The sequence below is a fragment of the Primulina tabacum genome, chromosome 5 (genome assembly GCF_025594145.1).
Source record: "Primulina tabacum isolate GXHZ01 chromosome 5, ASM2559414v2, whole genome shotgun sequence".
In the NCBI taxonomy this organism is placed as follows: domain Eukaryota; kingdom Viridiplantae; phylum Streptophyta; class Magnoliopsida; order Lamiales; family Gesneriaceae; genus Primulina; species Primulina tabacum.
Genome location: NC_134554.1, coordinates 22353168 through 22497346, shown reverse-complemented (window position 1 = coordinate 22497346; position 144179 = coordinate 22353168). Strand labels below are relative to the sequence as shown.

The window sequence follows — 144179 nt, the reverse complement described above, 5'->3', positions numbered from 1 at the left end:
TTGTTGGAAACTAAATTCCGACGTTTGACAAAATATGAACCAACTGAAAATACGAACCAACTGATCGAGTAAACTGAACTCAGCAACTGGACTTAACAACTGAAATCAGCTGATCTAATAAAGAAGACTGATCAGTTGGAAACTGATCAGTTGATATATTCAGCCGTATGCTAAGCACCCTTCAACTGAACATGTCTCGGGAAAGAACATTCAACCGTCAAGAGACATAGAAGATTGCAACGCCGCACTTCAATCAATACAGCTTATAAAAACGTATTTCGGCGAAAGCAATTAAGACGCCGCATCACAATAACTGAAGCAAACAATGTCCAAGGAATAATCAAGTAGAAATCAACGGATACAAAGATTCAAATTCATCTCAAGTTACCGTTGAAAAAAAAGAAGCTTATAAATATGACAGAAGAACAGCTGAAGGACAAGGGGAGTCAACACTATTCAAAAGCTTGCTGTCACTCTGTCAAAATCTTAGCTCACTCTTACTTGATATATTCGTAGCAGTTAAGGCTACAATTTGAGCTCACTAGCAAGTTGTAATAATCGTTGAAATTCGATATGTCGGATTCAAGTAACTCTGATGCATGCAGTAGTTCGCATATTCAAGTTAATGAGCAATTAAGTCCTTATTTAGAAGAATTGAAGAAGACAATGGAAGAATATGTCTTGATGAAAGTGATGTCAACATGGTTCAAGATTCATGATTTGCAGAGGGTAAGTAGTAGTGGTGCTGTTCCTACTCATGCTCAAGCAGCAACAGCAAGAAAATACATTGATCGTTTTGAAGTTAAGCATGTTACAGATCTGATTGATGAAAAATGTCTGTTAGAAGCAATGTTATGGAAGGAATGGAATGGGGTTGAGAAGATTTCTACAACTAGGTCATTTTCTAGAATCCAAATTTATGAGTTGAATAATTGGATTAGAGAATGCCAGGATTCAGTTTGTTCTATGATATATTCTGTAAACTGGGATCGATGGTATTCTTAATAAAGTATTATTTTCAATTTGTTGTGTTCTTATTTTCTGCAGATAATTCTATTAGTAAAGCAACATTAGTAATAATTTTAAGACAAATCAATTAAACCAAGAATATTGCGAAAGTAAGAAAACTTAGTCTCGGGTAATGGTTTGGTGAAGATGTCAGCTGCTTGTTGCTCAGTTGATATATACTCCAGTCTAATGTCCTTCTTCAAAACATGATCTCTAATGAAGTGGTGTCTGACATCTATATGCTTTGTCCTTGAGTGAAGAACTGGATTATAGGTGATGGCAATTGTACTCGTATTGTCACAAAATATGGGCGAATTATTTGTAATAACTCCATAATCTCTCAGTTGTTGCTGGATCCAGATCAGTTGTGCACAGCAACTACCAGCAGCAAGGTATTCTGCTTCAGTTGTTGAGGTAGCTATAGATGTCTGCTTCTTGCTGAACCAAGAGATCAGCCTGTCTCCTAGAAACTGACAAGATCCACTTGTACTTTTACGATCAAGCTTACATCCTGCATAATCTGCATCTGAATATCCAACTAAATTGAAAGAAGAGTATTTAGAATACCATAACCCAACATTTTGTGTACCCTTAACATATTTCAAAATTCTTTTAGCAGCTGAGAAATGTGATTGCTTAGGATTTGCTTGAAATCTAGCACACATACACACAGCAAATACAATATCAGGGCGACTGGCAGTTAGGTATAACAATGACCCTATTAAACCTCGATATAATGTCGCCTCAACTGATATTCCCCCTTGATCAGTGTCCAATTTTACTGATGAGCTCATGGGAGTATTTGCAGCTGAACATGATTCCATGCCAAATTTCTTCAGCAGCTCCTTTGTATATTTAGTCTGACTGATGAATATGCCAGTCTCCAGTTGCTTCACTTGCAGTCCAAGAAAGAATGTCAGTTCACCCATCATGCTCATTTCAAACTTATCCTGCATCAGCTTAGCAAACTTTTCGCATAATTTGGGGTTTGTTGACCCAAATATGATATCATCAACATAAATTTGAACTAATAAAATGTGATTATTCTTAGTAAATTTGAACAATGTTTTATCAACTGATCCAATAGAAAAATCATGATCAGTTAAAAATTTTGAGAGAGTTTCATACCAAGCTCTGGGAGCTCAGCTAGAAAAAATACATTCTGAATCAGTTGCTCCTTCAACTGAACAACAAGAACAAAAAGTTCAGATACCATCTGAAGAACTAGTTGAACCACTTGCTGCTGAAGAGCCAGTCCCAGATTCAATGCAAGAACAACAAGAAGCACCAGTTCAGCCAGAAATCTCTGCTGAACAAGTCACTCAAACTGATGAACTAGAAAAATCTCCAGGTCAAGCAGTTGCTGAAAATGTGATGAGTCGATTGTTCATTCAAACAAAGGAGCCAGAACCAAGTTCAGTAAACTCTCAACAAGAGGCACCAGTGGAAACTGACCAAGCGTTATCTGTTGATCAAAATCCACTTTCACCACCTCAAATTCACGAAGAAATTGCTGCAACAGACATTCTAGCACAGACTGTTTCTGAAACGATATTATCTGATAGGACCATGGTGGTCTTTGATCAAGTCTCACATGAACCAAGAACATCTAATCAGTAACCTCCTCTTCAATCCACAGAAATGGATCTTGTTCTTGAAGAAATCCAGAATATGCAGCACAATATCTTTCCTACTTTATTTCAGTTTCGTATTCTGCTTTAGTTTAACTGATTGTCATTGACCAACAAGATTCCAAGAATCAGTTTGTCACCAAACTGAATTCAAAATTAGAAAAGACATATTTTAACTGTGAGTGTTTATTCAACCCCCCCTTCAAAACATTCTTGATACGTTAATCGATCCTATCAGACATTAAAGAAGTGTTGACAGGAAGGTGCTGCCTTCAGTCTAGTCTAGGAGTTCAGTTTAGGCAGTAGTGTAAGTTCTAGCTGGGTGGGTTTGTACAAAGTATTGTATAGATCAAAATCTTCTAGTGAATCCTACCCGAGGTGGTAGAAGGGGTGACGTAGGAGCGGTTGAAGTATCTGAATATCCATAAATATATCTTGTGTATTTATTGTTTTAACTATTATTTTCAAACTGATTTAACTAGTTAGAGCATTCATTGGTTCAGTTCTCACCATAACTGAAATAATTGAATGTAAAAACTAATCTAGTCTTTTGGTTATTCAGTTACACAAGATATACAAATATATCAGTTTTTCTTAACGAAGGATTATTTCGAGTGTTTTCCGCTTGTTTTTAACTTCAAACTCGATCTAATTCATCGGTGTATATTTTCTTAGAACATGAGCTATTGCAGCTCTTGCAGAATATTTTGTTTGAAGCACCACAAGATGCTAGGCAGACGATCCTTCAATTGGTATCAGAGCTAGCTGTTATAAGAAGAACATTTGAAAACTTATATTTTAAAACATATTTTAAAATGTTATTTAAAATGGATTTCAAGATCCTCTTAAATATTTTATGCGTTTGTTATGAGAAGAGAAAAGGTTTTAACTCTGGAACTAACATCGTAGCTACTTCTCTCGACTCATTAATATTGTTGTTTTTAGTAGCTTGCAGGGTTCTGAGTTCAGTTGACAGCAGTTCAACTAAACTTCTCATCAGACAAGATTTCAGTTGCATGTCTACCAGCTCAACTGATCATCAGACGAAACCCAACTACCAGCTGAAACTGATGAGTTAAGTGGAGCTTAATCATCAGAAGTACCGCCGCTTAATTGCCATATCAGATCAAATGTAGATGATCAATGCGGTTCAGCACTAGTTGAGTCCAGTTTGAGTCAGCTCGACCAGTTAGACTACATAAAGATCAAGTCCAAAGGCAAATTAGCTGATCCTCTGGAAGAATAAACTCACAATTTTTGCAACAGTCAAAGCATTCAAGGCGACCAGTTGTTAGTATATTCAGTCCCATTATGTGTAAACTAACTGATGATTGATGTTGTTTAAAGTTTGCTAGTGGAGTTAGCAATTTCCCTTACATTAAGTGACATGCGCAGATGTATAATATAAGGGACGCTTATCTGATTTAAATAAACATCTTGTTCAATCAGTTAGCCTTTACATAACTGAACTGCTATTTTAAAGATTTGTTGCCTAAAATGCTTGATTGATACTAAAACTTCATTAATCGCATAAATAATTATATTTTGAAGATGAATTTTTCATTCAGTTTAAAAGATTTTTCTTTATTTCTTTGATTCTCTTTTGAAAGAACTTCTTTTAGCTTTAATTGATCAAGTTTTGTGATCATCAAAAAGGGAGAGATTGTTGGAACATTTCATGTTCGCAATCTTAATTTTGATGTTAACAAAACTTGTTTTGTTTGTTTCTAATAATCTACCTTAGTGCGCAGATAGCTGAAACTGAAATAATTAGTTACGAGCCAAAATTAAAGCTGTCGAAGATGCCAACTGAAAGCATCAACTGATCAACTAAACTAGACCAGTTCAACTGATGTATCGTAAATGAGTTGAACTGATTGTTCAGTTGATAGGTGGTTCAGCAGGAGAATCTCAGAAGCCCGGCCAGCTGAAGGAGTGTTCAACTGATGAAGAGCCCAACTGAAACCAGTTCAACTGAACAAGAGTGAAATCAGAGTCAACTGATTTCACCAGCCCAACTGAAGACCAGTTCAACTGATCAGTTCAGAACATCAGTTAGGAGCAATCAGTTGCAGATCAAGACAAGTTGAACTAAATGGAATACAGGTTTTCGCAAAGGTACAATAACTTTTGTCCAGTCAAAGGACAATTGTAACGCCCCGAAAATTTAAAGGTCCACGCAAACCACATGCATGCAATTATTAAATTCCTTTGTATTTTAATTAATTGTTTTAATTGCATGAGTTAATTATGTTGTGCATATTTGCATGTTTAAAATATATTCTTCTACACGATTGCATTAAAAGGTATTTTTTTAAAAGGTTATTCGAGTGACGATCGAGGAACGGGGACCGAGGGCTGAAAAATGTAAAATATTTTTATTAAATGATTATTTTTAATTATTTAAAATACGGGTGATGTTTTTATTATTTTTGAAAATAAGGGATTTTGAGGTGATTTTATACGCCAGGACGTAATTTTTATCGGTGTTGGATTTTCAACAAAATACGAACGTTATGGCAACCCGGCTATTAAATTCACAAGCTTAATTTTACTAAAACTATTTTAATATTTTAATTAAATCCTAATTAAGACTAATGAGCCTAAATTGTTGGCTTAATAGGCCTAGAGCCTTGTTAGTGATTAATTAGTATTTAAATATGTTAAAACCCTCCCCAAACCCCACATTCTACACGCCTCCAATTCTGAAAAATCTCCTCACCATCACACGGCACACAACTCACACTTTGGGAAGGAATTTTCGTGAGGTTCAAGGAGAGTTCAAGCCAAGGTCTTGCTCCGTTCTTCGACGTCGTCAACGTATAATCGTGCGTTTAAAACGCAAAGGCACGCCATATTCTCCTTTTACTCATCATCACACCATAGTAATTGTTTATGCATAATTTTTAAAGAGAAACATAGCACACAAGTTCAATTTTCGTAACTACATGCCTATGTGTTCCAAACTTGTGGTTTTTATTTCCAAAATCATGTTTTATATGTGTAAAAGGGGCTGCCATGATTATGACAGGGTTAAGGGATGTTTTTACATGTTTTAAAGAGTCCTTAATCACCCCAATACGCTGCAAACATGAAGAGAAATAAGCTGGAACCGTAGGCCAAAGAAAAGGGGTAAGGAACGTGAGTTTGTTGGGTTGTGCAAAGCCAAGGGGTTCGATCACTATGCATGGGGTCTTGGGGCTCGACCAGGTCAGGGTGTTGGGTCCTAAGGGACATGGTTCAGGGTCAAGAAGGGTCCTAGCATAGCTAGGACCGCTCGCGCGCAGCCCTGGAGGAGTCCCATGAAAAAGGGACTCCTCGCGCGATCTGTGCAAGGGGCAGCAGCGCGGTTCAGGGGCTCGCTACTGGGGCTTGGGTGAGTTAGGTAGGTCCTATAGGGTCTAAGGAAGATGGGTAAGGTCTGGGTAGGGGCTGGTGCGGCCTGGCTGGTTGCTGGTCGAGAAAGAACATGATGAAAGCATGGACAGCAGGTTATACGAGGATGCTGCTGTGTTCTTCAGTTGGGGGCTGCTCGCGTCCAGGGGTTTGGGTCAGCCTGGGCATGGTCTAGTCGTGGTCTAGGGAAGGTTAGGGTCAGGTTGGGCCAAGTGTTTAACAACTGGTAGTGTCCTAGAAGGAGGAGGAGTCCTATTGTGCCAAAACACTACACATGTACACATGCATGTAAATTGGGTGAGATTCCAGCAAGCTTTTGGTCGGGCCAGGGGTTGTTTTTCGGGCTGGGCTTGGACAGTAGGGTCCCTAGATGGGTTGGCTAGGTTTTGGTTCAAGGCGGCTTGGGCGTGGCTCGAGAAAATTAGGTGATGACTCGGTGTGTTCGATAAGGTGTCAAAAACGAAAATAATAAAGCTAAAATTAAAACTAAGGGTCCACGGGGGTGGATCATGACTTGGAAGAGTAGAATAAATATTAAAAATGTTATGTTAAAAATTTGGGATCAAAATAATGAGTGTTGGATTTATTCGGGATTTAATCGCCACACGAAACGCTAATTAACGAGTTAACTGAAACGCCTAGTTTTATGCTTTATAAAATTATGAAAAATTAGGTTTAAACTTAAATAATTATTATAAGTCTAATTTTTTAATTTGGGAATTTTATATTAAGGTTTGGTTTAAATCAGGATTAAAATGCATTAATACGTCACATTTAAAGATTAATTTAAAAGTCCTCGATTTATGCTAAATAAAAATATGAGAAAATTCATGTAAGCTTAAATAATTATTTGGGATATGTTAGAGTCAAGAAATCAAGGAAAAAGTCAAAATCGTAAATTGTCGAGTCCAGGGGTAAAACGGTCTTTTTACACCTAAAAAATTAGTAAAGGTCATGGCAGTGTCCTGAATGTTGTTTTATGTGCTAATATGATTATTTTCAATGGTTATGGATGTTTATGGGATTTTATATGTTAAAACGATTATTTTAAATGTTTATGGAATTTTATATGTTTAAGGATTTTTATGTCAAAATGTTTATTTAAAATGTTTATGATTTAACATATCAATATGTTTTTTTAAATGCTTCGATGTTAATATGATTATTTTAAATGTTCATGGGTATTTATATGTTAAAATGTTATTTTTAAAATGTATATGGATTTTTTTGATTTAACGTGGACATTTAAAAGACATGTTGCATGCTTGGTTTAAAAGAAAAATGTTATATGCATGTTAAATTTTTTAAAGTGATGAGAATATGAAACGTTGAAGGAAGTGAAGTAATTGTGACTAATACGATGATATGTTGGAAATTTCGTGAGGGTTATGGTCCCAGTGGGAGCCCGACGATCGTGTTTCCTTGGATACGGACATGTAGATGTATACGATGATATGTTAACACGTAAGGCCAAGGCCCAGTTGACCGGTGAGAGTGTTGCTGGTGTCCCCGCCAGCCCAGTACTGTGGTTACATGTAGATGGATCCATCGCCCAACACGTAGACGTAGACGTAGATGAACACGAAAGTCACAATTAACGATTTGAATTCAATGAAACTAAAAAGGAATACGTATATGTTGATGATAATATGAATATGAATATGTTGAGGATGATATGATTAAGTTTACGAAAATGTTTTTATGCATCATGAAAATATTTACGAAAATATTTATGTTTATGCATCTTCATGAAAATGATATTTTAAATATAAGTATTTTTCACTCTTATATGTTAAATGTATTACGTATTACTCGTTATCAAGAATATGACGTGTTGAGTCTTTAGACTCACTAGGTGTCTATGATGCAGGCTGATATAAATAACTATGATATTGGAGGTCTTGACGAGTGACTTGCTGGACTGTCGGTGCACATAACCCGAGGACCAGCGCTTCTATTTCCGCATTTAAGTTTACGATTTTAAGTTAAAGATTTCTACGACATTTTATTTTATGCTTTTTGAGAGATTTTGAGAGGTTTAGTATGGGCTACACTTTTCAACATTTATTGCTTTTTAGGTTTGGTAAAACATGTGACGATTTCATTTTTATGGCTATTTCACTTGATTTTAAAATGCTAGTTGGATGATGTTTTATTTTAAAGGGTAAAATATTTTATAAAAATATTTTCATGAGGTTTATGTGTATGGCCGAAAACTGAGTGTTCTAAAAAAAAAATTTCTAGCACGTTTTAAGGAAACGAAAAAGGGCAGACGTTTCAACAATAATGGACGTTGCATCAGAGCTTAAAGACAAAAGTGTTCCAGAAAGAACAAGACAAATTTAGAGGAAAAGATTCAAAATGCAACGGATACAATAATTGAGTCTCACTGTACGAACAAAATTCACGCCTATAAATAGAAGGTGAAGATCAGTGAAGATATACAACACAAGAGAGAAAAGAGAAGGGCTCGCTTATAAGTTATATCAGCTTAAGAGAGAAGCATTCAGCCCAGTTGAGGGAACACTTCAACGTGTTATCAGCTTAGATTAGAAGCATATTTCCCTCAGTGTGTGAGAACACTTTTGAGTAGTGTTCAGAGATCAGTTCTCACACACACACATACACCACCACTCAAATACAGTCTTGCACAAAGACGTTAAACTTGTGTATGTAGTCTTTCTCACATAGACATTAAAGAAGTGTTGACTGGAAGGTGCTGCCTTCAGTCTAGTCTAGGAGTTCAGTTTAGGCAGTAGTGTAAGTCCTAGCTGGGTGGGTTTGTACAATGTATTGTATAAATCAAAGTCTTCTAGTGAATCCTACATGAGGTGGTAGAATGGGTGACGTAGGAGCAGTTGAAGTCTCTGAACATCCATAAATATATCTTGTGTATTTATTGTTTTAACTATATTATTTTCAAACCGATTTAACTAGTTAGAGCATTCGTTGGTTCAGTTCTCATCATAACTGAACTAATTGAATGCAAAAACTAATCTAGTCTTTTGGTTATTCAGTTACACAAGATATACAAATATATCAGTGTTTCTTAACGAATGATTATTTCGAGTGTTTTCCGCTTGGTTTTAACTCCAAACTTGATCTAATTCATCGGTGTATATTTTCTTAGAACACGAGCTATTGCAGCTCTTAGAGAATATTTTGTTTGAAGCACTACAAGGAGCTAGGCAAACGATCTTCATTTTAATTTAAATTTTTATCATTTGATTAAATATTAAAAAAAACCATTAATTGCTCTAGATCTATTTATTTCTCACCTAATAATCAATACACATATATCCCAAATAATTACTTTTAGACGACTTGTCAAACCAAAAGTCAAGCTGTTAACAGAGTATTCATGATTCAATAAATTTCCATTTTAATAAAGTAAATTTACACCCAATTTTTATCTTTTTAATATGAAAACATAATAATTAAATCGAAACAAAGACACATATTTTAAAATTAACAAACGGATCGAGCTACTATTTTCCCCACATAGACACCGATCTTCATGGTTCTCTGTCAGATTCTTCGTCAAATAGTTAGGCAAACCTATTATTTTATATCTGTTATGAAAAAGTAAAAATTTATGTCAAAAAAATTAAAATATCAAACTCTCAAAATTATCAAACTACACACTTTATAATATTTTTCTCTCAACTCAGTTGTAAATTTCTTCACAAATGGTGAGGCTATTTATAGAATTTCTTTGGTAATAATCCAAAAAATAAATTACATCATTACCTTCATCATCACACGCAAATTTTTAATTTTTACAACTCTTATTTTCAACATTCAAATATTCAATACACCTATTTTGAATATTAATTTTCAACACTCCCTCTTGTGATGATGATCAAGATTATTGTCTTCATTACGTGTTTTTATATTAACTCATTAAAAACCTTACTAGGAAAAACTCATTGGGATAAAAACCATAGTAAGGAAAAAAGAGTGCAGTCACGTAAACTCCTCCTCATGTTGACACGAGCAATTCTTCACAAATTTCGTAGATTGCGCATCCCAATATTATATATGTGCTTTCTGAATATTGTCGTAGGAAGTACCTTTGTGAATAGATCTGATGAGTTTTCGCTTGATTGAATGTGGTGAACATCAATATATTTATTCTTCTCAAGCTCTTTGATGAATGCGAAGAACTTAGGAGGAATATGTTTAGTTCTGTCGCTTTTTATGTATCCTTCTTTCATTTGAGCAACACATGCAGCATTATCTTCATACAGTATCACATGCTTCTCGTCAAATGATAATTCGCATGAGATTTGGATATGTTGGGTCATTGATTTTAACCACACACATTCACGGCTTGCTTCATGTAGTGCAATAATCTCGGCATGATTTGATGAAGTTGTTACGGGTGTTTGTTTCTGTGAACGTCAAGAAATTGCAGTGCCTCCACGAGTAAATACATATCCAGTTTGGGAACGTGCCTTGTGTGGATCAGATAAGTATCCAGCATCGGCATAACCAGTTATACTTGGATTAGCATCTTTTGAATAGAAAAATCCTAAGTCTGTCGTTCATCGTAGATAACAGAATATATGTTTAATTCCGTTCCAGTGTCTCTTTGTTGGATATGTGCTAAATCTTGCCAATAAATTTACGACAAAAGATATATCAGGCTTTGTACAATTTGTAAGATACATAAGGGCACCGATAGCACTTAGATATGGTACTTCTGGACCAAGAATATCTTCATCATCTTCACATGGACGGAATGGATCCTTTTCTATGTTTAATGATCTAACAACCATTGGAGTACTTAAAGGATTTGATTTATCCATATTAAAACGTTTAAAGATCTTTTCTATATAATTTTTCTGGTGAACAAATATTCCACATTCTTTTTGTTCAATTTGTAAACCCAGACAATACTTTGTTTTTCCAAGATCCTTCATGTCAAATTATTCCTTCAAGTATGACACAACTTCTTGAATTTCCTTATTCGTTCCAATGATGTATAAATCATCAACATATACAACAATAATTACGCATTCGGATGTTGTTTTCTTAATGAAAACACAAGGGCATATTGAATTATTTACATATCCCTTTTTCATCAAGTGATCACTTAGCCGATTATACCACATTCGACCGGATTGCTTTAACCCATATAATGATCTTTGTAATTTCACATAATAACATTTTCTGGGTTTTGAACTTTGTGATTCATGCATCTTAAATCCTTCAGGGATTTTCATATATATATATATATATATATATATATATATTACTATAACAAGTGATCTATATAAGTAAGCTTTAACAACATCCATAAGACGCATTTATAATTTTCAGATACCGCCAAGCTAATCAAATATCAAAACGTAATTGCATCCATCACGGGAGAATACGTTTCTTCATAGTCAATTCCAGGCCTTTTAGAAAAACCTTGTGCAACAAGTTAAGCTTTATATCTTGCTATTTCATTTTTCTCATTTCGCTTTCGAATAAAAACCCATTTGTATCCAATAGGTTTTACACCTTCGGGTGTAAGGACTATAGGTCCGAAAACATTAAATAAAAAAATCTTTTATTTATTGCATGCTAGAATTGTTAGGAAGCTATGATTTTTATAAAAAAAATCTTTTATTTATTAACATTTTTATATTGCTTATGATTGCATGAACGGTTAAGGTAGCTATTAGAATCGAATTGGGATCAAGGAGACATAAGGACATTATAGAACTTAAGTTTCATCAGAGTAGCGCATCGGAAGCATGAATTTTTGGGTTATTAAGGTAAGCGAATTTCGAGGACGAAATTTTATTTAAGGGGGGGAGGAATTGTAGGGTCCAAAATTAAGACCACGTAATCCAACTGCATGCAAATCTAGGAAAAAAGATAAATGGCTAATTAATTGATTATGTGACATGCATGATTATATGTTAAATATGATTTATTTGTCATGATGCATTAAAATGTATTTTTAAAGGATGTTCGAGTTGCGATCGAGGAACGGAGACCGAGAGCTGAAAAACGTAAAATATTTTTATTAAATAATTATTTTTAATTGTTTAAAATATGATTGACGTTTTTTTCATATTTTTGAAAATATGGGGTTTTGAGGTGATTTTATACGCCGGGATGTAAATTTTATCGGTGTTGGTTTTACAACAAAAATACAAACTTTTTGACAACCCGGCTATTAAATTCACAAACTTATTTAAACAAAACTATTTTGATATTTTAATTAAAGACTAATGAGCCTAATTAAACTCTTAATAGGCCTAAAGCCTTGTTAATGCTTTGTTTAATATTTAAATTGTAAAAATCCCACCCCATAACCCACACTACCACACGCCTCAATCTCCAAGGCAAATCAAACTCTCCCCAACACATTAAACACACACCACACGAAGAAAGCAATAGGAAAACCAAGAATTTTGCAAGGAAAACTCTAGCCAAGGTCTTGCTCCGTTCTTCGCAAATCGTCGACGAATAATCGTGCATTAAATACGCAAAGGCACGCCTATTCTTTCCTTCAAAACATCATCACACCATATTATTTTTTTATGCATGAAAACATGGAAAAACAAGTGCCATCTAATGTTATTTTCGTTTGTGTTTATATCATGAAGTTTCAAGCAAAGTTTTTATTCCCAAATTCATGTTTTTGTATGGTTTAAGGGCTGCCATGATATAGGTATTGATCAAGCATTGTTATACATGAATTTATACTCCTAAAACACCAACTAAACACCACACACAAAGCTGAACACAAACTGTAAGAAACTTGCTGTCAAGGGAAACAAGGGGGTTCGGTTATTGGTTCTTATGGCTCGGCTTTGTCATGGCTTCTGTCGAAGGCTAGCCCAGGGTCACGAAGGAGTCAAGGGAAAAGTCCTAGCCATGCTAGGACTCGAGCTAAGTGGGCTGGAAGAGTCCTTGTTGACAAGGACTCCTACCCGAGAATTTCTTGTGAGGCTGCGCAGGTTTCAGGAGCTTGTGCAAGGAGGAGGGGCTCGGCCAAGGGGCTGGGTTAATTAGGTCCTTTAGGATCTAGAGAAGGTGGTCTAAGGTTGGTGCAGGGGCTGGTATGAGTTGGTATCAGAGCCGACCTCTCTTAGTACGGTGTGGTTCGGGGACGAACCAAGCGGAATCTGGTGGGCATGTGAGGCCCGGGGCCGAAGAGGGCGGGGGGTGATCGGCGGTGCCATGAGGTTGCACGAACAATAAGCGGCTCCTGACAGGCTTGTAGGTGGAGGGAACATGTATGAACCGATCTCACACCGGAATGAGAGGGATTCCGAGACTGTTCAATGTAATGAACTGTACAGTTGAAGAGGGCTTAAAAGATTTGATGTGTACTGCTCATATCACGAAGGTGCATCTTCTTTTCGGTAGCTCATGACATAAGAACTCCAAGGTTAAGCGTGCTTGAATTGGGGCAATTTTGGGATGGGTGATCTCCTGGGAAGTTTCCCGGGGTGCGTGTGAGTGAGGACATAAGCACGGTGGAAAGACTCGTCTTGATACAGTGAGGACAGTCGCCGAATCTGGGACGTTACATAGACAATAGAGATTTGAAGTTTAGTATTTTTCACAAGACATTAATTGACACTTTTGCAAACACAGAAATGACCTAGGCAATCTTTCTCACTGTCTTTGGGCATGTTTTCATTGCTATTATCGTTCGTTAGCCCATTGAGCCTCGAGTAGATAGAGATGCTTGAATTTGTACACCTCTCATATATCATTTGATTGAAAATTGCATGTGATTGGTTTGTATGAGTTAACCACTGGATTTACGGTAATCTAGAACTTGCTTGAACACTTTTCGAGGTGAAATACGGATAATCTGTGACATATGAATAATTTAGGCAATCTTTGGAACCGTTTAAGCCTTTGAGCCTACCGATTAAACATGAAACATCCCTAGTGTCCCATTTTTGAGCCTATAAAAAAAATGAAGTGGTGTGTGTCAGTGACATACAATTAGCCCCCACTTGTATCTATTCTACATCCCACAACAACTACCTAATGAAGCTTATACACTTACTGTCCTACCTAATCTTGAGAGAAATAAGTTCATTGGTGTTGTATCGATTCAAGTACTCCTTGAAAAGGAAAAAAAAGGTAAATGTGAAAAAAGGAGCTGAAAAGTGACAATAAAAGAAAAAATAATCAAAGGAATGAATCAAAAAGTGGAGAAAAAGAAAATTATGGGAAATTAAGGATATGATGGGGAAGAAAACAATGAAGTGATGGTGAATGAAATAAGAGTGAAAATGATGAAAATTCGATTATTTCTCTCAAATTTTGATTTCCATACCTTTTATTGTAGCCATGAGCCATAGCTTAACGTTACAAGCCTACAAGACCTATTAACCTTGTCACATTTATCCAATATACTAGTGGAGAAAAGCTGTTCAAGTCAAGCCTATGAATACCTAAGAAACATGGTTAGTAAGTATGAATTTTAATCATTTGTATGTAAGCATCTCATTGTGTAACATCATCGTTTGGTATGCTTGCATTGAATACCTATTGAACCAAACAATTACCAATGAAGTCCTGTGGGATCTGTGTAAGTGAATTTGTATATTTATGAAGTGTGATTTAAACTGAATCTGACGATCCCTTGAGTTTATAAAGCTAGTGGGTGTTGCAAAGTTATTTGAGCATTTGATTAGTAAATGAACATTGACATATCACATACGCACGTGACTCTTGAGTGATTATGAATTACATAAAAAATGGATTAATCTGAGGTCACTGTCACTTTTTGCATAACCATGACTATAGTTGTCAGCGTTAATTTCTTGCTTGAGTCTGCATTTCTATTTTTGTTCTTAATTTTGCTCGGGACTAGCAAAAGTTCAAGTTTGGGGGATTTTATAAGTGCAAAAATTGCACTTAATTTATATGTTAATCCTTTTGATCTATGCTGGTTTCGAACAGAATTACGCTTGGTTTTTGTTGTTTTTGTGTCGTGTAGGGGATAAACAACTAGTTGATGGTTTAGAGCAATAAGAGATGTTTTTTAGCGTGAAACTGCGATAGACGAGAGCCGCAGCGCCAAAACAAGCGCCACAGCGCTCATTTGTGCCAAAGAAGAGCGCCTAGGCGCTGCCCAAGAAGCGCCGCGGTGCATCATTGCCGAAGAATAAGCGGCAGTGCCGCGGCGCCTCAAGGCCGAGAGACAAGCGCCGCGGCGCTAACATTCAAAATTTACGAGCGCCTAGGCGCCACTTACTCAGCGCCGCGGTGCCAATGGCGGCGAAACAAGATTAAATGGGCTTCGACTCACGGCCCAGACGGGGATGTAAGAAGAAATTGAGGGTTCAGAAGAAGGGGCCGTTTTTTGGAGAGAAAAACACACAGGAGACCGACACGAACACGAGATGAAGATCCGGTTAACGAAGAACGATCACAAATATGAAGAACGACGGATCTGGGGACGGAGAATACTTCGGATTTGTCATCTATTCTTTCGTTTTTATATTTTCGTGTATTTCGATGTCTAAATCTTTGAACATGCGTTTTTTTTATTTAGATTTCGTCATGAACTAATTTTCTAGTCTAGATAATGACGTAGCTATGTTGATACGATAATTTGACTCGGTTCTTTTTATGATTGATTCCTCCTCGTTTAATTGTGTCTCTTAGTATTGTTTTGACTGCAATTTACTGGCCATAAATTGTGTGTTATTTGATTTTCTACAACTCGGGAAATGGACTAGGATTATAGATCATTAGAGACACATTGTTAAATGTTTATATCGTTCGGAAGGCATATAACTTTAGCGAGACATAGACAAGAACTTTGTGTGCATTTATCATATAAATCTAGATTCTTATTAGGAATGTTTGAATCGAGGTTTGAATGATACAGTTTATTCGTCACTTGGGAAAGGAGGAATAAAATAATTAAGTGTTCTTGGTCATTAAATAATTGGAATTCATGAATATAAATTCAATCGGGAATGATTATCATGGAAACTTAGTGAAATCATTCATCTAGATAGTTTCTCTCAGTGATATTTCTCCATTCGGTGTTTAGATTAAGTATTTATTTGCATTTGAGTTGCTTTTAACAAATCAACCTTCTTTTGATTTTTCTAAATAAAATTGAGATTATTTTAATTACAAGCACTGATATACGTTGATATACACACTCCTCGTGGGATTCGACATTCGTACTAAAAAATACATATTACTATAACTTGACGTCGTGCGCTTGCGAGCAATCAAGAAAACACACAACAATCTTCATTGTCATTTATGATGTCGATTGTCACATTATAAGAAAATTCGGTTCCATTTTTTTCTAGAATTAATATAATTGATACTGATTTCATGATTCTCGTCAGTTTATGGTTCTGACATAACATTTTCATCGTCATGTGTTTCTTCAGGAACATCATTCTCTATTTTGTAATCATCGTGTTCCTCTATGAACCTTTTTTTTTCGAGGATTTTTATTCTTGGAAACAACTGGCCTTCCATGCTTCAGGCGTTTTACGACATCAAGAGTTTTTTCAATCTATTTCTTTGGAATTTCAATTCGAGCAGGAGCATTTACAGAATGTATATATGATTTAGTTACACCTTTTGCATCTGTAAATGCATCTGGTATTTGATTTGCTATTCTTTGCAAGTGCACAATTTGTTGTACATCTTTTTCACATTGTTTTGTTCTTGGATCCAGATGTAACAATGATGATACATACCATGTAATTTCCTTTTCGGTTTGTTTCTTTTCTCACCCTAACATTGGGAAGATTTCCCCATTAAAATGACAATCAGCAAAACGTGCCTGTGAACACGTCGCCTGTCTAAGGTTCAAGATATCGAATGATTGATGGACTATCATAACCGGTATAAATTCCTAATCTTTCTTTGAGGTCCCATTTTATTTCGTTGAGGTGGTGCAATAGGCACATACACCATACATCCAAAAATTCTTAGATGAGAAATGTCTGGTTCTTTACCAAATGCAAGCTGCAATGGGGAGTATTTATGATATGCACTTGGTCTGATGCGAATTAATGCAGCGGCATGTAAAATTGCATGTCCCCATACAAAAATAGTTAGCTTTGTTTTCATAATCATTGGTCTAGCAATCAGTTGCAGACATTTAATCAATGATTCAACCAATCCATTCTTTGTATGCACATGAGCAACAAGATGCTCAACAGTGATTCCCATAGACATACAATAATCATTGAAAGTCTGGGAAGTTAATTCACCAGCATTATCAAGTTTAATTTTCTTGATTGTATAATCGGGAAATTGATTCCTCAATTTGATTATTTGAGCAAGTAATCTTGCAAATGCAACATTTCAAGTTGACAATAAACATACATGTGACCATCTGATAGAGGCATTAATCAATACCATAAATTATCTAAATGGTCCACATGGTGGATGAATTGGTCCACAAATATCACCCTGAATACGTTCAAGAAACATTGGTGATTCAGTTTGGATTTTGGCTGGTGATGGTCTTATAATTAGTTTTCCAAGAGAACATGCTTTACATTGAAACTTATTATTCTGAAAGATCTTCTGATCTTTCAGCGGATGACCATGTGCATTTTCTATAATTCTTCGCATCATTGTTGAACCAAGATGTTTTAATCGATCATGCCAATTGGTTAATATTGAAGAATTATCAACTACCATGTTTGATTCAATGTGACTTATATGTGTATAATGCAATCCAATAGAGAGCATTGGTAGTTTTTCAATCACATATTTCTTTTCTGATTTATATGTGATAAGACACATATATTTCTCATTCCCTTCATTCATTATTTTAGTATCATACCCATGGGAATATATATCATTAAAACTCAACATATTTCTTTTCGATTGTGGTGAATACAAAGCATCATTAATCAAAAATTTTGTATCATTAGGTAACAAAAATTGTGCTTTACTACAACCTTTAATCAAGTCTACATGACCTGATATTGTATTCAATATTGTTTTTGTTGGTTTTAGTTCCAAGAAATATCTTTTATCTCGGAGTATAGTGTGCGTTGTACCACTATCAGGTATGCAAACTTCAATTTTGTTCATAGCATATTCCATATTTGAACTTCAAAAAAAATATGCAATGAAATAAAATTACTGACAATACATTTATAAAAATACAATACAATACAATACATATGTAAAAATATAATACACGATAAAACATGATCATACGAGTACATGGAAAAATAAAATATTTTACATATCTATTCCACCAGCAAATTGATCATTGTTCGAGAAATCAATCAGAAAATCTCCAGTATCAAAATGAGTTGAATCACTCAAAGGTTCATTGTGTTCAGTGAAGTTGGTCTCCTTTTCTTTCCCCTTTATTGATTCTTTATAAAGTTTACAAAGGTGCTCAGGGACTCGACAAATATGGGACCAATGTCCTAGAGTACCACATCTAAAACAAGAACTTTCAAATCTTTTTGAGTGATTCTTATTAACACTCATATTCTCATGATGCCTTTTCAGTGGATGGTTTGGGACGCTCTTTTGAGATGAGTTGTAGAAGTAACTATCTCGATTATTTTCAAAACCACGGCCTCGTCCACGATCACGACCACTTCCACTTCCACGTCCACGTCCACGACCTCGATTTCGTCCTAGACCAAAATCTTGTCTATAACTTTGATTTTGGTTTCCAGTTTTAAATTCATTTCTGCTCACGACATTTACTTCACGAAATGCCGTTGAACAAGTGGGTCGTGCCTGATGATTTCTCATTAACTGCTCGTTATTCTTTTCTGCCACAAGGAGACATACGATAAGTTCAGAATATCTCGAAAATTCACGCACTCTATATTGTTGTTGTAGAGTTATATTCGATGCGTAAAAAGTGAAAAATGTTTTTTTAAGCATTTTCAATTTAGTAATCTCGTGCCAACAAAATTTCAATTGTGAGATTATTCGATACATCGTCGAGTTATAATCACTGACTTTCTTAAAATCTTAGAATCTCAACGTATTCCATTCATCCTGGGCAGTCGAAATTATAACTTCCCTTATATGTTCGAATCTTTCTTTTAATCCCTTCCACAAAGCCATTGGATCTTTTTCAATTAGATATTCATATTTTAATCCCTCGTCGAGATGTCGACGCAAAAATATCATGGCTTTTGCCTTTTCTTGTGATGTGGATATGTCATTTTCTTTTATGGTCTCATTTAGACCCAATGACTCAATATGCATTTCTACATCGAGAGTCCATGGCATATAATTTTTCCCTGTAATATCAAGAGCAATGAATTCGAGCTTTGCCAAGTTTGACATGGTGACACTAAAAAAATTATGATGCATTTTATTAGTCAATGAATATTGCAATACAAAGTAATGGATAAACAACAAGTACAAGCATTCGTAAAAATAAAGAATACACACGAGGAGGATATTCTCCGATAAATACAATATTCGTGAGTATTATAACCAAAATAATTAAAAATAACCTTGAGAAAATCATCTTCTTTTTTCTTCGAAAATTTGATGAAGAATAATTTTTTAAAGAAGAAGAAAAAGTTGGAGTGATTGAATGTATTTGTGAGATCATATTTATAGGGCAAAAACTAGCCGTGTTGTTATCGTTTATGACCGTTGGTGTACAAAAAAAATAAATGTATGTATTTGTATAATTTTATGGTAATAATATAGTGTATATAATATTAGTCATTTTTAAATAATTATGTATATCATATCACATTATTATAATGAGGTATCATAAGGTATTTTGTTTAAAAACTTTATAGGCTTTTGTACTTGTCGTATCCATTGCCGGGAGTGTGGGATGTCGTCTTAACATCCTCCCAGGATTTATAACAAGTTTTTTGAAATATTTATTTTTATTATTTCCGATCTTTATTATATAATAACATTATATTATATATTAAATATATACACAATTAAATAAATAAATATTATTACTTTTGTTATATTTTTCTTCTGTTTTGGAGCTTAGAAAAATATGTAGAACTTTTAGAGTTTCGTGCTGATAACGTGTTATAAAAAAGTAAAAATTTATGGTAAAAAAATAAAAATATCAAACTCTCAAAACTGTCAAACTGTACCATTTATAATATTTTTTTTCTCAACTCAATTGTAAATTTCTTTACAAATGGTGAGGCTATTTATAGAATTTCTTTGGTAATAATCCAAAAAATAAATTACATCATTACCTTCATCATCACACATAAATTTCTAATTTTTACAATCTCTTACTTTCAATATTCAATACACCTATTTTGAATATTAATTTTCAACACTATCATATTTACTTTTGTTTATAAAATGCGCATGCACCAACTGTTATTGAAAAGGGTACAAAAACTGCAGCATCAAAATAAATATGTGGTCCGAGTCAAAAAATAAAAATTTAAAAAACTATTGTGAAAAAGATAGTGCATCAAGAGACATAGTAAATCCATACATGTAAGTCTTGCCCGAGGAATGCTTATCTTAACAGGGTTATGTTATTAATTTATACCATACATTATTTGTTGACTAAATGAAAGTTTTTGTTTAATCTCTCTTTACGTCTATATCTTTTAAATTTCCAAAATATAACCATTATTCAACTTTGGTTTTTTTTATATGTGTATATGCATTGGTGGTGGTGTACCGTTCTATTGCAAATAAGACACAGTAGAAGTTTTAAAATTTTTATTTTGATGTTCAAAAGCGTGCTTGGGCCTCATGTGATTTAAAATCATTCATATTACGTTTAGATTTGATTTACATTTCCGTAACTAACGTTGAATCCAACAATCCTGGCGTTTAGGCGGTAATAGCTCTTCTTTTTAATATCTACGAACTTTCTTCAATGTGCTAATAAGATCCACGATCAGAAATTTTGTTCCTCTCCTATATCACACTAGAAAATTAGAAGAAATTTACGTCGAGATGATCGCCGGCGGTGGCTCGGCGACGATGCACGACTGTGGAGGGGAAGAGCTTGGTTGAATATTTAATTACATAATTAATTCTATATTCTTCCAAAATATTATACTGATAATCATATATCTAGTAATCACTACTACTAATTTATTATTTAATTAATATTTTAAAATTCAATAAATAAATAAGTTTGAATTCATTATAATCTCGATCTATAATCGAATAGCGCCGATGTATTGAGAGTAAAAGTCTCATTCATATAACGAGACATGAAAATTTCAAAGGTCGAAATTTTCACTAATCCATTTTTTGCAATTGCCAGTTTTATGAACTCATTCACTAAAACAGACAATTCCACTCTTCTCACTTAATTAGAAGTTAAGCTAACTTCCATAACTTACAACAATGGAATCCATTCATAAAATCCTTTCCAAGTAATTTATTTTATCTACATCAAATACAGTCGCTAAATTCAACTCATTGAATACAACTACCTCAACGGAAGCACATAATCCAATACTTATGTTGAAACGTCTACTACCCATTTTTCTTTAAAATAAACTAGATAAATTTTTTTTTCCAAATCCTTAATCCTTCGGCTGAAATTTATAAACACACACACACACACACAATATACACACACACACACACACTTTTGCGTCTTTTGAAATAAATTCATCAACTATTTTACTCAAAATCCAAAACGCAATACAAAACGTAAAATCATCAAACCTAAACCTAAAGCTATCATTTTTCAAAAATAGCATAAACTCTTAAATCCTCTAAAAAACCACTCAAAAGCATAAAAGTCATGAAAATCTTTAAAGTACTCTTAAATCATAATAGTGTGAAAAACTAACATTAGTCCTCGGATTATGTTCACCATCAGTCCATCCAGTTCAAGCATCAAGTCCACCAATATCATCATAAACATCCTCACCTACATCATGTTGGAACATTTAATGTTCGCAATATTAATTTTGATGTTAACAAAACTTGTTATTTTGCTTCTAATGAATTTACCCAAGTGTGCAGAAAGTTGAAACTGATCAGACTTCGAACTGATCAGTTCACGAACCAAAACTGAAGCTATCGAGACGCAAACTGAAAGTGTCAGCTGATTGCCCAAACTGAATCAGTCCAACTGAAATATCAAAGACCAGTTCAACTGATTGTTCAGCTGATAGGTGATTCAGCAGAAGACCTTCAGAATCCCTGCCAGCTGATGAAGAGTTCAACTGATAAAGAGCCCAGCTAACCAGTTCAATTGAATCAGTGAAATCAGTTCAGCTGACGAGCCAACTGATTTCACTAAACCAATTCAAGACCAGTTCAACTGACCAGTTCAGAGCATCAGTTTGGAGCCGACCAGTTTCCAGAACACGAGAAGCTTATCTAAGTGGAATCCAGCTGTACACAAGGGTATATAAGCAATTGTCCGATCAAAGGACAATAATGAACGTTGCAGCAAAGCTTAAAGCCAAAACGTTCCAGAATGACTGTCAGAAAGTACAAGACACAAATTTTGAGGAACATATTCAAACTGCAACGAACATATTTGATGAGTCTTGGTGTACGGTCACATTGACTCTATAAATACAAGATGAAGACCATAAACCAAAGAGGTGTGTCGAAAAAAAATTGTGAAGAAGAGAGGGCACGCTCAAATCATATCAGCTTACAAGAAGCAACCAGCCCAGATTTTATCAAGTTAGATTAGAAGAACAATTCCCTCAGTATATGAGAACACTTTCGTGTTGTATTCATATATCAGTTCTCTCTCTCACATACACAATCACTCACATATACATAGAGAATCAAGCTTATTGAATAGCTGAGTGAGTCTTGCTCAAAGACATTAAACTTGTGTATGTAGTCTTTAACACATAGACGTTAAACAAGTTTTGGCTGGAAGGTGCAGGCCTTCAGTCTAGACTAGGAATTCAGTTAGGCAGTAGATTAAGCCCTAAGTTGAGTGGGTTTGTACAAGGTGTTGTATAAATCAAAGTTTCTAGTGGATCCTACCCGAGGTGGTAGAAGAGGTGACATAGGAGCAGTTGAAGTCTCCGAACATCCATAAACATATCTTGTAGTCTTTAACTATTTAACTATGGCTTTGAAACTGATTTGATCAGTTGAGCTGATAGAAGTTCAGTTCTCACTATAACTGAACTGATACAAGCACAAACTGATCCCCCTTATTTTAGTTATTCAGTTCACACAAGTTAAAAGCTTTAAACTGTTCAGATTTCTTAACGAAGAATTACTTCGAGTATTTTTCGCTTGGTTTAAAATCAAACTCGATTTAATTTATCAGGTGTTCACATTCTTAGAACATGAGATATTGCAGCTCATTGAGAATATTGTATTTGAAGCACCCTCACATGTGCTCAGAACCAATCCCATCACATCATTCACACCTAGTTAGTCTAATGACTCAGTAAACCTTAACCATGATAACAAGTAATACATATACATTCACATCCAACAGTGAAAAAACTTTTAATAAAATATCTTTAACATGAACATGCATAAAATTTAAACATTTTTTCCTTTCATCATAACCTTTCCTTTCATCATATACGTATTATACGTATGTTTCCCTTTATTGAATTCAGATCATTAATTGTGACGTTCGTATCAGCTGTTGGTCAATTGCTCAATCTTACGTATAAACATGGTACCAGGCGGCGGGTATATCAGCGACACTCTCAGCTCGTCAACTGAGCCTTGGCCTTACATGTCATCATATCATTTCGTATACATATTTGTATTTGTGTTCATATTAGTCACAATCAAGTCATCTCCTTCAAAACATTTTATCATATTCATCACTTATAAAAATTAATGCATAGATATCATTTTTCTTTTAAGTCAAGCATGCAACACATCTTTTAGCATTATCTTTTAAAATCATAAAATCTCATAAACTTTCAAAATAAATATTTTAACATTTATTACAGCATTCAGGACACTGTCAGGACGTCTAACATTTTTTAGGTGTTAAATGATCGTTTTGCCCCTAAAACCCTAAATTTCTCAATTTACCCTTTGACCTTAAAACGAAAACCCTAATCCAACCAAACTTACCATAAAATCTTAAAATAACCCATAATTATTTTTTAGACGTAAACTTAAGCTCCTTGACTAAATTCGTAATTCGTTTTAAAACTTGAACCGAAGTCCCGGTTTTAACTCGAATCGACTTGAAAATTAACCGAACTTTACCAAATTAAACCATAGCTTATTGACACTTAACTAACCCTTTTTCACCCCAAATCAAGCCATTTAAGACCCATAGAAACACCTAGAACCTGCTGGAATTTTAATGCCCTTGTTCGAAACCCTTGCCCTAACCAACTTTAAACCCACCAAGCCTAGCCCTTAAATATCATTTCCAGACCCTAACCAACCCTCCTAGAACATAGACCGCGCCCTAGGGACCCTACTGGAATGAGCATACAGTGCCATGCAAGCGCTGCACTCTACCGGTGCCCTTCATGGACTCGCGCGACCCAACCTCACGGTTCCAGCTCTAGCCCTTGCACCAGCCGCCCCTTAATCCATCTAGGATCATGAATAGACTCTCTTAGGACCCTTGAACTTGTACCAACAGCAGCATGCAGCCTGCGCCTTCCTGGACACCAAAATCGAAACCCTAGCCCTTTAAAGAACCCAAATTTTCTTTCTTTTTTTCCCTTGTTATCCAACCCTTAACCATGCCTCTATGGACCCTTAAACCTAATTTAAAATGTCCCTTATAGTAGCCCTACCTTGACAATCGCTTTGTGAATCAATACCATGAATTTAAAAGAATGAAAATCCAAGTTTGATCATGTATAAGGCACAAAACAAAAATAAATAAGATGGCATCATACTTTTCATGCAAACATGCATAATCACACATAATATGGTATGAACGATGAGTAAGAGAAGATTAAGACGTGCCTTTGCGTGTTTCATGCACGAAAACAATTCTAGACGCGAAGAAAGTTGGCGGAGAGAGACGGGGAACTTGCTGCTTGTTTTTTTACTCTCAAAATTCACTGTGAATGGCCTCTTTGGACGTTTGGTGTGTGGCCGTGTGCTGTGGAGAGAAACCTAGGAGTCTAGTGTTGGTGTGCATGAGTTTTGATTCAAATTAGGGCTTAGGAGTCCTTGTTTTTATATAAGATACTATGGTAAAAGTTTATGCCTAATAACTTTGGTATAATAGGTCCATTAGGCCCATTATAGTGTAGGTAAAATATTTCGTTTAGTAAAGTTTACGAAAATATTAACCGAGCCTTTAAAAAGTCTCTATTTTCGTCAAAAATCGATTAACGGTTTAAAATACGACTCGGCATGTAAAAACACTTCAAAAAGCACAATTTTCGAAAATTTTATTTCAAATATACCATATATTAAATAATTAAAAATAATCATTTAATAAAAATATTTTTCCTTTACGGTCCCGAATCTCCATTCCTCGATCGCGTCTCGAATAAACCTTAAAAACACAGTTTTACATTCTAATAGAAAACCATATTTTTAAACATGTAAACATGTCTATCACATTTAATTAATGCAATTAAAATAATTTAATTAGGCATTTTTTATTTTTCTTATATTTGCATGCAGTTGGATTACAGTTATTGCATATTGGATCTTATAATTCCTCCCTTCCTTAAATGAAATTTAGTCCTCAAAATTAAGACTTACCGAATAAATTCGAGTAGCGACAATGGTAGTTTAGGAAATAAAAATTCCATGTTTAAATTGTGGGATCAAAATATTAAATTTTGAATTAATTCGGGAATTAAACGCTTCATGAATTAGTAATTATGGAATAAAATCGGAAGCCTCAAATTTAAGCTAAATAAAAATATCTAAATTTTAATTTAAGCTTAAATAATTATTTGGGATTGGTTTAGAGTCAATAAAAGTAAGAAAAAGTCAAAGTCGAGAATTTTAGAGTCCAGGGGCAAAACAGTCATTTTACATTTGGGTAATACGAAAAGAGTTGGCAGCGTCCTGAAGGGTCATAACGCATGATAAGTGATATATTATGATGCTTTTGATGAAAATATGATATTTTAGGATTTATGATAATACTGTGTAATTTTTACTGTTAAAATGCTATTTTTGGAAAGTCATGATATTTTACGCTTTAAAAATAAAAGGAAAAATATTTTGAGGGATGTGAATTGACAGTGACAAAGGATAGATGATATGTAGGGGATCCGTTTTAATAAAGAATGGTGAAATTACAATTTTATGAGAATCTCATGAGGGAGAAGGCCTAGAGGCAGCTCATTTGCGGGAAAAGGTCCCAGAGTGAGACCGACGATCGTATTTTCATGACGGTACTTAGTGGCCATCCCCATGCATATGTGGAGCTAAAGACTGATCTGTCGACCAGAGGATAAAAGGCTAGACACTTTCAAGGATCAAACTTTACCAAAAATGATAAACGATGCAAAGCTTTACGATTATATGATTTTACGATTTATTTATGTTTAAAATTTATTTTAAATAAAAGTATGATTTCTAATGCTTGTGGTTGTATATGTATTACTTGCTACTCATGTTTAGAGAGTGCTGAGTCATTAGATTCACTAGGTTTGAATGTTGCAGGAGTTGATGATATTGAGGGAGGCGCTGACGCTTGAGTGGATAAAGTGCGATAGTACACTCCCGAGGGACATTTATTTTTCGCATTAGCTTGATAGATAAAAGATTTAAAGGATTTTTGTTAACAAATTTGTTAGAGATTTTTACGCTTTATGTTGATGTTAGTTGATCTTTTTAAAGGTCGACGTAGGATTTTTGGTTAGTTGACGATCTATGGATTTTTATGCACTTGAGATTTTAAATGTTAAATTATTTTGATTTATGGAAAGATTAAGTGGTTTTAATTGTTAATTTTCGAATTTATGCTTTATATATATATATATATATATATATATATATATATTAGTATAGGACGTTTCAGTTGGTATCAGAGCCAAGGATCCCCCAAGGGTTGTGTATTGTCACTCCGAGAAGCTCAAGAAGTCACCCCTCAATGTGAGTTTTTACTGCTTTATATTTTATATGCTAAAATTCATTAAATGCTTACATGATGCATGATATAGAGGCTAGGTGGATGATATTTTAAAAATTAAATGCATGTTAGTTAGGTGGTTTGGACGGCGTATACAAAGATGCCTCCTAGAAGGATTTTACGTAGTAATTATAAGGATAGACATGAGGAGGAGATTCCATAGCCTCCACCTAATTAGGATGCTAGTGCCCGTGTACTAGCCGGTATGGCTCGTTTACTAGAACAGCACGTAGGAAATGGTGCGAAGGTCCTACCGGAGGCTGCATATTGGCGATTTAAGAGGATGAAACCCGAGGATTTTCATGGCACTACTGATCCATTCATTGTTGAGGGATTGATTCGATATTTGGAGGTTATTTTTTGTTATATGGATATGACGGACGCTGACCGAGTTCGTTGTACCATCTATCTGATGAAGGGCGACACTAGCTCCCTTAGCGACACTGACATGGGTGGATTTCAAGAGGGTGTTCTATGATAAATACTTCACATCTAATGTCCGTTTAGGCTTAAGAGATAGTTTATGAGTCTCCGTCAGGGGGATTTATCTGTGGCTGAGTTTGTACAGAAGTTTGATAGTGGCTATCATTTTGTGCCCTTGATTGCGAATGATGCGGCAGGAGAAATTACGACACTTCCTTGATGGATTGAGGCCCACGATCTGTCGCGATGTGATGCTCATTGATCATGCTGATTATACTACTGTCGTTGCCAAAGCCTTTAGAGCCAAGCAGTCACTCAAGGAATATTGATTGGGAGATGCAGCGCAAGAGGAATCGTGCCCAGTAAGCTAATCAGCAAGCTAGTCAGCATAATAAGAAGCCGTTTAGGGGACCACCTGGGCAACCGGAACCGCCAAAACCACAAGGACAATCACCTAGAGAAAACGTCCTGAAGACTGCTGAGAAACCACTTTGCAAGGAGTGCAATCGTCAGCATTATGGTAAGTGCATGTGGGGCATCTAAGAGTTCTTTAAGTGCGGAGAAATGGAGCATAAGGCTGGGGATTGCCTGAAGCTCAAGCAACCCATGACTGGAAGAGTCTATGTGATGCACGATGATGAGACTGAAGCAGATCCTACACAACCTTGATTACTGGTAACCTAGTTGTTTAACGTTTTACATTGCTGTTATTGCATGAAATGGCCATTAAAATTGATTGAGATAATGAAGAACTTAGAGAAGAATAGGTTGCATGCTCTACCTGAGTTGGATTTAAGAAATGACATTGAAAAATATTGGAATAGAAATGCAATTTTCGAGATTTGAAAGACCGAAATGAAGAGCTAAATTTAAGCTAAGAGGGTTAAGTATGAAGTGAATAAGGGAGCCAAGCTTTTCAATTATCAAGACAAGACAAATTTCGAGGACGAAATTCTATTTAAGGGGGGGAGAGTTGTAACTCCCGAAAAATCAATGCACGTTAACTGTATGCATGCAAATTATTTGAATTGCTTAATTGTTTTATTTAATTGATTTTAAATGCTTGCATGGTGCGTATTATATGATTAAATGTATGATTAAATGATTATATGGCATGATTTCATGAAATTGAAGGATTTTACCCGAATATTCAATAATAGGCTGCGGAAAGGAGATCGGTGACGACCAAGACAAGAATAAATATTTTTCATTAAAAATTTTCAAGGCTTCTTAATGTGATTAAAAATGATTAAATTTTTCTAAAAATGGCAGAGTTCAAATTATTTTATGAGACGAACTCGATTTTATTCGGGAAATCGATTTTGGCAAACGATGGACTTCTAAAATATCAAATGCATTATTTTCAAAATCTAATTTTTTTAAAATCTTACGTTTCAATTAAATAAGAATTATTGGGTCTAATTTAACTAATTTTGAATAGGTCCAATTGCTCCTATACTTGAAAGCCCAAAAGCCAAGCCCATTATCATGCAAAATAAAATCTATAAAATAGAAACCTAGGTCTTTTTGCACACACATCAGTCGTCCACTTCGCACACTTGCACACACAAAAATTCAAAAATTTCAAGTGAGGAAAAGCTAGGGTTCTTCGTCGCCCGTTCGATCTTTTTTGTACCCCTCGCCAACGATTGAATATCCAAGCGTTTTAAACACAAATGCACTTTCTCTAAACCCTTTGACACATCATTCAAACCATAATATGCATGTTTTGATTATTTTTGCATGAAAAATATGTATGATCGATGGTTTAACGACCCGACGATTATTTTCAAAAGGTTTTGATGATTTTACGCTTATTCAAAAAACGCTATGATTCCTAAGGACACGCTGCCATTAGAAGATGTTTTAGGGAAGAGAAAAGAGTCGTTAAGAGATAAATCACATGCTGGAATTCGAGCTTGGTCGAGGTAGAAGGGTCCTAGGGTTTCTTGCAAAACCGTGGGGTTTGTGGCTCGGCTTGGGGCTGGCGTCCCGTGACTTGGCCAGAACTGAGCTAGGGCTCAGCAAGGGTCATGGTTAGGGGTCTAGAAGGGTCCTAGTAGGGCTAGGACCCATGGTTGGACGTTAGGGAAGAGTCCATACGAATCGTACGCGCGGCTCGGGGCTGGTTTGGTTGGGTCTGAGACTGGTCCATGGTTGGTGAGGGTCAGATGTGATCGGTGGTTAAGTAGCTAATTGAGTCTTAGATCAATCGGGAGTCCTAGGAAGGCTAGGAAGCTCGACCGCTGCTAGAGTCTTGTACGTTGGGATGTTTGCGTGAGTTAGGGGCTGGTTAAACGAGTCTAGGATGGTCAGGAGGGTCCATGAGTTGTTTGGTCAGGGTTTGGCTCGAGGTGGCTCAGGCGTGGTTTGATAACATTGAGAGATGACTCAGTGGGTTCATGGAAGGGTTAAAAATTCAAGTTTAATGGTAAAGGTTCGAACCATGTGTCCACGGGGGTGGCTCATGGCTCACAAGGGTATTTTAGAAAATAAAACGTCCATGTTTATATTGTGGGATCAAAATATTAAAGTTTGAATTAATTCGAGAATTAAACGTTTCACGAATTAGTAATTAAGAAATTAAATCGAAAGCCTCGAATTTAAGCTAAATAAAAATATCTAAAATTGAATTTAAGCTTAAATAATTATTTGGGGTTGGTTTAGAGTCAATAAAAGTAAGAAAAAGTCAAAGTCGAGAATTTTAGAGTTCAAGGGAAAAACGATCAATTTACACTTGGGTAATACGAAAAGAGTTGACAGCGTCTCGAAGGGTCATAATGCATGATAAATGATTTATATGATGATTTTGATGAAAATATGATATTTTAGGATTTATGGTAATGCTATGCAATTTTTACTGTTCAAATGTTATTTTTGAAAAGTCGTGATATTTTACGCTTTAAAAAGAAAAGAAAAAATATTTTGAGGGATGTGAATTGACTGTGACAAAGGATAGATTATATGTAGGGGATCCGTTTTAATAAGGAACGGTGAACTTACAATTTTGTAGGAATGTCGTGAGGGAGAAGGCCCCAGAGGGAGCCCGTTTGCGGGAAAATGCCAGAGGGAGCCCGACGATCGTATTTTCATGACGGTACCTAGTGCCCATCCCCATGCATATGTAGAGCTAAAGACTGATCAGTCGACCAGAGGATAAAAGGCTGGTCACTTTCAAGGATCAAACTTTACCCAAAATGATAAACGATGCAAAATTTTAAGATTTTATGATTTTACGATTTACGAATTATTTATGCTTAAAAGTTATTTTAAATAAAAGTATGATTTCTAATGCTTGTGGTTGTATATGTATTACTTGTTACTCATGTTTAGAGCGTGCTGAGTCATTAGACTCACTAGGTTTGAATGTTGTAGGATTTGATGATATTGAGGGAGGCGCTCACGCTTGAGTGGATCGAGTGTGGTAGTACACTCCCGAGGACATTGATTTTCCGCATTAGCTTGATAGATAAAAGATTTAAAGGATTTTTGTTAACGAATTTATTAGAGATTTTTACGCTTTATGTTGATGTTAGTTTATCTTTTTAAAGGTCGGCGTAGGATTTTTGGTTAGTTGACGATCTATGGATTTTTATGCACTTGAGATGTTAAATGTTAAATTTTTTTGATTTATGTAAAGGTTAAATGGTTTTAATTGTTAATTTTCGAGTTTTGCTTTATATATATAAAAAATTTAGTATAGGACGTTTCATCGGCACTGTACCTAGCATCAGCTCGATAGAAAAGTCCACCTCTCTTTCTGGTGGAATGCCTAAAATATCGTCCGGGAAAACACTGGGAAAATCCCATGACCACCTCGACGTCGTCTAGCCTCTGACTGACTGGCTCGGTTAATGTCACAATACTCACAAAAAAATTCTGGCTGCCTCTCCTCATGAGCTTCCTCGCACAGATGCAAGAAATGATGTGCGACATCTGCTGGTGTCTGGCTGCCTAAAAATTAAATGGCTTACCCCTGAGTAGTCGGACAGATACTGACCTCTGCTGAAAATCTATAGCTGCTCCGTTCGAAGAAAGCCAGTCCATACCCAAAATAATGTCGAACTCGGGTAACGGTAGCACAATCAGGTCTTCTTGCACCACATTTTCTGTAACCTACGCTCCAATCTCTTCACTAATTACGAGGTAAAAATATGATCTCCGGACGTCATCGAAACTCTGAATCCCAAATCCATAGCCTTGGTATGATTCTCAGTCTCTTGACAAATGACTCGGATATAAATGAATGTGTAGCTCCAGAATCTAACAATGATTACGTGGCTACACCTGAAATATATATTCTTCATGCGACAAAACATACCATCAAATCTAGAACGTGTTGAAACTTAAGAGACTTTTTATCAGTAATTAAACAAAAATCCTCGAACAATCACTGATTTACTTCAAGTGTCCCATCAAAATTTCGAATTTTACCCCCAAAAATTTTTGAAAATTGCAAATTGACCCCTAAAGTTTCGACTTCTTTAATCTTTGGTCCCTCAAAATTTCGAAAATGGCATCTTAGTTCTCATGAAATTTCGAATTTGTTCGAATTTAAACCTTAAAATTCTCAAAAATTATTACCTTGGCCCCAAAATTTTTGAAATTAGCAAAACAGTCCTTTTACTTTCGAATTTTACAGTCAGGTCCCTGTAATTTCGGTTATTACATTTTTGGTCCTTAATACTCTTTATCAGTTCAATTCAATTCTTAAGTCCAACTATTTCGAACATGCAACCTAATTTATTCTAGGTTCTTAATCCCAAAAATAATTCTCACAACCAACATAATAATTCATTCAATCGAAGCTGTAAATAAAAATCTTAAACGTAAATGTTACCGGTGATCAGTGTAGAGTCTCGCTCAGCCTCCCCTTCCTCTGCATGCATCACATAGGCTGTGCTAGTCCTGGGCCCTTGTTCCTAGGGCAGTCAGCATCTTTATGGCCCTCATCTTTACATATAAAGCACTTGAAGGTCCCCCACATACATCTGCCGTAGTATAATTTGTTGCACTGCTTGCACGACTATACTTCCTCTGGCTTAGGAGCCCCTGATGCCTGTGGTGGCCGTTCCTATCCGGGCTTCTTGAACAGATCCTAGAGCTTCTGCTGCCACTGATGCATTGGTGGCCCTGTTAACTGCTTCTTTTGTGGCTGCAAGCTCTACTGGGCCTGATGTCTCTTCCGCTGCATCTCCATATCAATGTCCTCAGGTCCTGCTCCGCCTGATAAGCACAAGTGGTGGCCTCATCATAGCTCGTCGTTCTCATCAGCATAACAACTCGACGCAAGGTGGGTCTGAGGCCATCCATAAAATGCCTCAGCTTCTGAGCGGCATTGTAACGTCCCGAAAATTTGAAGGTTCACGTGAACCACATGCATGCAAGTTATCAACTTTCTAATGTATTTTAATTAAATGGTTTTAATTGCATGAATTAAATATGGTGTGCATGTTTACACATTGAAAATGTACTTTTCTACATGAATGCATAAAACTGTGTTTTAAAAGGTTATTCGATACGCGATCGAGGAACGGAGAACATGGACCATATGAGAGAAAATATTTTATTAAATGATTATTTTTAATGGTTTAATGTGGTGTATTTTAAATGGAATTTTCGAAAATGTGGTGTTTTGAGGTGTTTTTACACGCCGAGTCGTATTTTGAAACGGTATTTAATTTTCGACAAAAATATGAACTTTTTGAGAACTCGACTAATATTTTCACAAATTTACCTAAACAAAATATTTTAAATATTAACTAATGAGACTATTATACTATGTTAATGGGCCTAGGCTTATACTATATGTTTTAATTAAAATAAAAGGCCAAAATCCACCTCAACTAAACCCATAACCACACGCCCCCTTCACCTAAAAATCACAAGGACTCTTCCATCAGCCAAGCAACACACACCGCACATGAAATTGAAGAGGAAAGTCACGTTTTTCTTGAAGAAAATCAGCAAGGGTTCATCTCCGCCAACGTTCCTCGCATTGAAAATTGTTTTTCGTGCGTAATAAACGCAAAGGCAAGCCTTAATCTCATTTTTCTCATCTATCGCACCTTTTTATATGTTTGATACATGATTGCATGAAAAACATGATACAATTTTAATATTTTCGTTTTTATGACATGTCATGGACAAAACTTGTGTTTTTATGATCCAAAACTAGTGTTAATGATGCATAAAGGGGCTGCCATCATAGGGCTATGGGAAGGGATGTTTTTTCACATGTTTAAGGGCACTTAAGTGTTTGTTTAAGGGCTGGACAAGATAGGGAAGGAATAAGAACGAAAATAGATTCCTTAAGGGTTAGGACTCTTCGACTAGGAGTTTTCGAGGGTCACGGCTACTAGCTGCTGATAGGGTGTGTCCAGGAGACCTAAAGGGGTTGTAGGGTGGTTCAAGAGGGGCTGCACATGCTAGGTGTGAAGGGCTGATGGCTCGAACCAAAAACGTTGGTTATGCATGAGTTAGTGTTTGGCTAGGGGGCGGCTTGCTTCTTAGGTGTGTGCGACCGCGAGCTGCTGTTAGGGGCATGTTCAAGGGTCCTAAGAGAGGCTAGTCCAGGTCCTAGGTTGATCGCATGAGGGCTGCAGTGAAGGCTAGGGAAAAACCGCGCATGAGGAGGAGGCACGCTTGGCTTGAAGATTATGGGTTTGGGGGTTGGCCTTGTATGGACTGTAGAGGCTGGTCCAATAGGGTCCTAAACGGTTGGGTCTGGGTCCTAGGAGGGTTGGTCAGGGTCTGGTCCACTTGGTTAGGGTCTAGGTTCGAAGGATTTGAGGATAGCTTGGGCTAGGGTTTGATCAACATAGGGCAGAATTTTTCAGTAGCTTACTAGGCTGTTCTAGGGTCCTAATTGGGTTGAATATGGTTTAGTTAGGTTTTATTAAGCTTTGGTTCAAGTTTGGTTAAGTTTCGAATCAATACGAGTCAAAACCGAGATATACGTCTAAGTTTTAAAAACGAATTGGGAATTAGTCGAGGGCTTAATTTCACGTCTAAGAAATATTTATGGGTGTATTTTAAGGTGTCGTGTTAAGTTTGTAATGATTTGGGTCGTCGTTTTAAGGTCTAAGAACAAATATGGAAAGTTAGGGTTTCAGGGGCAAAACAGTCATTTTACACCAAAAATATGTTAGACGCCCTGGCAGTACCTTAAATATTGTAATATATGTTAAAATGTGTATTTTAAATATTTGTGGAATTTTATGATGAAACGTTAATGCTAAAAACATGTTGCGTGCTTGGTTTAAAAGAAAAATGAATTATATATGCTTGAATTTTTATAAGTGATGGAAATATGAAAAGTTGAAGGAGATGAAGTGATTGTGACTATTACGATGATACGATGATATAATGATATGATTGGGGATATCGTGAGAGAAAAAGCCTCGTATGGAGCTCTTTTACAGGAGAAGGCCCCCGAGGGAGCCCAACGATCGTATTTCTATCAAAATGCTATAAAAGTTTCAAATTATATATATGTATATGACCGAGATTTGCACACATATATTTATTAAAAAAATTCTAGTATATTTTAGAGAAAAATGAGTAGTGGACCTTTCAGTTGGTATCAAAGCAACGTTTCTGCAAAGGGTTGTGCCACCGCCAGTTCCGGAAAGCTTAGTCGTCAAACCTCAAGTCTGTAAGTTTAAATGTTTTAAATGTTGTTAATGTTATCACCTGCATGTTTACATGGTTCATATGTTCAAGTTACATGTTTAAACACTTTTTGAAATTAAATGACATTTATGTTTAAGTTTGCATGATAAATGATTTTTATGAATAAACCTGCATGGTTGCATGATTTTTCTCACGCTAAAAGATTAGATGTTTTAGAATTTTATGCATGTTACGATATGGAATAAAAAATAATATGATTTTCATGCATGCTGGCTTTGTGGTGGAGTTGGACATGTTTAAGAATTGGGGTTAATGGGCGTTAGGGAAGGTTGAAAATGATTTGACTATATTGATTTTTGGGTTTTAGTACTGATGTTCTATTTTTTGGGTCATGAGTTAATCATGAAAATTATGAATTCTTTTGGGACATGTAGATTTTCTAAGAGAATACTGATGATTCGTGGTTACTAGTTGAGTTAATTTTTCGGAATTACATGTAAGGAATAATGATTCGAAGACTGCGATGATCTTTAGAAGTATAAAAATGTATAATTTGGGATTTTAGGTTTTGATGGAAAAGTAAGATTGGTTACGAGAATTAATTTTGGGATTAATAAGCTTAATATTATTGAACATTCTGTTACGGGAAACCTGTAGAATGAAATTAGGAATGCCTATAACTTATGGGTTAATTGTAAAATTTTTGAAATTTAGGACCAATTGGATAATTTTCGAGGAAATTAGGAATAAATTTTGCAATTGCTAAGAAATTTTGGGACTAGATTAGCAATAAGTGAAAATTAAATGGTTTAAATGATAGGAGTTTTCGATGATTTAGACCTAAAAAGATATTTAGAACATTGGGATATCTTGGTTATAATGTTATGCGGAATGATAATAAGGGCATTCTAGAATGAATCAATATTGGACTTGAAAATCTAAGCGTTAGTGGAATAATGTTGTAGCAAATTAAGAATTTAGAGTGAAGACGATTTAAGGTAAAGTTGACCAATTAGTTAAGTTTAGAGATGAAAAGTTTATGTTTAAAATTAGGGAAGAAAATATTAAGTTTTGAATTTATTCAGGTTGAAAACGCTTCGTGGTTTAGTCATTAAGTTATTAAATCGAAAGGCTCGGGTTTACGTCTATGAAAATATTAGAAGTCAAATTTAAGCTTATATGATGCTATGAGATAAGATCAAGTCAATAAAGGTAAGAGAAAGTCAAAATCGGGAATTTTTGAAAGTCATTAAGAAGTTTGGGATTAAGTGAATATGTGTGTTGAAATTATGTTGTCTAAAGACCATATGGGTTGTGAAGTTTGAATCACAAGTTTATGATATGAGTGTTTATATGAAAATTTTGGGCAAAATTTTCGATTTTCAATTTTATAATTGAGATGTACTTGTAGATAGTTAAGCTACGTTAGTTTGGTGCCGTAAGATAAAAATTCGGTTCAAGGATCTTATACTAATATTATGATGGGGTTGAGATAAGGTTTAACCGTTAAGGGTATTACCAAGATAAAAGTCGATTAGTAAATTTTGGTGTTAAATCTCATAAGTTGAACTACATAAATGTTAATCTTTGGATTTAAAGCCTTAGCAGACCGTGAGTTCAATAAATTTAAGAAATGATGCTTTTGGGATTTTAATGTTGAAATATAATAGATTGATGAACATCTTTGGTATAATATCAGGAAAGTAAGATACGATAAGTTTGGACCTCCATTTCTAATATTGGAAATTGTAAGAAAAGTCGAAATTCGAGGTTATAATAAAATAGAACTAAGTCACAATAAGTCGTTTTAAGTCGCGATTCGCAAACGAGGAGCTTGAAGGCAAATTTAATTAGGATTAAGGAGACATAAGGACAATGTAAAACTTATTTCATCAGAGTAGTGCAACGGAAGCGTGGATTATTGGGATGCCAGAATTAAGAGTCTAAACTTTTGATAATCGAGGATAAATTAATTTCGGGGACGAAATTCAATTTAAGGTAGGTAAATTGTAACGTCTCGAAAATTTGAAGATCCACGTGAACCACATGCATGCAAGTTATCAAATTTCTTATGTATTTTAAATAAATGGTTTTAATGGCATGAATTAATATGGTGTGCATGTTTACACATTTAAAATGTAGTTTTCTACATGAATGCATAAAAATGTGTTTTAAAAGGTTATTCGAGACGCGATCGAGGAACGTAGACGGAGACCATATGAGAGAAAATATTTTATTAAATGATTATTTTTAATGGTTTAATATGTGGTGTATTTTAAATAGAATTTTCGAAAATGGGGTGTTTTGTGGCGTTTTTACACGCCGAGTCTTATTTTTAAACGGTATTCAATTTTCGAAGAAAATATTAACTTTGCGAGAACTCGGTTAATATTTTCACAAACTTTCCTAAACAAAATATTTTAAATATTAACTAATGGGCTTATTATACTAGGTTAATGGGCCTAGGCTTATACTATATGTTTTAATTAAAATAAAAGGCCAAAATCCACCTCAACTAAACCCATAACCACACGCCCCCTTCACCTAAAAATCACAAGGACTCTTCCATCAGCCAAGCAACACACACCGCACATGAAATTGAAGAGGAAAGTCACGTTTTTCTTGAAGAAAATCAGCAAGGGTCTATCTCGGCCAACGTTCCTCGCATCGCAAGTTGTTTTTCGTGTGTAATAAACGCAAAGGCAAGCCTTAATCTCCTTTTTCTAATCTATCACACCATATTATATGTTTGATACATGATTGCATGAAAAACATGATACAATTTTTATATTTTCGTTTTTATGATATGTCATGGACAAAACTTGTGTTTTTATGATCCAAAACTTATGTTAATGATGCATAAAGGGGCTGCCATCATAGGGCTATGGGAAGTGATGTTTTTCTACATGTTTAAGGACACTTAAGTGTGTGTTTAAGGGCTGGAAAAGATAGGTAAGAATAAGAAATAAAATAGACTCTTTAAAGGCTAGGACTCTTCGACTAGGAATCTTCGAGGGTCACGGCTACTAGCTGCTGATAGGGTGTGTCCAGGAGACCTAAAGGGGTTGTAGGGTGGTTCAAGAGGGGCTGCACGATGCTAGGTACGAAGGGCTGATGGCTGGAACAAAACACGTTGGTTATGCATGAGTTAGGGTTCGGCTAAGCGGCGGCTTGCTTCCTAGGTGCGTGCGGCCACGAGCTGCTGTTAGGGGCATGTTCAAGGGTCCTAAGAGAGGCTAGTCTAGGTCCTAGGCTGATTGCATGAGGGCTGGAGTGAAGGCTAGGGAGGAATCACGCATGAGGAAGAGGCGTGCTTGGCTTGAAGATTGCGAGTTTGGGGACTGGCCTTGTATGGTCTATAGAGGCTGGTCCAGTAGGGTCCTAAAGTGTTTGGTCTAGGTCCTAGGAGGGTTGGTCAGGGTCTGGTCCACTCGGTTAGGGTCTAGGTTCGAATGATTTGAGGATGGTTTGGGCTAGGGTTTGATCAACATAGGGCATAATTTTTCAGTAGCTTAATAGGCTTGTTCGAGGGTCATAATTGGTTTGAATATGGTTGCATATGGTTTAGTTAGGGTTTATTAAGCTTTGGTTCAAGTTTGGTAAAGTTTGGTTAAGTTTTGAATCAATACGAGTCAAAACCGAGATCTACGTCTAAGTTTTAAAAACGAATTGGGAGATTAGTCGAGGGCTTAAGTTCACGTCAAGAAATATTTATGTGTGTATTTTAAGGTTTCGTGTTAAGTTTGGAATGATTTGGGTCGTCGTTTCAAGGTCTAAGGACAAATACGGAAATTAGGATTTCAGGGGCAAAACGGTCATTTTACACCAAAAATATGTTAGATGCCCTGAAAGTACACCGAATGCTGTAATATATGTTAAAATGTGTATTTTAAATGTTTATGGAATTTTATGATAAAACGTTAATGCTAAAAGACATGTTATGTGTTTGGTTTAAAAGAAAAATGAATTATATATGCTTGAATTTTTAAAAGTGATGGAAATATGAAAAGTTGAAGGAGGTGAAGTGATTATGACTAATACGATGATATGATGATACATGATATTATGATACGATTGGGGATATTGAGAGGGAAAAGGCCCCAGAGGGAGCCCGTTTACGAGAGAAGGCCCCAGAGGGAGCCTGACGATCGTATTTCCATCAAAATGATATGATGATATGTAATGTAACGCCCCAGATTCGACGACTATCCTCATTGTATCAAGACGAGTCTTTCCAGCGTGCTTATGTCCTCACTCACACGCACCCTGAAAAACTTCCCAAGAGGTCACCCATTCCAAAATTGCCCCAAGTCAAGCACGCTTAACTTTGGAGTTCTTATGTGATGAGCTACCGATAAGAAGATGCACCTTCGTGACATGAGTAGTACAAATCAAATCTTTTAAACCCTCTTCAATTGTACAGTCCATTACATTGAACAGTATCGGAATCCATCTCATTCCCGTGTGGGTCGGTTCATTCATGTTCCCTCCACCTAGAAGCCTGACAGGAGCTGCTCATTGTCCGTGCAACTGATGGCACCGGCGATCACCCCCCGCCCTCTTCGGCCCCGGGCCTCACATGCCCACCAGCTTCAGCTTGGTTCGTCCCCGAACCACACCGTACTAAGAGAGGTCGGCTCTGATACCACTTGAAACGCCCCAGATTCGACGACTATCCTCACTGTATCAAGACGAGTCTTTCCAGCGTGCTTATGTCCTCACTCACACGCACCCTGAGAAACTTCCCAGGAGGTCACCCATCCCAAAATTGCCCCAAGTCAAGCACGCTTAACTTTGGAGTTCTTATGTGATGAGCTACCGAAAAGAAGATGTACCTTCGTGATATGAGTAGTACAAATCAAATCTTTTAAGCTCTCTTCAACTGTACAGTCCATTACATTGAACAGTCTCGAATCCCTCTCATTCCCGTGTGGGTCGGTTCATTCATGTTCCCTCCACCTAGAAGCCTGCCAGGAGCCGCTCATTGTCCGTGCAACTGATGGCACCGGCGATCACCCCCCGCCTCTTCAGCCCCGGGCCTCACATGTAAGGCCAAGGCTCAGTTGACGGGTGAGAGTGTTTCTGATGTCCCCGCTGCCCAGTACTGTGGTTATACGTAGATGGATCCATCGACCTTCAGCTGATACGAAAGTTACAATTAATGATCCAAATTCAATAAAAGGGAAATGTATACGTATATAATGAAAAAGAAAAAGATATGGTAAAAAAGACAATGTATATGATGAAAAGGAAAATGTATATGATGAAAGAAAAAATGTTTAAGCTACTGCATGTTAATGAAAAGCTATTTTTTAAGTAAAAGTATTTTCACTGTTGCATGTAGATGTATATGTATTACTTGTTATCATGGTTAAGGTTTGCTGAGTCAATAGACTCACTATGTGTGATCGATGTATGTGAGCATGATGTTGATGTTGATGTTAATGGAGGACTTGATGGTTGAACTAGCTGGACTGAAAGTGCACACAACCCGAGGACCTTCGCTAGTCTTCAACAAATAAAATAATTTTATGATTTATGTTACTTTAAAGATTTTATGACTTATGATGATTTTGACAGGTTTTGAGAGGATGTTAGAGTTAAGTTTATTTTTTAAATAATGGTAGTTTAGGATGATTGATGTTTTACGATTTTACATTCTAATTACTTTATTTTGGATTTTTCAAATATTAGGTTTGTTGGTTTATTTTAAAAAGTTGCAAATTATATATATGTATATGGCCGAGAGTTGCACACCTATATTTATATATATATAAAAATTCTAGTATATTTTAAAGAAAAACAAGTAGTGAACGTTTTAGGCATCCCTCGCAATAAGGGGCACAAAGTGACTTCCCTTGTCGAATTTCCTGATAAACTCTGCCACGGACGAGTCCCCCTGTCGGAGACTCATGAACTCCCTCTTCAAGCATCCCCTGACTTCCACTGTAAAATATTTGTTGCAGAAGATATCCTTGAACTGACTCCAAGTAAGGGTAGCCAAGTCCACCTCGTGAGCAGCTCCCTCTCACCATAGGGATGCGTCATCCCTCAACATGTAAGTATCGCCAGCCCTCATCTCCAAATACTGAAAGTGTAGCTCCAATTACCGTATCCAACCCTCCGCTACAAAAGGGTCAGTAGTACCTCCAAACACCTTCGGGTTGAGCCGTCTAAACTGCTCATAGATGTCTGTCTGAGGTCTGGGAGCCTGCTGTGCCTGCTTCCATCAATCTAGCAATATCCTCAAGGACTCGGGTAGCTGCGTCTCTTGGCGGTGGTGGTGCTGAAAGGCCTTTATCGCCTCCAGTAGTATCATCCTGTCTGTCAGTGTTGGGGGCACTTCGGGGAGGCATAGTATCTGAATATAGTTCAAATTCTAAACGTAACTCATCATGCAATTTAATCTAGTTTTGAAAACATTTAATCCTTAAATCATGAAAACAACTAAACATATACTGTAAATCACCGAAAAACATGTATCATGTAGACGTGCGGGTGATATTATTAAACCATTCAAAACATTTAAAGCAGTGCAAACTTACAGACTCGAGGCTTGAAGACTGAGCTGCTGAAGCTGGCGGTGAAACAACCTTATACAGGAACCTAGCTCTGATACCAACCGAAACGTCTACTACTTAAAATACTGCTAGAATTTTTTAAAAAAATAATTTTCGAAAATAACTCAACACATGCATCTAAAAATAGTCATGCACAACTGAATAAAAATACTGAATTTAAACATATTTAAACATGACAAATTCCTAAACTACTGTTTAAAAGAGTTCACACAAATAATATGCAAAGTTCTGACAACCATTAACATATAAAAACAAAAGTGTATAAAAATATCTATTGTTGCTCCTAATTCATAAACCTAATGTGTGGAAAAAGTATGGTCCTCGGGTTAGCGTGCGCACATCCAGCCCCGCCTACTCAGTCTTCGGCTCCTCCAGTCTCCTTATCAATATGCCCACCTGCATCATTCACACCTACTGATTATAAAGACTCAACACCCTGAATCGTTATAATAACTACATATACATAGCATGCAACAGTGAAAAAATACTGTAATCAACATACATTTCATGATCTTAAAAGCATGAACTTAAACATATCGTGTCAAAGCATAACGTGTCCAAAACATGTCTCAACATATCAGCATATACGTATTCATTTTCTTTATTTGAATTTCATTCAGTAGTTGTGACTTTCGTATCATCGTATTAGTCGATGGATCCATCTACGTATAACCGCGGTACCGGGCGACGGAGACATCAACGACAGTATTACCCATCCACTGAGCCTTGGCCAAAGATGTCATCGTATTATTGTATCATCATATTAGTAAAAACCAACTCCATTCCTTAAAAAACACGACATCGTAATCATCACTTATAAAATCATGCATATATGTAAATTTCCTTAAAATCAAGCATGCAGCCAGCGTAATTTTCATATTTCCATAAAAAGTTATGGTAATGGTATCATAAACATTTAAAACATGAATTTTTGTGATCAGAACGCTGCCAGGACTGCTAACTCGACCCGGGTGCAAAATGACCATTTTGCCCGTGGAAACCCTAATTGACCGTTTTACCCCTGGACCTCAAAATTTCGACCCGAAGCCAACAAAACAACTTAAAACACCTCAAAACATATTTTTCATCATTCTTTAGACGTAAACTCAAGCATGTTTCATAACTTATACTATTCGTTTTAAAACTTGGACCGGGGTCTCGGTTTTCACCCGAATTAACTCGAAACTCAACCAAATCTTCCCAAACTTAAACCACAACTTAAACACACCCTAACAGCCCCAAACCAACCATATTTCAGCCATTTTTAACCCCCTAAGCTTGGCTGCAACCTGCATGAAAAATCTGTACGTATAAGTCCTAACCATAGTTGCACGCACGACCCGAATTCGATCCTAGACCAAAAACCAACGTGTCCAGCAGTCAACCAACTATCCTAAGACCGAGATCAAGTAGTGCAATCACTAGTAGACCAACCATACCCATGCCTACAGCCGCATGCACGCGAGTTGCTCAGCTTGTCCGAAATTCAACCTAACCTTCCACATACCCTTCGCATCGTCCCTAGCCTCACGACCAGCAGCCCATGAACCCTTCCCAGCCTTGACACAGACCCACTAGGGTCTGAGCCATGGCCTGGACCAAGCCTCTGAATGCTGCTCTCATCCCTTTCTCCCGATCTAGCCATATCGAGCCTGACCCTACACAAAACCCATCGGCCTTCACCTTATCTCGACCGACCCTCGACTCCAACACTTAGATACCCTAACCTTCGACGTGTTCATCCCCCTAGCATCACAAATCTGCAGCCCCTTACATGACAACAACAAAAACCGCTAGGGATGCCTGAAACGTAATATGCATTCGTTAATGAAAAATATGGTATTACAAAGTTACTACCCCTTACCATCTTTCAAACGAATGGACAAGTTGAACTAGCCAACAAGAAGATAAAACAAAATTTGGGAAAAAATTTGTTACCTCAAATAAAAAAATTGATCAATGCGACTTAATGATGTACTTTTGGCATATTGAACATGTTTTAAAACATCGTTAAATATGTTTCCTTATAGGTTAGTTAAAGGAAAACATCGTCATTTATATGTGGAATTAGAACATAAAGTTTATTGAAAAATAAAAACTTTGAATTCAAGCATGTATGATGTCAACAAATTGTGCAAACTTCAACTTAATGAACTCAGAAATGATAAATATAAGAATTCGAGGATTTATAAAGCAAAAATCAAATCATTTCATTTGTGGTTGGTCAAAAAGTTTTACTTTATAATTCTCGACTTCACATATTTATTGAAAAATTACGATCGAGATGGACATGTCCATATGTTGTAAAACACGTGTATCTTATGGAGTTTTGGACATTGAAAATCCTAAAAATGATGAATTTTTAAATTTTTTATTTTATAATGTTAAGTGGCGAATAACGGTACTTCGTGGCTCTTATAGTCAGTTAAATTGGTTACCCACAAAAGCTGAAAAAAAATATCACTTCTCTCTTTAAAAAATGGAAGAAATTCTTACAAATATTTCTAAATTTTTTTCTTCTATTTCTAAACATGTTCTAAGAAAATTTATGAAGGTAGGTGTTAAATATTGAGAATGTTCATGTAAAAAGGAATTCCAAAAGATATTTGTCTTGTAATTGAAACCAAGGTCATTCTAGGACGAAAAATTTTCAAAGTCGTTACTCATTCAGTATTTGCCTGAATTAATAAAAAACACTTATACGAAAAAACGGAGGGCCAAAAAATTAGAGTTTTGTTATAAGTGTGGAAGATAGACTTGTGACAAACGACAAAGATATTTGTGATGTGTTTCCAAAAATAGAGAAGATAAAATTTATTTAATTAAAAATGGGCTGAGTAAGGAATCTTTATATAACTCTTATTGACTCTTGAGACACATTATAGTAGATGTGTGAATATTGAACTTCTTCATTTGTGAAAACAATTCCAACCCGAATGTGATTATAATAGTCTTGAGAATCAGACTAAAAATGACAATGTTTACAAGTTTATAAGAAAATCAGATGGAAAACATATCCTCGACTCATAGAAGGCGTGGAAGTTGTTTCTGGACATAAAACCAGGGAAAAGTAGTGAGCTACAATCACATCATTGTATATATGCATGTGTGTCGTTATTATTTTTATTGTTTTTTATTATCTTGAGAAAGGGGATCGGTTACGGTGCCCGGATGCGCAACGAAATTTTCAAAAAATCATATTTTTCAAGCAAGAAAAACCGAGCACCCACAAGTGTGTGTAGCAAATATCAAAAACACAAAAATATCATACATATAGTGTTTTAAAATTTTAACTATCAATCACTAAGGATTTTTGAGAAGTTTGCTATCAAATCATCAAAATGAAGAAGCAATTTTTTGAAGAAAAATTAGGAGAAAATTCGGCCAAGCTGGAGAGGGAGAGAAGGGAAGTCTTTTCTTGGTTATGTATTCCAAATGCATGCTAGCCTTTAATATGAAAATTTTGACTCCCAACCTTTCACCTTCCAAGCATGCAATTTATTTGGGCTTGTAAAAATTAAAAGCTCATTGACTTTTATTTAGATATCTTAAACACATTTGAGATCAATTAAACTTTCCTTGAATTTACTCAAGCACACTAATTGAATAATTATTTTCAATTGGGCTCTAAAAGACCCAATGTCATTTAATTAATTCAACACTTGAATTAATATAATTATTTGGACTCTAATAGGTCCACTAGTGTTTAATTAATTCAACACTTGAATTAATATAATTATTTGGACTCTACTAGGTCCACTAGTGTTTAATTAATTCAACACTTGAATTAATTTAATTTAATCCATAATAATGTTTATGAAAATCACCATTTTCAAATACATTATTTATTTGGCCAACTTTTAATTTAAGAACACTTCCACAAATTAAAAGTTACATTCTTCATATAGAAGTCATACTTCTAATTTTTTCTTTTGCTTATAAACTCCTTTATAAGTCGTTCAACACATTGAACTAATTTCCTTCTCAACGGGATCTAGAAAGCCAGTACTTGTGTGGCCCTCAATGGTTCAATGATACAACTAGCAGTGGGTTCACATCTCAATGTGATTCAGGACTAAACATGTCCTTATATGAGCATACCCCAATTGCTCAATTCTTACTTATCAACTCCTTGAAAATAAGAACGTCAGAACTCAAGTCTGATAGTACCCAACCAATCATGTCAAACGCCTAACAGTATCGCTTACATGATTTCCTAGGTATCAAATGATAGTGCCTGCAAAAATAATTCCATTATGATTAGAGTACAGTACGGTCCCTTCATCTCATATATCATGATCGATTCGACAACTATTGGTATATAGAGAGTTGTCAAAGAATCGATATTATGTGTCATGTCGTAGTTGCATCGATGATGTAATCTATGAAACCCCTTTCATAATTACCACCAACACTCTGATCAGAGATTTCAAACTACATACAAATAGGATATCCATACCCGAAGGTAAGCGGCGAATCCCCGACTACAATGCATCGACTCATATATGTTACGACATAACATCCAACCTTGCCACCTGATGACCCCATGAGAGTCGGTAAACAAGTCAAAGTGCAATGCTAGCATATAGAGTCTCAATGTTGTCCCGGGTCATAAGGACTAATGATGTACAACCATAAACTAGGACGTTTCCACTCAATAAGTGAGAACCACTTGCAAAGTCCTTTATGGAGGGTTGTTCAGTGCACTCTACAAGGAGCACTTATCTGCATGCTCGGACATCACTATGTCCCCTACCAATGAAACATGGTACTTACATCGCAGAGACTAGTCTCAAACTCGAGCTGCCTTTATCCTTCTTAGTGACGGCTGAATCGACTAGGAACTGTTTAGAATATACAGTATTCCAAATATGAGTTTCATGATACTCATCATATGAGCATCTCATATTATTTCTATTATTTGTATATTCAAGGACTTTACTATGCAATAAGCATGGGTATACAGATAAAGATGTGTCAAAACCATAATTTCAAGTATTATTAAAATAAAGATTGTTTATACATAGAGTTTCAATGTGAACCCTCGGCCAACACTTTGCTCGACGAGCACCTACTCTAACAATCTCTCACTTGCACTAGAGCTAACTACCCATATGCTTCAAACCCATTTATTCGCGATGCTTCTCAAATAATGGTCCAGGTAAAGGATTAGTTAGTGGATCAGCAATATTATCTGCGGAGCCGCCTTTGTCAATCGACACTTCTCCCTTTTTCCACAATCTATCGGAGGATGTGGTACTTTCTCAATACATGTTTGGATTTCTGATGAGACATTGGCTCCTTTGCCTGAGTTATGGCTCCCGTGTTGTGACAAAACACCGGGACAGGAGCAACTCCATTAGGAATGACGCCCAACTCTTGGACAAAATTCCTTAACCAAACAGGCTCCTTTGCTGCAGCTGATGTAGCAATGTATTCGGCCTCAGTGGTGGAATCTGCAGTACTATCTTGCTTGGAACTCTTCCACTAGACAGCAGCACCATTGAGCATGAATACGAACCCAGAGGTTGACTTTGAGTCATCGATATCGCTTTGGAAGCTAGAGTCGGTATAGTCTTCCAATTTCAGTTCTCCAATCTCATAGACCAAGAACAACAATTTGGTCCTTCTCAAATACTTGAGGATGTCTTTCACAGGCTTTCCAGTGTTGAAGACCAGGGTTCGATTGATATTTACTCACTACACTTAGTGCAAAATCCACGTCAGGACATGTAGATATCATCCCATACATGATACTATCAATTGCAGATGCATAAGGAATGCTTGTCATCGCCGCTATCTTTGCATCAGTCTTGGGAGACATAGACTTGGATAGGACACACCATGACACATTGGTAGATGTCCTTTCTTGGACTCATCCATCGAGAACCGCTTCACGATGGTATCAATGTATGTAGACTGGGTGAGACCAAGCAATCTTCTTGATCTATCTCTATAGATTTGTATTCCCAATACAAAAGATGCTTCACACAAGTCCTGCATCAAGAACTTACTCGCTAACTATATTTTAGTTGATTGCAACATCCCTGCATCATTCCCAATGAGTAGAATGTCATCAACATAAAGCACCGGGAATATCCCCGTTAAGAAAGGCAATCTTGACATCTATCTGCCATATCTCATAGTCATACCATGGAGCTATGACTAGCAATATCCTTATTGACTTGAACATTGCAACCGAAGAAAAGGTTTCCTCAAAGTCAACTCCTTGTCTTTAAGTATATCCTTTTGCCACCAATCGCGTCCTTGAAGGTCAACACCTTCCCATCCGCCCCAAATTTTCTCTTGTAAATCCATTTACACCCTATGGGAACAGTTCCCTCAGGTGGATCAATAAGATTCCACACTTGGTTCGAATGTATGTAATTCCTCTCAGATTCCATAGCTTCAAGCCACTTGGATGAATCAGTATCAAATAACGCTTTCTTGAAGGTCAATGGATCACATCTATAGTCAGGCTCATCATGGCCCTCTTCAAGAAGCAGACCATACCTCATAGGTGGTCTCGAGACTCTCTCGGATCTTCAAGGAGATTGTATCTCCTCTCTTGGCTCTTCGGGTGTGGGTTCTACAATTGTGGGTGTCTCTCGAACCTCTTCGAGTTCTATCATCTCCTCTTTTCTATCCAATAGAAATTTATTTTCCAAAAAAGTTGCATTCCTAGAAACAAACACCTTTGCTTCTTGGGGATGATATAAATAATATCCAACTGAATTCCTTGGATATCCCACAAAGTAACATAAAATAGATCGACTATCCAATTTATCTCCCACTACCTGCTTCACATAAGCAGGGCATCCTCATATTCTAAGATAAGAATACTTGGGAGGCTTACTCATCCATATCTCATATGGTATCTTATCAACTGCTTTTTAATGGACATTGTTCAACAACAGTGCCGCTGTCTCAAGCGCATATCTCCAAAAGGATGGCGGCAAATCCGTGAACCCCATCATAGACCGAACCATGTCCATTAAAGTCCGGTTACGACGCTCCGAAACACCATTCAATTATGGTGTACAAGGCGGGGTCCACTGCGAGAGAATCTCATTCTCCCTAAGATACTCTTGGAACTCGGCACTTAAGTACTCACCACCTCGATCCGATCGAAGTGACTTGATGCTTCGTCCCAATTGTTTCTCTACTTCACTTCTGAATTCTTTGAACCTTTCAAAGGCTTCAGATTGTATTTCATCAAATACATATACCCATACCTCGAAAAGTCATCGGTAAAGATGATGACGTAGGCATGTCCATGCTTAGTGGTGATGCTAAGCGAACTGCACACATCGGTATGGATCAAATCCAATAACCCTTTGGCTCGCTCCACATGGTCCCTTAAAGGGAATTTTGGTCATCTTTTTGTCAGACAGGATTCACAAGTCGTGAGAGAATTAATATCAGACATATCAAATATGCCTACTCCTACTAGCTTGTTCATCCTTCTTAGGAAATATGTCCTAATCGAGCATGCCATAATTGTGCCGAATTTAGAGTATCTTGTTTTCGTTTGTTAGTTGTTTTTATTGCTTGGACATTGTTTAGTGGAATATCTTTCAATTTTAAGTTATAGAGATCGTTTTCAAGTTCTCCAGTACCAATTAAATATTCATTCTTGTAAATGTTGTAAACATCTTTGCTAAATAAACAAGAATATCCAGCTTTATCAAGCATAGAAATGGAAACAATGTTTTTCACCAACTCAGGTACAAAAAAACATCTATTAAATTCAACTTAAAACCATTGTTCAAAAGCAAGTAAACATCTCCAATGGCCTTGGCAGCAACTCTTGCCCCATTTCCCATCCTCAAGAAGGTCTCACCTTCCCTAAATCTTCTACTTCTTCCCATCACCTTTAAATCATTACAGAGATGTGAGCCGCAGTCGGTATCTAATACCCAAGAAATAGAGTTAATTGAAATGTTTACTTCAATGTAGAACATACCATTTCCAGAACCTTTTGGGCAAGATATTCTCCTGCAGTTACGCCTCCAATGTCCAGGCTTCTTGCAGTGATGACATACATCAACCGTATTTTCAGCATTCACTGGTATGGCTGCCACATCGGGACTCGAAGATTGCCTCTTTAAGGGCACGTCCGTCTTGGGACGTTGGAAAGAGCGCTTCTTTACCTTCCCATGTGGACCAGTCTTCGTACCAGATGAAGAACCCACATAAAGAACCGACTTCTCTTTTTTGATGGAGGACTCAAACGTAACAAGCATATTCACCAACTCCTCAAGCGTAGGCTCCAGCTTGTTCATGTTGAAACTCACCACAAAAGGATCAAATGAGCTCGGCAGTGACAAGAGCAACACGTCAGTGGTCAACTCCGATGGCAACATAAGACCCATGCCAACGAGCTTATCCACAAGCCCAATCAACTTTAGGCCATGCTCATGGATCGAGGCCCCATCTCGCATTCGTAAAGTGATCAGCTCATTGATTGTAGCATGCCTAAGAGGTCGAGTCTGCTCGCCAAAGAGATCCTTGAGATGCAAATAAATGTCAGCAGCACTCTTTGCATCCTCAAAACGCCTCTGCAGCTCATCATTCATAAAAGCCTACATATAACACTTTGCTCGCAAGTCATGGTCACACCAATCCTTGTAAGTCTGCAATTCTTCAGGAGTGTAGCTAGTCGGAGCCTCAACAAGGGGCAACTCAGTAAGTGTATATGTTATCATTTCCGAATTCAAGACGATTTTCAGATTTCTTAGCCAATTGAGGTAATTAGGTCCTAGTTAAAACGTGTTTGTCGAGTATAGCAGATATTGGATTGCGAATCGAAGACATTGTCAAAATTTGTACTGAATAGTAAAACAGATAAATGTTAATGACTATTTTAAAATATTTAGTAAGATATAAAGTATGCACTGTTACTTCAATAATTTTTGCCCCCACTGTTTTGACATTTTTCACTACCCTCTAGTGAAAACGTGAAACTCCTTTCCTCAGTAGGTACGTAAGGTCCAATTAGAAAATTATGATCCCAAATAATATCAGCCAATCATAATTTCTAAAAGGTAGTTTCCAATTGCATCTCCATGCAACCATCTACATAAACTTTTGTCTCACGTTTGATTAGGACCCAATAATATGACATCGTTCATCTTTACGTGTCAAGCCTTACCCATCGATGTTGAACCTTAATGGACGGTCGCCATGAGTTCCCTCAATAATATGAGCCGAAATCATGGGAGTTCCACGTAGTTCACATCACCATGTCAATGGATGTCACAACTTTCCGATATCCAGGGCTCCCCCAATAATATGAGCCGAGCCCCGAGCACGGGTAGCATTCATCGTGCACCCATTGTCGATGGAAGACATGGAAATTATAAACACCTTTATAATTCCCCTTTTCGGACTTGATATTAATTTTGAATCTTATTCAAAATGATAGTTTTAAATTTTTAAAGGTCTCACCATTAATTTTGTTCAAAAGCTCGCCATGTTTGATCGTATGTTTGCCGGATTCATGCAACTTTGTTATTATCATAATAAGCACATACTCATTATTTATAATATATCATGCATATATCAAAAACAGTAAACTTAACAAGGATGATCGATCGACCCAAAAACTAATGGCCCGTGTGAGCCAAACATGGGCATAGATCCAATCCTAGGTAATGCATGGGATGCAAATATACAATTACATAAGCCTCCAATATTTACATGTCTTCGATATTCATAATCATCAAGGCCACCATCTTCCAATCTTGATCATCCACTAAACTAATATTTACAAATAAATATCCATCGCAAATAAGGATACATCTCATGTGGTGGGAATGGGCCATAAACCAAGCCACTTATAAATTGATAATTATTACAATCATTCAACATAAAATATCATAGCATACATCTAGCAAATTGGGCTTGGGATTTTGATCATCCTTCATGCATAATATCACATATCATACACCATCAATTAATTATCACAATAATCAATTGATCCAATATTATATATCTTGATCCAATCACTAACCGTCACAATCATAAACTAAATCATCAAAGTAAACAAACTCCTTTGTTTACTTTCTAATTAATTTATTTATAACTGAATTTCTTGTAAATCATCATTTACTATAAATAATTAAAGTCCAAGTTAAATTATTTATTTTATGAGAAATATGTAAAACTTTTGTAAATTTAAACTTAAGGGCCCAATAAAACATTTTTCACCAAAAATATTTTGGCTCATTTAAATTTCACAAATTATGTTAGCTATTTAATGACCCAACAACTCAAGGCCCATGACACTTTGATACTCCAAAACATTTTTGGAAACCCTAGTCGTCATCGCCGTTGCCGGAGCTCCGTCGTCGGATTCCTGCCAAAAAAAAATTTTTTAAAGAAAAAGAGAGGTTTGGTTGGGGATGCCCTTGCTGCCCGAAACAGGCAGCCCCACTGCCCGAAATGCCTCCCCAAAATGGCCTCGGTTTAGTTGTAATGATATCTCATGCGGTTAGAAATTGACATCAATATAATATCATGTATTTGCTATATAAAATAGTAACCTTAGCTCATGATACCACTTGAAATGTGATCGGTTAAAGTGCCCGGATGCGTAACGAAATTTTCGAAAAATCATATTTTTCAAGCAAGAAAAACCGAGCACCCACTAGTGTGTGTAGCAAATATCAAAAACACAAAAATTTCATACATAGAGTGTTTTAGAATTTTACCTATCAATCACAAAGGATTGATGAAGGCTCCAACCAAGATGATAAACAACTTAGCTCTTCAATGGGTAGATAATCTACAAGCTTCCCCTGAGCAATCCTTGCTCAAAATCAAGCCCACCACCAACAATCTAGAACCACCTTACACTTGCACTAGAAAATATAAGGCATTTTTCTTTGAGAAGTTTGCTATCAAATCATCAAAATGAAGAAGCAATTTTTTGAAGAAAAATTAGGAGAAAATTCGGCGAAGGTGGAGAGGGAGAGAAGGGAAGCCTTTTCTTGGTTGTGTATTCCAAAGGCATGCTAGCCTTTAATTTGAAAAGTTGACTCCCAACTTTTCACCTTCCAAGCATGAAATTTGTTTGGGCCTGTAAGAATTACAAAGTCCATGGATTTTTAATTAAATATCTCAAACACATTTGAGATCAATCAAACTTTGCTTGAATTTACTCAAGCACACTAGTTGAATAATTATTTTCAATTGGGCTCTACAAGACCCAATGTCATTTAATTAATTCAACACTTGAATTAATTTAATTATTTGAACTCTACTAGGTCCACCAGGTGTTTAATTAATTCAACACCTGAATTAATTTAATTTAGTCCATAATAATGTTTATGAAAATCACAATTTTTAAATACATTATTTAATTGGCCAATTTTTAATTTAGGAACACTTCCACAAATTAAAAGTTACATTCCCCATATAGAAGTCATACTTCTAATTTTTTCTTGTGCTTATAAACTCCTTTATAAGTCGTTCCACACATTGAACTAATTTCCTTCTCAACGGGATCTAGAAAGCTAGTACTTGTGTGGCCCTCAATGGTTCGATGATACAACTAAAAGCGGGTTCACATCTCAATGTGCTTCAGGACTAAACATGTCCTTATATGAGCATACCCCAATTGCTCAATTCTTACTTATCAACTCCTTGATAATAAGAACGTCAGAACTCAAGTCTGATATATAGTACCCAACAAATCATGTCAAACGCCTAGCAGCATAGCTTACATGATTCCCTAGGTATCAAATGATAGTGTCTGCAAGAACCATTCCATTATGGTTAGCGTACAGTACGGTCCCTTCATCTCATAGACCGATTCGACAACCATTGGTATATAGAGAGTTGTCAAAGAATCGATACTATGTATCATGTCGTAGTTGCATCGATGATTTAATCTATGAAACCTTTTTTCATAATTACCACCAATACTCTGATCAGAGATTTCAAACTACATACACATAGGATATCCATACCCGAAGGTAAACTGTGAATCCCGACTACAATGCATCGACTCATATATGTTTCGACAGAACACCCAACCTTGCCACCTGATGACCCCATGAGAGTCGGTAAATAAGTCAAAGTGCAATTGTAGCATATAGAGTTTCAATGTTGTCCCGGGTCATAAGGACTAATGATGTACAACCATAAACTAGGCCATTTCCACTCGATAAGTGAGAACTACTTGGAAAGTCCTTTATGAAGGATTGTTCAGTGCACTCTACAAGGAGCACCTATCTGCATGCTCGGACATCACAATGTCCCCTAACAATGAAACATGGTACGCACATCGCCGATACTAGTCTCAAACTCGAGCTGCCTTTATCCTTCTTAGCGGCGGCTGAATCGACTAGGAACTGTTTAGAATATACAGTATTCCAAATATGAGTTTCATGATACTTATCATATGGGCATCTCATATTCTTTCTACTATTTGTATATTCAAGGACTTTATCTATGCAACAAGCATGGGTATACAGATAAATATGTGCCAAAACAATAATTTCAAATATTATTAAAATAAAGATTGTTTATACATAGAGTTTCAATGTGAACCCTCGACCAACACTTGGCTCGACGGGCACCTACTATAACATCTTGTTCATAGATGATTGTGATAACATCATGTTACCCTTATAAAATGTTCATCTTTATCTCTATTTTGCAGACCATAGGGAAAAACATAGTTGGAAACTCTACACAAACAACGAAAAATATTTGTGTATTTTGTAGCCCTAGTTCTGGGAAAAAAATGAAATGTTTATAAAAGTAGGAAATAATCTTATAAAGGTGTTGGCTGAAAGAAAAATTCACTTGATATATGAGAAAGATAATATTGAGTTAATGTTATCTGTTTCAACAACTATGATTTTTGGAGGTAGTCAAGTTCAATGTATTATTCCTATAACTTTAGCTAAAAATAATATCACATGTGTCACGGTTGGAGAAGAATTGAGAGTTTCATCTATGTATGACAAAATCACTAAAGTGATGGAAAATTCTTATGTTTTTATTGCATTATCATATGGTTTCGGTACTTTAGAAGAAATTTTTCATATAACTTCTTGGGCACAACTTAATATCTATAATAAATATGTTAGCTTGTTGAATATCAATAGTTATTATGATAATTTGTTAACATTCTTGATAAATATATGGAACATAATTTCATTTAAGAAAATTCTTGACAGATGATAATCTTTGCTTTGACTGCGGATCAATTGATGATTTGCAAGGTTTTGTTTATAAACCTGATCCGATGATAGAAAACATCAATTGGTCACAACCTTACAATAAGAAAAATAAAGACGGATCACTGATTGAACAATGAAATTGTGGATTTGTTTGTTTTTGTTTTAGTTTTTTCAACTTCAATAAATTATCTGGTGGTATCGTTTTCATCATATACTCTTTATTTTTACTAGTTTTGATATTATGAACAATGTCATGTTCAGGTTTGAGGAATAAATTTAAGTTTTTTTATAAAAAAAATTTAAAAATTAAAAATTGAAGTAAAAACCATGCTTATATTTTTATATCTTGGTAATCTTTTCAAAATATAACCCATTACATATTTAAAATGTTTAGATCAGAAAATGTATTAATATATCATGGATGTTTAAATTTTTGTATGATTAAAGTCAATTTCAATATCTTGATCATTATAAAAATAAAGATACGAAATTTATTTAAACGATTAACCAATGTGATAAGATCGAGTATTCATGTGATACCCTTTGTCTCATATCTTAAAAATTAAAGATTTAAAACGAGTTTATAATTGGCTTACAATGGACTTCTATAGTAACTTGGGTTAATCATTTTCGTAAAGCGAGGACGAATACAAAATAATTGCTATAGAGGCCCATTGTACAGTCGGGCATGCGCGAGTCCGGGCTCGGAGCGTGACATTTAAATTATATGGTCAAAGATATAACTAATATGTGTGTCTAAAATTTTAAACTTACATATGTTTTTGTGAGTAAGTGGAGATGATTGAGAAAATAGTTTTCGAGCCTTTATTAACAATGAGAGAGACTATTTATTAATTAAATCTTGATTTCTTATTTTGAAAACATGGTTATATCTAAAAGGAAAATCTTAATTACCATGATTTAAGAAGTTGAAGATCAATTTCATTTTGAAGTTACATGTTATGACTCATTTATCTCTCTCCAAAAAAGACATAAACAAAACAAAATAATATATATAATGAAAAAAATAAAGAGCGAGAGATTATTCGAATAAGATAAATATTAGGTCAAAGAGAATTAACATAGTTTGATTACATGGTGTTTTGGATAAAAAAAACTCAAATTCAAAAAAGATCGAAAAAAATAAGAAAGACTAGATTTTGAATTGATGAAGTAGTATACTATTTTAGAATTCGTTTGTTAAAAAAAGGAGCTTAACTTTAAATTTTAAGTGACATTTTTTGGAATGTTATTTGATGAAATAATATGTAAAAAAAATAATCTCAAATTGCTGAGGTAAAAAAATGGACGTCCGGTGCTTATTTTCTGAACCTATACTTTCGATTTTACATGCCATTTTTTAGTTCACTCGACTTTTATCTCCTCTCTCATTTTGAAGTCCCGATCGATCCCCATTTGGAGAAATCCCTAGGTGTCCGATTTCTCGTTCGTCGCCACTTCACCACTACTGAAAACGGCGCGTCAACCTTGGCATTTGAAAGCCTGAGGTCTTTAGCCTTCTATTTTGGTATCAAATCGTTGTTTAAGGTGAGTGGAAATCGAGTCTAAGCTTCCATTTTATTCTAATTTTTTGGCATTTATTTCGATTATTGAAGCAGATTTCGATCTGGAAGTTTTGTAATTGTAAAGGATTTGAAAGAGATTGGATATGCGTCAGTGGAGTTATTAGTCCATTCGATTACTTTTCTTGAGATTCGCAACAATTTGAGAGGAAAAGAAAGAGAGAATAGTTTCTTGATCATCCATTGTACACTTCCGTTGTTTTTTTTCTTTGTTATTTTCAATTCAATGGCAGGTTTTTTATTTTTATCATTTGATATAGTTCGCGGTGCTTCTCTTTGTGGAGATAAAGAAAAAATCCAAAAAAAGATTTAAAAAGACATGACAGTTTAGTATAAATTTAAAAGTGCGAAAGATTATCATCCAGTTGCTATCGATGGAAACTTTATATCGGTTTGGCACGCGAAAGAAAATTTTTTTTAATTAAATAATTTGCGAATGGTTATTGATTTTAACCTTATTGTCACCAATGCTCAGACTAACAAAAGTTGGTTTTGGTTCTCTACGGATTTTTTCAGAAATTCAATTTTAAATATAAAATGGTTTGTAGTCGCTTTTTAATGCTTGTTGTTCAATACTAGGTAGACATATTATATTTGTGTTTTTGATAGCATTTGTGTGTTGAAGGTAAAATTCTGATGAACCAGAAAAGTTGTTTTGAATTGTTTTGTCGCCTTAATCTCTTTGGCTTTTATAATGATATAGTATAATTATTAGTCATTTTTCAGAAACTATCTGGTTTGAAACTAATGTGAACTTTCATTTACATTAACGTGTTCGTCTGCTATGGTTTGTGTGAAGCATATGGTGGTTCTATGTTTGTAGCCAAAGTTGTGTGCTGGTTTTGTTCCATACATTGATTGACCTTGGATGTATCCTAGTTACTTGTCTTCTTATAGCTCCTTATATCCACAAAATGTAGACATAGGCTTGGATAATTCATGATTTATATAGGTGCTTTCAATTTACAATCTGGTTTTTGAGAAAATTACGATAATGGTGGTTCTAAAATGTAAGATTCCACTAATCTTCCCGATCATTGGGTGAGAGAGTCTGGGCATAATTGAACTGTATAATTTTCTTCAGTTTGGTCATATTTGAAGTTGCTTGCATTTTGAGAATCAACACTTCTTGGTTTATGATGAGTTACTCAAGAATGGATGATTATAACGTTAAATGGGCAAGTCACAATTGGTAGTGCCTTTCTGAGGGGCTCTATGGATGTTTTTCTTTTGTCGCTATATGTTATTCTTTAACATTTATACTCTTTTCACTGTTGTGTAATATGCGTTTCAGAGTATCATGATAAAGAAACGTTAATCCCCAAAAACACTTCAGTTTTGATTTGCCGCTGGACGACCTTTGAATCCCATAATTACCGCATCTGTTGCTGAGCAAGAAGAGTATTGTCTTAATCCTTAACTTTGTTTAGTTAGTTTAGACATTAATCACTAAGTGAAGCGTTTAGTTTTTTTTTTTAATCGAAGATTGATGTTAAGTGAGATGAGAAGAACAAAATGTTCTCTGAAAAGTCTGTGGGGTTTAGCTTTGCACTTTTGTTCACAGGTCACCAAATTTTTTGTTGTCTCAGACCTATTGAAGTTCTGTGATTTAATGATCATATAATATACTGTGACATCATTGAAAGATATTTTTATTGTTATTTAAGTTTTTTAACTATTGTAGGGCAAAGGTGGCAAATTATTCCGATGATTTTCAAACTGTAACTTTGGTGGAGCAGCTCAATAATCCATGAAATATGTGAGCTTCCTTAGTTAATCTTGCAGAATGTTACCACCTTTATTTAGGGATCGTAAAAACCGTTGTGGTACAAAGTCTTATGTTAGTTTAGTATCTAAACATAGAATATGTTCAACTCTTGGTCCTTGGCTGAAGATTAAGAATGGGATGAATTTGGAAATGATCTTTATGCTATTCCTGAAACTGTTCCAGTCCAGTTGAACAATACAGTTCAAAATCCTCCTCCACCTGTTAGCAAAGAGGATGACACATTTGAATTGGATGAGTTTGGAAATATAATGATTAAAAATTGGAGAGTATTAGAATTTGAGTTTGTAATTAAAAAAATACTAGTGCCTATGTCATATTTTGGTTGAATGATTTAATGAATCTAATTCATTTTAATCGTATATATTGTGGTACTGTTCTACACTACAAAAAAAATACGTGTTTGCGACGGTTTTTGTTTAAACCATCGCCATTTAAAAAATTACGACGACTTTAATAAAACCGTCGCTAAACCGTCGCTCTAATTAGCGATAGTTTATAAAACCGTCGCTATTCATAAATCCGTCGCTGATCCGGTTGTAAAACCGTCGCTAATAACGACGGGTGTAAAACCGTTCTCAGAACCGTCGCAAATTGTCTTTAAATATGGGCATACTCGGTCCATTTTTCTCCGCACCGCTTCCCATCTGTGATAAATTTTTCTCTCTTAGGCGATTTTAGTTTCGATTTGGTGTAAATTTTTAGCTTCAATTCTTGATAAATTTCTCAGTGTTGGTTAAGATCATTAATTTTGTTAGCTTGTAGTGCAGGTCGTTTTCCAGCTGATTTTTTTGTGCGTGCACAGTGCTCCAGCGTCTTCTACGATCAGTTTGTAAGTTTGTTGTAGATTTATACATAGTTTAATTTGTTTTTATTGCATGTTATTTAGAAATTAAATAATATATATTACATGTTTGTTATTAAAATATTATATAATTTAAATGTTCAATTAATTGTCGACATTAAAATTATTAGATCTGCCTACTTATGTTGTTGAATGAGAACTAAGGAGTTCATATATTAATTTTTTTAATTAATGAGAACTATTGACATTTTGAATATCTATTGGCTTTTGTAGAGTTTTTAAAAGTCAAGTTTGAATACCACATGACTTTTTAAAATTCTACAAAATTTTACATTGAATACCAGAAAACTTTTATAGAGTATATAGAAGTCTATATTGAATACCTCTAGACTTTTATTTAAACTCTATAAAAATCATTAAAAGCTTAGAATCAATACATTCACCCACGTTTGTGCACAGATCCTACTGATTGTTTGGTTGTGGATCTATTGTTCTTACAACAAGTCATTCCTTAGATAGTCAATGGCATGATTAATTGTCGAGTTTGTGGAAGGAGAAATGTTATGCCGCATTCTCTCATTGCACGAATGCCAGATGCCCCATTGAATCGTTACAAAAACTCGTCTACTCTCCACGTCCAGTCTTCCCATAATATTGGAAACTGGCAACGTGGAATCACAATTTACACAGACAGGACCAACAAACACTTACTCTGAAGATTTATTCTGGTCGGAAGATAGTTTCATACCATACACCACACAAAAATTTTCACCTTTTGGAGGGCATATTTAAGTCCCGTAACTGATTCCATGCAGTCGCCATAGTGATTCGTCATCCTGTGTAGATGATATTCACGGCATGATGGTACCCCGATCTCACTGTGCAATTACCATCTTTGTTGAAGCTCCATATGCGCAAATCGGAGTCGTAGAGAAGCATGAGAATATTTGGGATCTATAAAGTGTCTCTTTCACATAAATTTTATTAGATGAATTCAAGATTTCATTCACGATTGAACGGTATCATGAGATCAATAACCTTCAGAGATTCTAGCACCAGAATGTTTTGAGATTCCACTCGAGGCTTTATAGGGTCACGCAACCAAGGTCCTGACCATACCGAGATGTTACTGCCTTCACCAATTCTCCACCAATAACCTCCACGAAGTAGGGCCTGCGAGCACTAAATACTACTCCATATAAAGCTAGGATCAGATCCTAATGTTGCTTGAAAAAAATCCTTATATGGATAATATTTTTGCTTTGAGTAATAATAGTTACATGATATATACAACTGAGGAAATCCCTTTCCAAATGCACATGTCTTACTCTTGCCAGAGATTCCTTATACTATTAACTCATTATATCACATAGGATATCTTCACCCGTGGGTGAATGGTGGATCCTTGAATAAAATGCATTGACTCCTGCGCATTTTGAAACTGCACACAACTTCGCCAACTGATGGCCCTTAAAGGAGTTGATAAACAGATCAAAGTGTATGCTACCAAAGAATGAAGCTTCTTTGAGCTAAAGTTCTAAGTTTATGAGCTAGGGGTTTGCATCCTCGAGATAGTAAACTTCGGTCTTGCGTTTTTTGCGACGTCACGTTCACTATGTTTTGTTCTTTCAAATTCCAGGTCCTCACAATGTGAGCCCAAATGAATTCAGTTGTACATATTCTGAAAACATATGTGGCTACCCCAGTGTTGACAAAAATGGGGAAGACAAGAATATTAAGTCTAAAACTAAACCTTCTTCAAAGAAGTCGGAGAAAAATGGTGAAAACAAAGAACATAGAAGATAGTTATATTTGTTTATTCTATCAGTTTTCACAAGTTTTCAGTTTAGAAGGTATCAGTTTATCAGATATTCGATTATCAGAATTATTCGTACCGTTTTTTCCTAAAGACAAATGAACTTATTGCTTAATTTTTTCAAACAACAAAAAGAAAAAATTGTTGGAATATTTATGTTTTGGTCAGTGTTGTCAAAGGCGCGCCTAGGCGCGCCTCAGGCGCTAGGCGGAGCTGCAGCGCCTTATGGACAACCAAGCGACGTGTATGGCTGGGCGAGCGCCTTTATCGCCTTGAAGCCGCTTTTCTCCAGGCGATGGGCGTTCCAGGCGTTCCGCCTCTGTGCAGCGCGTTCCGCCTCTTTGCCGCAGGCTTCTTCTTTATTTTTTAATGACCCAAAGCCCAACTAAATAAGCCCATAACTAATTTCAGCCCATAAGTAATTTATTTTTAAACAAAAGCCTAGTTTTGCATGTCGATTTGTCGATACGTATTCTCCTCCCCTGCCGATTGAAGCTTCTGCCTTATCTGCGCACACCACTCTCCCCTGCCGATTGAAGATTTCTTCTCTGCCGCAGGCTTCTTCTCTTTTGCCTTATCTGTTTTGCATTTATTTTAAAAAAATAGCCTAGTATCCTCAATCAGAAAACACACAACCAGATGGGGATAATAACAAAAACCCCGGTTGGAAGCATTGTTATTTGAAAAATCCAAATGATACTAATAGTGTGACATGTAGGTTTTGTGGCTTCACATCCAATGGAGGAATTTTTCGAGCCAAACAACAAATTACTTGAAGCTTTATATATTTAGGTTTTCATATAGTTCATTATTATTAATAGTTGATTTTTAGTAGAACATAAATATATAATACATTCTCTCTATATTATCGTCTCGTGGCTAGGCGATCGCCTTTTGTCACCTAGGCGTTCGGGCGCTAGGCAGTGGCTCGTCGCCTTGACGTCGCCTAGCGCCTTGACAACTATGGTTTTGGTGTTAACAAATGATTTAAAGAAAAACTGATCTAATCTAAAGAGAACAAGACTAAACCGAGTCATATGAACTGAACGAAACTGACTATTTTCACAAGCTAAATTAGTTTACATAACTGGACTAGTAAAGCAAAAACTGACTCGGAGCTAAATTGGATTATATCAAAGCACTTTTTATGAAGTTATCAGTTTAGAGATCATCATTCACTATCTAGAACATCAGTTTACACCAGAGAGCTAAACTGATTATTGGATAAGTTTTTCCATACTTCGCTAACGCAGCCAAATCCAACCGCACTACTTTTTGTAAGGATGTCAGAGAATGATGACCTAGACAAAAGGCGCAACAATGGCTATCATTATTTGGAACAAATCTTTTTTGAAGTTTGTGACAGTTGCAGTTTGAAGTCCATAAATAGAGATGCAGATAAGTTGAGTAGAGGTTACCAACCTACAGAACAAAAGATTACAAAGTTGTATCTCATCATTAAGGATCATTAAGTGCTAGGACTTGTGTATTTTAATTTCAGTTTACCATAGCCAATCCATTATTTGAACTGTTCTAATATGTCAGTTTGACTTCTTTCCGCACATATTTTGTTAGCCAACTGTCATTAACAATCGAGAATACCAAGTTCGGTATATAATCACTCAATTATTTTTTAAGAAAGAAATTTTAGGAAATGCTTATTCAACTTCTTCTAAACACTTCAATCGATCATATCAAAAACAAAAGACACTTCTTTTCTCTGTTTTAACAATATTCTAAATTTTTTTAAAAATAAATGATCAAACTGAGCCGTTCATGAACAATAGCCTAAACCATTATTTTTGAACCGGTGGTTCTGAACGCCCACGGTCAGGACCCCCCTAGGGGGTAATTCGAATTGGCTCAGTTTCTCCCAACCTAACCCTATTTTTGCTCTTTTTACCGTCTTTTTTTTGTTTTTCTTGTATTTATTTTCCTCGCTTGGAATCCTCTATCCCCGTGGGAGGTGCTTCACAACTGCGCACAACAGCCCTTCCTGGTAAATTTTAAATCTCATCTTTGATTTCTCTCCTCCTCCTAGCTGGATGGATGTGGGCTACTTTTGAAAAAATATTTTCATGTAATTTTTTTAGTATTATTGCTACGATTCTTGTTGTTTATTGAGGTAGGCTTAGTTTGAAACTTTTTCTTCAAAATAAAAAACAAGTATTTGATGTCAAGATGCTTGAATTGTGGCTTCTCTTTTTTGATTCGTTTTTTCGCATATATTTTTTTCTGGTGCGACAAATTGTTATTATATCAGATGGAATTAAAATTCTCCAGATCTGTTAAATGTTCAGCTTGAGTTTTCATTTTATCTTCTAATAATCCAGCCTGGTTCGTGGTATACTGGTATTGTTGTGTGACTATTTCTTTGGTTTATTTGGCATTTGACCCATGTTAAGTTACCATGATATATTTGTGAAAAATCAGAAAAGTCAAGTGTTTTCCCTCAAGATTCTTTTTTTTTTTTTTATAAGAAATACTTGTGAAAATTATTTTTATTTGTGCTGGTTTTAGAGTGAAACCACAAAGCAGGCTCGCTCTTAGCATCTGGCGAGAAAGAGGAGTGATAACAATTTCCAGGTGAAGATGCCATCCCTTCAAACTGCTTTGCCTCCTGAACTCGCCAACAATACCATTAGGGTACGAATCATCCTTGTTTTTGTCTGTTAGTGTCTATTTTTGCGATAGGTGAAATTGTTAGGTATATATGTGTGAGAGATTCTGATTTTTTATGGAATCACTAGTTTGACATTGTTGTTAGATCGATAACAGAATTTTTCGTTTTTGTTGCAGTTGTACCGCGAATGTCTGAGGCGGGCTAAATTTATTGGCCATAAGGTATTTTATTTTATTCATAAATTTGGATTCTGCACTCCAATATTTGTTGTTCTCTCGACAAGCTATGAGAGAATGTGTTACAAATGTCCCACGTTGAAATATTAAAACTAATAAGAGTGGCTTATTAACATATGTTGGTATACCACCCATTTGGCAGACCTTTTGAGATGGTACCCTCTTGGGTTTATAACCACACAGAATGGTGCTGGAAAAAAAATGAATTTCCTTCGCTGCATACAGATTGAACTCAAATTTACTTTCACTGTGCTCCCAATAGAGTTTTATAGCACTTGAATGTGTCAGCTCGATATATTTTACATTGTAATATTGCGCTAGAATTTTTTAACTTCTCACTCTTGTTCTGGATGTAACATCTTGTGCATGTATTCTTTGGTTACAATGATTATACTTTTGTCATTTGTATATCGTGGTCAGGATTATCAACATGTATTCCCACAGGAGGAAATTGTGAGGCCATAGGTCAATTAGGGGCATCTGAAAAAACTAACTTTCTTGGTAGATGAACCTTTCAAAATTATTGTGCCCTCCAAGTTTCTTGTAGAGTTGATGGGGGATCGAGACACTGGCGATCCCTTTTTGAAACTAATTCCATGCCCACAATAATCTAATTTTGATTGCTTTCACCTACGTATCAGTATGTGCATTTTGTTCTAGCCTGTAATGTAAATATATGCCACTTTATCGCCTTTGTTTCGTTGATGGCCTTCTTCTGGGTTCCCATTTCTCTCGCATTGACTTGTAAACAAGAGCACCAATATCAGTGGGAGAGTTTCCCAAACCCCTCAATCCAACTATAATGAAAAGAAGAACCCTTTTGTTAGGTTTCTATCTTTTTCTTGTGATGTTCTGAAACTACTTGTTGAGGAGCTACATTGTGTTGGATGCTAAATTCGGTCCACGGGTCTTTTCGTCAGCCTTCTATAATAAAAAGATTGCACATAATACGTTGATTAGATGTTAACGATACGTTTCTTTGGTTACATAAGGTTACTGGATGTCATAGTTGATGAAATTTTCGTTGGGTATGTAACAAAACAGAATATAAATAAGTGATGTTCTTACTGTTACTTGGTTTCTTTGAATGAAGGATCCAATTTCTTTGCACTTCTTCACACTTTGAAAGAATAATAATAACTAGAGACGTTCTTTTTGTATGATACAATGCAGAAATACAACACGGAGCTTGTTAGTGACATGGTTAGGCAACAAATCAAAAGGCATATGCACGAGATAGATCCAGAGAAAATTCAGAATTTGAATGATGATGCGGCGAGGGGACTGATCAATCACATGATGTATGAATCTGAACTTAACTGGTCGGAAATTTAGCACACGCTCCAGTTGAACATCCTCATAGAGATTTCAATTTTTGGTTGTGATCAAATACTGTCAAGGAATAAGTACAAAACAAAATGGTTTTTATGTCTTACTTCGTTTGTGGGATTACATTTTGAGGATTATTTTTGTAGTTTTTGTATTCATCCACAATTATTTTCCGTACTTGCTCTTGTTTTTTTATCTATTGAAAGTATGTCGTGTAATCCCTGTAGTACTCCACTCAAAAACACTAAAAGCTTGAAAGATAGAATCATATCATCAATCACAATATGTTCTCATCAGGCAATGTGTGACACAAATACCAAAATGATGAAACCTTAACAACCGATCAAATACGAGAGGTTGCGCTTCAACAACTAAACTGCTCCCTTCTGGTTATATTATAAATAATTATGAATACCAGCTTTCTTAGCAGCCAATCAAGGAGCTCTCTTTTATAGAATTATACATACCTTCTTGTAAACAATCAATTGGACGTATAGTGAGTGAGACCTATAGGCCATATGCGTTCCAGCAGAACGGATCATCAACTAGTACACCTTCATAGGGTAGAACCTCAACTTCTGACATTTGTAATGCTCGTGCAGGAAATGGTGTAGCTACATGCCAAGTGCATACACTATAAAAAAAATATGTGTTTGCGATGTTTTTTTTAAAACCGTCGCCATTTAAAAAATTGCGACTGTTTTAGGAAACCGTCGATATAATTAGCGACAGTTTATAAAAACGTCGATAATAGCAACGGTTCATAAATCTTTCTCAAAAACCGTCGCTATATCGGCGACGGTTGTATTAGCGACGATTTTCTCAAAAACCGTCGTAAATTGTCTTTAAATATGAAAAACCGTCGCAAATTGTCTTTAAATATGGACATACTCGGTCTATTTTTCTCCATACCGCTTTCCATCTGTGATAAAATTCTCTCTGATGCGATTTTAGTTTGGATTTGGTGTAAGATTTAGCTTCAATTCTTGGTAAATTTCTTAGTGTTGGTTAAGATCATGAATTTTGTCAGCTTGTAGTGCAGCTCGTTTTTCAGCTGATTTTTTTGCGCGTGCACAGTGCTCCGGCGTCTTCTACGGTCAGATTGTAAGTTTGTTGTAGATTTATACATAGTTTAATTTGTTATTATTACATGTTGTTTAGAAATCTAATACTATTATAAATATATGAGTTTGAATTGTGAGCTTACTATTTTACCATTTTATTTATTTACAATTTGTTATGTTTATGAGGTTCTTTAAGTAATTTTCTATGTTAGTTTAATATGATCATTAATAGTCTACTAAATTCAATCAATATAATTATTAATTTGATTTTACTTTTAAATTTAATTTAATTTACATATTTAAAAAAAATAATAATATTACATCTATTTTACTTTTATAAATATATGATTTTCATTTGTAAACTTACTATTTTACGATTTTATTTGTTTTATAAATTGTCATGTTCATGAGGTTCTTTAAATTATTTTCTACGTTAGTTTAATAGGATTATTATTTTACCATTTTGTTTAATAATGTTATAAATTAAAAATTTGTTGATATTCCGAATATTAAGGTAATAATGGGAAGACGAATGTAGATGAGTGAGGTTGAATAAAATTAAATTATTAATAAAATTAAAATCATATAAAACATATTTTTCTCATTTAAAATAAATATATTTTTAAACTACTTATGTATCAACATAGATACATAATTGAGAGAAAAAGTTTGTATGTAAGTGATTTCAATACAAATACAAATATTTAAGTATTTAATCAATTTCAATATATGATGCTAAAAAAATATTCTTAAATAATATATTATCTATTAATAATATCTATTAAATATATGACTTTCAATTGTGAGCTTACTATTTTACCAATTTTTTGTTTTACAATATTCATCATATTCATGATGTTATTTAAGTCATTTTTTATATTAGTATAAAATGATCATTAATAGTGTACTTAACTCAATCAAAATAATTATTATTTTAATTTAATTTTAATTTCTTAAATTTATACATTGCAGTCAAATTTATGAAAATCTCTATCATATTAATGATAGATAATAATGGGAAGACGAAGGGAGATGAGACGGATTGAATAAAATAAATTATTAATAAATATTAAGTTCATATAAAAATTCTTTCTCCCATTTAGAATAGAGATATTTTCAGACTCTTTATGTGTCAATTGAGATACGTGATTGAGAGAAATGTTTGTATGTAACTGATTTCAAACACTATTTTTAAGTCATTTGGTCAATTTTTTATATATGCTGCTAAATAAATATTAATAAATAATATGATTCATTTGTCATTTAGTGTTCTTGCAATGAGATGAGTTTTTTTATCCTAGAGTTAACATGTTTTATTGTTATATGTCATTTGTGTTGATTATGTTGTATGAATGTCATATAAAATGTCAATATTTTTAAGAAAATAAAATCGTTTTCAAAAAGAAAAAATTCTTCATCCAGATAAAAAAATATTCTTAAATAATATATTATCTATTAATAATATCTATTAAATATATGACTTTCAATTGTGAGCTTACTATTTTACCAATTTTTTGTTTTACAATATTCATCATATTCATGATGTTATTTAAGTCATTTTTTATATTAGTATAAAATGATCATTAATAGTGTACTTAACTCAATCAAAATAATTATTATTTTAATTTAATTTTAATTTCTTAAATTTATACATTGCAGTCAAATTTATGAAAATCTCTATCATATTAATGATAGATAATAATGGGAAGACGAAGGGAGATGAGACGGATTGAATAAAAATAAATTATTAATAAATATTAAGTTCATATAAAAATTCTTTCTCCCATTTAAAATAGAGATATTTTCAGACTCTTTATGTGTCAATTGAGATGCGTGATTGAGAGAAATGTTTGTATGTAACTGATTTCAAACACTATTTTTAAGCATTTGGTCAATTTTTTATATATGCTGCTAAATAAATATTACTAAATAATATGATTCATTTGTCATTTAGTGTTATTGCAATGAGATGAGTTTTTTACCCTAGAGTTAACATGTTTTATTGTTATATGTCATTTGTGTTGATTATGTTGTATGAATGTCATATAAAATATCAATATTTCTAAGAAAATAAAATCGTTTTCAAAAAGAAAAAATTCTTCATCCAGATAAAGAAACACATGAAAAACAAAGTATACACAATTCTCATTCTATTTATAATGGTATGAGAATAATTCTAAAGCTTTGTGGTCACAATAGATCAATTTTGTGAATTTTTAGTAAATTGAGACATTGAGCCAATTGTACTTTATTTTATCCAATATCATCTCGATATATTCCGAGGTGGTTAAGAGGTTGTTTTTGTCTTTTTTTAGTCAAAGTGACTAATCAGCTAATTCATAAGATATAAAATGGTAGTATTGAAAATTTCTCGCCAAATACATTTACTTAGCCAAATAGTGAAATGCAAATAAAATTCTACAACATTTCATCAAATTAATTTTGACTATTATAAAATGCTTATGAAATCTAAACAGTTGTATTATTAGATGAGATATTGAATAAAACAAATACTTTTATATATATTTGAATGATATTTATTATCTCATTTGCATCTTAATTATGTTATTCATGTCTCTTCTCAAAATTTTTAAAATACAATAATTAATTTTGTATGTCGTTCCATAAGATATAAAATATTATAAAAAAAATGTAAACTCGATAGAAGAACATTTGTTTTGTTTCAATGAATAATATAATATTATGTTCTAGACACAACAAATGAGAATGAAACTATATTATCCCCATGATATGATGAACGCAATCATCGTTCCAAAGCTTCTAAAAAAATAACTAACGAGATGACTTTCCTGAATTGCGTCAAATGAAACGAGGAAATAGTTCTAATATAGTAATTTGAGTATATATATTAACCGAATAGCTATATATAAACAGTTTTAATTTATTAACCTTATAGCTATATGTTAATAATATTGATATTAAATATATAAAAATGATATTACAAATATCACGATGTTTGAAGAAATTACAACATCATTTATTGATTATGTTGTTGAAGGATATATAGGTTATACATACTTTTACTCACAAGTGAAAACCTATCACGACTAAAAGAATTTTTTCTTAGGAGTTACAGTTGATGATTGTCATAAACTGAAAAATGATTCAAAAAATAATAATAAATAGTCGAAATATAAGATTACCGGATAAAAATAATGTAGAAAACTGAAAAAATATCGTGATAGAGAAGCAAACTACAAGCATGTCAAATCTTCGATGAGGATTCTAAATAACATAATAAGTTAAAGATGATCATATACTTGTTGAGTATACCAAAATAGTTATACGCATATTATAAAAATTACGACAAAGAGTTGTTGAGTTGTCAAAATCAACCAAGAAGCATATTGAAAAATGTGCCATGTGGATAAGACAACTTTTCTGATTCATATACCGTCTATGATAATGATTTTTAATTTTTGTGGTTTGATTTATTTCAATTGATAAATACTACTATCCTTATTTTAATTCATTTAAATATTATCAAAATTTTATTTATATATTTCAACAGTTTAGTTGTTCAGGTGCAACGCACGTGCACTTTTCTAGTTAAATAATATATATTACATGTTTGTTATTAAAATATTATACAATTTAAATGTTCAATTATTGTCAACATTAAAATTAATAAATATGCCTACTCATGTTGTTGAATGAGAACTAAGGAGTTCATATATTAATTTTTTTAATTAATGAGATATTTTGAATATTACAGGCTTTTGTAGAATTTTTAAAAGTCAAGTTTGAATACCACATGACTTTTTAAGATTCTACAAAATTTTACATTGAAAACCAGAAAATTTTTATAGAGTATATAAAAATCTATATTGAATACCTCTAGACTTTTATTTAAACTCTATAAAAGTCATTAAAAGCTTAGAATCAATACATACACCCACGTTTTTGCACAGATCCTACTGATTGTTTGGTTGTGGATCTATTTGTTCTTAGAGCAAGTCATTCCTTAGATGAGTCAATGGCATGATTAATTGTCCAGTGTGTGGAAGGAGAAATATTATTCCACAATCTCTCGTTGCACGAATGCCAGATGCCCCTTTGAATCGTTACAAAAACTCGTATCCCCTCCATGTCCAGTCTTCCCATAATATTGGAAACTGGCAACGTGGAATCACAACTTACACAGGCGGGACCAACAATCACTTACTTTGAAGATTTACTCTGGTCGGAAGATAGTTTCGCACCATACACCACACAAAATTTTTCACCTTTTGGAGGGCATATTTAAGTCCCATAACTGATTCCATGCAGTCGTCATAGTGATTCCTCATCTTGTGTAGATGATATTCGAGGCATGATGGTACCCCGATCTCACTGTGCAATTAACATCTTTGTTGAAGCTCCATATGCGCAAATCGGAGTCGTTCAGCAGTATGGGTATATTTGGGATCTATAAAGTGTCTCTTTCACATAAATTTCACATAAATTTCTTTAGATGAATTCAAGATTTCATTCACGATTGAATGGGATCACGAGATCAATAATCTTTAGAGATTCTAGCACCAGAATGTTTTGAGATTCCACTCGAGGCTTTATAGGGTCACGCAGCCAAGGCCCTGACCATATCGAGATGTTATTGCCTTCACCAATTCTCCACCAATAACCTCCATGAAGTAGGGCCTGCGAGCACTAAATACTACTCCATATAAAGCTAGGATTAGATCCTAATGCTGCTTGAAGAAAATCCTTATATGGATAATATTTTTGCTTTGATTAATAATAGTTACATGATATATACAACCGAGGAAATCCCTTTTCAAATGCACATGTCTTACTCTTGCCAGAGATTCCTTATACTATTAACTCATTATTCACATAGGATATTTTCACCCGTGGGTGAATGGTGGATCCCTAAATAAAATGCATTGACTCCTACGCATTTTGAAACTGCACACAACTTCGCCATCTGATGGCCCTTAAAGGAGTTGATTAACAGATCAAAGTGTATGCTACAAAAGTGTAACGTTCCAGATTTGACAACTGTCCTCACTGTACCAAGACGAGTCTTTCCAGCGTGCTTATGTCCTCTCACTCACACGCACCCTGGAAACTTCCCAGGAGGTCACCCATCCCAAAATTGCCCCAATGTCAAGCACGCTTAACTTTGGAGTTCTTTTGTGATTAGCTATCGAAAAGAAGATGCACCTTCGTGATATGAATAGTACAAATCAAATTTTTTAAGCCCTCTTCAACTGTACAGTCCATTACATTGAACAGTCTCGGAATCCCTCTCATTCCCTTGTGGGTCGGTTCATTCATGTTCCCTCCACCTACAAGCCTGCCAGGAGCCGCTAATTGTTCGTGCAACTGATGGCACCGACGATCACCCCCCGCCCTCTTCGGCCCATCGCCAATGCCATCAGTTGCACGGACAATGAGCGGCTCCTGGCAGGCTTCTAGGTGGAGGGAACATGAATGAATTGACCCACACGGGAATGAGAGGGATTCCGAGACTGTTCAATGTAATGGACTGTACAGTTGAAGAGGGATTAAAAGATTTGATTTGTATTACTCATATCACGAAGGTGCATCTTCTTTTCGGTAGCTCATCACTTAAAAACTTCAAAGTTAAGCGTTTATCGCCGGTGCCATCAGTTGCACGGACAATGAGCGGCTCCTGGCAGGCTTCTAGGTGGAGGGAACATGAATGAACTGACCCACACGGGAATGAGAGGGATTCCGAGACTGTTCAATGTAATGGACTGTACAGTTGAAGAGGGCTTAAAAGATTTGATTTGTACTACTCATGTCACGAAGGTGCATCTTCTTATCGGTAGCTCATCACATAAGAACTCCAAAGTTAAGCGTGCTTGACTTGGGGCAATTTTGGGATGGGTGACCTCCTGGGAAGTTTCTCAGGGTGCGTGTGAGTGAGGACATAAGCACGCTGGAAAGACTCGTCTTGATACAGTGAGGATAGTCGTCGAATCTGGGGCGTTTCAAGTGGTATCAGAGCCGACCTCTCTTAGTACGGTGTGGTTCGGGGACGAACCAAGCGAAAGCTGATGGGCATGTGAGGCCCGGGGCCGAAGAGGGCGGGGGGGTGATCGCCGGTGCCATCAGTTGCACGGACAATGAGCGGCTCCTGGCAAGCTTCTAGGTGGAGGGAACATGAATGAACCGACCCACACGGGAATGAGAGGGATTCCGAGACTGTTCAATGTAAAGGACTGTACAGTTGAAGAGGGATTAAAAGATTTGATTTGTATTACTCATATCACGAAGGTGCATCTTCTTTTCGGTAGCTCATCACATAAGAACTCCAAAGTTAAGCGTGCTTGACTTGGGGCAATTTTGGGATGGGTGACCTCCTGGGAAGTTTCCAGGGTGCGTGTGAGTGAGGACATAAGCACGCTGGAAAGACTCGTCTTGATACAGTGAGGACAGTCGTCGAATCTGGGACGTTACAAAAAGAATGAAGCTTCTTTGAGCTAAAGTTCTAAGTTTATGAGCTAGGGGTTTGCATCCTCGAGATACTCAACTTCGGTCTTTAGCCCTATGGTTTGTATGCATAAATCTTGATGCTGGAGTCATATTTCCCCTATGTTGATCATCAGAGGAGGCTTAATCCAGCCATGAAAAAGGTTGTGAGAGCTGAGGTATTAAAGTTGTTAAACGTGGTGTTATTTATGCTATATCTGACAGTTCTTGGGTTTCACCAGTACAAGTAGTGCCTAAAAAAGGGGGTATAACTGTGGTGAGAAATGAGAATAACGAATTGATATCAACTCGTCCAATGACTGGTTGGCGAATGTGTATAGATTACAGGAAATTGAATGAAGCTACTAGGAAAGATCACTTCCCTCTTCCCTTTATTGACTAGATGCTTGATAGAGTAGGTGGTTATCATTATTATTGCTTTCTAGATGGTTATTCAGGTTACAATCAAATTGTCATAGCACCGGAGGATCAAGAGAAGGCTACCTTCACTTGCCCCTACGGTACATTTGCTTTCAGGAGAATGCCATTTGGTCTTTGCAATGCACCTGCTACTTTTCAGAGGTGTATGATGGCCATATTTTCTGACATGGTCGAGGAAATAATGGAAGTTTTTATGGATGATATATCTGTCTTTGGTTCATCATTTGATCATTGTTTGCAGAATCTAACGCTTGTTTTGCATGAGATGTCGGGAGAAGAATTTAATGTTGAATTGGGAGAAATGTCACTTCATGGTGCAAGAATGTATTGTGCTTGGGCACAAGATTTCAGCCAGAGGGATAGAAGTGGACAGGGCCAAAGTTTTAGCAATTGAGAATCTCCCACCGCCGAAGAATGTGAAAGGGATTAGAAGTTTCTTGGAACATGCCGGGTTCTATCGTCGTTATATTAAAGATTTCTCAAAAATTACTAGACCCTTATGTAATTTGTTAGAAAAAGATTCTACATTTATTTTTGACGATGATTGTTTGCAGGAATTTAACAGGATCAAGACAGCACTGATTTCTGCACCCATTATGATAGTGCTTGATTGGAAGGAGCCCTTTTAGCTCATGTGCGACGCTAGCGACTATGCTGTTGGAGCAGCATTGGGACAAAGGCGAGACAAGATCTTCAAGGCTATCTACTATGCAAGTCGTACATTTAATGCAGCCCAACAGAATTACACAACTACTGAGAAAGAGATGCTAGCAGTGGTGTTTGCATTCAATAAGTTCAGAACATATCTCATTGGCACCAAGGTAACTGTTTTCACTGACCATGCAGCTCTTCGTTACTTGTTTGCCAAAAGGATGCAAAGCCCAGGTTGATACGATGAATACTCCTACTTCAAGAATTTGATTTTGAAAGTCAAAGACAAGAAAGGTTGTGAGAACCAGGTGGCAGATCAGTTATCACGCCTAGAGCTGGAAGAAAGAACTGAAGGTGGAGTGATCAATGAGTCGTTCCCAGACGAACAACTCTTCAAGGTAAATGTTACACATCATTGGTTTGCAGATATAGCTAATTTTCTTGCTGCAGGAGAATTACCACTAGATTTAACCTATCACCAAAAGAAGAAATTTTTTCATGGTGCCAAGTTTTATCTGTGGGATGATCCTTTCTTGTTCAAGAGATGCGCTGATCAAATAATTAGACGATGTGTAGCAAAGGAAGAAGCAGGTACGATTCTAGAGCAGTGTCATTCCTCACCCTACGGTGGATACTTTGGAGCATCTAGAACAGCAGCTAAGGTATTACAGTCAGGTTTTTATTGGTCTAATTTGTTTAAAGACAGTTATACTTTAGTAAAGTCTTGTGATAAATGCCAAAGAGCTGGAAATATTTCTAGACGCCACGAGTTACCACTAACAAACATTTTGGAGGTGGAACTTTTTGATGTCTGGGGTATTGACTTCATGGGTCCATTCCATCCTCTTTCGGCCAATCGTATATTTTACTTGTTGTTGACTATGTCTCTAAATGGGTGGAAGCAATTGCCACCAGTACTAATGATGCTCGAGGAGTTGTTAAGTTTGTCCATAGGAATATCTTTACAAGATTTGGAACTCCTAGAGCCATAATCAGTGATGAAGTACGCATTTCTGTAACAAAATTTTTAACTCACTATTGGCCAAGTATGATGTGAAGCACATGGTGACACTAGCATACCATCCGCAAGCTAATGGGCAAGCAGAAATATCCAACCGGGAGATCAAGCAGATATTAGGAAAAACAGTGAGAACAAACCGGAAGGATTGGGCTGATCAAGCTAGATGATGCTTTATGGGCATACAGGACTGCATACAAGACACCTATCGGGATGTCGCCTTATAGGTTGGTCTTTGGGAAAGCTTGTCATCTACCTTTGGAACTGGAGCACAGGGCCTTCTGTGCTGTGAAAAAGCTGAATTTTGATATGGGGGCAGCTGGTGAGCAACGACTGTTGCAACTGAACGAGATGGAGGAATTCCGGAATGATGCATACGAGAATGCAAAGATATACAAAGAAACCAAGAGATGGCACGACAAGCAGATTCTTCAACGAGATTTCGAACCAGGGCAACAGGTGTTATTATTCAATTCTCGACTGAGGTTGTTTCCTGGTAAGTTAAAATCACAATGGTCTGGACCATTCACCGTGGAAACAGTGTATCCACATGGTGCGATTGAGTTGAAGTGCAACAATGGTCAGAAATTTAAAGTAAATGGTCAAAAGGTCAAGCATTACTTTGGAAGTGAAGTGCGACACATGGACAACATCCCACTTGGAGAACCAAAGTAGACAGGAAAAAGTCAGGCTGATGACGTTAAACCAAGCGCTGTGTGGGAGGCAACCCACATTTATTTATTTTTGCATTCGTTTTGTTTTTATTATTTATTTCAATTCCTTAGTTTATTAATTTTAACTTTCTCTATTCAAGTATTAATTTGCATTTTGTGATTTTTGCAGGTATTTAAAAAAAAAAAGAAAAGCTTATGGACAGTGAGCGTCGCGCATATGCGCGATTTATTTTCGCGCACATGCGTGACACAGGCAGAAGGCCCTGCGCACATGTGCCACTCAGGGCGCGCACATGCACGACATATGCAGAAGGCTCCGCGTATATGCGCGATTTATTTTTGTGCACATGCGCGACACACACAGACATCGGTGCATATGCGCCCTTCAGCACGTGCATACGCGCGAGAGACCACACGCGAGACAGTAACCTCGGCGCATATGCGCCGCACTAAGGCGCGCATATGCGCGAAACTTAATTTAAGAAAAAAAGGGCATCGCGATTATCCTCCTCAGAACCAAACACAGCCGCCTCCCTCTCTTCTGAAATAAGCACACCGCCGCACCGCTCTCCACCACAGCTGATTGCCGTCTCCCTCTCTTCTGAAATAAGCACACCGCCTCACCGCTCTCCACCACAGCTGATCGCCGCCCATCTCTGAAAGCCGATCGCCGCCCTCAATCACCACCGTGACTTACGACCACATTCCTAATTCCGGTCATCTCCTGGTTCAACTAAGGGGTTTTCTCCAAATTTTGTTTAATCCGTCGTAATAGTTAGAATTGGTGCTCGATCTTTTGGGGAACTTCTATTGTTGTGACTTGGGCACTTCGATTTGCTCTAAATCATTTCGTGATTGGGTTATACATTGCGTTGCTCATCGGATCTGTTGGTTTGGTGAAATTGTACTTGCTCTGCTACTAGATTATTTGAGTTCAGTGTGTGGTTGTGAGCTTTTGATTATTGAGTCCATGGCACCGAAAAGGAAATCAAAAAAGGGTGCCTCTTCTTCGTCAAGTTTTGATTCTCACTGATTTTGGAATGAGGAAGCACAGCAAATTTATGAGAGCTCTATGACTCGGTCCATCATCCCGGAGAGGGGATTTAATTTATCGATAGCACGTGGTGTGATTGTGAATGAACTGGAACGAAGACAATGGGTTGAATTTGCTCACCCTCCTCTAGATGCTGTGATCTCATTTGTGCGGGAGTTCTATGCTAATCTGCGGATACACCATGACGAGTCGAAAGTATTGGTGAGAGGTAAATTGGTATCGTTTGACTCTCAAACGATAAACATGATCTATCAGATGCCAAGCCTCGACCAAGACGAGTACAGTGAATTTCTAGAAGATGGGGTTAATTATTCAGAGGTCATTCAGACCTTATGTCAGACAGGTGCTATATGGAAAATGAGCTCGAGTGGTCCAATTTCTCTAAAGAAATCCGATATGGGCCCCAATGAAAGTGCATGGACATCGTTCGTGTTGGCCCGGGTTCTCCCATCCTCACACTACCATAATGTAACCAAAGACAAAGTTGCACTTGTCTTTGCTATTGTGATGGGAAAATCTGTTGACTTGGGGAAAATAATTCATGGATCGATTATGAGAGCCGGCACAGGGTTAGCCACAGTCGCCCTTCCATGCCCTCATATTGTTACCGAGCTATGCAGACAGGCCGGCGTGTCATGGTCGCCATGATGAGCAAGTGCTTAAGCCGAAGGCCCCCATTGTTGCCTTCTTTGGAGCTGCCTCCTATATTCCCCACGAGTATCCAGATGAAGCAGAGCTCCCGCAGCCACAGCTTCCACCGCCACCGCCACCGCCACCGCCACCTGAGGCAGCCAGACAGTGTAGGGGAGACCGATTTTGTAGACTTGAGACAGAGATTGGGGACCAGAGAAGGTTACTGGTTGAGCAGCGCCAGGTGCTGGATTCGCTTCAGTACCGGACCGACCATTTCATGGGATACATGATGGACTTCACTTCCGTGCTTGCTCAGCGGTTCCCACCTATAGGTCCAGAGGATCCGATGTTTTCCCAGCCACCTGCATGGCCACCTCAGTATCCTGGAGCCCCTTACCAGCCCCCACCCAGAACATGGACGAGGATGACAACGATGGTGATGGCGAGCACTGACGCTCGTCGTGGGAGGTATGATTGTTCTGTTCTTTCTTGTTTATACATTGAGGACAATGCCATACTTTAAGTTTGCGGGGGTGATTTGATTTGATTTGATGTTTTGATGTTTTAATTTTAAATAAAAATATTTTAAAAAAATTTACTTTAGTCTTTATGTCCATTTTTAGTCGTTAAATTGTTTTTTCTCTATAGTTGTGGAATTAAGATAATAACCAAACAATGATGAGAGTTGACCCGAAACACATGTTCCTTGATTACGAATCTAAATGCATGCTATATTTACTTAACCGTTTACACACTACTTCACGATTGCTATGATTGTTGATACATCCGATGTCAAGAGAGTGTTCATGTGATTTGTGATTTGGAATGTATGAATGGACTCCAAAACATGCATGTTGATTGCTTGTTGTTGAGTTACATGTTCACTAACACAAAAATGATTCAGGCAGTCTTTGAATTATGTTGGGCCTAGTTTTTCCTTGAATAATTTGTCAATTGTTAGCCCTTTGAGCCTAAATGAGAATGAGATGTGTGATTGTTCTGTTTGAATACCCGAAAACATGATCTATCTGTGTTTTTTGATTGGTAAATTGAAAGTAGTCTAGAACTTGGTTTGGCACTCTTCGAGGTGAGATACAGGTATTGTGTAACTTAGGGATGATTTAGGCGATTTTTGGAACGTTTAAGCCTTTCAAGCCTACCCATAACATCATATTATACCCTAGTGTCCCATGTTTGAGCTTAATGAAAATCGAATGGAGTGTGCCAAGGCACACAAAAGCCCCCATTCGTATCAATTCTAAATCCCTGCGTCAACTACCAACTTTTGAGCATATACACTAGTACCTACCGAAAACTGAGAGAAAACGAACATGTGTATCACTACAAAAGTTCTTCTCCCTTGTGCGCGTATAAGAATATCATTGAAAAAGAGAAAAAAGGTGAAAAGAAAGAAATTAATTTCTATGAAAAAAAAGATGTTGAGAAAAGGAAGAAAGAAAAAGTTGAATGAAGAATAAAAGAGTATGACGTATTGATGTGAAAAAGAGGACAGAATGGTGAATATGTTGTGGCAAAGCAAGTGGATGTGAACCAAGAGGAAGAAGGAGAAGCGTGTTGAAAATTAAATTAGTTTGTTTCTCTCACTTTTGATTCCCTATCTTCATTTGTAGCTATTAACCATAGCCTAACGTTATAAGCTTAAAAGACCTATTAACCGAGTCACACGTACCCAATATACTAGTGGAGAAGAGTTGCCAAAGTTAAGCCTATAGGACACTTGAGAAATGCCGTCGATAGACATAGAATTTGATTGTGTACATGTGCACATCTCATGATATTGGACTTTGTTTAGTTAATTATTGTTTTGCAGATGGCTATTTTGTTTAGCCAAATGTTACCCTATAAGTCATGTTGATTTGTGAAGGTAAATGTGTGCTTCAAGTGGTTTTGCTAATTACATGTGTGTCGAGGAGTCCAGAATTTTATGAGATAAAAAGTTATGAACTTATCTTGGCATTTGGATTGGGTAAACAAGAATAGCAAAACACACACGCACGTAAACTGTGAGTAATGTGGCATGTGTTTGATTCAATATGATGGGGACTATAATATCTGAGGCTAGTGGTTATCCTTTTATTCCACAATTCTTGTTCGTTCAGTTACTTTCTTTAGGATGTGTTGAGTCTAGTTTAGTTAATATTTTGTTTTATTTTGCTCGGGACTAGCAAAAGTTCAAGTTTGGGGGGATTTGATAAGTACAATTTTTGCACTTAAATTATCCTCGTAATGCATATAGATTGTTAGTTTTCTTGGGCAGAATTACGCGGTATTGTTATTTTTGATGTATTTGCAGGATTCTAGGTAAGGCGACTACATGGGCGTGAAAAGGAACGAAAATGGCGCTTAGAAGAAGAAATGCGACAAGTCCCCAACACACAGCAAGACCCGCGCGTATGCGCGAGTCAAAGACGCGCATATGCGCGCAAGAAGTAGGCGAGACACCAGAGAGGTTCGCGCATATGCGCCGGACAAGGCACTCATATGCGCGCTCGAAGAAATTTCCAATGCGCAAGACAGAAGACTCCGCGCATGTGCGTGGAGAAAGGGCGCGCATGTGCGCGCATAAGAAAAGTGCCCACACAGAAGGACCCGCGCATATGCGTGAGTCTTTGTCGCGCATATGTGCGCGGCGCGATTTTCATAATAAAATAGGTCAGTCGTGGACTTTGAAGGGGATTCGGAAATTTTGAGCAGCCGACACAGTAGGAGAAAATGGAGAAAAGGAGAAAAGCTCAGAGCACGGAGCATGGGACACGAAGAACAGAGATAGAAGATGCTGAATCCGGACACGGAGACACGCTTTCATCTCTCCTAAACACGTTCATAATTCGGTTCTTTACTTTTACGTTCTTAATGATTACAAACAGGTTTTGTTGTGATCTAGATTTGAGTATGAACTAATTTTATTTTCTAGAGATTGACGTAGTCTTGGTCGAACATATGTTATTGACGTTTTGAATTTTCATTGAATTAATTCATGTGTTTGTTTGTGATTTCTTGTCTTTTATGCTTTTGAATTACTGACCATAATTCGATTGATCAAATAATTGAGATCTAACACTCGAGAGAGGTGATCGAAATTAGGACAGGGAAAATCGCATCATCAAATATTTATAACGTGCAAGAGACGTATAACTTTGGCGAATCCATAAGAGAACCTTGTGTGCATTTATTACGTGTTGCATGATTTTGAATAGACGTGTTAAAATCGATAATAGGTAATACAGTTCTATTTATCAATTGAAAAAGGGAATAGAAAATATTGTGAGTTCTTGGTTAATAAATATGGTGCTATTTAATTAAATTTTAGTCAATTTCAATTTAGCATAGGGAAGACTCGACGAAATCATATCTCTAGATTGATTTACTCACTAAATCTCGACTGTGTGCATAAGTAATTCGTTAGTTGATCTGAATTGATTATACACCAACTCTTTGATTTTTCTAAATAAAGTTGAACTATGTCAATTGTGATACTTAATATACAATTTTAAATAATTACTCTTCGTGGGATCGATATATGTACTCATACCAGTACTAAAACTTGACACTGTACACTTACGGTAGTGAAAATACGCAATAGTGGCCGGGGACCTCTCCACCCTGGTAAAACATGATCGGGTTTAGATCAGGATTGGAAAGCGGTAAAACATGACCAGGGACCAATCCACCCGATAAAGCATGACTAGGGATCTCATGTAAGTGGTAGTGGACATCCCTACCAGCCCAGTATTGTGGTTTAGTCTGATCAAGCGCACTATGTTACGGGTCACTTGCTTTGAAACATATCTCTACGCAAAATGATGTTATGCATGTTCAAGTATGTATGATGCAAGTATGTTTATGAAAAGTTTTACGATATGAAGGCACGTCTATGTTTATGTAAGTACGTTCAAGTTTAAGAATGTATATCCTACTTTAAAATGCATGTGGTTTTATTACGTATTATTTGTTATTCTCAGTTATATGTGTTGAGTCTTTAGACTCACTAGACTTGGTCGATGCAGGTGAGGACGAGTTTGAGGAGACGAGGGGTGGGGACCAATGAGCCGGCTCGGACTGCGTGGAGGCTAAACCCGAGGACCGTCTACGTTTTTAAGACTTTATGCTTATTTCAAATACTCTGATTTTCATGAAATTGTTTACGTTGTTTAAACGATTACTTTTTGGCAAACTTTGTTGGTAAATGTTTTTATTTTAAATATTTTTAGACGAGCAGATTATTTATCGTAATTTGAAAGATTATTATTTATTTAAGAAAATTTTTATTTTTCCGCAAATTTCAATTAGTTGAAAAATACGGTATGTCCAGCCCCGCCTACTCAGTCTTCGACGCCTCCAGTCTTCTCATCGATATGCTCACCTACATCATTCACACCTACTGAGTCTAAAGACTCAACACACTTGTAACATTATATCGAGAACATACATATAACATGCAACAGTGAAAAGTACTGTAATAAAAATACATTTCATGATCGTAAAAGCGTAAACGTAAATATAATAAAGCATACAGTCAAAGTGTATCTCAATATATCATCATACGCATGTTCATTTCTTTTAATTGAATTCCGTTCATTAGTTGTGACATTCATATCATCGTGTCGGTCGATGGATCCATCTACGTGTAACCGTGGTACCTTGCGGCGGACATCAGCGATAGCATTACCTGTCCACTGAGCCCTAGCTTACATGTCAGCGTGTCATCGTATCAGTCACAACCAACTCTCATACTTCAAAACATATCACCATAATCATTACTTAATAAAATCATGCATATACGTAAAAATTTTTTTGAAATCAAGCATGCAATGTATTTGTTTCATAATTACATAAAAAATCATATACATGATAACATAAACATTTAAAACAAGAAACTCGTTTTCGGGGAGCTGCCAGGACTACTAACTCAACCCGAAGATGACCACCCTTAAATTATAATTCAAAGATTCCTAATCAAACCTAACATGACCTAATCTAACTCTCACTAAGCTCGGTCATAAAGACGTATTAATACCCAAACGAGGCAATAGCACTTAAACTAAGAGCTCCTGAAACCCTGGACCAGCGCCTAGGTGCTGACACCGTGGCGCAGCGGCGCTTGATTAGTGCCTAGGCACCACTGCATCAGTGCTGTAGTGCTGCATGTTCGAAGACCAAGCGCTCGCGGTGCTAACCGTGGGACAAAAAAACATCCAAGCCCTTCTATGCCACCATCTACCCTACTCCAAACCAACCCGAGCCAGCCTCGAACCAACAGTTCCTAGACCATCTTAGGGACCCTCCTGGACCGACCTAACCACTGCCATCAGCCTATGAACACCGCACGATGCACGCACTCGCAAACTGCCCAAAAGAGCCCCAACCGAGCCAACCTACCCTCCACTCGATTGATCAGCTTCGAGATTAGATTCAACAGTGTTCGAGCCCTCCTAGGCCGTGTCTCAGACCCACCAGGGTCTGGTCCATGGCTTGGATCGACCCTTGCACCGCCGGCTCGGCCTCAACAATCAATCTACTCGCAACCAAGCCGCAAACCCAAGAAACTCGATCGGCCTATGCTAGAACTCAAGCCTCACCCGACTCCATCCCCTTGACACCATAATCCTCGATGTATACAGCACATTAGCAACATAAAATCGGCATCCCCTTACAATAAAGTCAATAAAAACATGAGATGTAAGCATAAACATGCGGGTTCATGTCAAAACCGAATGAAATAACGTGATATCATGCAAGGACCGAGCATTCTATATACATAACACACATCACAGCATATATACGACATGAATGATGCGAGAAAGAAGATACATGGAGTGCCTTGATGATTATACGCTTGTAAATGACACTACAATGCGATATACGGGCAACGAAGGGACGGGGATGAAGCTTGCTGCGATTATCTAGCCAAAACCGACCAAGGAGGCTGCTGAAATTTTGAAAAGGTGTTGTTGCTATGGGGGAGGGGTGGCCGAAGCTTGGGGAGTAGGGTTAAGGTTTGAGGGGTAGGGTTTAAGTAGGGATTTGTGCATTAATGGGCCTATAATAATAATTAAAGGAATTTTAAAAAGATTTTAGGCCCATTATGCAATTAAATTAACCCGTCAACCCCAAACACATTCTCAAAAAAAAATTCGTTTAGGTACCTTTTTTGAAAATAATGCCCGAACCCTCAATAAGTCCTCTGATTCGCTAAAATTTGCATACCAGTTAAAATATAGCATGACGAGTAAAAATACCCAACCAAGGACCATTTTCAAAAATCATAATTAAAAACACCTCATATTAAATAATTAAAATTAATTATTCAATAAAAATATTTTTCTTAATTATCATCGGTTTTCGTTACTCGTTCGAGCGTGAAATGCAACTTAAAACCCTAATGCATGAAACCCTAAATAAAACATGAAATGACATACATATTCATGCAACAAAATAATTAAACACATATTTTGTAAAACCCTAGATTGCATGTAGTAGGGTTCGTAGTTCGAATTTACTAGACCTTACATAAAACATATAAAAAAGTATCATTTTCAAAAATATCATTTAAAATATATCATATATTAAATAATTAAAAATAATCATTTAATAAAAATATTTTCCTTTACGGTCACCGGTCTCCGCTCTGGATCGCGTCTCGAATAACATTTAAAACACAGCTCTAATGCGTTCTAATAAAAAAAACCCCTCAATTTTAACCTTGTAAACATGCATACCACATCCAATAAATACAATTAAAATATTTTAATTGTATATTTTTTATTTTTCTTAAATTTGCATGTATTTGAATTACGTTATCGTATTTGAACCTAACAAAAACGAATATATTTTCAATCTAACAATAATTATGATGGATTTGAAATATATGTTTAATCATTATCCAAATTAAATTCTTGGATTCAAGTTAAATACATCCATCAAAAAGTAACATTACATTTTATATAATAAAGTTGTAACTTATGAATACTATGCATATTTACTTAATTATTTTAAGTTTTAGAAATGTGTTACCCTTTCCATATATAATATTGAATGGGAGATAAAGCACTACATAAAACAGAAAACTTACAGTACTCCTATATAAAGAGAAGAAACAAAAATTACTTGAGATTGAAGATTTGATTAATTATCATCATTCCACTTCGCATGCGATATTGCAACCTCTATAAGAAAGTTGTCAATGCTCAAAAGAATCAATTGGAAGCTAATCCAAATAAATAATTTGCCAAAGTTTATCGCGACCGGGTGAGTGTCATCAATAAATCCCGTGTTTCTTGTAGGATCGATCTTCTAATTTTTGTCCCTATGACATTGAAACACTCTCTTAAGAGCACATGCATAGATTACAGTCCATACACAGACGGGACACTCTGGTATGGATCACCAAATGCAGCCACATTTCCAGGCCTACTAAATACAATCTGGAAAATATATATCTGTCGTAAGTTCATCAAAGGTATCGATCACAGTAGCATTTTCTTTGTGAATCTAAGGGCATACCTGATAATTTCCAAGAGTGCATGTTTTGAATCCAGCAGCACAATAGTCAAAATAATACTCCCATGTCCGGATGAATTTTTCATCGAAGCCCAGTGCAAGAATTTGACTAGAAAACAGCAATCAAATAATCAACAAAAACCTTATCAAGATTGTACTATCTGAAGCAGAAAATTTTCTTTATAAATCAGTTATTCAGCACGCTGCATGACAATTGATATTGGGTTATGGAAAGATAGCATATCAGGAAAAGGTATAGGAGACTGTTAAGATGGATTAATGTGCAGAAATTAATCAAATTAAAAATTAGCAGCATATCATAGATATTGGTGGAGTAAACTAAATTAGGATTGGACATTTCAGATGGTTCAAGCGCGCTGGATATTGACGGGAACTTCTGGAAAAACGTGTAAGATGCAATAATTTGAAATGAGTTCATTAAGTGTTACTTGAATGATTTAATCAGAGTCTACAATTCAGATAGGATTGAGAAGGATTCATGAGCCTACTTTACTAGTTAGAAATCAAAGATTTTTAATGATGACAAATTGTTCAAACTTCAAATATCGGAACAGCCAGATTCAATTGGCCAAGTTCCCATTAAGATCTTTGAGGTCCAAATTTACACTGAACAGTTGCCTTTTCTTTTACCTTTGGTTATCCAAGAAATTTTCCCTCCAACATCTTAGAGTTTGATAATAGTGAATTCCTATGTCTTCCAGGTGCTCCACGCTGCAAGACAAACAATTTTTCTTAAGTTTTTGCATTGGTGTTGCAAAATAACTGCTTAAAAAGCATAATTAAAAAGTATAAATAATTTATACCAAAGTCTAGAAGCAGCAGCCATGGCTGATGTTACTCGACTAAGTGAAGGGAGGCAGCCACCAGGAAATATGTATTCTTTGATAAAATCTGAGCTGCGCCTGTATTCGTCGTACCTCTCATCAGGAATTGATATGAACTACGAAAAAAATCGACCATATCTAATGTTAGGATCACATAGTCAATATTTGACATGATATACCTGAAAGAAAAGAGGTGGTTGAATTATTTAACGGTTATGAAAAGGAGACATTTTAGGATGGGTACATATGAATGTGAACGGTTGTTATTGCCGTGTTACATCAGACATTGTGTGAATCAATTATTATAGATAAATTTATTCCCGGGGATTTAGCATAGTTTGATCACATTCAATGTGAACCAATTGGAGATACATGCTTCTGAAAACTTAAAAAGAGATAGTAGCATTCAAGAGAAGGCTGGAAATTAATTATTAAACCGATACGATTTAGAAGAGATAGTTAATGAAAGTGAAGTTGCTTTTGATTAATCACTAAAATGAATTGCATTGCGTACCTGAAGAACAAAAAGACCATTTTCTGCTAAAACAGATTCACAGCTTTTGAAGTAATCTTCCATAAACTCGTGTCCTACAGCTTCCAACATCTCACTGCAAAATTATCAGTATAGTACCGTATTTCATCCATGCCACAAAAGAATCTGATAGAGTATTTTTAAATTTGGCGCTAAGCCAATTCAACATAGTTCAAGCAACAGAAGCTCACCATGATATTATCCTGTCATACTTGTTGGTATCAGGTAGTTGGCGATAGTCACAAAGAAGAAACTTTATGTGATCCTGAAATAAGAATCCTCTTAAACTAGAGACTATATTTTAAACTTGAAATCTCTGTCGTACTTGTTGGTGTTGCGTAGTTGGCGATAGTCGCATAGAGAAATTTCATTTGATCCCAAAATAAGAATCCGCTTAGTAAAATATATAGCAACGTTAATGCACAAAAATTGCACTTATTCATGTGAAAAGGCAATAGTCTGCATGTCTCTAGCTAGTTCTATATCCGATCTTCCAACAAATGTAAAGAATTTCTTGAAACAGGTTTGTGAACATTTTAAATACAAATCAAACTCATCATAATCATATGCGTACCTGTAGACCAGCTTCTTTTACTTTCAGTTCAGCATACTGCAGTTGCTGTTCTGATAGAGTGATGCCCGTATATTTGCATCCAGTTTGTTTAACAGCTTCAATAGCTACACTACCCCAACCGCTACCAATCTCTAGAATGTGATGTTCCTTGCTAATTTTCGCCTTTAAATTAACAAAAGTTCAGCTTCTGGAGAAAATCCTCATGGTGATACTGAATCGATGCATCATTAAGAAAAAGGTTTAGACCTTTTCAATCAAAAGATATATTTTCCTTAGCTGTGCAATCTTCAAGTCTTCACATTGAGTCTTCCAAAGAAAATAATGGCGTGTTTATTACTTTTGATAAAAAAAAAACATATTGCTAAATAGAAACATCAAAACCATCATCTCTAACCTTAAATATTGCGCAGGAGTATGTCATTGTCTCGTCCAAGAATAGAGAGAATAGTTCATTGCTCTGAAACAGCAAATATCATGCACATAAATTATGACATGTATGATGGCTAATGTATCGAGGGTAAACAGAAATGTTCAACCACGAAAGACAAAAATACTATAATATACAGTATCCGAGCTCTCGTGTTCATTTCGTACACTTACTAAGTCATAGTGCCTTGAGATGTTCCGGCGTGCTTGTGTTAGTGTATTCTGCCTTGAAACATGTTGATAGAAATATTTTGCAGATGCTATAGCAGAAGTGAAAAGCAATGGTGTCCACCATCCCCTGGACACATATAAGTCATACTTTCACATGTTTTTAAGAGATTTAGTGATTTTGATGGGAAAAAACTCACTATTCCTCACCTTCTATTGTTTAATTTTGAGGCGGTGCTTAAATCTCTATTGGCAATAAAAATCTGCATGGTGAACATTGAGAAAGACCATTAATTACAGTACGGTACACATAAATATGAATTAAATGAGTGATTTTTAAGATTGAAAATCGTGTTAGAGATGAAGTGTTCATGCTAGATATTTTAACTCCAATTTCTTACCATGAAAAGGTTGAGCAGACCTTCATACTTGTCAACAAAAGAAAAATCTCCATTAATATAGGCATCAGCAAGGCCTAAATCTGCTTCAGTTGCAACCTGTATATGTACAAGAAAGGGAATACATAGTAGAAAATTTCCATTTGAATTCATTCTACTTTTCGTCCATTTGCACTTCAAATCTTCCAGTAAACTTGTTATTTCATGTTCAACTTTACGATTAAATATTGCCCTTGGTTCCTCGGCATTGTTTGGCTCGTGGAATTGAACGATAAAAGATGGGATAGTAAATTGAAAGATAAAGATCACCTATTTTTTGTAAAATTTTAGTCAAATGCGTGATGATCCAAGAAGGTTGAATCTCATCCTCACACCATATGTTAATCGAATTTTCAGACATATGTAGAACACAACGCGAATATTTAGTTAATATATTAGAACACGTATTGTAGCAAAAAGATTAATATAATGTCAAGAATAAGGTTGTGTCAAGGGTATCCAATTATTACCTTCCAATAAAACTGGGGAGTATGAACTCTGATTGAAACTTTTAAGACGCTATTTTTCCTGGTGCCTTCAAAGGTAAAAATTGTACCACCGTCTTCCAATAATCTGTTGCACCCAAAGTTTGATAATAACGGTTTCTAAATGCAGTTATTATCCTACAAAATACAATAAATTTAAAAAATTGTGAACAAAGAAAAATTACAAATCAAGAAACTAAAAAAGACAACATATTCTCATGATGAGTGAGATTAGCTACTGTTAAAGTCAATGAGCTATCACACAAGCACGTTTCACATCAGAAGTAACCATAAAAGATATAGTGCTTGAGATCATGGCAACCAAGGTACGACTATAGACCCTTGTTTAAGATCGTTGAATACATTCATTATTGATAACTAGAGGCATTTGCAACAAAGTGGGAGGAGATATGAACAATGGACTCGAAGAAAATGAAAGAGATGTCAAAATTATTTAGATTTTCATTTAAAATATGCTTCAAGCCTTCACTTTGAAACACAGTACAATGGATACAAGATATCTTTGTAACTCCCTCCAGCTAGTCTCAGACAAAGACTTTTCTGATGATGAGAAGGATAACATCTCTTCACATATGAACCTCAAAATCTCTAAATTATGTCCCCACTCAGTAAACCCAATATCTCAAAATTTTCAATCAATAGCAAGCAAAAAACATAAAAGACAGTTTTCCTTTTTCATTAAAAACTCACATAAGGCAGCCCGTAGCAATAAAATGATCGAGAAACCTAGTTACAAGAAGACGAGCTCCTGTTTCTAGCCAAGACGGTACCATGTGTTTGGGGTTATTCTGCACATTGCAACTCTTTCTGAGCAAGCCATTTGCAGCTAGTATACCTGCCTGTGAGGATTAGAGTTGAGTTATTGCTCTAAATGTTTAGTTGCCTTTTCTAATATGGAAAACAAAGATTATGCTGACAAATTAAAAATAAGCTAATTTTATCCCTAAGCCAATGCCAGCCAATTTTATTTGTTGCTTACAAAGAATTAAGACCTTCTATATCGGTACCTTCTTTTAATAGGACACCACCAAAGGTATTTTGGTTGGGTTGAACAATTTAGCTATACACTCCACGCCCTTTGTTTTTAAATTTATAAAATCTTAAAAACAGAAATCACAGGTTTTGAATCCTTATGCAGAAGCTATCATTCTTTCTTTCGTAAAAAGTTTTTATTTTCATAAATTGATGGATTAAGATTTGATTAGGTTCTCTTTACGGCACCATGAGCTGTGCACCTTACTGATATTGTGGATCTAGCAATAATTAATTCACTCAGCGTGACCTTTTCAACGTATCATATGCGTAAGTACCTTTACTCCATCCTCGTGGAAGCCATAACCTGAAACAAAATGTAATACAGGAAAATTCAAATCATATTCCCTATTGCAATTCTCAAAATACCAGTGACTTTTATTCAACATACCTTGATATGCTCCGCAGAACCAGATTTTCCTCTTTCCTTGGATTAAATTAAGCTCAGATGAAGCTTTAGACGCAGCTACTGATGGGATTGGGTGTCCGGTTGACCATTTAAGCAATGTATGCTCTGGCATTTGAGGTGGATTCAGAGTCACGAGGAACGGTAACCCTGCCTCTTTAATGTTCTGCACTTATAGAGTAAATAATTACAATCTTCTAGCTAGTATACTACGCATTTGGTACAACTATAGTAAGAGTTTTTTGGTGAATAAAAGTTATATCACTTGTTCATGCATATGATGATGGCAGATCTACAAACCTGAAGTATGTTAAGCCAATATGTAACACAAACTTTGCTATTAACAGTCCCTAGAAAATTCCATGCGCTCCATGCTGCTGGAATTTTGGGCATGAAATTTTTGTCACGGTGAAGGAAAACATCGCTGCAGAAAGAAATAAAATGTGACGCATTGTGAACGCAATAATGTTAGCATTGTGATCAAGAACAGAAGCTCACTTCTCATTTCCCAGAAAACTAAAATACAAGGAAAAATTTATAACATGTTCCAAACATACGTGTACTTTATACCCTTAATGTTCACATAATGGCTGTTGGCATTGCCTATTTTAGAATGAATTGAAAAGTATAATTTAGTTTCTCGTTAAAGGTTGTGTTCCACTAAGAGGACATTATCATGCATTATATTTTAATTTGATAGAGAAAGAGGAGTCGTTTAAAATAGATTGACGGAAATATTTGAATAAACAAACCTGGAATATGGGTGAAAAAGACAACCTAAGATATAATGTCTAGGTATATGGCAGAGGGTTTTCTAATACTCACTTAAAAATTTTAAAATGTTTTCAGTTTGAAAGGAGAGCATCCACCCTCTTTTGAGTCCATGTTGTTCAGCAGCATTCACTCTTTTAGCACATAATATAACTCCACATACTTATTCATATTAAACCTGGAGCATGTTAAATAAACAAGGAACTCAATAAAATAAGTTTTATCCAGGAACAAAACAAAGAGAAGCACCTGTAGGCGTAGCGAAATGCACCAAGAATTCTCAACTCATCATATGTCGCCTGATCCCCCATCATTTTTAAGACATCAGGAGCATGCACAGCAATTATGCACTCGTCGTATGTTTCTTCCATCCCATCCTTACAGGTTACAGCACAACCTGCAGTCCTCTTTTTAGATTCATTTACAATTAGAATAATTCATTGAGATGGCTATCGTTTAATATAAAAAAAAAAAGTTCTTCAGTACATTTTTGTGTTTACACTCATATAGAACAACTAAAAATCGAAACATATTTTTGGCTTCATAAGTTCTTCACATTAAGATTTAAGGAGAAACGAGGTTCCAAACTTAACATAAAATAGGAAACAACAACTCAGTGCTCACCCTCATCATTTGTTGTGACTGAACATACTTCTGAATTTGTTTTTATTTGACAACCTCTGATTTCCAACATTTTCTTGACCTGGTTTCGATTCAAATACAATTTGGTACAGTTCAAAATCTAATCTTAAGACATATAACATAAGTTTACGATGATAACCACTCAAATTTAGAAGTCCGAAACACATAATTTACCCTATTGACATAATTTTGTGAGCGCCACTTGACAGTAAGCCATTGAGGACGACCAAGGAGCTGCAGATCAAATCAGCCATAGGATATAAGTAAAGAAAGAAAATATGGAAGGTGTTTTTTGGTTAAATCACACAATGGAGACAACAGCTCGCCTGTAGAAGATGGTGATTGCGACAAAATGAAAGCATTGAATAAGCGGAGAAGCTCATTACTCCTTCTGACGAACATGACCAAATTGAACCACACATTGGAATCTGCAGAATTGCATAGAAAGTATGTTGGTTTAAGTCAAGGTGATGAGGGAAAAAATGAGCCACAATATGTGCAATATTTAAGACTTCTCACAAGATAAGCCTTCTGGAATAACTCAGAGTATCCATGTGATTTAATAAAATGCCCCAGTGTTTCATTCCGATCAATGTCTGGATTGTTGTCAAGATTTTCAAGATAACTGCCATGAGATAAACTCCAAGAGTAAATCATTATAAAAATTAGGATGACACCTCATAAAGGTACGACATCATGCAACTACATATGTAATAGAATGTACATTATATGGTGACTGACGCTGTCCACCCCTATTGACTTCGCCTCAGCTTTCTACGATTGACTACTAACGAATGACATGCCATATCTTCCGCTCTTGGAATCAAGTTTGCCAAACCCACCAATAGTTTGTGTTCGTTATTGAGAAAGACAGACGCAAGCACAAATCTGTATGGGCTAAAGAACAGCTTTGCGTCTGTTCTCGTTTTACAGAAATCGGTAGTTAATATAGTTAGACAAAGGCCATTATATAGTCTTACATGTCAATTATTAACTCCAAGTAATTGTGCGGTGTTGCTACATTTGAGATTCTTCCAACCTAATATGATGAAATATTGGTCCCATGTAGTTTTCTAAAACCTTTAAACATCTCCCATGATCAGACATAGGATATATATATATAGGTATTTAAGAATCAACCTCATGCAACTTTTTACAAACATACGGCACACAACAGAAACAAAATTAACATCGAAAGATGATTGCATACTTTCTTTATGACCAGAAATACTTACATCATTACATCATCCTTGAACCTAATAATTTCTCTGATCATTCTCCAAAATTTTGGGTTCAATATGTTCTTCTTTTGCGCAAACAGACCCGATAAACCATTCCGACTTCCCCATTCACATCCTCGGCCTTCGTTCAAGCTCACTGCGAATGACATGTCGGATAGCTCCACGTCGACCCCAAGATTCTCAAAGAAGTCCATCATGTTTGGATATGTAACCTGTGCAGCAACCAAACACTTTCTTCATAACCATTATTGACGTTTATTTTAAATGATATTTGATCACAAGAACTGATACTTTTGTAACAAGGCATGAAACTAGCTAGAGGGGTGATCACGGGGATAAATTGCGTAGAAAATATTGAAGTTTTAGTGATAAATTATAATTTTTGCTATAATAAAAGTCATATATTATTACAATGAGTGTTATGTATGACACATACATAAATTATTTATTAAAATTTTTATGATTTACAAGCCGTTGAGGGAGGGGTGTGTTTTTTTCCAAAACGAGTGAAGAAAAACAGGAATCGTGGTTAAATGGAAGTACTATTTTTTGAGAGAAAATAATATTTTAAGAAAGTCCAAATTATAACATGAGCCAATTGACTATTAGAGTGCTTAAGTATTATATAGTAATAGATAAGCTAAGTTTCTAATTATTTTGCAACTGTCGACAAATTTAAGTTGCGAGTTTTCTTCCGTCTTTCTTCGCTGTGATATAAAAATTTTGTGATACTGCATGAAAAAAGGTTGATATGTATAAAATATCAAAGATGTCACACCAATACACTACTGTCAAAATATATGAAGGAAACCGTTTTTTTGTAGAGAAGATTCTGAATTGGTCACCTTAAGAGAATAGCTACCAAGCCTATTAATACTAGAAAAGTCAACTAACAAAGAAAGCGTGGAAAGAAGGATAAATCGTGTTTCCAAAACCAGCACTCAACACTCCCCCTCAAGCCTTGTGTAGATTTCGAACACCAAGCTTGGAAATGAGATACTCATTGTGGTTTCTGTTCAAACCTTTGGTGAAGACATCTGGCAACTGCTGGTTCGTTGGAACATAGCTCGTCGAAATAATTCCGTTCCTAATCTTCTCTCGAACCAAGTGACAATCGATTTCTATGTGTTTAGTTCGTTCATGATACATGGGATTTGCAGCTATATGTAATGCTACCTTATTGTCACAATGCAACGCTACTGGAGTCGGTATGTTTTCTCCCACGTCTTTGTAAATACCAAGGATCCAAACAATCTCACAAGTAGTGTTCGCCATGGCTCTATATTCAGCTTCTGCCAAGGACCTTGAGATTGTGCTCTGTTTCTTTGTGCGCCATGATATCAAGGAGTCTCCAAATTTGATACAATAACCAGTGATAGAACACCTAGTCATCGGACAACTAGCCCAATCCGAATCACAATATGCTGAGATCTTCAAATCGTTTGCTGCTGGGAATGTAATACCAAGACCTGGAGACCCTTTAAGATATCTAACAACTCTCGGATTTTTTTGGAGCATGCATAAACTAACTCAGATGTTGCACCACATAACATATATCCGGTCGTGTCATGGTTAGATATATCAATCTTCCAACCAAACGCTTATATGATCCCGCATCTTCCAACAAAGCATCCCTACACGTGGTAGATTTGTTCTTACATCCTGTAGCATCAAATTCATGGCTGGTGAGCTTAAGATTCTGCTCCATTGGAGTTTCACAAGGCTTAGCTCCTACTGTTCCAAAATCTGCTATAAGTTCCAATGCATACTTCCTTTGGCACAAGTAAAGGCCCTCTGTTAACCTTGACACTTCAATCCCGAGAAAGTACTTCAACAAACCAAGGTCTTTCAGCTGAATCTGTGAATGTAAGAAAGCTTATAAGGAATTGATTTCTTCATCATTATTTCCCGTGATTACAATGTCATCCACATACACAAAATCAAGAGGGTAACAAAGGTTCCGTGGCGCCGAACAAATAACGAATGATCATGCTCAGATTGAGTGTAGCCAGCAACAACAATGATACTAGCAAACTTGTTGTTCCATTGCCTAGAGGCCTGTTTAAGCCCATATAGAGACTTGCCGAGTTTACACACCTTACGCTCCCCCTCGACGCAATATCCCTGCGGAAGTGACATGTATATTTCCTCATCTAAATCCCCTTGAAGAAAGGCATTGGTCACATCCATTTGATACAAGGGCCAACCATGAGCCACAGCCAAACTAAACAAACATCGAATGGTAACAATTTTGGTTGCGGGTGAGAAAGTATTATGAAAATCAATACTGGGTTGTTGCGTATATCCTTTAGCAACTAATCGAGCTTTAAATCGATCTATCGAACCGTCAGAATGGTACTTCACCTTAAAAACCCATCGACAACCAATAGAGACAGCCCCCTTAGGAAGATTAACTATATCCCAAGTATGGTTGGACTCGAGGGCAGCAATTTCTAAAGCCATTGCATCTTTCCATCTAGAATCAGCTAGTGCCCCATGATAGTAATGATGTTCCTTAACAGAAGAAATTGATGCAATGAAACTCTGATAGGAAGGAGAAAAATGAGAATAATTGAGAAAATCAGAAATGGGGTATAAACAATGGTTAGACAAGGTTGGACAAGCATAATCCTTTGTCCAAATAGGTGGGATGGTGGAGCGGGAAGAACGCCGTGGATGGTCAGTGACATTAGAAGTTAGATGAGTAGAAGAAGTATCAAAAACATCGTCAGGTAAAGATGAATGAGAAGGAAAGGCTGGGGAACTAGAACAAGTGTTGGCAAAAGGAAAAGTATCTTCATGGATGACCACATCTCTAGAGACAAACAGTTTCTTGGTATAGAGATTCAAAACTTTGTATCCCTATTGGGTTTTAGAATATCCAAGGAATACACAAGTATTTGCTCGGGGAGAGAACTTATGTGCCAGTGGCAATGAAGCAACGTAGCACATACAACCAAACACACGTAAATGAGTGTATGAGGGTGGAGTACACATTAGCAATTCATAAGGAGTTTTATTGTGCAAAAAGGGACTAGGAGACCTGTTAATAAGATATGTGGCAGTCAACACACAATCTCCCCAATAGCGAAGAGGAAGAAAAGCTTGAAAAAGCAATGCACGAGCAATATCAAGAATATGTCTATGTTTGCGTTCAACAATCCCATTTTGTTGCGGGGTATAAGGACAAGAGCTTTGATGAACAATGCCAAGGGAAGAAAACAAATCTTGACACTCGGTTTTGAAGAAATCCAAGACATTGTCTGTCCTAATAACATGAATCTTGCTGGAAAATTGATTTTTGAGCCAGGGCAAAAAATGTCTTAAGAATCCAAAGCACATCTAATTTGGAGTGCATAAGATACACCCATGTGCCACGAGAAAAATCATCTACGATGGACAGAAAATATCTCTCCCCATTCATAGTTGGGGTATTAAATGGCCCCCAAATATCCATATGAAGTAAATGAAAACAATGTAAAGACTTGGTGTCACTGTGCAAAGGAAATGGCAATCTTGCTTGCTTAGATTGTGGACAAATAGGGCAATGTAAGAGTGACAAATTATTGGACAAAAAAGACAACAAACGCCTTCTTGATCCAGACATATGACCTAGTCGTTTATGCCACAAAAAATCATTGGCAGAAGTACCAGCAAAAATCTCCTTTTGTAACAGTATAGTATTACAGTGAGGAAGAAATGAACATGAACTATTTACAGACTGACATAAGGTCTTCAGGGAATGAGAAGCTTCAAGGTAATAAAGTCCATTTTTTTCTTTACCAATCCCCACAATCTTCCCACTTTTGAGGTCCTAAAAGAGGCAAAAATGAGAATAGAATGTGACAAAACAATTATGGGATTTGGTAAATTTAGATATGGACAATAGATTGAATTGAAAATCTGGAATGTGGAGAACATTTTGAAAAATAACGGAGGAAGATAATGCCACTGAACCTATTTGATAAATTAGGGTTGTACTATCATTAGGCAACTTCACTGAACTATTGGAATTCGACAGGGACTTATGATTTTGCAGCAGACTTAGATCCCCAACCATGTGTTCATTAGCACCAATGTCAATTATCCAATGGGAAGATGGCTTGGAGACATGAAATGAATGCAAATTACCTGCCATATTCACCACAGGTTCGGCACTTGTTTGAAGGTTGTTGTTGCCCAAAAGCTTCAAGATTTCTGCATACTGTGCAGAGGTTAACACAGGAGCGGTACTAGGAGCCGGAGCCGTGCTATGAATGGGACCAGAAGTATTCAGAGGTTGAGCTTCAACATTCTCAACCAAGTTCACATCAACAACATTCCTATGTCCTCGACCATAGCCTCGCCCGAAGCATTTATTCCCACTACCTCTGTTATGTCCTTGGTAAAGGCGATGCCAGGGTGGGTAACCAACAATCTTATAGCAATTTTCTTTCAAGTGTCCATTCAAATTACAATACTTGCATTTCACGATATCCTTTCGCTGGTCATCCGCCCTGTTCTGATTTGAGTAAAACACGGTTGGTGGAGGCTCAGAAGTAGACAGGGAACTATGAGATTCTTCCTGAGAAACAATTGAGAAAGCTTTCCCAATGGTAGGCAAAGGCGACATCATCAGAATCTGACTTCGTATAGCGGCATAACTTTCGTTCAACCCCATCAAAAATTGGAGTAATCGATGTTGTTGATCATGCTCGACATATCTCTTAGCTGCAGCACATTCACAAGATGGCAAAATTACTAAGGAAGCTAACTGATCCCAAAGTTGTTTGAGCTTGCAAAAATATGCGGAAATAGTGCTTTGTCCTTGAACCAATCGTCCTATATCCCGATGCAAGGCAAAAATACGAGAACCATTGACCTTATCAATTGCTCCTTCAAATCTGACCAGACAACGGAAGCTTCGGTCGCATAAATGATTCCACCAAAAATTTCTCTAGAAACAGTATTCAACATCCACGACAAGACAAGAGCATTACATCTTTCCCATTGCAATATTGTTGCGCTACCAGCTTCGAGTTTCTTACATATACCATCGATAAATCCAATCTTATTCTTAGCTTGCAATGCTATCAACATAGCTCTGCTCCACATTCCATAATTTTCAGTTCCAACTAATTGATCACTGATGAGATTCATACCTGGAGTATCAGAGGGATGAATGTACATTGGATCATTGAAATTAAGTCAATTTGCCATTGCTGAGCCTCAAATTTGTAGTGAAGCTGGAATCGACGTCGCGAGCTAAGAGATCCTAGAAGATAGAATTGATGGACTAAGTAAAAAAAAAAATTACGATCTAAAAGAGCAAGAGCTCGGATCTGAATTTCCTCGATCTGATACCATGTCAAAATAAATGAAGGAAACCGTTTTTTTGTATAGAAGATTCTGAATTGGTTCACCTTAAGAGAATAGCTACCAAGCTATCAATACTAGAAAAGTCAACTAAGAAAGAAAAGCGTGGAAAGAAGGATAAATCGTGTTTCCAAAACCAGCACTCAACACTCACAAACCACCATCGATTTTGCTTCTGTAGTTGTGTCCAGCTCCAAGTTCAGTTTTACAATTCATTTTAAACATCTCTTTCAAAAGTGACGTCCTTGTCACGGCTTGGCTCATCGATCAACTAGCGTTGGAAACCTTGAGATGGATAATAAAAACTCAAAAGTTGGTTCTTAACATTTTGTCCTACAAGTTCAAGAGACTCCCGTACGCATTGCATTTTAAATCGCAAATTACTTATTTCTCTGTGTGTTATAAACAACCATATTTGATATTATTATGTTACTCCTCGAGCCCGATCTTGTGCGGGTGTAATTGTCTCAAAAACTAGATGTATTGGGATTCATAAGTAAGTGATGTCTTAGAGTTGGAACAAAACTGAGTTGTTTGCATGCAACTACTCTACAAATTCATTATTTTATGCTCACCTCCCTTAAAATGTTATGATTTTTATACTTGATAAATGAGATAAATGTCAAATGCAAAAAGTATTTGAAAGGTGAATGCAAATAACTCGAACAAAATTCTTCAGGATCTTAATTCAAGCCACATATCAATTGACTTCGTCATTCTCAGTTTTATTATTTAACACTATATACTGAGTAATAGACGAATTACTAGATATAAACACATAGAACAAATTAGGCCAATTTTACAAAATCAATGAGGTCATTTTTTAAAAGATAAAACTTGTGTGACACGGTCTCACGAGTCGTACTTTGTGAGACGGATCTCTTATTTGGGTCATCCATAAAAAAGTATTATTTTTTATGCTAAGAGTACTAATTTTTATTATGAATATCCGTAGGATTGACCCGTCTCACGATCTCACAAGAAAATTACTATTTTTTAAATTGGAATTTGTGTAGCTCCCATAATTAATAAATCCCTATAAACTTTCTTCATAGTAAATAGGTAGGTGAATTGGGTCGATGACCTATACAAATTTGAATAAAAAAATGATATTTATTTGTTAAAATTTTATTGTGCAATAGGATACATCATTTTTTTTTCAAAAAAGTTAATTTTAAATAAATAATTATGGAAGGAAGTTTACAAATTTAAATGACCTGCAAATAGGTAATGCCAAATATATGTTTATATATTTTAAAAGCTAATTTTAGTTGCATTATTTGTCCAATAAATCTACAAAAATATCACATAAATTACGTAAATCATTTGTGGGCAAATAAAAAAAGTTGTATATGGACGGAAGTGTCCAGAGTGGTCCCATGGGAACACGTGAAAAACCTTTAAATGGACCAAGCAGCCCACCTCCCAAAAACAAAATTCAATCAAATTTTCAACAGAGACGATGACAACCACCTACTACTCATTTGCTTATATATATATATATATATATATCTATCTATCTGTGTGTGTGTTACTCTTTTATTTTTGAATATATATTAAACTTGTTGAAAAATATATTTAAAATGTGTGTATTGAATATTTGAATGTTGAATATTTGAATGTTGAAAATAAGAGTTGTAAATATTGAAAATTAGTGTGTGATGATGTAGGTAATGATGTATTTTATTTTTGGATTATTTGTAAAGATTTCCTATAAATAGATCTCTCATTTGTGAAGAAAATCACAATTGAGTAGAGAGAAAAATATTATAAAGTGTGTAGTTTGGTAAATTTTGAGAGTTTGAGATTTTTACTTTTTACCATAAATTTTTACTTTTTCACAACACGTTATCAGCACGAAGCTCTAAAAGTCCTCCATCCTTTTCCAAGCTCCAAACAGAAGAAAAAGGTAACAAAAGTAATAATATTTATTTTACTGTTATTTATTTATTGTTTATATATTTAATATATAATATAATGTTATTATTAGAAATAATAAAAATAAATTTTTCAAAAACTTGTTATAAATCCTGGGAGGATGTTAAGACGGCATCCCACACTCCCGGTAAGGGATACGACAAGTATAAAAGCCTATAAGGTTTTTAAACAAAATAACTTACGACACCTCATTATAATAATGTGATATGATATACATAATTATTTAAACATGATTAATATTATATTCACCATATTATTACCATAAAATTATACAAATACATACATTTATTTTTTTGTACACCAACGGTCATAAACGGTAACAAAACGGCTAGTTTTTACCCTATAAATATCATATCACAAACACATTCAATCACTCCAACTTTCTCTTCTTCTCTAAAAATTATTCTTCATCAAATTTTTCGAAGAAAAAAGAAGATGACTTTCTCAAAGTCATTTTTAATTATTTTGGTTATCATACTCACGAGTCTTGTATTTATCGGAGAATATCCTCCTCGTACGTTTTCTTTATTTTTACAAATACTTGCACTTGTTGTTTATCCGTTACTTTGTATTGCAATAATTATTAACTAATAAAATGCATCGTAATTTTTTTTAGTACCACCATGTCAAATTTAACAAAGCTCGAATTTGTTGCGCTCGACATCACGGGAAAGAATTATATGCCATGGACTCTAGATGTAGAAATGCATCTTGAGTCATTGGGTCTAAGCGAGACCATTAAAGAAAATGGCATATGCACGTCACAAGAAAAGGCAAGAGCCATGATATTTTTGCGTCGACATCTCGACGATGGATTGAAATGTGAATATCTGACTGAAAAAAATCCCATGGCTTTGTGGAAAGGATTAAAAGAAAGATTCGAACATATAAGAGAAGTTATACTTCCGACCGCCCGGGATGAATGGAATACATTGAGATTCCAAGACTTTAAAAAAGTCAGTGATTACAATTCGGCGATGTATAGAATAATCTCGCAATTAAAATTTTGTGGACATGAGGTCACAGAATCTGAGATGCTTGAAAAAACATTTTCCACGTTTCATGCATCAAATATTACTCTACAGCAACAATATAGAGTACGTGGATTCGCGAGATATTCTGAACTCATCGCCTGTCTTCTTGTGGCGGAAAAAAACAACGAGCTATTAATGAGAAATCATCAGTCCCGACCCACTGGATCAACAGCATTTCCAGAAGTAAATGCTGTAAATAAAAATGAATTTAAACCTGGAAACCAAAATCAAATTCAAAGACAAGGTTTTGGTCGAGGTCGAGGTCGTGGACGCGGACGCGGACGTGGACGTGGAATTGGCCGTGGTCGTGGTCAAGGCCGTGGTTTTGAAAATAATCGAGATAGTTATTTTTATAACTCATCTCAAAAGAACGTCCCAAACCATCCACAGAAAAGGCATCATGAGAATAGAAGTGTTAATGAGAAGCACTCAAAAAGATATGAAAGTTCTTGTTACAGATGTGGTACTCCAGGACATTGGTCCAAAGTTTGTCGAGCCCCTGAGCACCTTTGTAAACTTTATAAAGAATCATTAAAGGGGAAAGAAAAGGAGACCAACTTCACTGAACGCAGTGACCGTTTGAGTGATTCAACTCATTTTGATGCTGGTGATTTTATGAATGATTTCTCTGGAAATGATCAATATGTTGGTGGGATAGAAATGAACAATATTGATGCTGCAGATTTTCTCAACGATTTCTCTGAAAATGAACAATATAATGGTAGAATATAAATGTACAATAATCTATTTTTCATGTATTCATAGAATAATGTTTTATTGTATAATTATGATTTGTGTTATATTTAAATATATATTGCAAGTAATTTATTTCATTGCATATTTTTTTTTGAAGTTCAAATATGGAAAATGCTATGAGCAAAGCTGAAGTTTGCATACCCGATAGTGGTACAACGCACACTATCCTCCGAGATAAAAGATATTTCTTGGAACTAAAACCAACAAAAACAACGGTAAATACAATATCAGGTCCTGTAGACTTGATTAAAGGATGTGGTAAGCACAATTTTTGTTACCTAATGGTACAAAATTTTTGATCAATGATGCTTTATATTCACCACAATAGAAAAGAAATTTGTTGAGTTTTAATGATATATATTCCCATGGGTATGATACTCAAACAATGAATGAAGGGAATGAGAAATATATGTGTCTTATCACATATAAATCAGGAAAGAAATATGTGATTGAAAAACTACCAATGCTCCCTACTGGATTGCATTATACACATATAAGTCCCGTTGAATCAAACATGGTAGTTGATAATTCTTCGATATTAACCAATTGGCATGATCGATTGGGACATCCTGGTTCAACAATGATGCGAAGAATTATAGAAAATACACATGGTCATCCACTGAAAGACCAGAAGATCTTTCAGAATAATAAGTTTCAATGTAAAGCATGTTCTCTTGGAAAACTTATTATAAGACCATCACCAGTCAAAATCCAAACTGAATCACCAATGTTTCTTGAACGTATTCAGGGTGATATTTGTGGACCAATCCATCCACCATGTGGACCATTCAGATACTTTATGGTATTGATTGATGCCTCCAGCAGATGGTCACATGTATGTTTATTGTCAACTCGAAATGTTGCATTTGCAAGATTACTTGCTCAAATAATAAAATTGAGGAATCAATTTCCCGATTATACAATCAAGAAAATTAGACTTGATAATGCTGGTGAATTTACTTCCCAAACTTTCAATGATTATTGTATGTCTATGGGAATCATTGTTGAGCATCCTGTTGCTCATGTACATACACAGAATGGATTGGCTGAATCATTGATTAAACGTCTGCAAATGATTGCTAGACCAACGATTATGAAAACAAAGCTCCCTATTTCTATATGGGGACATGCAATTTTACACGCTGCTTCATTAATTCGCATCAGACCAAGTGCATATCATAAATACTCCCCATTGCAGCTTGCATTTGGTAAAGAACCAGACATTTCTCATCTGAGAATTTTTGGATGTATGGTGTATGTGCCTATTGCACCACCGCAACGAAAGAAAATGGGACCTCAAAGAAAGGTTGGGATTTATATCGGTTATGATAGTCCATCAATCATTCGATATCTTGAACCTCAGACAGGCGACGTGTTCACAGCACGTTTTGCTGATTGTCATTTTAATGAGGAAATCTTCCCAATGTTAGGGGGAGAACAGAAACATACCGAAAAGGAAATTACATGGTATGTATCATCATTGTTACATCTGGATCCAAGAACAAAACAATGTGAAAAAGATGTACAACAAATTGTACACTTGCAAAGAATAGCAAATCAAATACCAGATGCATTTGCAGCCACAAAAGGGGTAACTAAATCATATATACATGCTGCAAATGCCCCTGCTCGAATTGAAATTCCAAAGAAACAAATGGAAGATACTCATGATGTCATTAAACGCCTGAAGCGTGGAAGGCCAGTCAGTTCCAAGGATAAAAATCCTCGAAAAAGAAAATTCATAGAGAAACACGATGATCACAAAATAAAGAATGACGTTTCTGAAGAAACACATGATGATCACAAAATAGAGAATGGTGTTCCTGAAGAAACACATGATGATGAAAATGTTCTGTCAGAACCACAAACTGACGAGAATCATGAAATCTCTATCAATTATATTAATACTGGACAAATATGGAACCGAAAAGATATAGATGAAATTGATGATATATTTTGTTATAATGTGGCAATCGACATCATAAATGATAACGAAGATCATGAACCAAAATCTTTTGGTGAATGTAAAAATCGGCAGGATTGGATAAAATGGAAAGATGCCATCCAGGTTGAATTAAATTCGCTAAATAAACGTAATGTTTTTGGACCTATAGTCCTTACACCTGAAGGTGTAAAACCTGTTGGATACAAATGGATTTTTATTCGAAAGCGAAATGAGAAAAATGAAATAGTAAGATATAAAGCTCGACTTGTTGCACAAGGTTTTTCTCAAAGGCCTGGAATTGATTATGAAGAAACGTATTCTCCTGTGATGGATGCAATTACGTTTCGGTATTTGATTAGCTTGGCGGTATCTGAAAATTTAGAAATACGTCTTATGGATGTTGTTACAGCTTACTTATATGGATCACTTGATAGTAATATATATATGAAAATCCCTGAAGGATTTAAGATGCCTGAAGCACAAAGTTCAAAACCCAGGGAATGTTATTCTGTGAAATTACAAAGATCATTATATGGGTTAAAGCAATCAGGTCGAATGTGGTATAATCGACTAAGTGATCACTTGATGAAAAAGGGATATGTAAATAATTCAATATGCCCTTGTGTTTTCATTAAGAAAACAACATCCGGATGCGTAATTATTGCTGTATATGTTGATGATTTAAACATCATTGGAACGAATAAGGAAATTCAAGAAGTTGTGTCATACTTGAAGGAAGAATTTGAAATGAAGGATCTTGGAAAAACCAAGTATTGTCTGGGTTTACAAATTGAACAAAAAGAATGTGGAATGTTTGTTCACCAGACAAATTATACAGAAAAGATCCTTAAACGTTTTAATATGAATAAAGCAAATCCTTTAAGTACTCCAATGGTTGTTAGATCATTAAACATAGAAAAGGATCCATTCCGTCCATGTGAAGATGATGAAGATATTCTTGGTCCAGAAGTACCATATCTAAGTGCCATCGGTGCCCTTATGTACCTTACAAATTGTACAAGGCCTGATATATCTTTTGCCGTGAATCTGTTGGCAAGATTTAGCACATATCCAACAAAGAGACACTGGAACGGAATTAAACATATATTCCGTTATCTACGAGGAACGACAGACTTGGGAATTTTGTATTCAAAAGATGCTAATCCAAGTATAATTGGTTATGCTGATGCTGGATACTTATCTGATCCACACAAGGCACGTTCCCAAACTGGATATGTATTTACTCGTGGAGGCACTGCAATATCTTGGCGTTCTCAGAAACAAACGCTCGTAACAACTTCATCAAATCATGCCGAGATTATTGCACTACATGAAGCAAGTCGTGAATGTGTGTGGTTAAAATCAATGACCCAACATATCCAAATCTCATGCGGATTATCATCTGATGAGAAGCCTGTGATACTATATGAAGATAATGCTGCATGTGTTGCTCAAATGAAAGAAGGATACATAAAAAGCGACAGAACTAAACATATTCCTCCTAAGTTCTTCGCATTCACCAAGGAGCTTGAGAAGAATAGATGTATTGATGTTCGTCACATTCAATCAAGTGAAAACTCATCAGATCTCTTCACAAAGGCGCTTCCTACGTCAATATTCAGAAAGCACATATATAATATTGGGATGCGCAATCTACGAAATTTGTGAAGAATTGTTCATGTCAACATCAGGGAGAGTTTACGTGACTGCACTCTTTTTCCCTTACTATGGTTTTTATCCCAATGAGTTTTTCCAAGTAAGGTTTTTAACGAGGCAGTATAAAAACACGTAATGAAGACAATCATTATGATCATCATCACAAGGGGGAGTGTTGAAAAATATATTTAAAATGTGTGTATTGAATATTGAATGTTGAATATTTGAATGTTGAAAATAAGAGTTGTAAATATTGAAAATTAGTGTGTGATGATGTAGGTAATGATGTATTTTATTTTTGGATTATTTGTAAAGATTTCCTATAAATAGATCTCTCATTTGTGAAGAAAATCACAATTGAGTAGGGAGAAAAATATTATAAAGTGTGTAGTTTGGTAAATTTTGAGAGTTTGAGATTTTTACTTTTTACCATAAATTTTTACTTTTTCACAACAAAACTTTTATTTTTCTACTCTTTATTTTGCAAGGATATCAACTCCATATAAATAAATTCTTAATGACCACAACTAGCATTAGAGATGTCAAACAGACGGTCTCCCTCGGTCTCCCAACAAGCATTGTCAGCGGTGGAGCCAGAAATATGGCTCTGTCCGAACTAAAATTTTAAACTCTACAATCTTTTAATATTTTAAATTGATCCAAAATTATAAAAAATTTACATATAAATTTAAAAAAGAAAAAATTAGGCCACCCGGGCTTTTATAGTGTAGCTCCGCCCGTGAGCATGGCGTAGCAACCCATATGCGCGTGTGTGTATATATATATATATATATAAGTAATTCTAAATAATATAAAATTTTTAAAATTCATTAACTATACATGAATCATTCTAAATTAAATAATTATTTCAAAAGTAATTGACCTGCATTTTTTATTCGACAAGTTGTGGATTAGGGTTGGTAAACCCGTCATTTTTTATTTAAGCGTGACGGGCCGTCCGAGGACCAAATCCAAACTGACAACTCTCTTACGCCGACAATGGTTCTAAAATCGGCTTGTGATGGTTCCAAAACCGTCAGTTCTTGTGTCACTGAACTGCTTGGATATGGTTCTAGTTTCGGTTTATTTTTGAATTTCAAAGACAAAAATAACCTCGAATCCATAATTTGGGTTCTGGTTTTGGAACTGAAACTGAAAAATGTTCTGATTTCAGTTTTTCAGATACGCTTTCGATTCCACGGTTACTAATAACGGTTCGTTCGATCCTACCTGTGGGGGCACCGCCTCCACAGGATTTAGATGGTCCAGATTTAGCCACATGTGTGATTTTAAAAAAAAAATAGAGGATCCATGTACTTGTGGCTAAATCTGGACCATGGATCTACACATGGAGGCACTTTCCGCACATGTAGGGTGAAATATTCCCCTAATAACCGCGGTCAAGTTGACCTCTTCTTAAAAAAATAAGGAGTAACGCACCAAATTGTTTTCAAGTAGAGGTATAAAATTGAGTCAAATCGATTTATATATATAGGTCAGAGATTCTATAGGGAATGAATATTTATACTCTTTTTGTGTTAATCACACTCCACTTCATGGTGAAATATGTATCAAATTTATTCACAAATGGAGCGTCAGTAACAAGAAATAGAGTGTAAATATCAACTCAAAAAAATATATAATTTTACTATGATATGATACTTATAGATTAGTGCTTATGTAAGATTTACTGAAATAACATAAACTTTTAGATAAATTCGAGAAAAAATAGAGAGATGTATAAAAATTCCTAATAATCTCACACCATAAATGTTAACTAACAAATATTATGAAAGGTAAAATTGTGAAAAAAAATTTAGTGTCACATTGATATACCAAATAAATTACCACAAGGTGCTAAGTTTAATGATATAATAAGGTATAGTTTGGTACATATAAGAGAGGGATTGATAAATAATCATCATTATCTAACGTTTGATACATTTTTAGAAAGCTCATGATAATATCATGGGTCCGTGATAAATAATTTTATATATGGATAAAATATCTTTTTTATGAGATGTGATAATTTTAATCTAATGATAAAAACACCACAAATGACTTAATTGCCCTCAATATATAAAAATCCTAAACCATGTTGTCTCATATCAAGGTATAAATTAAAATCAAATAAATATTTTTATCTATTTTTATATATTATATAATATGATAATTATAACAAGCAAGGTTTTTTTCTGGCATGAGAACTGAAAAGAAATTTACATTTACTAAGAGGGAGTGCAGAGAAAGTTTCCCTTACAAATATCTCTAAGTTGATTTTGATGCTTGTGGATAGGGGCAATACATGTCACTTGGTTGAGTTTAGTGGTTATTCCAGATCAATAATGATGTGGTTCTACGACCACCTTAGGTCTAGCTATTGATTGGAACTACGTAGATGTGGTTCTACGACAACCTAAGAAATCATATCTCATTTTCTTTGTAATAACTCAAATAATTTTATATAAACAAAGGTTATGAGATTCTTATAACTACTGTAATTTCAACATTTGTACGATGTCTATCTCATGTTGCAAACAAAATAATGATTCATAATTAATTATTTCTCAAAAAAATGTTAATTTATCTCGTATAACTAACAACTCTCTGAATAAATTTTTTTATTGTTATCATAATAATAACAACACTAAACACAAAAATAATTTTAATATTATCAATAAAAATAATAATGTTACCTTTTAAGAGTCAGACTAATAAAATTGATGATAAAATCAACGAACAATATTATCATCTATCAATGTTAAACATTCTTATCAAAAAATAACATTATAAAACAAAATTATTTCAATAATAATAAAAATAAAATTAATACATGTTAAATACTTTAAAATTACTTATACTCGATAAACTAACGCATCGTAGTCAAAAAACACAACCGGAAACAAGGAATCCATGAAAAACTTTAAGAATTTTGCGCAAATAAATCGGAGGAAAATTTGCGCAAATGAATCGACGAAATGGGCGTAAATGAATCCGTGACCCCACTATTTTATTTTAAAAAAAAATAGAATCCGTAGGAAAAAGTGATGGATTGCACTATTTTTCATAAAAGTTTCAATTTAGTAATATTTTAATAAATAGTTTTTAAATTTATATTATTTTTTGAAAAAGGCCGATTCTTATAACTACTATAATATAATTTTGTAAAACGTTTGGGCTCTTATCTCCACATAAATTTTAAGACAAGTTGGCAGTTCAGATTAGATTATCATGTGCCAGTCAACAGGGGTGTTAAGTCCCACGGGGTTCGGTCGACCCTACCCCTGCGGGCACTGCCTGCAGGGATCGATCCAACGGCTCGGATTTTTTCGAGCCAATTTTTTTTTTTTTTTCAAAGGAGGTGGGCCCGGATCATTCATGTGAAGTGATCCTGGCCGTTCATTGCCCGTTCAGGCCGTCCCACGGGTGGGGATACCGATTAGGACATGAAACCGACCATTGTGCTTTCAATTAATTCCAGTTTAGTTTCGTTTCAAATGAGTACTCTACAAGAATTAATTTAATTTGAGTTTTTGGTTTTTTATATTTATTATCGGAGCGCTAATAAGACAGTTGACATGTGATGTGAGGGAGGGATTATTCAATGTCACGCCACCAGTAGACAAAACAGACTAGAAGTACTGAAACAAAAATAAACCGAAAAATTAATGTCAAAGAATGTAATAAGTAAATAATTTTTGGGTAAAAAAAGCAAAAAAGAAGAAGAAGAAGAAGAAATGTGACTTACTCGATTAAAAACCATAAAGCCAAGATCGAGTTGAGTTCCATCCACAGTTACAGTTTTAGCATGACCGCCCAAGTAATCCTCCTTCTCATACAGCACCACCTCCGCCCCGCCTTCCACCAGAATATACGCCGCAACCAGCCCACTTACGCCGCTGCCCACCACCGCCACTCTTGTCTTCGACATTTTTATTCAAGCTACAGTGAAAAAAAGAATCCAGTTAACTAACAAAAAAAACAAACAAGCAAACCAATATTTGCATGAACTAGTAATTCTTTGGAAGATGTGGAATTCTCTGCTGAAATCTAACAAAACTTCTTGAATTTATGTGAACCTTTTGATCAGGAAGAATCTTGAATCTTGAAGCTTTGAAGCTATGCAAGGGGCTGAGAAGTGTGGTGAGAAACCTTAACTTATTCCACCAATCACATTTTGGTTTCTTTTATTTGCTTATTTGTTTGTACTTTCCTTTCTTAATTAGCTGTATTTTTTTTTTCCCTCCGTTCAGGACAAATAATTCAAAGCTCGGGATAGTCAGTAGGTTATGGGAAATAAAAAAATCAATATTTTTTAACTAAGGGACAGAAAAGGCCACGACTCTTTTTTGTGGTACTTTTTTCTCATGTTCAATACCCGAGGGTAGGTTTGTAAAAAAATGCGTGATAAATTAATTTTGGAGTAATTATATAGTTAATTTTGGAGTAATTATATTTTTAATTCGATATTAGCATGTTGTGGCGCATACTATGTGTGCTGATGTGCCGATTTTTCGTATCCAAAACGAAGTAGAAGTTTTAATTTTTTTTTAGTTTCGATGCTTGAAACTATTCTTGGGCGTCGTATGTTTATTTAACATCCATAGGATGTGTAGATTGTATACGTATGCGCATAACAGTTGGACTCCAAATCAATCCGGATTAGCGGAGATGATCTTTCTTATATCTCCCTTCGAACTAATTTATGCCTTTTTTATCGTCAAATTAGGTTCATGAACAGACTTAGATGTCCGAATTTCCAAAATCCGAAGTCCGTGCAGTGTCGCCGGTACGCAGCGGTGATGGAATGACTTGGTCGAAATAATAATGCAACATTGACAAAATCGTTTAATTAGTTATTTTTCATATTTCCTATATTTGCATGTAATTGGATTATGTCGTCTTAATTTTGGATTTTACAGATAGAGACATTTTTTTGTCAATGTTGCATTATTATTCTAGTACCTAGGCCCATTTCTTGGTTTCTTTCATATTTCAATTTATTTTTGCAAAAGTGGCAAAATTTCCAACTTCTAAAGGATAAGGACCAGTTTCTGGTCATACATCCCTTAAGTGAGGCCATAATTTCAGCTTCGTTGGAAAAAAAGAAGGGGTTTTCGGATTTCAAATATTGAAGAAGCTTGAATCCTTAGGCTATGTTTGGTAGATAGGATTAGTCCATGATAAGTTAACAATCATCATATATCCAATGTTTGGTTGGTTTTTTGATCAAATATATGGGCCCGTGAAATAAGAAAAAGCCCGCACTGTAGCTATAATTTGTTGGACAAATAATACTGATAATTTAGGTGTGATAATTTATCCCATTTATTGATTAAAGTAAATTTTACCATAATACCCTTTCTCTCTCCTTCATCACCACAAAACTGTATTTTTGTAGGAGATACTTTCAGAAACATCACCACAAACTATTGTCCTCCATTGGAGCACAATCTTCGCCTTGTAAATGTTGGATTAGCACTTATATCAGTAGGAGTCATGCTGAGTCTTGTCCTGTGGATGCTGTACACGAACCGCCCCTGAAGGGAGGAAGTGTTTGCTAAGATCTCATCAAGAATAAGAGACAGCTTCAGTGACAACAAATGAAAATGTAGTGAGAATGATGTAACATCAAGTTCAAATATCCCTTTCTCTCTCCTTCATCAAGTCCAAGATACCATCCATGTCTTCTGCGCCGATCTCTCAATTTCAATACAATCCCATGTCTTCTACGCCGATTGGGTGGAGGTGGAGGTCTCGGTGGTGGTGGTAGATTCAGAGGTGGTGGTGGTTTTGGTGGGCCGTGGTGGTGGTGGATTCGGAGGTGGTGGTGGTTTTGGTGGGGGCGGCGGTTTTGGAGGTGGTGGAGGTTTGGGTGGTGGCGGAGGAGTAGGAGGTGGAGGCGGCTTGGGTGGTGGTGGAGGTTTTGGTGGTGGCCATTAAAGGAGTTGGGAGTATTTAGGCGATGGTGGTGGACTTGGTGATGGTGGTGGTGGTTTTGGTGGGGGCGGCGGTTTTGGAGGTGGCGGAGGAGTAGGAGGTGGAGGCGGCTTTGGTGGTGGTGAAGGTTTTGGTGGTGGTCATTGAACCAAGAAAATTACAAATGAAAAAATAAATTATTAATGACAAAAATGTGAGGATGTTTTGGTCATTTTATGTTAATGTACAAAATTAATACGTAATATTAAAATCATACCAAACACCGTAAATTTTATCCCACCATGTTATTTATCAATATCTCTATTTTTTAATCCCTATATTATTAATCATTTATTTATCCTATCACACGTACCAAACGTAGCCTTAGAGTCTAGTTGGCCATTAAAGCAAGGACTATGAAGTCTGCAAGAAGACCTTGAAAGATGTTGCATTGCTAGGGGAGTTGAGGCCCAATTTTTCTGCCTAACAAACTTTACTCATCTTTCTACTTTATTTTTGGCATTTTAAATGCGGCCTTGCTAGCCAAAAAACTAGTTGTTCAACCTCTGGACGCCTTGGATTTTATTAGGTATTCTTGCACAAATCTATATTGGTTGTATGAATGAATGACAGCGGCCCTTAGGCCGACTTTGTTATGGAATCTATCTCGACTTGTGCTGTCAATTTTGTGTTTTCTTATTGATTTATGATGTGCTTGAGGTTATGTGATGTACCATTTTTAAGAGAAACTCTGCCAAATTTTTTGTAAAAGACCAAATATCATGTTTTACACAATATATTTCACAACCAACATAATCATCATCTTTTGACAATGTGTCTCCTCCTTATTTATATGATTGTAAGCCAAACCACAATCAACTTTGAACTGAATCAATCATCATCCTTATTAACATCATCACTATATCACAAAAATCTTGGAGAATATTTTCAATTAGCAATATCCAAATAAAAACATATAATCATACAATTTAATTCCCAATAAAATGCAATTTATGTTATCCATCATCATTACCCAAGTTTTAAAATTAACAAATGAACCTTGATTGGTAAGATCATCATGAGCTCCTGACTGTTAACATGGATTGGCTATATCATGTGTTCTTTTCCTCCATTTAGTGACCATTTTGAATTTTTTTGATATCTTCAGTACTTCCCTTTGGTGTGATGGAGTGTACTTATCCTCCTCACTGTACAAAAGAACGATGATACAAACTCGCCCTTGAACACTCTCCTCCTCGCCGTAGCACGCTCGCCCTCGAGCGCCCGACCCCGCCGCATCGCGCTCGCCCTTGAGCGCTCGCCTCCTCGCCGCAACACGCTCGCCTCCTCGCCGCAACACGCTCGCACCCGAGCGCCCGTGCCACGCTCGCCCGAGCGCCACGCTCCCCTCACCCCTGCCCAGCCGTTCGCTTCCTCGCCTAGCCCCGTGCCACGCTCGCCTAAGAGCCCCGAGTACCCCGCTCGCCACGCTCGCCCAGCCCCGTGCCACGCTCGCCCGAACACCCCGAGCGCCTTGCTCGCCATGCTCGCCTCGCCCCTGCCCAGCCGCTCGCTTCCTCGCCTAGCCCCGTGCCACGCTCGCCCGAGCACCCTGACAGCCACGCTCGCCCGGCGCGCCCCCGCCCCGCACGAGCGTGCATCACACTTGTGCTCGTCACCGGCTCATCCTTGCGGTTTTTTGAGTATTCTTTCACGTCTCTTCCGGGTCAGTGCTCTCCTTTTTCTGTTTGATTATCCATAACACTTATGTCTTCTTTCGATTCCGAGTCTAGTTCCTCGAGTGGTTCCGAGAGGTCTAGCGGGTCTAGTGAATCTAGTGAATCTAGCCAGAGTAGGATTTCCCTAGTTGATCCTGAGTTCACTCTTGATTCCCATGAGGAGGAAGTCGTCACCCACAATCGTCCTGATAAGGAAGTTCGTCACGTGACCCAACAAATGAACATATCTGAAGCAGACAACTTATGGTACGGTCATTTGTCATCCCACATCCTCCTGGTAGCGAGTCAAAACTTAGAACTTTGTGGTACATTCCTCCCTCCCACCAGATCATCATTCCTACCTCTAAGGACCGACCTTACTTAGCCCCTAAGGGCTGCTACACCTTCTTTCAGCACCACCTTGATGCTAGTCTTCGTTTTCCCTTGTGCGATTTCTTCCAAGAATTGAGCAAGTACTATTAGGTGCATCTATGTCTGCTCACTCCCAATGGTCTTCGCTTGATAAGCTGTTTCGCTGTGCTATTCCGGGCCCTAGACCTCTCTTTGAATTGCACCACTTTCTCTTATTTCTTAGTTCTGTCCAGATCAAAAGAAGGACCCTTTTATGTGACTTCTCGGTCTAACCATAAGCTTTTCGAGGGGGCTCCCAGTCATGTCAAGGATTGGAAAAAATAATTCTTCTTCATCTAGCCACCCGAAGAATTGACTTGTTATACCGATTGGTACCCCACTTTTTCCAAGCCTGAACTTTCCAAGGGTCATAAGAAGGATAAGGAGTATCTGGAGATAATGAGTGTGCTAAGAGATCGATGCTTTAGCATTCCCCAACTTCTATCTGAAGATCTCTTGTGCCATGCCGGGTTAAGTCTCGCGAAAATTAAACTGAAGGAGAACGCCGGTAGATATTCTCATCTCTTCACCCTTTCTGTCTCTCTTTCGCTTACTGTGCTTTTTGACGATATTCTCATTCGGTTCATTGTTTTTATTTGCTGGTGCTAGAATCATGAATGTCGCATTGCTTCGCGAGATTGCGAAAAAGAAAGCAGGGAGTTCATCTTCTGCCCCCCAGAAGTCAGTCGTTCCAGCAGTCACGACGGGCACAAAGGGAGATTGTAATGCTGCTGAGAAGAAGAAAACAGGTTCTTGCTCCACCACTGCGAAGAGACTTGCTAGCTCCCCTACTGCTGCGAAGAAGAAGGCAAGCTCCTCCTCCTCCGCCCCAAAGCGAGCCTCCTCTCCACCTCCTCCGCCTGGTAAGAAGAAGGCGTCCATTGATCCTAGCCCGTCAGTCCCACCGCATGGTAAGCGCAAGATTTCTGAGATCTCAGTCGTATCGGTCTCTTCTCCAGAAGGGTCCGGGTCAGATGAGGAGCCTCCCCCTGAATCGGGGGTACATCATTTATACACCTCGGATTCGGCCATCGTGGGGCGGGGTCCGACTCACCTGGCTCACAAGATAATGTATCAGCTTCCTTCCGACGCGGATGCAGCGTTCATGAATTCACTGGGGTGGTTTGAACTCACTCGCCGGACATGCAGCAGCATCACTGAGGTATATTTCTCCTTCTAGTCTCTAGATTGATGTCCAATACATGTATGATTTTCTTGTCATCTTTTCACTCTTGTCTATTTATTCAGGGCATGATGTACATAGGGGAGTTGGTTGAGCGTGCTAACGCCACTCGATCTACTGCCTCCCAATACTTACGCGAGGGCAAGGCTCTACGGGAACAGCTTTAGGTTACTATTGACGAGATGAAGGTGACACATGCTAAGGTGCTCCAAGCTCGAGATGATGAGCTTCTGAAAGAGAAACAGGAGCACCAGCGGCGGACAGAGGACCACGCGAAGGAGAGCCAGAGGCTGAAGGAAGAGTTAAAGAATGCTCGAGCTGAAGCAACACAAATCCGTAGGGACCTCAAGGACGCTAAAGCTCAACACGCTTCCGAAGCCTCTACATTCAAGGAAGAATTCCTCAAGTTTGAGGAGTTCAACGATATCTGCGCTCCTAAAGCTTGTCATTTTCTGGAGGTAGGTTTTGAGGGTGCAGTCGACCTCTTCAAGGCTCAGGGCTATCCTCCGTCAGGCACCCCTACTGACTTCATCGACATTGAGACTTTCGTAGCGAGTCTCCCCCCCCCCCCCCCCCCCCGATTCTTAGACCGAGCTCCTTTACTTTTGTTTTTTTATTTCTGCAGACATTGTATGCCTTCGGGCCATATTCTGTTATTTTCTGCCATGCTTTACTTTCCGTAGTATTATGCAACTTTTGTGATGTTTACATTTGGTTATTTCCTTTTGCGCACTTTTGGCATGTACGAACACGCTTTCTGTCGTATTGAGTATTTTGTGTTTGCATTCACTGCTTCTTTTGAATTTATCTCTGATGCCTTTAAACCACTAGGGTGAATAAAATCGACAGGGTACGAACTCCTCTGCTAGGTGATACCTTAGCAAGAAATTGAAAATTCAACACCCCCACCCTCTAACTCCTCTGCTAGGTGATGCCTTAGCAGGAAAATTTAAATTCAACATCGCCACCCTCTAACTCCTCTGCTAGGTGATAGAAAATTTAATTTTTCTCCTGCGCTCTGCTCCTCTACTAGGCGATGCCTTAGTAGGAAAATTTAATTTTTCTCCTGCACTCTGCTCTTCTACTAGGCACAGCCTTAGTAGGAAAATTAAATTTCTCCCCGCCCCAACTCTGCTCCTTCTACTAGGCACAGCCTATGTAGGAAAATAAAATTTTCTCTCCGTCCTAACTCTGCTCCTCTACTAGGCACAGCCTAAGTAGGAAAATAAAATTTTTTCTCTTCTTCCAAACTCTGCTCCTCTACTAGGCGATGCCTTAGTAGGAAAATAAAATTTCTCCCCACCCCAACTCTGCTCCTCTACTAGGCACAACCTAAGTAGGAAAATTTTAATTTTTAACCTGCACGCTGCTCCTCTACTAGTAGATGCCTTAGTAGGAAAATAGAAATTTTTTCTCTTCTTCCAAACTCTGCTCCTCTACTAGGCGATGCTTTAGTAGGAAAATAAAATTTCTTCCCGCCCCAACTCTGCTCCTCTACTAGGCACAGCCTAAGTAGGAAAATAAAATTTTCTCTCCGTCCTAACTCTGCTCCTCTACTAGGCACAGCCTAAGTAGGAAAATAAAATTTTTTCTCTTCTTCCAAACTATGCTCCTCTACTAGGTGATGCCTTAGTAGGAAAATAAAATTTTCTCTCAGCCCTAACTCTGCTCTTCTACTAGGCACAACCTAAGTAGGAAAATAAAATTTTTTCTCTTGCACGCTGCTCTTCTATTAGCCGATGCCTTAGTAGGAATATTATAATTTTTATCACCCTCACATACAACAAACAATATTATGAACCGAAAAGAAGAACTTGATTTTATTGAACTCCAACGGATTACATAGGAACATTCAGAAAACAAAATAATCTACAATAGAATCAAGAATAATACTTCCTAAGGTGATAAGCATTACAAGGCCTCTTCAAAGCCTTGCCTTGCGCATTCTCTAAGTAATAGGCTCCAGAGCTCAGCCTCTCGATCACTTTGAAGGGATCTTCCCACTTTGGATTCAACTTTCCTCTCTGCTCTTCTTGCACCTTCCTCAAGACCAAGTCACCTACCTGGAAGTTTCTCTGAATGACTCTCCGATTATACGACTGTACAATGCGGTTCTTGTAAGCTTCCATGTGAATGCTGGCAGCCTCTCTCTTTTCTTCCAAAAGATCAAGGTCAGTAGCGCGTCTCACATCATTTTCCTCGTCATAAAGCACTACCCTTGCCGATTCCAACTCAATCTCAGCCGGGAGCACTGCCTCATTACCGTAGACCAAACTGAAAGGAGTTTCTTTGGTTCCTTCCCTCGGAGTGGTTCGGTATGCCCATAAGACACTTGACAGCTCATCCACCCAATTGCCCTTAGCTTTGCCAAGTCAAACCTTCAGACCCTGCACTAGCGTCCGATTAGTCACCTCCACCTTACCATTACTCTATGGGTAAGCTAAAGAGGTAAAGAATTGTTCGATCTTCATCTCTTTACACCAAGCTTGGATCTTGGCCCCTAGGAACTGTCTCCCATTATCGGATATCAGTCTCCTAGGTACTCCGTATCTGCATACTATACTCTTCCACAAGAATTTCAGGACATCATTCTCAGTGATTCTGGCCAAAGGCTCTGCTTCCACCCATTTTGAAAAATAATCAACTGCTATCAATAGGAACTTCTTCTGAGCATGAGCTATAGGAAAATGCCCCACATTATCCATCCCCCACTGGTCAAAAGGACAGGCAGCCGTGACAGCCCTCATCATCGCGGCCGGCAGGTGATGCAACCGGGCATGACATTGACAACTATCACAAGACATCACTAACTCTTGAGCATCATGCAGCACTGAGGGCCAAGAATAACCCGCGAGCAACACCTTCCTTGCCAACGCATAAGCTCCTAAATGATTTCCACAACATCCCTCGTGAACTTCTCGGAGTACATAATCAGCCTCTTGATAACTCAAGCACCGAAGAAGCGGCCCTGCAAAAGACGTTCTGAACAACACTTCTCCGATTATCACATAGTGTGAACATTTTATCTTCAACTTACGAGCTTCCCTACAGTCAACAGGAAGTTTTCCCTCCTTCAAGTAATCAGTTATAGCGGTTCTCCAATCCTCTTCTTCTTTCTCAACTGTAGGTGAACTCGTGTGAGGTGCGAGTTCGATTTGAAAGACCACATCTCTAGTCTTCCAAGTTCCCATTGTCCCAGCCATTTTGGCTAGAGTGTCTGCATTCTCATTCTCTTTTCTGGGAATTTGCTCAAACGTGATCTCGGTGAATTTTTCTCTAATTCTGTTCATCTCTTGAGCATACTCAATAAGCTTTTCATCTTTCACATCATACAATCCCTTCATTTGCTGCACTACCAACTGTGAATCAGAAAAAACATGTACTCGAGTAGCTCCCACATTTCTGGCTGCTTGAAGTCCTGCCAACACAGCCTCATATTCTGCCTTATTATTGGATGCTCGAAAATCCAAACCAACCGCTAACTTCACTTCCTCCCCAGCTGGCGAAATCAATACTGCCCCCACTCCACTTCCATCTCTAGAAGACGAACCATCAACATACACTTTCCAAGGGTCTTCATTTTCATGATGTACGGTCTCAGTTAGAAAGTCGGCTAATGCTTGTGCTTTAATAGCTGTTCTCGGCTCATACTGGATGTCATACTCTCCTAGCTCAGTAGTCCACTTAATCTTAGGATTCTGTCCAAATGGACTGTTGGTGAGCACCACAATTGGATGAGACAGGAAGTAGGGTCTCAAACGTCTTGCCGTCATCACTAAGGCCAAAGCCAAATTTTCCAATCTGGAGTACCTTATCTCTGCCCCCTTGAGGGCATATGAAACATAATAGACTGGCTGTTGAGTCGATCCCTCCAGCTTGACAAGGACCGAACTCACAGCTTCCTCGGTGGCAGATAAATATACCCACAAAGGCTCACCTGCTGCCGGTTTGGCTGGAACAGGCAGCTCAGCAAGGTACTTCTTCAATTCTCCAAAAGCTTTCTCGCAGTCTGGATCCCATTCAAATTTTTTCGCCTTCCGTAAGGTCCTGAAGAACGGTAATCTTCTATGAGCAGACCTCGAGATAAACCTTGCCAGCGCTGCGATCCTCCCTGTCAACTTCTGCACATCATTCGGTCATCGGGGAGAAACCATGTCCTGGATAGCTCGGACCTTCTCAGGGTTAGCCTCAATCCCTCTCTCCGTCACCATATAACCAAAAAACTTCTCACTTCTCACCCCAAAGATACACTTTTGAGGATTCAACTTCAGCCCATAGGACCCGAGGGTGGAAAAGGTTTCCACCAGATCAGGTATAAGTTGGGTCGAATCCCTCGACTTCACCATGATGTCATCCACATACACTTCAACATTCCTCCCCACTTGCTTGGAAAAAACTATATCCATCAATCGTTGGTACGTGGCTCCAGCATTTTTGAGTCCGAAGGGTATGACCACATAGCAGAAAGTTTCTTCAGAGGTAATGAAACTCACTTTATTTTGATCCTCCACAGCCAAGGGGATTTGGTGGTACCCCTGATAAGCGTCCAACATGCACAAATATTGGTGTCCAGCTGTGGAGTCCACCAATTGATCTATCTGGGGCAAAGGATAACAATCTTTAGGACATGCCTTGTTGAGATCTCTGAAGTCCACTCACATCCTCCATTTCCCTGAAATCTTCGGAACAAGGACAACAGTCGAGAGCCAAGTAGGAAATTGTACCTCTCGAATATGCCCAGCCTTGAGCAACTCTCCCACCTCCTTCTTTAGAACTCTATACTTCTCGGGCTCTAAATGTCTCTTTTTTTGCTTTACAGGGGAAGCATTCGGCAAGATGTTCAACCGATGCTCCGCCACATCCGAGGTCGTCCCGGTGAGCTCTTGAGCTGACCAAGCAAACATGCTGAGATTGGTCTGTAAGCAAGTAATGAGTTCCTCCCTGACCTTTGGGTCAAGATCAGGGGCTATTCTGAGCGCCTTCTTATCGGACCCCAATGCCACGATCTCCGGCTCTTCATCCACCACCTCCTGAACCTCCCTCACTACTACAGGCAACCCGCTTCGCCCCCTTCTAATCATATTGACCTCCACACACGCCCTCTTCCCCTCTTCTTTCACTATTCCTTCATAACATCGTCGCGCAACTTTCCGGTCTCCACATAAGACTCCCACCTCTTTCCCTGCAGGAAATTTCAACTTCTGATGATACGTGGAAGCTACGGCTTTGAAATCCTTAAGGCTGGCCGTCCCAAGATTCCATTATATGACGAGGGGGTATCCACCACGGTAAATGTTATCATCTTTGTTACCCGCCGAGAGTCACGTCCCAAAGATAGGGGAAGAGTGATCTGACCCAGCGGCGGAATGGCATGGCTTGCGAACCCATATAGAGGAGTGGAGACTGGATCAAACTCGAATCTTTCCACATTCATCTGATCCAACGTGCTCTTAAACAATATATTTACTGAGCTCCCATTATCAATGAAAATCCTTGCCACATCGTAGTTGGCAATGGTGGCCGTCACCACCAAAGCATCGTTATGAGGGGCCACGATGCCTCGAAGGTCCTCCGGCCCGAAGCTGATGACAGGATCTTGGGGTAAGTCTGCACCCCTAGATATCTCAAAATTCTCCAACATCCTCCCGTGCACTTTCCGGGCTCGCCCAGAGTCTCCATCAGTAGCACCTCCTGAGATCATGTGAATCATTCCTCTCGTGGAGTGATTATTTTCTTCTGCTCTCCTCCTCGGCTCGACAGGTTCCTGAGGAGCATCCTGACCCCGCTTCTCCCTTCTCGGCTCTCCGACCCTCCGATTGATCCAAGGAGGACCTCGACTCCGTCTAAGAGACGGGTGAGGTTTTGGTCGGTCCCCGGATGAGGATCCCTCTCGTCTGTCCACCGGAGGCATCCTAACTCCGCCCTCCGCTCTCTGCGACTTCTCCCACCTTCCCTCCGGCTCCCTCACCTCCATCACTTTATCACGGTTCCTATTCAGAGGAACATGTGACGAGAATTGTCCTCTACTTCTAGTTCTGTCCTCCTCTCTTTCCCCCGCACCCCTCTTCCTTCCCCCTTTCTCCGCTCCCTCAACCCTACTTCCTCCGGGCTGGTTCTCCATCCTTCTATACGGTTGGGCATCTTCAAAGTTTACATATTTCTCAGCTCGAGCCAATAGATCATCGTAGCTCGACGGAGGCTTCTTGACCAGCGACTTAAAAAACTCCCCTCCTCTCAGGCCTTGGGTGAAAGCACTTATCATGATGTCCGGGGTGGCCGCTGGTATCTCCACCGCTGCATTGTTAAAAGGCTGGACAAATTCTCGCAATGTTTCAGCCTCTTGCTGTTTTATCACAAACAGGCTCAAATAATTTTTCTGATGTCTCTTGCTGCTGGTGAACCAGTGCAAGAAAGCAACTAAAAAGTCCTCAAAAGAACATATGGAGTTAGACTGCAAGGTGTTAAACGACTGCTAGGCTGACCTCACCAACGTGCCCAAAAACACCAGGCATTTCACTCCATATGTATACTGATGCAACAGAGTTGCATTCTCAAATCTCCCCAAATGCTCTTCTGGGTCGATATGTCCATCGTATTCTCCAATGTTTGGTTGTCGGAAACTCGGGGGAAGTCCTTCTTCCAGAATGGCCAATGAAAAAGGACTTCTTCTCTTAGGGGTCGGTGTTCGGCTTCCCACCTGCTGCCTCAGCATCCGTATTTCCTTCCACATCTCTCCCATCTCCGCATTCCCTTCGCTTGGGAGGGGCTGTGTTTCTTCCATCCTGCTCTGCTGTCCCTCAACATTTTCCTCTCGCTCCTGGCGAGTGGCCTGCTCCTCAACGAACATAGATTCTTGGTTCTTTTTCATGGCTTCATCCACTGTCTGAGTGATGAATTGGCCCAGCTGCTCTAGGGTCAAGTTCCTCACATTCTCATTGGGACGGGGTTGCTTGACCCTGATCTCTTGAAGAGGTTGTTCAGTTGTGGTATCTTGACGAGGTTGTTCCTGTCTCGCCTCAGCATGAGAATGTTCGGGTTCCCTCTGAGGACGCGATGATACTGAGGTAGCTCTTCTACTCCCTCTCTTCTCTACCATCTCTACGTCTCAACTCAAATGTTTCCCACAGAAGGCGCCAAGTGATACTCACGGAAAATTTAGGGTCCGATTCCAGCAAGTATCACTAATAAAGACGCAGGGTTTTGAAATTATCCTGAGCCTGAAATCACGAAGAAGACCGTTAGAAGGGGGCCAGGAGGGTATCCTGGCGTAGCTCCTCCGACGCTCAAGTTAGTGACTGAGGATATATGAGGGGAGCAGCTAAGGGTGCTGCTGAAAACAATATAGTGAATGAATCAACTGAACGCTCAAACCTGGTATTTATAGGAGAATACATGGGCCATTGGTGGGCCTGTCTTCCATTTGGGCTGAGGAGGTGCCAAGGGTAGTGGGCCTATCCATGGAGTATCATATGTAAAGATTAATTTTGGATTAAACAAAAATATTGAGATTATGAATCTCAAAAAAAAAAAATTCATTTATTTATCAAAATATTATAAGTGTTTTTATATATTAATGCTTTCTTTGGTTGGAATTTAAGAACTTAATTATGTGTAGGTAAATTGACATTTTTTGTGTTAATTTTAGAAAACTGATTCGCATAATATGTTAGCCTTTTTCCATATCTTATGAGAGGAACAAACAAATTTAAGGGCCCATTTTAAAACGAGTGATTTAATTTGCATCAAAAGGGGAACATCATTGGTCCTTTTTTAGAATAATAATTATGGGTTTCGTCAATCTAACAAAGATAATCTTTTATATATATTTAGTGTTATGATGTACTCGTTACATGTTTGTATAATATTTGATACTTTGAAAGTCTTATTTATAATTTAAATTATCAAAATTGATTGACACCACCCTATCCCCCCTAAATAATACTAGCTACCGAGGCACACACGTTGCGTGTGTCATGAATATATGAGGCTAATATATATAATAAACTTGTATGATTTTACAAGACCATGATAGTAAAAAAAATTTTACTTGATCCATGAGAAGCAAGGGATTCCAAAGCTTAAATAAATATGTCAAACTCAATTTGTTAACTCACATGATATAAGTGTTGATCTTAAAAAATAATATTCTTTTGAAGCAATAATATCATCTAATGTGAAACAATGATAGAATTCAATGTAAAATAAGTAAACAAATAGTCAAAAAAATTGTCTAAAAAACATGAGAATATCATCGCACTAAAATTTATTGAATATCAAAACCTAAAATTTATCTTCTACATTCATCTAATAAATTGAAGGAAAAAAATCAAGTTGTAGATATCTTTAAGCATTTTATGCATAAGCTAAACCCTCTGGTCAAGCGTAATAAGAAAATATTAATTTTGTCGAATCATACCATAGTACAACATAAACATACAAAATAAATAGAACAATCTATTAAAGCATGCTATAAAAAATTGATGTGAAAGAACAAAATGTAAACTATTGGAAGGATTTCGCTAAATACATGGCAAATAAAGTAGAAATTGGCAAAGTCCTTTTATTTGCCAAAAAAACCGAAATATTGTAAGTATATGACTTGACAAAGAGGAAGAATACAAATTGTAGCAATAGTGGCAGAAAGTAAAGTTAAGACAAACAATTATAAAATTAACTTTTTTACAATTAAATCATGGTCGGAATACACATAATATGTCTTGATTAAGTAAAATAGAAATAAATAAATTAAGTAGATAGAAAAATGAAAATAATAAATTTGTAAATCCATGCTAAGGTAGAGTTTATTACTGTAATAAAAAGAATATTAAAAACCTGCGGCTTTGGCTATTGATGGACATTGTTTGTCGGATTACTGCCTCCATCATACGCGTTCTTCATGTATGCATCTTCATATTTAAATACATATGCAACAAAGTTTCAAATATGTCAGATAAGTAAAGATGCTCATTTGGCATATAAAAGTTCAGATTTTGACATCAAGCCTTATTTGCAGAGAAAGCATACCAGTATAATCGATCATCTTCTTCAAATACTCCCAGAAGATTTGAAAGATTTGAATAACAGTATATCCTATGATTTATTAAATATTTCGTAAATAATGAAGATGGAGATAAGCCAATATGTGTTTTTCAGGTATAAATTGATTTTCGAGTCATATGACCTATACAGGTGAGGCTTCACCTATACTGCTCTCTTTGCCATCTACTTTCCTGATTTATTCTAAACAAAAAAGACTTAATTCATCTTTTCTTCCTCCTATTTCTGAACATGATTATAATGCCATATATCAAATGTGCAGGGGGAGGAGCCGAGAAAGTTGATTGGTTCTACTTCTTACATTGAATGTAGTTAAAAAACACAACAAGTATTATCAAGATTAAACATTCAAGTTTCTAGTTTCTTTTATTTGTATCTTCACTCTTCCAACATGCTGCACTCATTTACCCCATTATGTTTTCCCAACAGAATGTTAAAGTAGTCCTCGATGCTGCTATCAAAGTCGTGCTCCAACCACCCAAGCAAAAGAAAAAGCAGAGTAAGGCTCAAAAGGCCTGTTCTATGTTGTGATCAGCATTAGGCACAATAAGGACAATAACCCACCATTGTTTCTCCTCCATCAACTTCATTTGCTTTTCCCTCCTCAAAGTGGGAACCGTTGTCTGCCTTCGCTTTCTCCAAGTTCTAGCAATTCGTATAGATGGCTTAAACCTAAATAGTTAAGTCATATCTAGTTACTTGCCCATTGTGTTTTGATTTGTTTTCTCTTGTTTATGTCCATTTTAATTACACGCATCTGCAATATTTCAATACATGTGAGAACTGAGAACATACAGTCAGCCATATGAATCGCAATTCCAGATTCTAGAAATAAATTAGATTGACACAAACGATTACGGCTTTAATTGATGGATCGAGACAGTCTCCAGAAATTGCAAAAGAACGCTGTCAATATTTCTAATATATTAAACCGACATTAAACGCAATTCTAATTAATGAGAAGCTAATGATTCAACCAAAAAATACATTTCCTGAATCAAATTCAACATTAAAATTTCAGTATTGAGATGCGGAACTCGGAACGAATAACAATCAGATTGGTTGAGAGGAAGATATTTGTGAACTTACTAGAGGACCCTTATGATTTCTTGGCCGGAAAATTGAATTTGAACCGGCAGACAGGAGGCTGGAGAGTCTGGAGATTGAGTGCAATGGATATGGTGTTGGGTTCGTCGAGGCCTCAACCGAGTATTTGTTGGAGGAGATCGTGGATTTGGTCCATCCCAATCCAGCATATAGAGAAGATTTGTTAAGGTAAATCAACAATATATGAAGGTGTCTTTGGAGTTCTCTGTAAATTATTCTGATTAACTACATCACTATGCCCATTTCCTGGAGTGAACTCGAATCTCTCAGGCGACAAAAGTTTGGGGCTTTTATCAATGTTCTTATTTAGAAGAATCTTGACATCATCGCCTACGGTGTGCTTGGAATCTACAACCCCGACTCTTTTCTTCCCAAGGTCCATCCAAGACTTAGAAGCTGATGCCTTGCTATTTCTAAGCTGGGCAAGAGCCCCGGGCTTCAAATACTTATTGTTTGGATTTTTCGACTTTCTTTTCTGTCTTACACTTCTGGACTGCCTTTCATTTGACGACACCTTCCCCATTGTTTGAATCTCTTACTTCTCAAGGATGATAACTCTCAAATTTAGATTATCATTCATCGAACCATTCACAACCAAAATCAGCATCACTGAAATAACCAATTACAAAGCCAATTCTGAGACCCTCTATACAACAAAACTCAGAAACGGCACCCATTTCAGCAAAATAATTTTCTTCATCACGTAGAAATCAAGCAGTCATTAATCAGCAGGAAAAAAAACTACACGTGATAGATATACGATAGGAAAGCCATTGCCACATGACAAACACAATCAAAACATACAACAAACATAACAAACACAGAGGCCAATCAAATAAATTTAATGAAGCCCAAAAAAAATCGAGAATTCAGATAACAAACCTTCACTAATCCTTCGGAAAACAGAGCCATAAGCAAAAACCGAAGAAAAAATAAGAATAAAAAGAATATTTAAGGAAGAGAGGACGGGGAAAAAGGAGGGAAATGAGAGATACTTTGTGTGATTGGGTAGTTGTGTGGAACGGTTTGTCGGAGATGGGGATTGATTTTGAGGGAGAGGTTTTTGAGATGAATGAAAAGGGCAAAATGGTCAATACAAAAGTTGGTGTCCGGAGGGCAGTTATTATGTGCATCTCATTTTTAATAAAATAGCAGAGATAGCAGAGAACAGTAGAGATAGAACATAAAGTGAATTTTAAGTCGAATACATGAATATAGAAAAACTAGTTGTTCTAAATTATCAAAATTTGAGCTATAGACATGTCACTAATTTTCTTTTTGTTCTAAATACGGAGTGTACTTATCCTCCTCACTGGACAAAAGAAGGATGATACGAACAAGTGGCGAAATTCGCGTGCTCAAGAACTTTTCAATCCTTGGCGCTGATCCATTGGATGCTTGCTTTCAAACTCATAAAGCTGGTTTTCACGTATTGATGGCCTCAACTCCTTCATCTCTTTAATAATATTGTTTAATTAAAGTGGTGGAAACAGCCATGTAACGACGATGTACATATGGATATGTGTGTATTTTAATTTAGAGTGTATGTGATTTTAAATATGCGTGAATATGTATCTGTGCACATGTTTGGAGTATACAAATATGCATCTATACTATTCTATATTATATTATTAGGTGTGAGTGAGTTAGAAAAACTGCTTGAAAAAGATATCAAAATTTCTTCTCTTTTTACCCTCTTCTTCAACACCACCTATAATAATTCTAACAACGTCAATCTCACGTCTGAGATCTTCCCCAAAAATGGAAGCCCTAACCATACCAACACATTTGAAAACTTCTCAATTTAAAAAAACCTTACGGTTAGTATTTTTAACGCAAAAAACCTTTCTTTTTTTCTACCGTAATATTATTTTTTTTTACTGAAATTAAGTTTAATAGAAAAATAGATTTTTTGTCATACACAACAATGTATACAAACATTATTAAGTGTTATGTTACATGCAACGCGTGTGCCTCATTCGCTAGTAAGGGTACGATGCTTGGGCCTATGCATCTCGCTGCAGTGTTAAAGCGGTTTCCGAATTTTTCTTTCGGCAAAACCGTTTCTGGGAATTTTTGTAACAGAGGGGGATTTACTTATTGTTATATATTTTTTTTAATGAAAAACCCAATTGTTCAAATATGATGATGCACCGATGAATTCTTTAAAGAGATTTCAATATGATGTGTGGACTTACATTTTTAATACGACATCCATTTTCTTCAAAGAAAAGATGATGCGCGGGTGTAAACTTTTGTTTTCAAATTATGTTAGAGGCGTGTACCGTACAACATGGTTTTAATGTCAGATATTTTTTTTTTATGCTTGAGAAGTGTACTTGTATTTTACCGTATAGCATGAAAGGGTGAATTTTCGGTTTTCTAGTGCTTGAAGATGGAAAAATTTTGTAAGAAAATTTGGTTTCAGGATGCTCAATTTTTAAAAGAAAATAAGAGCATGTGTACGAGTTTTTATGGGATGAGTGTGTAAATTGTTATCTTTTAAAATAAAATAATAATATTGAAATTATATAATGATTGAAATATCTATGCATATGTGCGAGTGATAAATTATTTTAAGGTTTTTAATGAATTGTGGTGAAGTTATAAATGATTATGGGCTTGGGGCGTCATTTTTTTGGTCGGTATTTCTTTGCCACCATTACGAGATCTGTGCGTCAGTTTTCGAGTCGATTTTGCTTTCTCGCAATTATTGGTTTTGGGCGTTGGCCAATAGGTCGGTGCTGCTCTGTCAAACATGGATCCTTGTATGCTCGATCAAGCGACTGTGATTATTGACTTGAGGAAATTTCTTAGTTATATTTCATAAAATTATTTTTGATGATTTTTATTTGAGAATACGAGGTTAGTGAAGTTTTAAGGAAAATGTTAATTGTTTAACTGTTATGTTGTTTAGAAAAATATGAGGTGAGGAAAAAATGTTAAATGCATGTCTTATTTTATTATATGATACTTGTTATTTCCGGAAGGATTTGCTGGGCCTCTACGCTCACTAGTTTTTGTCGATGCAGGTGAAGATGAATGAGTTGGTGCTGGTGGGCAAGGATGGGCGGTTCATGGTAGAATGCACTTATTCGAGCCATTCTAGTATTTCCGCATTAAATTAAATTTATTTTATGAATTTTAAAATTTTGAAATATAAGTGAGAGGCTATTTTAGCAAGTGATGAAAATGTCAGATTGTTAACTATTTGAGGATTTTATTATTTGAGATAACGACTATGAATATTTTTATATTATAGTTTAGGAGGTTATTTTATATCTTAAAAATTGCTTATTTTTAAATCCAAGTTTTAATTTAAATTGTTCAAAATAAAAAATCTGCATATTTTTTCTCTGAAAAAAAAAACAGTACATTTCCCTAGAACTATTTGACCAACAAAATGTGTAGGCTCCTTCTTTCACAACCTCATCTTCGAACTTGTGTTCGAGTATCTCGATTGATCCTCCGCTCAAATTAGTTTCTTCTCCATGTAAACAATGATCCTCTTCCCTTATGACTAGGGAATCTCTTCATATTTCTTATTATTTGTAAACTTTGGAGCCATCATTGGTCTACTGGACATACCAAAACTATTTGCATATAAAAATTACGTGGGCATGTGCCAATCATGAAATCGTGCCAAATGTGTGAAATGCGATGTTTAAAGACAAACGATGTGAATTCCGAATCGGTCGTTAGTTCTAACCCCTCGGTAAGCTACAAAAATAGAAATCAACTTAAGAAATCAAAGAAAAATCAATGAACAACAAATATAATTTTGTCACTATGAACTGGAATAAACATTTTTTCAACCAGAAATAGAAAAGCTAAAGCTAAGGAAGTTAAGCTAATGAAAACTTGAAATAAGCGAATAAAAATAAACTAGAATTGATGAAATTTGCAAAGAAGTTTGTATTGATTTGTTGATTATCAGTTGTATAGACTATTTTTTGATGATTATGTCTGCTTTAGTTTGAATTCTTCTGAGTGGTTTGGCTCATCATCGGTCATGGATCATGTCTTAATTTTCCTCAACGTGCGTGAAGGTTTAACTTTTCTCATATCGCTGAATCTTATGACTTCATGGGTTTAAATCTGATGAGCCAAATTTTATTTGGGTAGTCAAAATTTAGACATATTTTGAAGATTTTCGAAAGTGAGATAATGACATAGGTTGGTCATAACTTTAGAAAGAGTATGTATCTTGTGAGACGGTCTCACGAATCTTTATCCGTGAGACGGTCAACCCTACCGATATTCACAATAAAAAGTAATACTCCTAGCATGAAAATAATACTTTTCATGTATGACTAAAATAAGAAATCTGTCTCACAAAATACGACCCGTAAGACCGTCTCACACAAGTCTTTGCCCTTTAAGAAAATGGGTTTTCTGTTGTTTTTAATTAAATGAAAGGAGTATTATGTTACTTGAAATAAAAGAATCCGTTATTAATCATGTTTAATAAATATATGACTAACATTTTTCGTTTGGTAATAATGAATTACAAATAGTGAAATTATAGATTTTGAGATAGTTAATTGTCATTGTTAAAATAAACATCATGCATTAAAGTTGTATCTCATCATAATTAGTTATAGCTTTTATATCTCAAAAAAAGAAAATTTATGCATTTATCATTAATGAAAATTTAACAATTAAGTTTTTTTTTTTTTAAATCATATACATTAAATAGTATAACTAGTAGATCGATAAAACAAAATCAATCATTTTTCCAATTAAGATGTGAAAATGTTTACATATGATCTGGACGGTCTAAATTAACGGATGCCAACAGTAAACGGCTGTGGTTTAATGTCAATTTACGTACCCTTCCCCTCAAAATTTTTCAAAGAAGAGTAATATAGCTTGTAATTTCCATTCTGCTTTGTCGATCGATTCTCCTGTATAGGCGAATATTGGTTAGAAATTGCGATGGCGAGTAGGCGAAAAGTCATCTCTCTTTTGGCATCATCGAGGCATTTGTACTACGGAAGCAGGTACTCGAGTGTTGGGAGCTGCAGGGAGTTCTCTTCGGGATCCGAGGAGAACGACGTCGTCGTCATTGGCGGCGGCCCGGGGGGTTACGTTGCCGCCATCAAGGCCGCGCAGCTTGGCTTCAAGACCACCTGTATTGAAAAGCGAGGCGCTCTCGGAGGTACTTGCCTCAACGTTGGTTGCATCCCCTCCAAGGTATGTGCCTGTGTTCGTCTGATTTTCCAGATCTGTTGGATTTTCGGGTTGCTTGCTGATTTTTTTTTGGTATGTCAAGTTGCTCTTTCGTGTCCCTGATTTTTTTGTTTCCCGGAGTGATGTGTTGGTTGGTATTGATTGAAGATTGGGCGTGCCGAGGTGTATTGTGACTTTAGATTGTCGCATCTCTTTTCTGTGTTATACGATAGGTTTACTACTGGGTAATCAGCTGCTGTTTACAAATTCTCCGCTATTAGCTCTTTTATTCTGAAACACGGCATTGTGTGTCGCGTCTTTAATAGTTTAGTTAGTGATTCAGTTAAAGAAAGTATATTGAGTACAAATTTTACTTTTATTCGTGATGCCATAATCAACGTTTCTTTGATATCTTTGGTGCTAGATGAGAAGGTAATGATATAATCAAGTGCAATATGTATTTGTTTTCTTAGAGCTAATTGTGGTGAATTTTCTCTAAATATTAATGATCAATAATTTTTCATGATTAAATGGAACAAGGTTACTTTATTTGTTTTTAACATAAATGATAATTAGAATTGCGGAATAACATAGTTTCTACAACCGCCATTTGGGCATGATGGAAATGAAAGGGGTTGTTAGAAGTTAGTTTTATAAGATGGAAAGTACTATCATATTCTCTTCCTCAGTTTTTGGCCTTTTTAGTCGGTGAATTATATTAAAAAGGTGATAAATAACACGTGATGTCTATCTGTCTGAACTCTGAACAGGATTTGACACCGGCATCCCTTTCAGAGTTTTAAAAAATTAGAACTGTTGCATAATATAAGAATGGACATGTGAACTGTGTTGCTTACCCTGTGAGAGATCGTCGGTGATTTTAATAGATGACCTAGTTGGGTACTTGGGTGCAAATTTGAAGGTTGGCAAATCTTGGGTGCTAAATTGTGATTATTTTGTCACATTTCAACCACTCCCCGTAAACTGGCTTGTGGATTGTGTTTCAACTTCTTTGTTTGTTTTTATCTCTCATCTTTGTTTTACAGCTTTAAACTTCTTTTGCTCTCTTGTTGTAGTGTTTAGAAAATTCAAGCACATCTATTCATAAAGTTTGCCATGATTTGCTTTCTGACAAAACCCTTTTAACTCTTAAAAGGTGAACCACATGTATTATGTTTTTATCTGGCAACATTTTATGTGTTGTTTTTTCAGGAACATGAGTGTTTTAAAATAGAAGAATAGAACAAGAATTAATTAATGCGTTCCATAAATGTACCATTAATATCATGCATCTGTATTATAGCCTTTCCCTGTGCTGTATATAAATCGAAAGATCTCCGACAAAAGCAGTAGCTTAATTTCTATTTACAGGATGGAGGCAGTATTTGAGCATCCCGTTCAGTTAGTTTAGAGCTTATATCTTGTTTTAAAACAATGGATAATTCTTTTTCCATACTTCCCATGCATGTATGTTACGAGCCCAAATTCAATTGTGAGAGACCTGGGTCCATTGGGCCCAAATACAACAAAGGGCCCAAGCAGAATAAATATTGAGAAACCCAAAATAGTAAAAGTGTATACCAGGAGGAACAAGGGGAAAAACACGTGAAATGGGGGGATTAAAATATCAGTTAGAGGGGAGAGAGAGTATTCTGTTAGATTTCCATTGAGTGATCACTAGCATCTTGCTAGGGAGAGAGGCATTGTACAGAGCACATAAACTCTGGTTCCCATTTACTATTGAATACAATATTCCATTTCGTATTTGTTCTTCATTCTGAAATTGTATTGTGTGTGTGATTCCGTGATTCTAACAATGTTTCCTAGTTTTTTCTTTGGATTATAATTTATATAGCGGGTGCCATGCTAAAGAACAATTTTTGTGAGTGTTGATGTGAAACGTCCACTAATCGTTTTTCTTAAAAAATAATAGAAATTTTTTCTTTCTAATTCATTCGGCCGAAACACTAAGCATTTAAAATATGAATACTTTGCACCATTTAAAAATAAACCAACCAACTATTATTTGAAAATCCAAAAGAAAATAATTCAAAGCATAAAGTCGTAAAACGTCAACCAAACTAAACTAACATTATTTCAAAAATAAACTAACTCTTAACATTCTCTCAAAAACCTCTCAAATGCATCATAAGTCATAAAAATCTTTAAGTAATCATAAATCATAAACTTATTTTATTTGCGAAAAACTAGCGACGGTTTTCGGGTTGTGTGCACCTTCAGTCCAGCAAGATCAACCATCAAGACCTCCATTATTATCAAGCTCACCTGTATCGATCACATATAGTGAGTCTATTGATCCAGCAAACCTTAACCATCTTAGCAAATAATACATTGACATTCACAATCAACAGTGAAAATACTTTTAATAAAATAGCTTTTCATGAACATAAACTTAACATTTTTCTTTCAACTCATAATATCATATTTCCTTTCATCATATCATATCATATTTCCTTTCATCATATACGTATACGTTTCCCTTTTTATTGAATTCAGATCCTCGATTGTGACTTTCGTATTAGCTATAGGTCGATAGATCCATCTACGTATTACCACGGTACCGGGCGGCGGGGACATCAACGACACGCTCACCCGTCAACTGAGCCTTGGTCTTACTTATCATCGTATTAGTCACAATCAATTCATCTCCTTCAACTTTTCAAATTTCCATCACTTATAAAAATTCATGTACATATAAATCATTTTTCTTTTGAACCAAGGATGCAACATATCTTTTAGCATTAACGTTTCATCATAAAACACCATAAACATTTAAAATAAACGTTTTAACATTTATTATAGCATACCGAGCTCTGTCAGGACGTCTAACATTTTTCAGGTTTAAAAAGACCGTTTTGACCCTGAAACCCTAACTTTCCCAATTTATCCTTAGACCTTAAAACGACGACCCAAATCATTCCAAACTTAACGTAACACCTTAAAATATGCCCCTAAATATTTCTTAAACCTAAACTTAAGCTTCTCGACTAATTTCTCAATTCATTTTTAAATTTAGACGTACATCCCGGTTTTGACTCGTATGGACTCGAAACTTAACCAAACCTTACCAAACTTGAACCAAAGTTTATTAACACCTAACTATACCATATACAACCCAATTCAAGTCCATCAAACCCTTGGACCAGCCTAGGACACCTACTGAATTTTTGTTCCTTTTTTTCGAAAACCCTAGTTTAGATACCATGAGTTTATTCAAGCCTAAGCCTTAACCATCCTGCCCAGCCCCTAACCATCGACCCTAGGACACACTACTCAAGCCCTTGACAACCTACTGGACCAGGTCTAGCACCCCAACCGTGCCCAGCCCTTCAAGCTGTACCTAGGAGCCATGCGCGATGTCCAGATAGCGTACCAGCCCCTAGCCTTCGCACTAGTCACCATGCAGCCCCCCTAGGACCCTACTGGACCCCTATGGACCCTACTGGACCGAGCCTAAAGGACCTAAAAGCCCAGCCCCTCAAACCCGATCACTCATGCCATGTGCGGCCCTCTACTCCCGCGCGATCACACTTGCCTTCGAGCCAAGCCTCGTGCAACCACCCTAGGACCATCCTATCATCCCCTTAGGTCTCCTGGTCGTGCCCTAACAGCAGTTAAGGCTGTGCCCTTGGAGAAACACAAGTCGTGCCCTAGCTTGCCCTTAAACCCTAGGTTTTCGTTCAGCCCTTCCCTAGCTCTTGTCCAGCCCTTAGCCCTGTCTCTTGTGACCCTTAAAACTACTGGAAATCGTCCCTTATGATGCCCCTACCATGACAGCCCCTTTGTGCAATGTTAACATAAGGTTTGGATCAGAAAAACTTGAGTTTTAGGCATAACATGACACAAAAACGAAAAATACCCAAAGGGTAATAGCTTTTTCATGCAAACATGCATCAGACATATAATATGGTGTGATAGATGAGAAAAAGGAGATTAAGGCGTGTCTTTGCGTTTATTACGAATGAAAAACGAGTTGAGATCCGAAGAACGTCGACGTAGGGAGGACCTTGCTGATTTTCCTCCAAACTTGCATGAATTTCCTCTCAAAACCGTGGATGTGTGCGCGTGGTTTGCTGCTAGGAAGAGTCCTAGCTCTTTGAGGGGTGAGACGTGTGGTTTAGTATGTGTAGGATAGGGTTTTAGGGCCTTATTTTTGATATAAAATAGTATAGCAAGGTTTAGGCCCAATAACATGGGTATAATAGGCCCATTAGGTAATATTTAAAATATTTTGTTAAGGAAAGTTTATGAAAATATTAGTCGAGTTTTCAAAATGTCCTTATTTTTTATCGAAAATCGATTACCGGTTTAAAATACGACTCGGCGTTTTAAAACACCTCATTTTCAAAAATTTCATTTAAAATACACCACACATTAAACAATTAAAAATAATTATTTAATAAAAATATTTTCTCTTATATGGTCCACGATCTCTGTTCCTCGATTGCATCTCGAATAAACTTATAAACACAGTTTTATGAATTCTTACAGAAAACTCTATTTTAAACATGTAGCCATGCACATCATAATTAATTCATGCCACTAAAACCATTTAATTAGTCATTTTCCATTTTCCCTTGATTTTCATGCAGTTAGGTTACGTTATCGTATTTTTGGACCTTACAATTTATCCCTCACTTACATGAAATTTTGTCCTTGAAATTAAAACTTACCGTATAACTCCGGGTAGCGACTCCTCATGTCCCTCTCGGTTTCCCAAGTAGCCTCTTCCTCCGAGTGATTTAGCCACTTGACTTTGACCATTTGAATAACTTTGTTTCAGAGTCTTCTTTCTTTCCTACCCAAAATTTGTATAGGTCTTTCCTCATATGACATATTTGAATTCAACTGCAGAGGCTCATAATTTATTACGTGTGAAGTGTTCGACATGTACTTTCACAGCATCGAGTTGTGGAACACATGTACTCCGGCTAGCATCGGTGGCAACGCCAGTCTATAGGCTAGTGTTCCAATCCTCTCCAAAATCTCAAATGGTCCTATCTCTTGTCCAGCCCCTAGCCTTGTCTCTTGTGATCCTTAAAACTACTGGAAGTCGTCCCTTATGATGCCTCTACCATGGCAGCCCCTTTGTGCAATGTTAACATAAGGTTTGGATAACAAAAACTTGAGTTTTGGGCATAACATGACACAAAAACGAAAATAACCCAAAGGGTAATAGCTTTTTCATGCAAATATGCAACAAACATATAATATGGTGTGATAGATGAGAAAAAAGAGATTAAGGCGTGCCTTTGCATTTATTACGCATGAAAAACAAGTTGAGATACGAAGAGCGTCGACCTAGGGAAGACCTTGCTGATTTTCCGCCAAACTTGCGTGAATTCCCTCTCAAAACCGTAAGTGTATGCATGTGGTTTGCTGCTAGGAAGAGTCCTAGCTCTTTGAGGGGTGAGGCGTGTGGTTTAGTATGTGTAGGACAGGGTTTTAGGGCCTTATTTTTGATATAAAATAATATGACAAGGTTTAGGCCCAATAACTTGGGTATAATAGGCCCATTAGGTATTATTTAAAATATTTTGTTAAGGAAAGTTTGTGAAAATACTAGCCGAGTTCTCAAAAATTTCATATTTTTATCGAAAATCGATTATCGGTTTAATATACGACTCGGTGTAAAAAAGTTTCAAAAATTCCATTTAAAAAATACATCACTTATTAAATAATCAAAAACAATTATTTAATAAAAATATTTTTCCTTGTATGGTCCTCGGTCTTCGTTCCTCGATCGCGTCTCGAATAACATTTAAAACACAGTTTTATGCATTCTAACAGAAAACCCTATTTTAAACATGTAGCCATGCACATCATAATTAATTCATACCATTAAAACCATTAATTAGTCATTTTCCATTTTCGTTAGATTTGTATGCAGTTAGGTTACATTATCGTATTTTTGGACTTTACGTGATGTTTTGATACCATTAAACTCCATGTCTGTGTTCCATGTATCTTGTGCAGGCGTTGCTACATTCTTCACACATGTATCATGAAGCCAAACATTCGTTTGCTAATCATGGTGTAAAGATTTCTTCTGTTGAGGTTGATGTACCAGCCATGATGGCCCAGAAAGATAAAGCAGTTAGTAATTTAACTAAAGGAATTGAGGGTCTATTCAAGAAGAACAAAGTTAACTATGTTAAGGGATATGGAAAGTTTCTCTCTCCTTCCAAAGTTTCTGTTGATACTCTAGATGGTGGCAACACAGTTGTGAAAGGGAAGAATATTATAGTGGCAACTGGTTCTGATGTCAAAAGTTTACCTGGGATAACCATTGATGAGGAGAGAATTGTATCATCCACTGGGGCCTTGGCGTTGAAAGAAATTCCCAAGAGGCTCGTCGTTATAGGGGCAGGCTATATTGGGCTTGAAATGGGCTCTGTCTGGGGTCGCCTGGGGTCAGAGGTCAATGTTGTTGAATTTGCACCAGACATCGTACCGACCATGGATGGTGAAGTTCGAAAACAATTTCAACGTGCTCTTGAGAAACAAAAGATGAAGTTCATGCTTAAAACTAAGGTGCTGTCTATTGATGCCAGTGGTAATACTTTGAAGTTGACCCTTGAACCCTCAGCTGGAGGTGATCAGACTATTCTTGAAACTGACGTTGTTCTCGTTTCTGCTGGCAGAGTTCCATTTACTGCTGGACTTGGATTGGAGAGATTAGGGATCGAAACTGATAAGGCTGGACGGATCTTAGTGAATGAGCGGTTTGCCACTAATGTACCAGGTGTGTATGCCATTGGTGACGTTATTCCCGGCCCTATGTTGGCTCACAAAGCGGAAGAGGATGGGGTTGCATGTGTGGAATGTATTGCCGGTAAGGAGGCTCATGTTGACTACGATTTGGTCCCGGGAGTTGTTTACACTCACCCTGAGGTGGCATACGTGGGGAAAACTGAGGAACAGGTGAAAACACTTGGAGTTGATTATCGAGTTGGAAAGTTCCCTTTCTTGGCAAATAGTAGGGCAAAAACAATTGATGATGCTGAGGGAGTGGTCAAGATACTTGCTGAGAAGGAGACTGATAAAATTTTAGGTGTCCACATCATGGCTCCAAATGCTGGGGAAATAATTCACGAGGCTGTTTTGGCTTTGCATTATGGAGCATCAAGTGAAGACATTGCTCGAACTTGTCATGCTCATCCAACTATGAGTGAGGCAGTGAAGGAGGCTGCTATGGCTACTTACGACAAGCCCATTCACATATAGGAAGCTTTGCATCTTGTTATGTCAACAGCTCATGTTTATTTTTGAGAGTTGCAACCGGACATAAACAGGTATTCTTTTTCATTTCTGCCCTTAATTTAAATCTGATCAAGTGGTTGAAAAAGATTCTTCATCTTCTTCTTTTGATCATAATACTGCACTGAAATGTTTCTTCCAGGTCATCATGTGGCTTGAGAGTAATAATATCATAAGCTTGTTACTCTGAGCTTCTATGGTTATGAAGATACTTGGTTTTTAGCTGTGGACTGAATTTACTTTTGAAAAGAAATACACCGAGAGTCACATTCCAGCATAGCATTTTAAATTTCTGTTTTCATGTGTTGAAAATTACTTGGCTACATACTCAAGTATCAGCCCTTTGTTCAGACAGTTTTCATGTTAGCTTCGTGAGGGAATAAATGATAAACGAGTTGGTCATGGATCGAATGATATTCGTAGGATTAAGCTAATGTTTCCATTTATTTAGGGGATATCCATCAAAATGTTTGCCTGAACTCGGTAACAATTAGGATGATAGATTCGGTTGGACGGGGATTTCTTGGGGGTTCTTTAGGTTGGTGTGGTCAGCGTAACTGGACTTTGGGTTAAAATCAGGTAAGCTAATTGAAGAGGACCTGATCAAGCAGGATTTAGACTTCGGTTTTCTCAGATCCAGGTCAGCTAAATTTGCTATAAGTTTGCGTCATGCTCGATCCGTCGTACCCATTTATGGTTTACACCAGGAGGCATATGGAGATATAATAAAGTTCAAAGGTGATTAGGCTAAGTCTCATACATACAACAGGATGCAAAGCAAAGTGGATAACGCAACAGTTTGAAGCCAGGGACAATGTTTGAAAACAAAGCAAATTCAAGTTGAAAATGCCCCATACTACGCTTGTTGTACCATTAATTCTTGTTTTATTTCTTCTCACAACTTTTCAAACACAGAAGCACCAATTGACTTTATCTCCAAAATCTGCCCCAAAACTTCAAATCCTCAGCTATGTGCACAGATTCTAAAACCAGACCAAGTGACTCGCCTAGCCTTTCCCCTTTACACTATTCTGAGTGTCTCTATAGACATGGCCAGATCCAATGCTCAATCGACTAAAAAGTTTATAAGCAACTTGGTTAGAGGAACACAAGATGTGAAGTTAAAAGAATTATACAAATCATGTTGAATTATGATTGCTCTATATATTATCTTGAAATAGCCGATCTTTATTTAAAATCTGGTGATTTTGCAGCCCTAAGCACATATATTGCAGCTGCACTAAATTAGCCAATTTCTTGTAGTAAGAGGAGCTTCTCAGGGCCCATTTTAACAGTTGTTCCAGTGACTCTTAAACAGGCACATGCTAAGCTGGAATGCCTTTGTAGTGGTGTTATGGTCATTTTAACTCATCCTTCTGGGTAAACTGTCGTATTTGGAATTGTAAATAATTTTTCCTATTCGCATAATACCATGCAAATCAAATAACACAATTTTCAACATAAATCGCGTTTAGTAAATTTTTTTATATAAAAATACAGTAAAATCAGAACAAAAATATTTTAGTATTTTCTTAATTCTTCACAGAACCCATATTCTAAATTAGAATCGAGACATTCCAATCCCAAGTCCTATATTTATTTGTCTCTTGTAATCGACTATCTAATCCAATATGATATTACTCTTATATACTGTTATTAGGGCGATATTTTAATATGCCCACATGTGAACATGCCCAATACTTAATCAAGGTAGGCAGAAGAATAAAAAAAGCATATAAAATAAGAAAGCTCATTAATTCAAAATTGGTTTGAATATATAAAATGACGTATAGATAGGAGGAGATCATGGCAAAGAAACATGGGTGGTTCGTGAGTCTTGGGGAGAGTGGAAAAAATCGCACATTATAGAGAATAAAATGGGGGCATCGACCAACACAAAAAACACACACAATTTCTCGCACAATTCTAGCAAACTTTCTGCAGAATTCTCATAGGCTTAGTCAAGTGTTTTCATAGTTTTTCGTTCTATATTTCAGTAGTTCAAGTCGTTTTCTTTCATATTTCAACAACATTCCTTTTTTTCTTTTTATGTTAATATTTTGTAAATTACTACAGTTTATTGAAAATATAATTTAGGTTAGGAGTTTATGAAGTGACTTGTGTTACTAAAATACTACTAGAATTTTTTTTTTGTTAACTATTTTTCGAAAATTACATTTAAGCGCATGCATGCAATAACAGCTGTCAATCACACATTTTAAATAAATGTATTCAACTATTGGTAACAATACTGCAGTTAAAAAGAATATCTCAGCATCAAACCCTAGATTGTTATTTAAAATAATTCAAATATGAAACATGCAAAGTCCTGTCAAACCATCAACATATAAAAGAGAGTGTATAAAAATATCTCCTAACTCATAAAGATAATGTGCGGAAAAATATGGTCCTCAGGTTAGCGTACGCACATTCAGCCTCGTCTACTCAGTCTTCGGCGCCTCTAGTCTCTATATCAATATGCTCACCTGCATCATTCACATCTAGTGAGTCTAAAAAGTCAACACACTGAATCGTAATAGCAAGTACATATACATAACATGCAACCGTGAAAAATACTGTAATTAAAATACATTTCATGATCTCAAAAGTTTAAGCATAAACATGACATGACAAATCATAAATGTGTCTATATCACATCATATCAACATATACATGTTAAATTTTCTTTATCTGAATTTCGTTCATTAGTTGTGACTTTTGTATCAACTCTAGTCGATGGATCCATCTATGTATAACCGCGGTACCCGGCGGCGGGGAAATCAGCGAATATTACCCATCTACTGAGACTTGCCTTACATGTTCGTGTTCGTATTAGTCACAACCAACTCCCTTCCTTCAAAAATATGTCATCGTATTTATCACTCATAAAAATCATGATTATACGTAAATTTTCTTAAAATCAAGCATGCAACGTATTTTTCGTATTTTCATAAAAAAAGTCATGTTCGTGATAACAAATACATTTAAAACATGTCAATTTGTGATCAGGGCGCTGCAGGACTGCTAACTCGACCCGTGTGCGAAATGATCATTTTGCTTGTGGAAACCCTAATTGACCATTTTACCCTTGGACTTCAAAATTTCGACTCGAAGCCAACCAAACTACTTAAAATACCTCAAACATAATTATAATCAATTCCTATGGATCACCTTGTTCCGGAGCCTCTTCTCCTGTTTGTCCAGTATCTAGGTGGGTTTTTCCTCGAATGACAGGTGCGGTGTCAGCTGAAGTGGTACATAGTTCAGCACATGTGAAGGATTCGACATGTACTTCCGCAGCATAGAGACGTGGAACACATTATGAACTCCCGCCAGATTCGGCGGTAATGCAACTCTGTATGTAAGTGTCCCAAGTCTCTCTAGGATCTTGAATGGTCCGATGAATCTAAGGCTGAGCTTGCTCTTCTTCCCAAATCTCGTCACACTCTTCATCGGCGCAAATTTCACAAACATGTGATCCCCTACTGCGAACTCGATATCTCTGCGTCTCTGATCTGCATAACTTTTCTGACGGCTCTGAGTGGTCCTCATCCTGTCTCGAATCCTGCCCACTAACTCTGTTGTCTGCCTGACAATATCCGGACCCAACTATGCTCTCTCTCCTACCTCATCCAAATACATTGGCGACCTACACTTCCTCCCATATAGTGCCTCGTATGGAGCCATACCGATTGATGCATGATAACTGTTGTTGTATGTGAACTCCACAAGAGGTAACATCGGCTCCCAGCTACCCTAGAAGTTGATAATGCAAGCTCGGAGTAGGTCCTCCAGAATCTGAATCACCCTCTCTGACTGTCCGTCTTTCTGAGGATGGAAGGCAGTACTGAATAGCAGCTTAGTACCCAACGCCTGATGGAGACTCTTTCAGAACGCAGACGTGAACCTCGGATCCCTGTCTAACACAATGGACACTGGAATCCCATGCATTCTGACTATCTCTCTGATGTACAACTCTGCGTACTGAGTCATGGTGAAAGTCTTCTTGATCGGTAGAAAGTGAGCTGATTTAGCGAGCCGATCAACTATCACCCAGATGGCATTATATCCCAGTAGTCCTTGGAAGCTCTGTTACAAAGTCCATGGTGATGTTATCCCATTTTCACTTTGGGATAGGGAGTGGTCTCAGCTTCCCTGTAGGTCTCTGGTGCTCTGCCTTAACCTGCTGACAAGTCAAACACTCGGAGACGAATCACATAATATCACGCTTCATGCCTGGCCACCAATAAAGACGAATCACATAATATCACGCTTCATGCCTGGCCACCAATAAAGAGTCTGCATATCCTTATACATCTTCGTATTCCCAGGATGGATGGAGTACGGGGTGTTGTGGGCCTCGCTCAAGATATCTTCTCTCAGGGAATCACTGTCAGGAACCCATAGACGGTCTCTATATCTGACTATGCCATCCACAACTGTGTATAGTTTCTGACCCTTAGCCTCATCCCTCTGTCTCCACTTCTACAACTTCTCGTCAGAAGTTTGCCCTGCTCTAACTCTGTCTCTCAATGTCGGCTGTACTGTCAGAAAAGCAAGATTTGGGGCATCGCTCATGGCATAAACTGCAAGCTCAAATATCTGAATCTCTGCCTGTAGCGGTCTCTGTACCGAAAATGAGTAATCACTGCTTGCTTCCAGCTCAGAGCTTCTGCAACCACATTAGCTTGACCCGGATGGTAGCTAATGTCACAGTCGTAACCCTTCACGAGCAATAACTATCTCCTCTGCCTCATGTTCAGCTCTTTCTGTGTGAAGAAGTATTTCAGGCTCTTGTGATCTGTGAAAATCTTGCACTTCTCCTCATAAAGATAGTGTCTCCAAATCTTCAGAGCAAACACCACTGCTGCTAGCTCGAGGTCATGAGTCGGATAATGCTTCTCATGAATATTCAGCTATCTGGACGCGTAGGCCATAACCCTGTCATGCTGCATAAGAATCGCACCCAAACTGAGCTTCGAAGCATCTGTATAAACCACAAACTCTCCCTGCCCTGATGGCATAGCTAGAACAGGTGCAGTGGTCAATGCTTGCTTCAATCGGTCAAGGCTCTCCTGGCACTCAGATCCCCAGATAAACTTGGAATTCTTCTTCGCCAAGATGGTCATAGGCACCGCAATAGAAGAGAAGCCCTGAACTTAAAAGCATGAACGTAAACGTGTCGTATAAAATCATAACCTGTCAAAAAATATCTCATCATATCATCATATACTTATACATTTTCTTTTAATTGAATTCAGTCATTAGTTGTGACTTTCGTATCAGCACTATCATATCAGCTCTATTCGATGGATCCATCAATAAAACCACGGTACCCGGCGGCGGGGACATCAGCGACATCATTACCCGTCCACTGAGCCTTGGCCTCAGCTCATAATATCTCATATAATCGTGTTAGTCACAACCAATCTCATCCTTCAAAATGTGTCATCATGTTCACCACTTAATGAAAACATGCATATACGTAAATTTTTCTTGAAATCAATCATGCACCGTAATTTTCGAAATTACATAAAAATCATAAACATGATGCATAAACATTTAAAAACATGATAAATATATGCTCAGGGCGCTGCCAAGACTAAAAACTCACCCCGGGTGCAAAATGACCATTTTGCCCCTGGAAACTCAAAATGACTGTTTTACCCTTGGACCACTAAATTTCGACCGAAGTTACCAAACTCTTATAACATCTCAAAAAATATTTATAAGTATTCCTTAGAGGTAAACTCGAGCCCGTTCCAAAACTTAACCGATTCGTTTTAAAATTTAGACCAGGGTCCCGATTTTAACCCGAATCGACCCGAAACTTAACCGAAATTTTCCCAAACTTTTACCATACCTAAAGCACACACTAGCAGCCCCGAATCCATCTAAACCAGACCACTTAACCTCTCGATCAGACCCTTGAAAGTAGCTGGATAATTTTCTGCTCAATCTACTCGGACCCTAGCCGTGACCCTAGCACACATTTGCCGACCCTACACCAAAACCGCTGGAACCAGCCACAAACCAACCTTTCTTAGACCACCCTAGGATTCCTATGGACCTACTGAACCCACGGCCCCAGCCCCATGCAAGCCGTGAAGTGCCAAGTCACGCTAGCCACCAAGGAAGCACACCGGCTGCCAACCTCTACCTCCCGACTTCAAGCGACTTTAAAGACAAGACCAGCAGCGATCGATATTCTCCAAAACATGACTCAGACTCACCATAGTCTGGTCCGAATCCTGAAGTCACCCTTTCACTGTCGGCTCGCTCATAATCCTCGATCCGGCCACACCATAACCGATCGAACAAGCCCTACCCCTCGGCCTAAGCTACCCTTTGAGCCCCACTCCAATCCAACCCTTTGACAGTATAAAATCATTCGTGTACAGCCCCTTTGTGACCAAAAACTGTCAGCCCCTTGCACCCATCAACAAAAACGTGAGAGTTATGCAAAGAAGATCAAGTTTCATATCAAACTTTTCGCAAAAAACGCAAACACGAGCAAGATCGAAGGATGAATATGCAAATACATATATTTCAGCATATTTATGGCGTGAATGAAGAGAAAACAAGATACAAGCGTGCCTTGATGTGTTGATGCTCGAAAACTTGAAGGAATGCGCGTTGGAGAAGCACCGGAGAAGCTGCTGGTATTTCTCACGTAAAAAGCTGCTGAAGGAAAATGAAGGATAACGTTGCTGCTGGTATTTCTCACGTAAAAAGCTGTTGAAGGAACGTATAATGGCTGGTGGTTGAAACCCTAGATTGCATGCATTCAGGTTACGTAAATTTAATTTCTTGGACCTTACAGTTTTGGCTTTTGAAAAGATTTATTCTTGACATATTTAAGAATATATATGTCAACCGTCAGTTGGTATGATATTCTTCATGATAAGTTACTGTACTTAAGATGAATAGATATGTTCAGCTAAGATCATTCTGCTGCTTGAGCTTATTAATGCGGTCAGGATAGATAACGGCTTGAACTGGAACGACTTGATATAATTATGCAAGAGTTCAGTCCGGCTTGAATTCACGGCATCCAACTACAAACCTATGAATATATGTAAATAGCAACTAGATCCTGAAACAGTTTGAAACTATTTGTTATCACGAAAACATAAGAATATTTTCAATCTAACATTGACAATGTAAATTTGTCTATTATTGATTGTAATATTTTATGTTGTCAAATTTCGGCTTTAGTTCTCTTTTGTTCATTTTTCCATTATGACGCTGACCTGACATCAATGTAGTGTCCTCGTGTTCAGTGTCAAAGAGAACTCCAGATGAAAATGATTAAATTATTATAAAAAATTGAAATATATAAGACAAACTCATTTTTGATGACTCCAAAGACAAAAATTACAAAAATACATACTGAACGAAAAATTTCAATTTTTCCATCTATTTATTAAGTTCAAAAATATTTCCTACCCATAAAACATGACACATAATCCACGAGTTCTATTGACAATTAGCCGCTTGACTAAGCCTAGTATTTTA

At 36.7% G+C, this 144179-nt stretch overlaps 9 protein-coding genes and 1 long non-coding RNA gene across 27 annotated transcripts; 5 read left to right on the top strand and 5 right to left on the bottom strand.

Annotated features, from left to right (window-relative positions):
- Nucleotides 1-56203: 56203 nt before the first annotated feature.
- Nucleotides 56204-65192, top strand: LOC142547309 (uncharacterized). 13 transcript variants are annotated; one of them, XM_075655530.1, is made up of 7 exons: nucleotides 56220-56404; nucleotides 57734-57840; nucleotides 58124-58198; nucleotides 58996-59057; nucleotides 63367-63492; nucleotides 63646-63690; nucleotides 64879-65192. In XM_075655530.1, the coding sequence occupies exons 5-7, from the start codon at nucleotides 63439-63441 to the stop codon at nucleotides 65038-65040; spliced, it is 261 nt and encodes an 86-aa protein (XP_075511645.1). In that variant the 5' UTR covers nucleotides 56220-56404; nucleotides 57734-57840; nucleotides 58124-58198; nucleotides 58996-59057; nucleotides 63367-63438; the 3' UTR covers nucleotides 65041-65192. The 13 variants fall into 13 exon arrangements, with proteins under 13 accessions (XP_075511657.1, XP_075511645.1, XP_075511647.1 ...); XM_075655532.1 differs by having other exon boundaries at nucleotides 58991-59057; XM_075655533.1 differs by lacking the exon at nucleotides 57734-57840.
- Nucleotides 65193-73630: 8438 nt separating this feature from the next.
- Nucleotides 73631-74837, top strand: LOC142544267 (uncharacterized). The gene is made up of 3 exons (XM_075651327.1): nucleotides 73631-73883; nucleotides 74076-74311; nucleotides 74697-74837. The coding sequence occupies exons 1-3, from the start codon at nucleotides 73631-73633 to the stop codon at nucleotides 74835-74837; spliced, it is 630 nt and encodes a 209-aa protein (XP_075507442.1).
- A 43-nt stretch (nucleotides 74838-74880) lies between these two features.
- On the top strand, nucleotides 74881-75342 carry LOC142544266 (uncharacterized). Its single transcript, XM_075651326.1, has one exon. It carries the CDS (start codon nucleotides 74881-74883, stop codon nucleotides 75340-75342), a length of 462 nt encoding a protein of 153 aa, XP_075507441.1.
- An 8810-nt stretch (nucleotides 75343-84152) lies between these two features.
- LOC142547307 (uncharacterized) lies at nucleotides 84153-108760 on the bottom strand. 3 transcript variants are annotated; one of them, XM_075655527.1, is made up of 24 exons: nucleotides 108562-108760; nucleotides 92124-92341; nucleotides 91408-91513; nucleotides 91215-91316; nucleotides 91063-91122; nucleotides 90871-90949; nucleotides 90496-90643; nucleotides 89776-89899; nucleotides 89461-89641; nucleotides 89348-89376; nucleotides 88728-88876; nucleotides 88002-88104; nucleotides 87496-87591; nucleotides 87305-87357; nucleotides 87101-87224; nucleotides 86895-86957; nucleotides 86747-86806; nucleotides 86501-86662; nucleotides 86118-86191; nucleotides 85909-86002; nucleotides 85374-85510; nucleotides 85201-85281; nucleotides 84553-84658; nucleotides 84153-84473 (listed from the first exon to the last, which is right to left on the bottom strand). In XM_075655527.1, the coding sequence occupies exons 1-24, from the start codon at nucleotides 108742-108744 to the stop codon at nucleotides 84396-84398; spliced, it is 2610 nt and encodes an 869-aa protein (XP_075511642.1). In that variant the 5' UTR covers nucleotides 108745-108760; the 3' UTR covers nucleotides 84153-84395. The 3 variants fall into 3 exon arrangements, 2 of the variants coding, with proteins under 2 accessions (XP_075511642.1, XP_075511643.1); XR_012820647.1 differs by lacking the exon at nucleotides 84153-84473 and having other exon boundaries at nucleotides 85374-85472; nucleotides 108562-108744; XM_075655528.1 differs by lacking the exons at nucleotides 91215-91316; nucleotides 91408-91513; nucleotides 92124-92341; nucleotides 108562-108760 and having other exon boundaries at nucleotides 90496-90653; nucleotides 91063-91128.
- LOC142547308 (uncharacterized) lies at nucleotides 93850-96789 on the bottom strand. The gene is made up of 2 exons (XM_075655529.1): nucleotides 96261-96789; nucleotides 93850-93987 (listed from the first exon to the last, which is right to left on the bottom strand). The coding sequence occupies exons 1-2, from the start codon at nucleotides 96787-96789 to the stop codon at nucleotides 93941-93943; spliced, it is 576 nt and encodes a 191-aa protein (XP_075511644.1). The 3' UTR covers nucleotides 93850-93940.
- A 3549-nt stretch (nucleotides 108761-112309) lies between the features above and the next one.
- Nucleotides 112310-115694, top strand: LOC142544934 (uncharacterized). 2 transcript variants are annotated; one of them, XR_012820146.1, is made up of 3 exons: nucleotides 112310-114023; nucleotides 114110-114972; nucleotides 115666-115694. XR_012820146.1 is itself a non-coding variant. In XM_075651944.1 (2 exons), exons 1-2 carry the CDS (start codon nucleotides 113475-113477, stop codon nucleotides 114209-114211), a joined length of 651 nt encoding a protein of 216 aa, XP_075508059.1. In that variant the 5' UTR covers nucleotides 112310-113474; the 3' UTR covers nucleotides 114212-115150. The 2 variants fall into 2 exon arrangements, 1 of the variants encoding a protein (XP_075508059.1); XM_075651944.1 differs by lacking the exon at nucleotides 115666-115694 and having other exon boundaries at nucleotides 114110-115150.
- A 230-nt stretch (nucleotides 115695-115924) lies between these two features.
- On the bottom strand, nucleotides 115925-119125 carry LOC142544265 (uncharacterized). Its single transcript, XM_075651325.1, has 4 exons — nucleotides 118769-119125; nucleotides 118217-118642; nucleotides 116608-118165; nucleotides 115925-116295 (listed from the first exon to the last, which is right to left on the bottom strand). Exons 1-4 carry the CDS (start codon nucleotides 119123-119125, stop codon nucleotides 115925-115927), a joined length of 2712 nt encoding a protein of 903 aa, XP_075507440.1.
- Nucleotides 119126-119262: 137 nt separating this feature from the next.
- LOC142544263 (uncharacterized) lies at nucleotides 119263-120912 on the bottom strand. The gene is made up of 3 exons (XM_075651323.1): nucleotides 120527-120912; nucleotides 120176-120436; nucleotides 119263-120034 (listed from the first exon to the last, which is right to left on the bottom strand). The coding sequence occupies exons 1-3, from the start codon at nucleotides 120910-120912 to the stop codon at nucleotides 119263-119265; spliced, it is 1419 nt and encodes a 472-aa protein (XP_075507438.1).
- Nucleotides 120913-123548: 2636 nt separating this feature from the next.
- Nucleotides 123549-124370, bottom strand: LOC142547306 (uncharacterized). The gene is made up of 2 exons (XR_012820646.1): nucleotides 123897-124370; nucleotides 123549-123746 (listed from the first exon to the last, which is right to left on the bottom strand). It is a non-coding gene; the product is annotated as an uncharacterized LOC142547306 (long non-coding RNA).
- A 4649-nt stretch (nucleotides 124371-129019) lies between these two features.
- Nucleotides 129020-138083, top strand: LOC142547304 (leghemoglobin reductase-like). 3 transcript variants are annotated; one of them, XR_012820645.1, is made up of 3 exons: nucleotides 129020-129404; nucleotides 135378-136696; nucleotides 137980-138083. XR_012820645.1 is itself a non-coding variant. In XM_075655524.1 (2 exons), exons 1-2 carry the CDS (start codon nucleotides 129147-129149, stop codon nucleotides 136626-136628), a joined length of 1509 nt encoding a protein of 502 aa, XP_075511639.1. In that variant the 5' UTR covers nucleotides 129020-129146; the 3' UTR covers nucleotides 136629-136844. The 3 variants fall into 3 exon arrangements, 1 of the variants encoding a protein (XP_075511639.1); XR_012820644.1 differs by lacking the exon at nucleotides 137980-138083 and adding an exon at nucleotides 136804-136935; XM_075655524.1 differs by lacking the exon at nucleotides 137980-138083 and having other exon boundaries at nucleotides 135378-136844.
- The last annotated feature ends 6096 nt before the right edge of the window (nucleotides 138084-144179 follow it).

What these genes read in the sequence shown, in the direction of transcription:
- LOC142544934 (XM_075651944.1), top strand. Translation starts at nt 113,475, where the DNA reads ATGAATGTCGCATTGCTTCGCGAGATTGCGAAAAAGAAAGCAGGGAGT. An exon ending in CATGCAGCAGCATCACTGAG is followed by an intron (nt 114,024 to 114,109) that starts GTATATTTCTCC and finishes CTATTTATTCAG; the next exon opens with GGCATGATGTACATAGGGGA.
- LOC142544266 (XM_075651326.1), top strand. Translation starts at nt 74,881, where the DNA reads ATGTCGCCTTATAGGTTGGTCTTTGGGAAAGCTTGTCATCTACCTTTG.
- LOC142547309 (XM_075655542.1), top strand. Translation starts at nt 63,439, where the DNA reads ATGCCATCCCTTCAAACTGCTTTGCCTCCTGAACTCGCCAACAATACC. An exon ending in TCGCCAACAATACCATTAGG is followed by an intron (nt 63,493 to 63,645) that starts GTACGAATCATC and finishes TTTTTGTTGCAG; the next exon opens with TTGTACCGCGAATGTCTGAG. An exon ending in CTAAATTTATTGGCCATAAG is followed by an intron (nt 63,691 to 64,878) that starts GTATTTTATTTT and finishes GATACAATGCAG; the next exon opens with AAATACAACACGGAGCTTGT.
- LOC142547304 (XM_075655524.1), top strand. Translation starts at nt 129,147, where the DNA reads ATGGCGAGTAGGCGAAAAGTCATCTCTCTTTTGGCATCATCGAGGCAT. An exon ending in TTGGTTGCATCCCCTCCAAG is followed by an intron (nt 129,405 to 135,377) that starts GTATGTGCCTGT and finishes TATCTTGTGCAG; the next exon opens with GCGTTGCTACATTCTTCACA.
- LOC142544265 (XM_075651325.1), bottom strand. Translation starts at nt 119,125, where the DNA reads ATGATTAGAAGGGGGCGAAGCGGGTTGCCTGTAGTAGTGAGGGAGGTT. An exon ending in AGGCTGGGCATATTCGAGAG is followed by an intron (nt 118,643 to 118,768) that starts GTACAATTTCCT and finishes CCTTTGCCCCAG; the next exon opens with ATAGATCAATTGGTGGACTC. An exon ending in CCTGAAATTCTTGTGGAAGA is followed by an intron (nt 116,296 to 116,607) that starts GTATAGTATGCA and finishes GTAATGAGGCAG; the next exon opens with TGCTCCCGGCTGAGATTGAG.
- LOC142547308 (XM_075655529.1), bottom strand. Translation starts at nt 96,789, where the DNA reads ATGGGGTTGAACGAAAGTTATGCCGCTATACGAAGTCAGATTCTGATG. An exon ending in ACCTGTGGTGAATATGGCAG is followed by an intron (nt 93,988 to 96,260) that starts GTAATTTGCATT and finishes TTACATTCACAG; the next exon opens with ATTCAGCTGAAAGACCTTGG.
- LOC142544267 (XM_075651327.1), top strand. Translation starts at nt 73,631, where the DNA reads ATGTGCGACGCTAGCGACTATGCTGTTGGAGCAGCATTGGGACAAAGG. An exon ending in CAAAAGGATGCAAAGCCCAG is followed by an intron (nt 73,884 to 74,075) that starts GTTGATACGATG and finishes ATTGGTTTGCAG; the next exon opens with ATATAGCTAATTTTCTTGCT. An exon ending in CATCTAGAACAGCAGCTAAG is followed by an intron (nt 74,312 to 74,696) that starts GTATTACAGTCA and finishes CTATTGGCCAAG; the next exon opens with TATGATGTGAAGCACATGGT.
- LOC142547307 (XM_075655527.1), bottom strand. Translation starts at nt 108,744, where the DNA reads ATGTCGAAGACAAGAGTGGCGGTGGTGGGCAGCGGCGTAAGTGGGCTG. An exon ending in GCAATCACCATCTTCTACAG is followed by an intron (nt 91,123 to 91,214) that starts GCGAGCTGTTGT and finishes TTTGATCTGCAG; the next exon opens with CTCCTTGGTCGTCCTCAATG. An exon ending in TCTCAAGGCACTATGACTTA is followed by an intron (nt 86,958 to 87,100) that starts GTAAGTGTACGA and finishes TTGCTGTTTCAG; the next exon opens with AGCAATGAACTATTCTCTCT.
- LOC142544263 (XM_075651323.1), bottom strand. Translation starts at nt 120,912, where the DNA reads ATGAAAAAGAACCAAGAATCTATGTTCGTTGAGGAGCAGGCCACTCGC. An exon ending in TTTTTGGGCACGTTGGTGAG is followed by an intron (nt 120,437 to 120,526) that starts GTCAGCCTAGCA and finishes CTGGTTCACCAG; the next exon opens with CAGCAAGAGACATCAGAAAA. An exon ending in AACTTTGAAGATGCCCAACC is followed by an intron (nt 120,035 to 120,175) that starts GTATAGAAGGAT and finishes TCCTCTGAATAG; the next exon opens with GAACCGTGATAAAGTGATGG.